The 121597-nt window shown below is 38.0% G+C and overlaps 4 protein-coding genes and 6 long non-coding RNA genes across 18 annotated transcripts; 5 read left to right on the top strand and 5 right to left on the bottom strand.

The window, feature by feature from the left end:
• Positions 1–17225: 17225 nt before the first annotated feature.
• LOC136251729 (uncharacterized) lies at positions 17226–22567 on the top strand. 4 transcript variants are annotated; one of them, XR_010699175.1, is made up of 7 exons: positions 17226–17302; positions 17350–17452; positions 17607–18209; positions 19017–19081; positions 19943–20079; positions 22258–22326; positions 22385–22567. It is a non-coding gene; the product is annotated as an uncharacterized lncRNA (long non-coding RNA). The 4 variants fall into 4 exon arrangements; XR_010699177.1 differs by lacking the exon at positions 17607–18209 and having other exon boundaries at positions 17227–17302; XR_010699174.1 differs by having other exon boundaries at positions 17227–17452.
• A 2508-nt stretch (positions 22568–25075) lies between these two features.
• Positions 25076–29168, bottom strand: LOC136251727 (uncharacterized). 3 transcript variants are annotated; one of them, XR_010699172.1, is made up of 6 exons: positions 28365–28959; positions 27650–27718; positions 27490–27554; positions 26482–26618; positions 25295–25363; positions 25076–25236 (listed from the first exon to the last, which is right to left on the bottom strand). It is a non-coding gene; the product is annotated as an uncharacterized lncRNA (long non-coding RNA). The 3 variants fall into 3 exon arrangements; XR_010699173.1 differs by lacking the exons at positions 27650–27718; positions 28365–28959 and adding an exon at positions 29122–29168; XR_010699171.1 differs by lacking the exon at positions 27650–27718 and having other exon boundaries at positions 28365–28957.
• Position 29169: 1 nt separating this feature from the next.
• On the bottom strand, positions 29170–29529 carry LOC136251726 (uncharacterized). Its single transcript, XR_010699170.1, has 3 exons — positions 29490–29529; positions 29282–29432; positions 29170–29234 (listed from the first exon to the last, which is right to left on the bottom strand). It is a non-coding gene; the product is annotated as an uncharacterized lncRNA (long non-coding RNA).
• A 1997-nt stretch (positions 29530–31526) lies between these two features.
• On the bottom strand, positions 31527–39897 carry LOC136249342 (uncharacterized). The gene is made up of 3 exons (XM_066041295.1): positions 39185–39897; positions 35234–35301; positions 31527–32168 (listed from the first exon to the last, which is right to left on the bottom strand). Exons 1-3 carry the CDS (start codon positions 39838–39840, stop codon positions 31627–31629), a joined length of 1266 nt encoding a protein of 421 aa, XP_065897367.1. The 5' UTR covers positions 39841–39897; the 3' UTR covers positions 31527–31626.
• A 10758-nt stretch (positions 39898–50655) lies between these two features.
• LOC136251725 (uncharacterized) lies at positions 50656–52025 on the top strand. Its single transcript, XM_066044154.1, has 2 exons — positions 50656–50839; positions 51000–52025. The coding sequence occupies exons 1-2, from the start codon at positions 50791–50793 to the stop codon at positions 51869–51871; spliced, it is 921 nt and encodes a 306-aa protein (XP_065900226.1). The 5' UTR covers positions 50656–50790; the 3' UTR covers positions 51872–52025.
• Positions 52026–57024: 4999 nt separating this feature from the next.
• On the bottom strand, positions 57025–71837 carry LOC136249338 (ras-related protein Rab-13-like). 2 transcript variants are annotated; one of them, XM_066041294.1, is made up of 7 exons: positions 71700–71837; positions 66157–66257; positions 64457–64517; positions 62553–62613; positions 62055–62132; positions 59843–59995; positions 57025–57243 (listed from the first exon to the last, which is right to left on the bottom strand). In XM_066041294.1, exons 2-7 carry the CDS (start codon positions 66245–66247, stop codon positions 57193–57195), a joined length of 495 nt encoding a protein of 164 aa, XP_065897366.1. In that variant the 5' UTR covers positions 66248–66257; positions 71700–71837; the 3' UTR covers positions 57025–57192. The 2 variants fall into 2 exon arrangements, with proteins under 2 accessions (XP_065897366.1, XP_065897365.1); XM_066041293.1 differs by having other exon boundaries at positions 57026–57243; positions 66124–66257.
• LOC136249340 (uncharacterized) lies at positions 71821–87274 on the top strand. 2 transcript variants are annotated; one of them, XR_010698166.1, is made up of 5 exons: positions 71830–71945; positions 77039–77111; positions 79676–79753; positions 85104–85252; positions 87164–87274. It is a non-coding gene; the product is annotated as an uncharacterized lncRNA (long non-coding RNA). The 2 variants fall into 2 exon arrangements; XR_010698165.1 differs by lacking the exons at positions 77039–77111; positions 79676–79753; positions 85104–85252; positions 87164–87274 and adding an exon at positions 75467–75715 and having other exon boundaries at positions 71821–71945.
• On the bottom strand, positions 77018–90913 carry LOC136249341 (uncharacterized). Its single transcript, XR_010698167.1, has 3 exons — positions 90805–90913; positions 90655–90702; positions 77018–77491 (listed from the first exon to the last, which is right to left on the bottom strand). It is a non-coding gene; the product is annotated as an uncharacterized lncRNA (long non-coding RNA).
• Positions 90914–91129: 216 nt separating this feature from the next.
• On the top strand, positions 91130–103300 carry LOC136249337 (uncharacterized). Its single transcript, XM_066041292.1, has 5 exons — positions 91130–91296; positions 93048–93118; positions 93178–93347; positions 94547–94702; positions 102926–103300. The coding sequence occupies exons 2-5, from the start codon at positions 93049–93051 to the stop codon at positions 103073–103075; spliced, it is 546 nt and encodes a 181-aa protein (XP_065897364.1). The 5' UTR covers positions 91130–91296; position 93048; the 3' UTR covers positions 103076–103300.
• A 5630-nt stretch (positions 103301–108930) lies between these two features.
• LOC136251723 (uncharacterized) lies at positions 108931–118105 on the top strand. 2 transcript variants are annotated; one of them, XR_010699167.1, is made up of 5 exons: positions 108931–109043; positions 113860–113930; positions 113992–114218; positions 115578–115733; positions 117824–118105. It is a non-coding gene; the product is annotated as an uncharacterized lncRNA (long non-coding RNA). The 2 variants fall into 2 exon arrangements; XR_010699168.1 differs by having other exon boundaries at positions 108982–109055.
• Positions 118106–121597: the final 3492 nt, after the last annotated feature.

The following is a 121597-nucleotide window of genomic DNA, read 5'->3' as shown; positions in this document are numbered from 1 at the left end:
CATCTTGAAGACTCAGAACCACTGCAACTGGCAAGATTTCTTACAACAGGTATGAATTACTGCCAACGTGTTCTGCTCACGATGCTGCGGGCAGCATGCGTTGTTCTTATTAGAGCCCACTGTTGCATGCTAATATTTTGGATACTTGCATAGCCTACGCTTCACTACATTAACTGTGTTTAATAACTTAAACTTTATTGAATAGCTAATGGTCAAATCGTCTAAGTGCTACTATACACGTGACATCACACCAGATGTCTACTGTCTACCAAAACAGTAACATAAAGTGGAAACTTGAGATCATAATGATGTTTTAAGTGTATACGTGATCAGATTTTACAAAACCAATCCAATTCGCACATCAGGCAAAATCAACCAGTGGATAGCTACACTATCGTACTACTACACTGTGAAAAAAGGAATATAAGATGGTATATCTAATGGCTTAAATTATACAAATAATCTCAGTATAGTCTTGCATTATACTAACTATCTTATACTTTAGTATATGCCCCATCTTATAGTGTGGGAAACAGATTATAGATTAGTTTAATTCACATTCTTTGTATGGCTTTGTTTACTTAACTAAATGCGATAACTTTTTAGCTTCACCATCTCATTATTCATGGACTTTTGTTTATACAGACAGCACGTGACTTAAGAATTTTTTACTGTATCAAACAAAGTCATGATGATCAGTTTTACAATAAGTACACTTCTGTTAATCATTATAACTAGCTTTGTTGTGATAATTTCATATGCACACATTTTCATAATTATGGCAAAGCATATAATACCAGAAAATTCATTATTCAATCAATTCTTTCTAAGAGTCATACAAATCCAGATTTTCTTGCACAGTTAGCATACCTGCAAAAGTTTGTAGTAATGCTTGTTTAAGGGGGGCAAGCAACTATGTCGTATGGCTTCTATGAATAAAACTATGTATTTATATGAAGCTGTAAAACCAACACAAATACTGTTCTCCGCCTGATGAATAACACATGTTGTAGTTGAGACACTGAACTTCTGTTTAGTGCAAATCTGAGTGAAATCCTCTGAAGTATGTACAAATTATGGCATGGTTACAAAACACTAATTTTAATGCTAAAATCGATTCTCCTCCTACAGCTAATTGTGAAACTTCCCAAAAATTCTTGCAGTGGCTTGTAATAACATTAACTTTAAAAGTATGGAAACAGATTTTTAGGAATGACTAATATGGCTTCAAGAGGAGATAACTGTTTTTCATAGAAAATTTTAAGAGTTCAATAGCTCAATTGATAAAATACTTCAAAAAAGTACTTCTGTACTTTTGTTACAAACACACTTAGGTAGCAGATGACAAAGTTTAAGAAGCATACAGTAGAATTAAAATTGTGAGACTAGATCCAAAATTTGTAGAATTTTCATTCTTTAGGTCTAAAATACTAAACTGAGTCATAAAGTCAGTACTTTTAACTGGAGATAGTGATTTTTAATTACCACAAACACAACTGATGCGAAAGGGGATGGAAAGCAAGCACAGATCAATGAAAACCAAGATTTTGCATGTGAAGCCATAGGAATTAGTAGTGTGCCCCTTAAAATTGAAGGGGTCAGTGGTGTGCGCATGCATATCAGATGCAATTGAGTTGCCATCTTTGTCGCTATTGTTGTATCAGAGGTTGTAAATGCATAAATGTGAGTGACCATGATGGTGTATCTCGCGGAGAGAGTGCACGATCGGCGCCACCGTCCAATGAGCAATGCTCTGCATGATGATAGTTATGGACCACCCTGCTGGCTGTAGTGGTGAAGTGGCGGCGTGGTGGACAATTCCTATGATGGCAGTGATCAAAAACAGCTCTAGATGAGTAAGTATTAGACTAAAATGATAGCTTGTACGATAGGTTTAGCCGTATTAAATTGTTTATTGTGTATTGTATGACAATGGCCTGCAAATGATCCAGGTGTTGCTGTGTACGTATTACATATTTTATACCCTGTTATCTCAGCTTATGGCGGATGACGAGTGGACACAGTTCATCAGCCATCAATGGTAAGAGTATGCATGGCCTGCTCTTATGATTTTGTATATTATCTCTTCAGAGGTACAGTGTCTTGTTGGACCTCTTAGTTCTACAGGTTGTCAGTGTGCAAAATCTGCAGTGTTAGTTTCCTTCAATGGCAGCTGCTTCCTTTAAAGAATCTGGTAGCGATCATATGTGGACAGTTTTATTCTTTTTTCACGGAGTTGTTCAACCTCATCTTCTAATTACTTACAGCTGTAAGTGCATTATTTCAATAGGCTCAGTTCTAGGAGATTCTTCTTATTGCTAACATTTGTAAGTAAGTACACTGAGAGTGTCCAGTATACAATTTATATTTACCTTCATTAGGTTTGTGGAAACTGGTCTCATTTCTTCTGGGAACCGGTTTCATTTCTTCTGGGAACCGGTCTCATTTCTTCATGTTTCCACTACTTTTTATCAACAGCTGATGGCTGCTACCTCATGTACGTCTGGCACTGTAAATGAGTTGAGTGCTTTCAAGAACCTGTTTGTCCTTATTTCACTGACCATGCTCATAATTATTGCTAACAAAAGTAAGTCGGCCACTGAGAGTATGCAAATTATATTATATTTAGTCTTGTTTCATGATTACAAGATTCTTGGACTTGGTTATTAGTGTATCAGATGCTTCTTGTGAACTTATGTAACAGACATAAAAATGGCCATGTGGTAGAAGTATTTTGTGAGTTTTGGGTACGGGCGAATGTTAGACGAAGATTTTTGAACGGTTATATCTCAGCCAAGAGAGAATATATCAAACTCTAACTAGCAGGTATGCTTATACATTAGCCAAAAGAATAGGAATTTAACATAAATCAATGCTTGAATGTACTTATTTTAACACTTTATAACCATACCTGCTAGTTACAGCTTGATATCATTGTTCTTGGCTGAGATATGACCGTTCAAAAATCTTCATCTGATATAAGCCCAACAAAGTCAACTACTAAGTGGCCGTTTTATGTCTGGTTAGACTCACTGATAACAACTGTAACCACACCAAGTAATCCAGAATATGAATTATGTTTGCCTCCATTTAGGGTTATGAGACCTGGTCTTATCAGACTTGTCTTAGTTCTACATGGATTGTCAGACTCGGTTTCAGTTTTACAAGATTGTTACAAACTGCAAGTACAATGATTGTTCAGTATACACATTATATTTACCATCTTTACTAGAGTTGTGGGACCTAGTCACTGTTCTACATGGTTTCCAGACAAGGTCTCGGTTTTATGAGATTCTTATTGTTACAAACTGTAAGTCCAACGATTGTCCAGAATACACATTATATTTACCATCTTTGTATTAGAGCTGTACATGTGGAACAGTTCTACCAGACGACTAACAGATTGTCACAGAGTTCTACATAGTGATGATAGTACAGATAATTAGTAATGGAACTTGTGAATTGTATTTACTGTCTTACCTGCAGCAGTTGGATAAAGACTGATAAATGATAAATGAAGAAATTGATTTGATACTGTCATGGCCAAGGAGACATTGATTTACTAGCTGTACCTATTGTGGTTTTAACATATTTACAGAATTAAATTCATTACAATTATAATTATAGAAATTATTTAATTAAGGTAGTCACAGGAAAGTAAAAATGTACAGTAGTATAGTAGCCAATATATGGTTGAAATAGGCTTAGTATAGTCTGATAATACACCGCACTATACTAGCAATTTAATCTCTAATATATGACTGTCTTAAATGTATTCAATAAGCTTGTTATAGTAAAGTCCTAATCTAACAATATAAAATTATGCTGTACTATTTCATTCCAATACTAACATAATAAGACTGTTATAGACCTTATTATTCTGAGCTTTTTTCACAGCGCTAGTTTTGACACTCAGTACCACTCAAACTACTCGAGGCTGGTTTCAACAGACTTCTTTTCTAAGTGGTGTGTAGAGCTCGAATGGCAGTTTTATAGGCCTTGTGAAGGACCTGGCTTGGCAAGAATCAGTAATGTACTGGTGGACAGCCTGATATTGTTGGCTAGACGTTTTCTGTGTATTTTGCAGTTACATATCAGCTACTAAGGAGTCAGCACGGCCCTGTAATCTCGTCTCTGGACTCCAATTGTGGTCAAGACATCTTTCCACTACTCCAGGATTGGGGCTTTTAAATTTACTTATTATGCTTTTTGAAATTTTCTACAAAATTAGCCTAGTATGTTCATTTTTATGCTTTCATTAGCCCAATTTTGCCACAAAATTTAAGATAAAACAAGCTACAACTGTTACATAAATGGAAAAGTTTCATAAGAATACTTTTCTCCCAACAGCATCTGCTATTCAAACTTGGATAAATGTTGGTAACTTCACCTTGGAACTAAACTTTATAATTAGCAATCACCACCACACTTATAGTTTATTTATTTTATTATTGAATCAGATTTGTGTGTTCAATGGATCAAACAAGTAATTTTAATTATCTGTAGAGAAGCTTCTCAAAATAATGCAAATTTCCACCTATTATGCCTGAAATTATGCCTACTATGCTAACATTATGCTTGATGCTTTTGCTTAACTATTATGCCAAAAATTATGTTGGCATAATAGACTTAGGATTCTTGGCAGGTCACATGATCTCACATGTTCCAGAATTATACTAAACCACTTACAGACTTACTTTACTTGCCATGAATAAACTAAAGTGTACAACACTCTTGGCCAAAGCACCACACCCAGTGCTATACATGATATCATGCCAAGTGTATTATAAATATATAGGGACCAGCCTATTATGTTCATTTTACTTCATTGTGTACTCAATATTATATTCACTTTATTTCATTGTACTTATATTATGCTCACTTTATTTCATTGTGCTGATGTGTGTGTGTGTACATGTGTGTGTGTGTGTGTGTGTGTGTGTGTGTGTGTGTGTGTGTGTGTGTGTGTGTGTGTGTGTGTGTGTGTGTGTGTGTGTGTGTGTGTTATATAGTAACTATTACGTGCTGCTCATAAATTTAGCCTATTATGCTTAATACATATAATATAATGCGTTATATTTGAATGCAAAATTAGAATGGTTGATTATTCTATTAGAGTAGTTAATATTGAGAATTTCATTAGTCACATATGAGTACACAGACTAAGTTTTCTGAAAAACTGATGCCTGTTATGCTAGCATTATGTTTGATGCTTCCTGCTACCTATTATTTTAAAAATTATTCCAGCATAATGAACTGGTCCCTAAATATAAACTAACCTGTGGCCTTCTTCATTCAATAAAACACTTTTTTCCAAGTCCACTGGCTCACCTTTATAAAACTAAAACCCACATTCGATCCTGTGAAGTGTCACTATAGTAAAGCAGGAGATAACACAGTGTCATTAGCAAAGAAATGTGGATTACTCATTAACGAGAAATAGAGGTAGTATATCAAAAATACAATCCCTCTTAAGAGGGTTATATTTTTTTGATATACTATCTCCGTTTCTCATTAATGCATTATTGAGCACTGACAACAGTGCTATATGGCATTTATACACCTTCTCTTCCCTTTTGAAGTGAGGTGTGAAAATGGTGTATTATCATACAGTACGGTAGTACTGTATATTAGGAATCATGGAGATTTGAGTTTTCCTAGCCAAAAAATTCACCCAAAAACCAGCTTCACAACTCCATCCTAGCCACCTTGGCAGTATTGGTTAGGTATAACCAAGCCCAAAAGCGCCTTCAGTACGATCCTAGGCTTCCAATAAATTGTTACGAAATTTAAAAAATAATTATACAATGGAATTTTCTATTGACTAACTGCCAGCCTTCCTGATGCCAGGGGTTGATCTAGGGGGTGGGCTTTGGGGGCTGAAGCCCCCCTTCACTTTTAGGTTTTACTTGATCAATATGCTGAGGATTATAATGAAATTTTGTCTAGCATAATTATATGATCACTAATAATACAAATACTCATAAACCCACCTTATAAACATCTTTCCAAGGCATTATTAGTGGATTTATGCTAAAGGTTATGTAACAAGGACCCGGATCAGCATTGGAGGTGTACAAGATCGAGATACTCTAATAGAACAGTCACCTAACTACTCTAATAGAACATTCAGTGTAAGCATATAAAAGTTGGTTTTGTTATAGAATTTTTCCAAATCTGCCTGTGCCTATACATACAATGAAATACATTGGTCTGTTTAAAAGGCTTGATTCATCCACTTGTGTAGTTATTACCAGTACCGGTATACTTAATTCAGGTACACAATTTCCATTGAAAATGCTCTCAGATTCAATCTTGTATCATTCAAATTTCAAAATTTTTCAGTTGCAACATTTTTATTCTATCATGCATGCAATTGTGAAAGGGTACATCATGTGCTTGGTTGTCTGAACCTACCCAAACCTTTCCATTAGCAAATGCTGCAGCAGAGGCATAGCCAAGGGGGGACAAGGGGAGGCATTTGTCCCCCCCCATCCATCACTGTAGTGGGTTTTTTAAAAAACCTCCATCACAAGCTTACCAGTATTAAACTGACACGCAAATATATATAAATTATGTGCGCTACTATGCGGTATCACCAGGGGTTGCTAGTGAACGCGCACACACAGTCAGAGGCGTAGCTAAGGGGGGGCATTTGCCCCTCCATCACCAAGTCACTGTAGGGTTTCCAACTCAAAATGAGAAGGTGCTTTCTTTTGTTGTTTCTGGGGATTTTCACACATACTGACCTTTAAGATAAAACAAACAAGTGTTAGTTTATTATTGAATTGCTTGTAGCATTTGGTATCAGCATACTTTTAATGGACAAAATATCCACAAAGTGGCCATGTGACCAAAATACCATAATAGCTATATACATTGGACAGCATATTTGAAAACTCATTGTATCGTGATCCAAGTCACAATTAGCATATTTCATACCTCAATAAAGACTTTAACATTTATTTAGTGCATAAGCACATCCTGTATAGCTGGATAATCAGATTGTTTGCCACGTGACCAGTTTTTGGATATTTACAGTTAAACTGCACTGATATTAAAAGCAACAGACAGTTTAATAATAAACTCAGGGGCGGATCCGGGGGGGGGGGGGGGGGGCTTTGGGGGCTGAAGCCCCCCCCTTCATATTTAGGCTTTACTTGATCAATATGCTGAGTATTATAATGAACTTTTGTCTTAGCATAATTATATGATTACTAATAATACAAATACTCATAAAACCACCTTATAAACATATTTCCAAGGCATTATCAGTGGATTTATGCTAAAGTTAATGCAACAAGGACCCGGATTAGCATTGGAGGTGTACAAGATCGAGATACTCTAATAGAGCAGTCAGCTAACTACTCTAATAAAGCAGTCAGCTAACTACTCTAATAGAACATTCACTGGAAGCATGTAGTTGGTTCTGTTATGGAATTTTTCCAAATCTGCCTGCACCTATACATACAATGAAGTGCATTGGTCTGTTTAAAGGGCTTCATTCATCTACTTGTGTAGTTAATATGTATGACAATACTTAATTCAGGTACACAATTTCCATTGAAAATGCTCGCAGATTCAATCTTGTATTGTTCAAATTTCAAAATTTTCCACTTTCAACATTCTTATTCTAACATGCACCTATTCAGTGTTGTGCAATTGTGAGAGGAGTGCATCATGTACTTGGTTCCCTGTACCTACCCAAACTTTTCCATTAGCAAAATACTTCAGAGTCAGAGAGCCATACCTATAATCTAAAGGCAGTATATAAAATATCTACAGGCAGAAAATATTATGAATTTTATGTGGAAATGTCTCCAAATTGCAGTATTTTAGCATCTATTTTTCAAATTTTTCCTGGGGGGGCATGCCCCCAGACCCCCTAGTTCCAGCATGCTTCACACACCTCTACGTGTGCTTCACACACCTCTACCCAAAGAGATTAGTACCTTGAGTTAGCCCCCCCCTTTTATAAATCCTAGATCCACCCCTGAAACTGGTGCTTATTTGTTATCTTAAAGATCAGTCTGTGTGAAACGAATCAGAAACAATGAAAAGAGCTAAGGAATGATGCTATTTGCAGTGGAAATTCTATGTCATAAGATTTTTGGTCACGTGACCACTTTTTGGATATTTACATGTGTCACAATTATGCTGATATTGAATGCTACAAACTATTCAATAACAAATTAGCACTTGTTTCATTTATCTTAAAGGTTAGTCTGTGTGAAAATATCCAGAAACAACGAAAAGAAGCATCTTCTTATTTATGAGTGGAAACCCTAGCTGCCAAGTGTTTTTTTGTTTTTTTTTAACTTCCATCACCAGCTTACCAGTATTACAAATGACTATAAATTATGTGCGCTACTACGCAGTATCGCCAGGGGTTGCTAGTGAATGCGCACACAACATTCAACTCGTTCGTGAATCAAGCCACCGAATGGAAATATTAGAGACAAACTTCTATATTTAGCCTAGATTTCTAACGTGATAAAGCAATTTTGAACCTATCAAAGAGTGACCCGCTCGAAGTTTCCTTTTACAATAAAATTATGGAACCAACTAGATTATCATATTATCCAAGCTCCATCTCTTGATTTATTGAACTACTTGTAGAATCTGTATGTATGTGTGTGTATATAAGTAAGTAAGTAAGTAAGTAAGTAGGTAAATAAGTAATGTACTTTCGCGGCTGTTGGTACATGTTACCAACAGACCTTTGGTGTGTTTACACCATAAAGCAATAATAATAATAATAATAATTTAACAATTATATAAATTTGTAAATAAGTAGCTAACTACATATGTACGAATATACTAATAATTGAGTTTGTACATTAACAAATATATATATATATATATATATATATATATATATAAGTGACCTCGCAGGAGTCACAACTCACAAGTGATAAAAGAGACCAGATGACACTACGAACCTACTGCCTACGAGGTGATGAAGTGTTAAATGTACCCGGAAACAGCGTTGAAACCGGGTCAGGTCATCCGGGTCACATTTTCTCCGGGTCATCCAGGTCTGACCCGGTTTACAATTTATCCGGGTCTGACCCGGATTGGATCACGAGAGAAACGAAATTGTTCGTTTGACAACGTGGAACTTATAAACGCTATCGTGTAGTGCTTTCGTGAGCCACGCCCACTTATCGCATTACCAACATATGCTCAGCCACGCCTATTTGTTAGTAAGTGCAGTATGTAGCACGAAACTGAGGGTATCTATGGTGAGGGGTAACTATTGTCAATAGGTGAAGACCTTTTTTTATTTTTTTTTTTTTGGTCTTCAACCTACAGCTAGGTTGAAGTTGCAATATTTACTCAACACGAATCGAACGTTCAAAATGTAGACTCGTTCGCTCGCCCGAGACTAGCCGAAACACGTCTCGGCTTTAATTAATCCGGGTCACATCCGGATCAAATCCGGGTCAGTGGGTTATCCGGGTCAGCAGTAGTGACCCGGTTTCAACGTTGCCCGGCAAGATTATTGAGTACACTGGATCTTTGTATAGCAGTGGCATACCAGTCAAATATTTTTTTACTTTCAGTTGTCATCAGGCGGATCAGTAGCAAAGTTACAAGTTCTGCTTGAATAAGACCGGTGTTAAGCTGGGATTTCGTGCAATACGTAGCATTTGAATTTCGTAGGTTGAAGTGAGTGAACACGTAAAAATAATCCTCTCCGCAGTGTGCTAGGACGGGTTTTACTCTTTTCACTACCTTTCATAACCCTTACGTAATATTAAGCTCAAAAGCATCCAGACTTCCTACTGTAGTTGTTGCTTTCTCTTTCTTCGACTTTAGGGCACGCATCTAGTAGTTGCCGCGAGTAGTCGACTTTAGGGGATGCGTCCAGTAGTTGCCGCGAGTATATAGTAGACTTTAGGGGAAGCGTCCAGTAGTTTCCACGAGTAGTAGACTTTAGGGGAAGCGTCTAGTAGTGTTAGCATTAGGATTAGGGTTAGAGTTCAGCTTTGGTTTCTTCTTCACCTTTAGGGTTAGGTTCTTCTTACTATATACAGCTTATTTCGTTAGTCACATTTATAAGATACAAAAGAAGGGAAGCAAGGGAGCTAGCAGCGGTAGCATAATAGGTAGCACACTGGACCATCACACTGGGATCCTGGGTTCGATCCCCCTTCAAGACTGCAATTTTTTTTCGCCTTTTTGGTTCACCGTTTTTTGTCTAAGTTCTGTAGGGCTACGAAATAGGGTGAAAAGAGTGATACCCACCCAAGAAGCCGGCGCGCCACCCGTGAGTGTATTAACAGGAAGAAAGAAAATGCGATTTCACACCTATGTAGCTCTGTGATCCGTAATCCGATTGAAACTCAATTTGCTAGAGAAGTGCCAGCCAGTTAGGGGAGTCTACATACCAAATTAGAAGAAAATCGCTCCAGCCATTTCCGAGATACGAGCGAACAAAGTTTCGTTTTAATTTCTTCGTTTTTTTTTCTTCATCTTCATTTCGCATACTTCGCAAAATCCGCCATAAAACACGAATGCGTTCTTGGATCGGGATGCAATTTGGCACACTTAAAGGGCTCATTACGGCGGATCTCCGTACCAACTGTAGCAGGAATCCGATGAACATTCACGGAGTTATGACCGATTATTTGCGTAAAATAAGGTCGAAGGTCTGTCACACCTGCAAGGTAAACCCCTCGGAGGAATCAGTTGAAAATTGATATGTAGATGGAGCAACCATCGTAGGAGTGCCTTTTTGTGGTTTGAAAGGAATCGGGATAAAGACCATGGAGATATGACACAAAACTCAACCTGTGTCAAAATTACGCGATCGATTTTTATGAATAAATAAACTATTAGCTTTCGTATCTACCAAGCAAACCGCTTAGAGCAACGAGCTAAAAATCAGTGTGTAGCTGGAATAATCATCATAGAAAGTCCTTGCAGTAGTACAGAAGAATCGGATTACAAACCACTGAGTTATGATTCGAAAAGCAACTACATGCAGCAAATGCGAGATCGAGATACTCTAATAGAACAGTCACCCTAATAAAGCATTCAGCTGCATTTATTATTTACTCAATTATATTACATTACAAGTTATTCTGTAGGGAATTCAGCTACAAACAAGTCACCCTGTAGTCAGATCAGCTAGAAGAAGGTACCTAATAGAAACCAGGGGCGGATCTAGGATTTATAAAAGGGGGGGGTGGGGGGGGGGGGCTAACTCAAGGTACTTATCTCTTGGGTATAGAGGTGTGCAAAGCACACTTCCCAGCATGCAAAGCATGCTGGAACTAGGGGGTCTGGGGGCATGCCCCCCAGGAAAATTTTGAAAAATATATCCTAAAATACTGCAATTTGGGGACATTTCCACATAAAATCCATAATATTTTCTGCCTGTAGATATTTTATATACTGCATTTAGATTATAGGTATGGCTCTCTGAAGCATTTTGTTAATGGAAAAGTTTGGGTAGGTACAGACAATCAAGTACATGATGCATCCCTCTCACAATTGCACAACAGTGAATAAGTGCATGTTAGAATAATAATGTTGAAAGTGGAAAATTTTGAAATTTGAACAATACAAGATTGAATCTGAGAGCATTTTCAATGGAATTTGTGTACCTGAATTGAGTATTACCATACATATTAACTACACAGGTAGATGAATGAAGCCCTTTAAACAGACCAATACACTTTATTGTATGTATAGGTGCAGGAAAAATTCCATAACAGAATCAACACTATGATGTTTCCAGTGAATGTTCTATTAGAGTAGTCAGCTGACTGCTCTATTAGAGTATCTCGATCTTGTACACCTCCAATGCTGATCCAGGTCCTTATTGCATAAACTTTAGCATAAATCCACTGATAATACCTTGGAAAGATGTTTATAAGGTGGTTTATGAGTATTTGTATTATTAGTGATCATATAATTATGCTAAGACAAAATTTCATTATAATACTCAGCATATTGATCAAGTAAAGCCTAAATATGAAGGGGGGCTTCAGCCCCCAAAGCCCCCCCTGGATCCGCCCCTGGAAATCATCATGTAGAGAGTTCAGCTGAAACAAATCACCCTGTAGAGAATTCAGCTACAAACAAATTGCCCTGTAGAGAGATCAGCTAGAAGAAGTTACCTTGTAGAGAGTTCAGTTACAAAGAAACAATCATGCAGAGAGTTCAGCTGCAAACAAATCACCCAGTAGAAAGTTCTGCTATGAACAGATCACCCTGTAGAGAGTTCAGTTAGAAACAAGTTATCATGTAGGATAATCAGCTAGAAGAAGTTACCTTGTAGAGAGTTCAGCTACAAACACATCACCCTGTATAGAGCTACAAACAAGTCATCTGGTAGAGAAATCAGCTAGAAAGATCACCTTGTAGAGAGTTCAGCTACAAAGAAATCACCCTGCTTCATCTTTTCTTCTTCCTGTGGTAATGAAAAAAATTATTGGTTAAAAAGCTCTAAAGCTGGCCATAGGCCGGCTTTGGGAGTGAAATCTAATCCAAAACAGCCAAACTGTAAAAAAAGAGTGCAGCCCTCAGAAAAGCTATGGTGAAAAAAGATGTGGAATCCAAGGTGACGTGGCGGCCAAGAAATGGCTGTGATGGTAGGTTAATGGTAAAAATTTTAATAATGACAATTCAGGTGAATTTTGTGCCGCTTCTTAGTACAAAATTCACCTGAATTGTCGTTATTAAAATTTTTACCATTAACCTACCATCACAGCCATTTCTTGGCCACCACGTCACCTTGGATTCCACATCTTTTTTCACCATAGCCTTTCTGAGGACCGCACTCTTTCTTTACAGCTTGGCTGTTTTGGATTAGATTATAGTTAGGGTGGGGTCTATCAACTTGATATCGTTACTAAATAGACCATTATGGTATATGGTCACATTACGTTATTTTGACCAATACGGTCTTTTTTTTTTTTTTTTTTTTTTTTGATTAGCAAACACCCAACAGGGTTTTTACGCTAATGTACAAGGTACGTACACATAAGTGCCTAGTTTAAGTTACAATAACATAAGTGCCTATAATTTAGGTTACAATAATGATTAGTACTAAGTTACAATAAGTGCTAAGTTACAATAGGTGCTAGGTTACAACTAGTGCTAAATTACAGTAAGTGGTAAGTTACAATAAGTGCTAGAATTACAATGAATACTAAATTACAGTGAGGGCTAAGTTACAATAAATACAATAAGTGCTAAGTTACAGTTACAAAGTAGGAGTAGTTGATTGTTTAAATGTTTCAAGATCAATGGTAGATAGATTAGGGATACATAGATCGTTCCAATGGGGAATAGTTCTGGGTAGGAATGAATAGAGATACGTGTTTACTGAAAACTGTATATGATTAAATTTCTGATCATGATGGGCTCTGGTAGCAGTTTGATTTAATGATGGCAGACAGCGATTTGGGACCAATAATAAATGATTAACTATCTTGTACAATAGGATGAGGCGTGCTTGCTTTCTGCGTTCTTGTAAAGATGGCCAATTTAGTTCATTTAACATGTCTGTGATACTGTCACGGTGGTGTCTGTTCCAAGGCTTATTTAAGACGAAACGAGCAGCTCGATGTTGAATCATTTCAAGTTTAGAAATGTCATTTTGGTGGTGTGGGTCCCAGATGGCACAACAATATTCGATAGATGGTAGCAGAAATTGTTTGTAGGCATATTCTTTGAAGTGTTTATGACAGGAATGTAAATTTCGCTTTAGGAAACCAAGTAATCGATTTGCTTTGTTGCATATGTAGTCAATGTGATCGTGCCATGAAAGTTTATTGTTCAAGTAAACTCCAAGATATTTAATCTTTTCTACTGATTTCAAGGGCACTCCATTCATTTGATATGTAAATGTTTTGGTGGTATGGTGTGTGGTAACTTGTAAGATGTTGCATTTAGATACATTAAAGTCCATCTGCCATTCATTTGCCCATTTTATAAGAGTAGTTAAGTCATCCTGCAGAATCTTCTGATCACTTGGTGAGTGTATAGGCCTATAAATTAAAATGTCATCTGCAAACAGTCGCAACTCACTACGTATGTTTGTAGTTATGTCGTTGATATATATTAGGAAAAGGGCAGGTCCAAGAACTGAGCCTTGGGGGACACCAGATGTTATGTCACAAGATATGGAATAACGGCCTTCTATTACTACTTGCTGTGTTCTGTTGTGTAGAAATGATTCAAACCATTCCAGCAAACTTCCTCTCACTCCATAATACTCCAGTTTGTTTAGAAGTCGAGCATGTGCAACCTTGTCAAAGGCCTTGGAGAAGTCTAGTACTGCCAAATCTACCTGTAGTTTATTGTTTATTGCTTTGGCTATATCATTGACAGTCACAAGCAGTTGTGATTCACAGGAGTGATGTTCTCTGAAGCCGAATTGATTTTCTGTTAAGATGTTGGTTGACTCTAGATGTTTCATTAATTGGCTGACAATGATGTGCTCCATGGTTTTGCAGATTACTGAAGTTAGTGATATTGGACGGTAGTTTTTGGGATCTGATTTGTCTCCTTTTTTATAAACTGGTGTGACATATGCATGCTTCCATTGAGTTGGTAATCTACTGTAGCTGAGAGACTGTTGGAAGATGTGGGTAAGCATAGGTGATATCTCTGCTGCTGTGGCTCTTAGGGCATAAGGGTGTAACTTGTCAGGACCTGGAGATTTGTTTGAATTACCTTCATTTAGTATATTGTAAACTCCTTGTGTGGTAATCTCAAAATGTGGCATAGATGGATACGGAGAATTGGACTTAGAAGGAAAGTTATCAAATTGTTCTGTGGTAAATGTAGATTTAAAATGTTCATTTAAGATATTTGCTTTATCTATTGACTCTGTTATAGCTTCACCATCAGGACCTTTTAAGGTAGTAATTCCTGTAATATCTTGTTGTTTAGCTTTAATATATCTCCAGAACAATTTGTTATCGTTTGAGGATGAAATAATGTTAGTAATATAAGCCCTGTGCTTATGTCTTAACATTTGACGTACTTTACATTGTAAATCTTTGTATTCTGACCAATCTGAGTCTCGCTTGTGACGTTTAGCCCTCTTATATACTCGTTTCTTTTTTCTTATTAGGCGTGTGAGTTCGGCTGTCATCCAGGGCAGATGAGTATTTTTACGTAGTGTTTTGAAAGGGACATGATCATCTATAATGCTTTGGAAGTTTTCTTGAAAAAAGGACCAGTTTTCATCAACAGTTCTGACTGAGGTGCTGTTTAAATTAAAATATTCAAGTGACAGATCAGATAGTCTACTTCGTATTATGTCCCAGTTTGCTTTTTTGTAAAGAGGTACTCTGTGTGGCTCTTGCTTTTGTTGATAAAATGAGACAGATAGACTGACCAATATGGCATCGTGGTCACTAAAGCCAGGTATGGAGTTACAAGTGGAGATGATATTAGGGTGAGATGTAAAACACAGGTCTAGGATGTTTATGCCACGGGTTGGAAAGTTGACAATCTGGTTGAGATGAAAGTCTTGTAAAAATGTTAGAAGTTTTTCTCGGAGTAATCTAGATGTGTATGACTCTGCTGATAAGAAACCATGTTCCCAGTCTATTCCAGGACAATTGAAATCACCTCCAATAATAATCTTGGTGTGAGGATGTTTCTCCTTGATTTCACTAAAATTTTGCACTAAATCATCAAATACTGTTGGTGGAGAGTTTGGTGGACAGTAAAACGATCCAATTATAAGGTCATCGTAGTTTTTAATATGCACTTTGATCCAAACAATTTCCAAAGGCGACTCTAAAGTTATTTCTGAAGTTGAAAAAGTGTCTCTGATCAAGATAAATACACCACCACCATGCCTATTTCTATCCTTTCTGTATATATTGTAAGAATTTGGAAATATTTCACTATTTAATATGGTGTTTTCAAGATGAGATTCTGATCCAAGCAGTATGTCAATATTATGTGTTGATAGGAAGGCTTCCAGTTCTGCCTGCTTATTGTAAACACTACAAAAGTTTGCAATCACTAGAGATATTTCATTACGATTTGAATGTTCTTGATTTGTTGCATTACAGTTGTGGTTAAGGTTAGTAGGTGCAGGATAATGATTTGGATTTGCTAGTCATGAGGTTGTTCCATTTTGATCCATTTCAGTTTCAACAGAAATGGATGATGCTGAGCTATTTTCAGTAGTGTTGACCTGTGGTCCATATCTTACAAAGTTTTGGTCGATGACTTTTCCATGAAGTAGTTTGCCCACAAAGATTTCATTTTTTCGGATAGTAATATATTTGCGATTTGTGCCTTGTTGTATAAGTCTCCAGCGTTCCTGTAAAAGCATGGATTCGATCTTTCTCTCATCCTTAGACATATCAGCTTTGATGATGACAGGTTTTTTAACTAGGTTTCTGTTTGATAAAATAGTACTGACATCAATCCTGCGAAGAAACTTAACTAAAATGGGTCTTGGCCGAGTTTGGCTTGGGTCAAATTTCCCCAGTCGAAATAGATCTTTAATTGATGCATTCTGGATAGAAGAATCCACAGCATTTAGTACAGGAAGTAAGTTGAGTAGGTCATTTTTGGTTCTATCAGGCTTAGCGGTTTTAGGGGGAGATTCATTGATACCATACACAACAATATTCATGCTTCTGTCATCTACAGTTCTCTTTACTGGTATGTTAGTAGTGGCATCTGCTTCCTGAACAGATGTAGGAGTATATTTTGTGACAGAAGACTTTAATGATGTTATGGTTTCTGTCAGTGAGATGATGGCAGAGTTGAGATCCTTTATTATATTTGCGAGTTTGGATATTTCATTGTTCTGACTTACCATCATACAGTACGAACATAAGTATTGTGTGTTTGGCTCACCCAATTTCTCGAAGGCGGGACGAGTCAATCCAGCACATTTTCTGTGTAACCAGCCCTGACAATTTCCTTCACAGAACACAGCATCGTCACCCACACAGTGCTCGCCAGCTTCCAAAATCGGCTCTTCGCAGATTAGACAATCAGCTTCGCTGTTTTTTCCGCCTTTAGTCTTCCTTTTGTGTGGAGATGTCCCTTGTAGCTTCCTTTTAGCCCTTCGGCCCATATTCGCCATGACGGTCTACGATAAAGAGTGTCTTAGCGTCTAAAAGGACCTCAAAGGTCCATGTTACTTACATGGTAGGTTACGAAGTTTTACTAGACCAGGCGAGTCTAGGTTTCTTCCTCTCGGGTTACGTCGAGGTGAGCTTTGAGGGGCACTCGGGGGCCTTACTCTCTACTTTGAAGCAGAACGTATTTCTATGACCATGGTGTGGGTTGAAATTGTACTGAGGTTAGTTGTAGGGCTGATTATCACGTGTGGCCTTCATCGATATACAGGTTACTCTTTTTAATATTGTGGGGCTACCTCTGCTTTCAGACGTTTGTTCCCATGAGTCTATGTCAAGGGCTCCTTTCCTGGTCATCAGACAGTTGATTGGAAGTGAGTTATTTCATGTGCCAGTGCACACACCATGGTTGTATTCTGGGTTCAAATATAGTAGTAGCCTGGGCATCTGCAACATGAAGTGTTGTCCGTTTTGTGTACGTAATGATGTCTGTAGTGTGCATCCATCCATTTAGCAAGTGTATTGCAGGTCTTAAGTGGCAATGCGTGAGAGTCAGATGGGACTTTGGATGCCAACATATTCACCTCTGAGATAAGCAGTGCTGGTACCACCACAGGAAGATTGCCTGCAGTGACTCATTGAGTATGCACAGGTTGCCACACTGGATAGTGCATGTCCCTGTAACTACGTAATTAATACAGCTTGCAAATGCCAAAAGCACCAGCCTGGTAATAGTGAGGCAATGTTTCTCCAGCATTAATACCCAGTTGTTGTTGTTGTGCAAGAAACTGTTCTCACATTGTCACCTTTAAGTGAAGGTCTGCATGGTGTCAACCGAGGAAGCATCCAGAAGAGGGTGGTCACCATGGCATTCGATTACATAACCAAACGTTTTTCCATGTGTTAAACCTTGTGTAACAGATAGGAAAGCAATGTGAGAAGACCTGTAAGGGTCCTGGGACACACTGGTATGGATGTACAATAGAGGAGGTGTCAATGTTCAATTAGTTCAACACTTGGTTCAACATTTGTTTGAGGTCATTAAATGAATCAGAATTTCTAGGTATTTTGAATTCTGAGTCTACAACATTCCTGTAGACATATTGACTAGATTGAAGTTTATGTATGCAGGTTGGTCTGACCGTAATACTTTTTTATAAGTGTTATTTGATACCTAACATTGTAATTGGAGTTTGCCATAATTTTTCTCTAATTGTATATATACATTGTACATGTACCAATGTAGTTGTAGCAATATGTATGGCAGTGTGTGTGTGTGTGTGTGTACATGCATGTGTGATATAAAAACCAGATGACACTACAGTGTACTTACTGTGTCAAGTATGACAATGCAAGGAGTACTGGCTTAAGATTATGATTGTGGCTGTAGTGTATGTTTGGATATTTGTATTGGTATGTACTATCTTAAAAATGTAATAACAGATGCAGCTATGCAACGGTACTTATTAAAGCTTTATAGCACAAGTGCTGAAGGTCTGTAGGACACCTAGTCCTACAGCCTGCTCAAAGACATTAGATACTTAGTGAGTACCAGAAGCCCATAAGCACCCCAAGGAGCAAAACAGTGTTTCAAGTGAATCGGTGTGCACATATCAATGTTTGTGCCTTGCGGCCCCTGTAAATATGACTGTGCAAATCAGTGTTTCTGTTAGTTATAGCTATTTAACGTATGTCATTGTGTATAACTGTTGGCCAATTGTAAAATTCCTACCGTGTATGTTTCAATATTAAAAAGCTACTTTCCTAACATAGCCACCTGGTTAATAAAAAGTCAGGAGTTCTGTCCCTATTTTGAGTAGGCGTATCAGAGGTGCTAGCTATGTAAGTTTGAATTCTGTCTAATTTAGTTTTATCCTTTTTGTATTATGCGGTTTAGTTTTTTATCCATTTTGTATTATGCAATGATTTGTCACGTAGAAACAACTGCTACCATGCGTTGGACATGATGGATCTATGATTGCGTCAAGCACCAAAATTCTTATGTGAGTTATGTCAGTAGTTGCATGCATGTCATACACCTTGATGAGTCATACTGTATAGAGGAAAACTTTGGCAGGGGTAAACTCAGGCAAATAGCAAGCTAAATTACATTTAGCGAAATAAAGTTTGGCGAATTTAAGCTCACTGTGTTTAGCTATAAAGATGCTAATCTGAGGTGCTACGAGTAATTTGTGGGTTAAACGCTTTAGCAAATCGCCAAATACACCAAAGTTTTTCCCTGCCAAAGTTTCCCTCTATGCAGTGTTTGCTGAGGAGCAGGGTCATGTTAATATGTGTAGACACATACACTAGATTGCTTGTCTGACAGTGTCCGTAGCAACTGCTTAGCAACTGTAAAAGGGGGTAGACAGCACAATTGCCATTACAGACATTGTAAAATATGTTGCAAACAGTCATTTTATTATGCTATAATATACATACAATCTATAGTATCAAATTGTAGTTGAACAAAACTAGTTTGTAAACACACATATGCACTTCTGTAAAGAATTGCAGTGTGTGTGTGTCTGTATTAGAACTAAAAGAGTTGACCGACTCAGTGTACGTAGTTGACATCCAATGTTTTGTTCTGTTCAAACACTTGGTTCCCATGCATGTGTAGTGTGGATAGAACCCTACACACATTTACATTGAATTATACGTCCATTTGTCACATTTTTCACCACTGATTGTAAGATGTGTTAAAAGCCATTCATGCATAACGTGATCTGGTCTTACATACGTGCTTTGCGGACTAAACTTTTAATGTTTTCCTACTGTGTCCACTGCATTTTCTATCTCTGTTAATGTTTAGACACTTGTAAATACATTTCTGTGAAGTAATTTTAATACTATTTATTTAGGCAAGACAGCATCAGCCAGTGAATGACTGCTTTTTCCCCCAGCTATGTCCTTGTACAATTTATACCTGGTTTAGCTGGGTGCTGTGAGTGGCTAGAGCAATGGGAGTGAAATCTTGCTCAAAGAAACAACAGTAGCGGTAAGTCCCCCCTAAGGTGCATTGTGTCACAATAATTTGTGAGCGACTAAGTGATAAAGTGAAGACGACATTTTGAATGTCTGTGTGCAGTAGGTGTACATCATATCAATGATATGGATTGGCTAACCAACTAGTAATTTATATGCCTCCTTTTGCTACATAGCTACAGTGGAATGTTTCTATTGTGGACACTTTGGTACCCAGAATTTTGAGATAAAACTGTAGAGGAAAGACTGGCCTATTTTTCTATTGTGTCCTTAATTTGAAGAGTTTGTTTGAGTGGTTTTTAGGCAGCAATGTATATTTTGATGTACCACTCTGCGTGGGTAGTTCAAAGGCACCGCCAGTGCCATAATTTGTATATTGCACTGCTGCAGACCGCAGCGAGTGCATTATAACTTATAACGCAGTGGTTGCGGTTTTGTAGACCACAACGAGTGCATTATAAGTTATAATGCACCGACCGCAGTGCAATATACAGATATTGCACTGGCTGCGGTTTTGTGCAGCATAGCACAAGTGCCGGTGGCGAAGACCACTACGACACCTCACCTAATAGGTGGAAAAACACTTCACAGATCACTCGAATTCTTTTATAGCCTTACATGTAAAGGTCGATTGTGGGCCATAACGTCACCAATACGTATAATGTTTACAAGCAGCCAATGGCGATCGAAAAAGCCAACGCGGGTGGCCACAACTCTAGTCTACATATATATAAACGTACTTATACACCTTACTAGTCTGCATGGTGCCATCTTAGCCCAGATTAAACTGTAGTCCACTTCGACAATGACTCAATAAAACAAATATATTCTAAATAATACTAACCTTTAAGTTCGATTGTGGGAACCAGTTTTGTCATGCCACCAGATTCGAGTTTAGCCAGTGTGAATAGTAAGAATTAGACTAGTATCGTTTAGTAGTTAGGTTTTGTTTACTTAAACCGTCTATTTAGCTGCTTTTTTTCGCTCGAGAGAATCACTGGTGATTAGTCTGGTGCTTAGTCTATATGGCACACTGGCACGCTGAGCACTACATGATGAGAGTCGAACAGCGAATGCAGGTTAGTGATATAACCCATAGCGTACTAGCTTTCAATATCTCAGGTGGCTGCAGTACTGCAGGGGGAACGTCATAGAAACATCTGGCTTGGTTACCCACAATCGATGTTAGAAACCTGGCCTTTATAAGTAGTACAGCTGTCGTGTGAGACTCTCCCCACCTATTAGGTGAGTGGTACATAACAGTTATACAACGTGCACTCGTGCTCTGCCTGTATAAACGCACTTGCCTTCGGGCCTGACGGCCCTCAGGCTCGTGCGTTTATATCAGGCAGAGCACTCGTGGCCGTTGTATAACTATATAATAATCCGTTTAGCTACCTATTTAGGTTGTATTATAGTAAGTGTGTATATACATACAGCTGTATCACAGTTGAAACTGGGTCACTACTGCTGACCTGGACGACTCACTGATCTGAACTGACCCAGATCTTATCCGGTTTTAAACCAAGGTGTACGTTGAGAGCAATAGTTTGGGTGCTCACTCTAGGTAAGTTAATTCACGATTGGTTAGTGGTCACGTATGTCTACAGTTGATAAAATACAGGTAGGTGTGGCTTAGTGCATTCCTATAGCTTCAACCGACCTTTCTGAAAATGAGTGTGGCTCCAGGTATATCTACAGACATTCCCATGCATTCCCTGTAAGTAGGCATGGTTAAGTATGAAACTGGACTGCAGCAAGGCTGATTAGAGTATGATGCATAAATACATTTTATCAATGGATTAGTGAGTGTGGCTCCACGTAAGCATACAGGCAGCAATGGACATGGCCTTGTGCATACCAACACACCTTACTGATAAATAGATGTGGCTCCACGTATGCCTACTACAGACGATAAAGCACAATCCCAATAAGTGGGCATGGCTGGCAAGTCAACACATATGTACACTTCCACAGTGTCAAGCCAATTAATCCATATAAGTGGGTCAGACCTGGTTTGCCCCGACAAAATATGACCTGACCCAGTTTCAACCCTGAAAATTATTGTGACCTGGAAATATTTTCTTAGTAATGGTCATGGCAACGGTTGCTAAGCTTGTTGTCAGTGATCACCAATACATATCATTTTATCAATTGTGCTGTTATTTAAATTATTTCCATTTCCTTACAGTTGTGTATGTCAGTACCAAACTGATAGTGATACTTGATGCTTGCAGAAGTTATCGATGAATTATTATTGGTAAGCTGATACAATTACACTGACTTTGGTATATTGTGATTGTATGTATATTCTATAGGAAGAGACTAGCGTACTCAATTACTGTATAAAGAACAATGTCTCATTTTACAACACTTGTACTGTCATTTATTATATTTTCATCATGTATGTAAAATTGTCAGATATATTATGAGGATTTTTAGCTAACTAAAGTTAATAGATGTACGTATGTGTATGTTTTCACTCTACTTTTTATCTAATAGCAGACAGAAACCTGAGTAACAACATAATCGTAACCGGCTGCATGCCAGACAGTTATTTGAGAGTTAATGCAATCAGTGTATATATGCTTCATGTAATACATGCTTAACAATTGGTATATATCAAGAATATAATTATTCTGTAATGTCTATATCATAATAATGTACTGTACTATATTATACGTATATATGGTGAATAATGAGTTAAATCTCTTATTTATCAGCTACAGTGACTGTATTAGAGCAGATAACGTAGGCCATTTGTCACAAAGACACATTTAATCCATGTACTGTAATGTCGGTGTCAATGGCCAATTTAGGGTCAGATGACCTGATCACACAAAAGTTTCACTGTATGTATTATTAGAGTAGAATATGGGTATGTTTATTATGAATAAAGAGCAGTTATTTAAATTAAGCCCATTTTTATTACATAGCCTTTAATTCATGTGAATAGCTGTACAGTTAGAATAATATAATTAATTACACAAAGTATTATACACGTATTTCTACTGACTATTGAACTGAAAGAAGAATACCTTTCTCACAATGTGCAAGTGGTATTCATGCAGTCACTTCATTTAGTAATGGGACTAAACTCTTGTACAATACATATTACTGTACATGTACATGTAATTTAACACAAAGCAGGCTAGCCAATTATTATATGGCGATATGGTCTCACTAGTAGTGTGGCAGTATAATAGTGTAATAGCAATATAACCCAAACTGCATGCACCCCCCAAGGTACAACTTCACCCTCACAACATCTATCATAATTATATTCATTCCCTTGACAATAATGAACCTACTGTGTACATCAGCTTCTGATAACCTAACATTCTGGAGCTGTTTCTACTTTGAGCTAAGAACTGACATCACTGGATGGTGTTGTTGATATTGAATTTGTGTAATAATAATCTTCTATGCACTCGTGAAGGTGACATATCATAAATGTGTCCATTACATAAATCGTCTCACTTATATTATTCAATTGTGATACATCGCAAGTCGTTTATCTTGCAAGCTAATTGTGTAGTACATTGTACTGTCAAGAGTTAGTTTCTATCACCAGATCATCAAAACAGCTGTATCCTACTTGCAAGTGGTGTGATGTGTTTTACTTGTTAGTGTGCATTCTATTAGATTAATTTTTATTTCTTAATGGACCAGACTTTACAGAAGATTGTGAGTGATGATTATTATGAATCCACAGTCTACATACACACGTACAGTTTTACAATTTAAGGGGGAAACAACTGAGAGGTAGTGAAATGTCATGTAATGTTTTATTGGTGTGACTGAGATGTATACTTGTATATAACCAGTGTACAGGTGTATGCATAATTAGGTAATATTGCAGATCATAATAGTGAAGGCCAGTTGACCACCTGTTGACTCATATGCATAAATAACCTGACTAGCTCATAGCAGTTTGAACTTCTCTTTTTACAGAATCCTAACCATTTACACAATACTGTATACATCATCAGTTGCATAATTGGCAGGAATTATTAATTTTGGTGATTTTGTTACATGATAATATTTATAATTAGTAACATTAGCACTTAGGAATCAGAATCGGTTTTACTTTGATGAACACACCTAATTTCATATCAAATTCAATTCTATCATCAAATTCAAGCTGTCCATGAAGTCATCACCCTTAAATTTTTGAAAAAGTCCTTAATATCATGAGATTTAAAAACGTTCCAATTGATTTAGACCATGGCTTCATAAGAGGTTACATGCTATGCATTATCACCCAAATCCTCATGACTGTTCTGACAATTTTACATACCAGTATACTGGCTGAAGGATATCCCACAACACTTGGCCTTTTATCTACCTGACTTTGTCATTGCCCTTCACCTGTGGTAGGGAGTCCCTCTGATTCCTTTGTCACCACTTTGCACTTGCTTATCTACCATTGATCAGTTTGGTGACCATCTCCTTGGTTGTTCACATGGCCCAATGCATATCCAATGTCACAATGCTCTAGTTACTCATGCTCTACTCCAAGGTGTTCTCTGGGAGCAAGGTATCACCTCTTCTGACCATTCTCATTCTGGGGATATTTATCACCCGGATTTCTCTCTAGGTCATCCAGCTTACTTTGGGTCTCTCTGTCAGATGTACCACTCAGCTTTTGCTATCCTCTGCTGCTTCTAAGGCTGGGGTGGCTGCTGCTGCTGGTGAGGATCCGATATTTAGAAACTGTGAGCAATCTTTTATTCCCCTGATTTGTGAGTCATTTGGTGTTTGGTCACTTTTTGCCTTATCCACTCTATTCACTATATCACTATTAAAATGACTTGCTTTGAAAGTTAGCTAGGAAACAATTGCTGCAATGCATATCTGTTAAATCTTTGGAAATATAGTGCCAGAATGATTCTAAGGCACTATGCTTTGTGTCCAGAGGATGGCATAGACTTTGGTTAAGTTTTTTAGTTACTGCCTGTAAGTAGCAAAGTTAGTTTTAGTTGCTTGTAAGTAGTTTAGTTCTTGTACGTAGGTTGATTATTTGTAACATGTATCAAAAGAATACAAGTACTATAGTATTAGAGTGTGCAAACTTTACATACATGATGAAAATGTAATAAATGACAGTACAAGTGTTGTAAAATGAGACATTGTTCTTTATACAGTAATTGAGTATGCTAGTCTCTTCCTATAGAATATACATACAATCACAATATACCAAAGTCAGTGTAATTGTATCAGCTTACCAATAATAATTCATCGATAACTTCTGCAAGCTTCAAGTATCACCATCAGTTTGGTACTGACATACACAACTGTAAGGAAATGGAAATAATTTAAATAACAGCACAATTGATAAAATGATATGTATTGGTGATCACTGACAACAAGCTTAGCAACCGTTGCCATGACCATTACTAAGAAAATATTTCCAGGTCACAATAATTTTCAGGGTTGAAACTGGGTCAGGTCATATTTTGTCGGGGAAAACCAGGTCTGACCCACTTACATGGATTAATTGGCTTGACACTGTGGAAGTGTACATATGTGTTGACTTGCCAGCCATGCCCACTTATTGGGATTGTGCTTTATCGTCTGTAGTAGGCATACGTGGAGCCACATCTATTTATCAGTAAGGTGTGTTGGTATGCACAAGGCCATGTCCGTTGCTGCCTGTATGCTTACGTGGAGCCACACTCACTAATCCATTGATAAAGTGTATTTATGCATCATACTCTAATCAGCCTTGCTGCAGTCCAGTTTCATACTTAACCATGCCTACTTACAGGGAATGCATGAGAATGTCTGTAGATATACCTGGAGCCACACTCATTTTCAGAAAGGTCCGTTGAAGCTATAGGAATGCACTAAGCCACACCTACCTGTATTTTATCAACTGTAGACATATGTGACCACTAACCAATCGTGAATTAACTTACCTAGAGTGAGCACCCAAACTATTGCTCTCAACGTACACCTTGGTTTAAAACCGGATAAGATCTGGATCAGTTCAGATCAGTGAGTCGTCCAGGTCAGCAGTAGTGACCCAGTTTCAACCGTGATACAGCTGTATGTATATACACACTTACTATAATACAACCTAAATAGGTAGCTAAACGGATTATCAAAATATACGTTGCTGCCTAACAACCACTCAAACAAACTCTTCAAATTAAGGACACAATAGAAAAATAGGCCAGTCTTTCCTCTACAGTTTTATCTCAAAATTCTGGGTACCAAAGTGTCCACAATAGAAACATTCCACTGTAGCTATGTAGCAAAAGGAGGCATATAAATTACTAGTTGGTTAGCCAATCCATATCATTGATATGATGTACACCTACTGCACACAGACATTCAAAATGTCGTCTTCACTTTATCACTTAGTCGCTCACAAATTATTGTGACACAATACACCTTAAGGGGGACCTACTGCTACTGTTGTTTCTTTGAGCAAGATTTCACTCCCATTGCTCTAGCCACTCACAGCACCCAGCTAAACCAGGTATAAATTGTACAAGGACATAGCTGGGGGAAAAAGCAGTCATTCACTGGCTGATGCTGTCTTGCCTAAATAAATAAAATAAAGTAGTATTAAAATTACTTCACAGAAATGTATTTACAAGTGTCTAAACATTAACAGAGATAGAAAATGCAGTGGACACAGTAGGAAAACATTAAAAGTTTAGTCCGCAAAGCACGTATGTAAGACCAGATCACGTTATGCATAAATGGCTTTTAACACATCTTACAATCAGTGGTGAAAAATGTGACAAATGGACGTATAATTCAATGTAAATGTGTGTAGGGTTCTATCCACACTACACATGCATGGGAACCAAGTGTTTGAACAGAACAAAACATTGGATGTCAACTACGTACACTGAGTCGGTCAACTCTTTTAGTTCTAATACAGACACACACACACTGCAATTCTTTACAGAAGTGCATATGTGTGTTTACAAACTAGTTTTGTTCAACTACAATTCAATACTATAGATTGTATGTATATTATAGCATTATAAAATGACTGTTTGCAACATATTTTACAATGTCTGTAATGGCAATTGGGCTGTCTACCCCCTTTTACAGTTGCTAAGCAGTTGCTACGGACACTGTCAGACAAGCAATCTAGTGTATGTGTCTACACATATTAACATGACCCTGCTCCTCAGCAAACACTGCATAGAGGGAAACTTTGGCAGGGAAAAACTTTGGTGTATTTGGCGATTTGCTAAAGCGTTTAACCCACAAATTACTCGTAGCACCTCAGATTAGCATCTTTATAGCTAAACACAGTGAGCTTAAATTCGCCAAACTTTATTTTGTTAAATATAATTTAGCTTGCTATTTGCCTGAGTTTACCCCTGCCAAAGTTTTCCTCTATACAGTATGACTCATCAAGGTGTATGACATGCATGCAACTATTGACATAACTCACATAAGAATTTTGGTGCTTGACGCAATCATAGATCCATCATGTCCAACGCATGGTAGCAGTTGTTTCTACGTGACAAATCATTGCATAATACAAAATGGATAAAAAACTAACTGCATAATACAAAAAGGATAAAACTAAATTAGACAGAATTCAAACTTACATAGCTAGCACCTCTGATACGCCTACTCAAAATAGGGACAGAACTCCTGACTTTTTATTAACCGGGTGGCTATGTTAGGAAAGTAGCTTTTTAATATTGAAACATACACGGTAGGAATTTTACAATTGGCCAACAGTTATACACAATGACATACGTTAAATAGCTATAACTAACAGAAACACTGATTTGCACAGTCATATTTACAGGGGCCGCAAGGCACAAACATTGATATGTGCACACCGATTCACTTGAAACACTGTTTTGCTCCTTGGGGTACTTATGGGCTTCTGGTACTCACTAAGTATCTAATGTCTTTGAGCAGGCTGTAGGACTAGGTGTCCTACAGACCTTCAGCACTTGTGCTATAAAGCTTTAATAAGTACCGTTGCATAGCTGCATCTGTTATTACATTTTTAAGATAGTACATACCAATACAAATATCCAAACATACACTACAGCCACAATCATAATCTTAAGCCAGTACTCCTTGCATTGTCATACTTGACACAGTAAGTACACTGTATAGTGTCATCTGGTTTTTATATCACACATGCATGTACACACACACACACACACACACTGCCATACATATTGCTACAACTACATTGGTACATGTACAATGTATATATACAATTAGAGAAAAATTATGGCAAACTCCAATTACAATGTTAGGTATCAAATAACACTTATAAAAAAGTATTACGGTCAGACCAACCTGCATACATAAACTTCAATCTAGTCAATATGTCTACAGGAATGTTGTAGACTCAGAATTCAAAATACCTAGAAATTCTGATTCATTTAATGACCTCAAACAAATGTTGAACCAAGTGTTGAACTAATTGAACATTGACACCTCCTCTATTGTACATCCATACCAGTGTGTCCCAGGACCCTTACAGGTCTTCTCACATTGCTTTCCTATCTGTTACACAAGGTTTAACACATGGAAAAACGTTTGGTTATGTAATCGAATGCCATGGTGACCACCCTCTTCTGGATGCTTCCTCGGTTGACACCATGCAGACCTTCACTTAAAGGTGACAATGTGAGAACAGTTTCTTGCACAACAACAACAACTGGGTATTAATGCTGGAGAAACATTGCCTCACTATTACCAGGCTGGTGCTTTTGGCATTTGCAAGCTGTATTAATTACGTAGTTACAGGGACATGCACTATCCAGTGTGGCAACCTGTGCATACTCAATGAGTCACTGAAGGCAATCTTCCTGTGGTGGTACCAGCACTGCTTATCTCAGAGGTGAATATGTTGGCATCCAAAGTCCCATCTGACTCTCATGTATTGCCACTTAAGACCTGCAATACACTTGCTAAATGGATGGATGCACACTACAGACATCATTACGTACACAAAACGGACAACACTTCATGTTGCAGATGCCCAGGCTACTACTATATTTGAACCCAGAATACAACCATGGTGTGTGCACTGGCACATGAAATAACTCACTTCCAATCAACTGTCTGATGACCAGGAAAGGAGCCCTTGACATAGACCGAGATAGACTCATGGGAACAAACGTCTGAAAGCAGAGGTAGCCCCACAATATTAAAAAGAGTAACCTGTATATCGATGAAGGCCACACGTGATAATCAGCCCTACAACTAACCTCAGTACAATTTCAACCCACACCATGGTCATAGAATACGTTCTGCTTCAAAGTAGAGAGAGTAAGGCCCCCGAGTGCCCCTCAAAGCTCACCTCGACGAAACCCGAGAGGAAGAAACCTAGACTCGCCTGGTCTAGTAAAACCTCGTAACCTACCATGTAAATAACATGGACCGTATTGGTCAAAATGACGTAATGTGACCATATACCATAATGGTCTATTTAGTAACGATATCAAGTTGGTCCATCGTTCCGTTCCGTTCCGTAGAATAGACCCCACCATAGTTAGCGCTAAGTACCAATGATAGCTACAGAACCATGCATATCCGGGTCAGTTGGCACACCCCCTTCCCCAGCTGCTGACAATTAAAATGAATCAAAATTATATATGTTACTGGATTTGGATCACCTGCATGATCAACCATTAACTATGCACTACCGTATAGCCTAAGTATTTCGAGGGGGAAATTTTTCGCTGACCATAATTTCGCTGTTTTGGGTGTTAGTAAATCGCGAAATTCTTATTTTTAGCAGCTCAACCTCGAAATATTTAGGCTATACGGTGTTGACCTATTGGACTTTATAAAGGGAGCCATCATGCATGGAGCAATTGAAAATAGTTAACCAAAGATTTAAGTAGCTATTAAATCATTTTAAATTTCAAGTTCATTTAATATGAAAATTCTATAAGAGCAGTTTTGACCTCGGTTTTGACTGCATGCTCTATTAGAATACATCTAACTGCTCTTGAAAATAACAGAACATTATAAAGGTCTTTTGAGGAATCAATAATAGTGTTTCATATTATACTGTTACTGCCCTTCCCTTAGTCTATATAATTATTTGACTGCTAAACAATATAGTCTGCTGCTATATAGCAAGCCTACAAGTTAAACACCCCAGAGAAGGACTAAAGCAAATTTCAGACATTTTACTTTATATAACCAATCAAAATTTCCACCATGCATTTCCTATGGGAAGCCACAAAATTGCATAGTCTAAACCACATCTTTACTGTCAGCAGTAATCATACGGTTGGCTATGATACCATTTCTTTTATGAAAAATCCACATACTTTTCTTTTTTATTAGCTAATTCTCAATGTGTATGTATTATAATACATGTAAAAGTGCAAATTCAAATAAAATGTTCCGTAACTTATATTATTGTTATACAAGTTTTTAAATCTTTAAATTAGGGCAAGATTTCACACATTTTTCATAGCAAGATATCAGAGCACAAAACATTTGTAGTATCCAGAAATAGCCAGATTATGAAAAGTTTAGATGTACAGAAATTCTTTCATGAGATTTTGCATTTCAAAATCTCTACAAGCTATAACTACAAAATTTGTGGACTCTTCAAAAATATGCAGGGCATAATAGCACATGTGATGCTGCGTTGCCTGTGTATATGGAAATATACAGAATTTTACAACATTTTTAGGAGATTTCCAGCAGACTTTAAATGAGCTGAAATTTGGAATTTCAAAGAGGCTGTGCAAGAATTTAAGGGAGTTGCAGACCCCTCGGTTCAATCAATGTGTAATTGTAACTGTATATACATGTATAACTGAATATACTGTATGTATAGCTAGTTGCACTGAACAGACATTAGCTAATTGTTTGTGTTCGGTGCAACAATAATACACAACTGTAGGGCCACTTAAATGTGTACACAACAGTTAGCATTCTTAGTACGTACATATTAATGAACTTCTATAAACTGAAGTGAAAAACCAATGTTGTACAACAATCCTTTCATCTTTCTTTGTCATTGGCTATCAAAATAAACTATAGGCAAGTAAAGATACTTATATCATTGAATATTAAGGGTTTGTTTATGCCATAATTTATGTGTGCAAAAACTTAAAATGCAGTCACTACAATGAATCTTAAAAGTGTACATCAGACATGTACATGATGTTTAAATGGATTATGCATAATCGTGTATGCACATGCCGGTAGAGACTATTGACAAGTAAACTTACTCTAAAGGCTTCAAGTTGAATTGACTTCATAAAATTTATACCCACAATGACATACATAATATATTTCAAAAACAGCTTATACAGGCTGTATAGCATTAAAGATATAGTGCATGACGTAACTAATACACTTTTAAGTTCCTAGAATCAAACTGATTCTGGTACTGCTCAAGTGCGGCGACTATTAAAGGTGCAGTGTTTAATGAAGTCAATAATACAGTACACAAAGGAAAATTTCAGTTCAATCTAACTCTGGAGGTGAACTGCATAAATGGCAAAATTACCATGTTAAACATTAAAATACAATTATAATTCTCAATGTGCAAGAAGAACAATAAAACTAAACATTATTACAATTGTTAAGCAAGTTCACGCTCCAGTTTCTCCATTTTACCAAGCCATTCTTGTTCACTGTTGTACACTCCACATAAACTGCGAAAACCAGATATGAACTCCTCACGGGCATGTAGCATACGTTTGTTATTGAACATCAACATACTACCAGGAAGCAAGGCAAACCTGTGAGTAAATTGGTCACCGTAGAGAAGCTGGTGAAAGTAACGTATAGCTTGATACATCTTCTCCATTGCTACATCATCATCACAAGATAACACCTTCTTGGCTTGGTATAGTGACTCTTCATCCAGTGGCTGACGATCAATATGATTGAAATGAATTCCACTTGGTTCACCATCACTATCAACTAAGAATATATATCGACGGATACGGTAGTCTGCACTATCTTTGAATGTCAGGTAGTAAGGTATGGAGACATTACTCAACAATGAAAAATACTCAGGAAAGTGTTGTCTCATGTGATGACCCAGTTTAAAGCCATCTACCATCACACTGCCACCGCCAATGGCATCCTTTAAAGCTAAGACATGCAAAATTCCCAAACCTATAGAAGAGCAGCAGTAGTAAGCAATTACACCATATAGAATAACATATATACACAAAAAGTACTGCACAGCTTCTGTACTCAGACAGTAACTTCTAAAACAGGTGTGCATGCTATGAGTGCTGACCATAGTGTCTGCATAGTATTTTAGTATATAGCAACCTCAACACACTCAATACAATACACACTTGCAGATGCATGCAGGCACATATAACGTTTACACACATGAAAGTATAAGCATTAAACAAACATACACACTAGCATACAAAGTAAAAGCCTCCAGTTACTCTGTATATGGTCACACACACTTACCCATGCAGTGAAACATTAAGCTAGATGTGCATTTCACCATAGATAATGTATGTGTTCCTAATGTATTGGAAACACCCGTTAAATTATTTTCCTATCCTAGTTACGGTGCACCACTGCATTACGAAATGTACTGAGTGGCTGTTTGGCTGTCTCTCACTTGTTTGAAGGCCAGTTTGAAGGTGTGGACATTCATTTTACATTGTTTATTATGTTGCATTGTGTACTGAACAAAAACATAGCGTGTGTGTGGACATTGGGAGAAATATTGTTTGTGACAGGTGACAATGACAGGTACGCACCAGCTAATATTTCAGCAGCAGTACTACTTCTCGTCACCGCATTTACACAACCAAAGAAATATGTGATACATTGAAATAGATTTTATGCTACAGTACTGCTCAGCTTGAGATAAACAATTGCACAAAGTAGTACCTGTTTTATGAAGTTTCGTTGAAACAGTGGAAATATACAGCAAAGCAGTGAATATCTAGCTAACCTACTACACTCTACCTGCTACAAGTGGTGTAAACAGCAGTAAAGAAACAACGCTGCACTTTCTGTTGTTTTTTTTTTTTCCAGAAATTTGCACAACCATTTCAAAACACCATATGTCACCTTTGAACCTGAATTTTCTTACGCTGTTGTTTACTACTCTCCAGTGTCCCTACCCAGTCCAGCCTCCATATAGTGTAGGTGGTAACTAACTTAGCTGTAAACAACAAACACTAATTTGCTGGTTACAAGAATGGCGAAATCTTCCACATATCGAGGTCATAAAGTTTACGTGCAGCGAAATGAGGATGGCCCATGACGTCACTATGTAAGTAATGCGAGAATTTCCAATCCATATATTGACATACATTATCTATGATTTCACAAACTCTCAAGTTGATGCAGAAAAGGGGCAGGACTAAATTCCCCACACGAGGTTTTACTATGTCTCATGGATGAAGGTGTGGGTCCCCAAAGCTCAGTACTCAGCTGAACATTAAGACATGGATAATTAGCATTTGTACCCCTTTCCCATTAACACAGCTGTACAATGAGACTGTTTACCATTTAAACAGCTAAGTAGACAAGGGGTAATGTGAATAAAGTTTCTTGCCCACAGAAACAACAACAATCACTAGGTACTGCATGAAACCTGTTACCAAATGGTTGGAGTACAAAGTTCTCCAATCACCTGGCTGCTGCTGCTGCCGCCACTGTTACCACCATTTACACATACATGTACAAACACACAAAAAGCATAGGAAAGCCTTGGCTGGCTGTGTACACACAATCATGCCTACCTAATGGAACACTCAGCCACCTGTGCATTATTCAGGTGCTATGAGTCAGGGCAGACACCAGGAGGTAAGACTAGTACCTCATAGGAACCATTACCATGTCTCAGGGGTAAAGGCATAGACACACAAACTCTTGAGCCTCACTTGTTGACATGGACATTTGGTATTTGCTTCCCAAATTAATACCAGGTACCCGTTAATGACACAGCTAGGTAGACTGCTCCCCAGTTAACACCCGGTCCCCATTTTCAGGGAGTTGACTGGAGCAATGTGAGTAGAGTTTCTTGCTCAACAAAACAACGAAAGCAATCACGCATCACCAAACATCAAATGCATGCATGCACGTTAGTGCTCAGCAATATACCAGTAATACTGTTTATCATAATAAACTAACATGACCAGTTATCATACCGTGATAGCCTTTGATAACAGGTATATCGAAATACTGGTATATCGATGAGAATACCAGTATAGGATTACTTTTAACCCAGCCTTTGGTGTTTAATTACCTTTGTTGATGACACACCCTTGAGGATGTCAAATTACAACACATGCCTACTTGTACTGAACTACATATTTTGGTTTTTGGGATGCACACCGCTTCATACAAGGCCCAGTAAAAAGGTAACTACATATTGATATATCGTGATATTTTTCTGTTGTAATACCGTGTATTCAAATTTCAATACTGCTGAACACTAATGCACGCATGCACACCCACATACACACTATACATCACATGCATGCACCTAAACATACATATTCACACTACAAACACACACACACACACACACACACTACACATACACACACTGCACATACACACTACAAACACGCACACACACACGCACACAAGCACACACACACACGCCCACACACACACACACTAGGCGTGCACCAATTATGCTGACATAATTTTGAGAATAATAGGCTAACAATAACATTAAGATCTGTGCCAGCATAATAGGACAGTTGTCAATATTTTTAATTAAAATGCACAATGCATGTGCCAAAAATACAGCATAACGTTAACACACTACACATTATTACTACATTCCATACCAAAAAAAACATGCAATGTTATTATTTTTACCATTTATTGGCTGATTATTCACACTTCATTGGAACCTCAAATAGAGCAGCCACTAGTCAATATACTGATATACTCTAATAAAACATAATCCTGATTTTGAAAACAGCATATTAGGCTTGATTTTTGAGCACTGCTCAAAAGTATAATAAGCTGTTTCGAATCATAATTGGCTCAAGCTTAGCACACATGTACACGCACACACGCTCATGCTCTGTCTCTCTGTCTGTCTCTCTGTCTCTCTCTCTCTCACTCACACACACACACACGCACGCACGCACACACACACACGCACGCACACACACACATGCACGCACGCACGCGCACACACACATGCACGCACGCACGCACGCGCACACACACAACACGCTTACCTGGTGCATCATAAAATGATGGATTATCAGTGTGTGGTAGAATTCTTGATTTAGAATATGAGATATGTCTATGGGGACATGCAATTCATCATATACAATTATTCATCAGCTACAATCAGTATGGTATACTGTACAGTAGGGAACATGAAATTTCATATGAAAAAATATATAGACCAGAAGCCACCTCCCCAATACCTCCATAGCAGTTAGGAGTGTTAACTAGGTATAATCAAATCCAAAAATGACTTAGTGTAGGATTACAGTAATGGTTCCAGTTTTGGAACTATAACTTTTCGAATAAATGATCCAATTACACATACAGTACGTAGGGACCACAAAGGTGTAGGCATGTCCCATGAAAAAACATTACCCAAAACCTTTCCCTGACGACAACGAGGCAGTATTAGTTAGGTAAAACTATAAGCCTAAACAAGCTTTCAGATCAACCCAAAATGTTTTCAACAAATTGCTGTAAAACTATTTAACAAAATTTTCTATTGACTGAGTAACTGACTGATGCCTACAGACAAGCATAACGGCTAAGGCTACGGGTTTGATTTTTTCACTGCTCAACGTTGCATCGGCCCGAGAGGTACAGTATGTGCAATGCATTCTTCATGGACTTGCATACCAGTGTCCTTGTGTCCCATTCATCTTGGCTGACAGTGAAAGGTATTGATTTGGTGGTAGCACGTGATGGTTTCCCTTCATAATGAAAATTGTCCGTATTTTTCATAGTAGCTACTTTATTGCAGAGGTATTTTTCGAACAGTTCTTGATTCATAATGCTATGTAATGGGTTGAACATAGCTGACAACAAAGTGTAATGGATACTACACTTTTCAGATGATAATTGAGAGCTGGGGTGTGCAGCACCATTTCTTTCTTTTGATGCGGTATGCACGGTTCACCAGTCATAATTTTATTTTACAAAAAAGTTAACAAACAAGTACACAAAGGAATTTTCAACTAGAGTAGGGACCATAGCACATTGATAAAAAGTACTGGAGTAGTGCACAATAGTAAATCACAGTAAAACAACAAGAAGTATTATATCCCTACTGTGCTCAAGATACCATAATGGAAATTCACAGTAGGGATATAATAACACTTCTTATCGTTTCAGTGTGATGCACTACTCCAGCTTGTTTCAGTACTTTTTATCGATGTATTATGGTCCCTGCTCTACACTATATAGTTGAAAATTCCAAATTTTTGTGTATACTTGTAGAAATAAAGGTTGACAAGGGAGGAAACTTGCATGCAGCAATACTAGTTGTGTTGAGTTAGATATTTGAATTGTACATGAGGTAAGGCAGCTATGTTTACCTTGCTTTACACACAGCTACAAAATACCAGCATGGTTCAAGCATAATTATACCTGTACCATTATGTATGTAAGACAACAGTATCAGCACTATGATAGAGGCAAAGCAGACCTTCATCTATAGTATTAATAAACTGTAAACAAAGCCACATGGTTTGTAATGTGATTTTTGAGCCCCGCAATGGACTGCAAGGTGATGCACACTTATGCTTAAAACATACATGCACACTTTCTAAACATGTACCAAAGAAGTTCATACGTCAAGCACAAGTTCTGAATAAAATTAACCCCACTATAATACAACACATGGGCAAACGCACAGAGCATGTATGAAACTGTAGTAATACATACATACCTACAAATGAGCTACACAGTTTTCTAAGTGTCCCTACAATGTGGTGTAGAAATTAGTCCAGCTAGTTGGATCACTTTTTTCATCTACTTAAATTTTGTAAAAGAATGAGATACTAATAAAGCAGATAATGCAGTACTCTAATACAGCAATCAATATGCTACTTTAACAGGGCAGTTGATTTCAAAGCATAAAATTGTACCAAAAAAAATCAGTAGTGTTGAAGAATGCTCCCAGAGGCAGCTTTCATTTGCATTTCAGAGTGTACATGTTTCACACACTGTACTGCAACTCGTAGCTGTTTCCACCTCCTAGATCTCCATCACATTAATCAGCCAGATACACAGCTTACTACGCCTTTGATACCAGTGCTGAAAACTATATGAGTATATATAAATTTTAGCAAAAATATGCACTGAAAAAGAATCCAGAGAAAAAGTCACTGGTGGAAAGTCAAACCCTGGACTTCTGGAACATCTGAATTAACAGTAGCACAGAAGTATTGGCCACAGCATAACAGGTGACTTTTTCAACAACCGTATACGAGACTGTTTACAATTTAAAGCATTTAAGCTTGCATGTAAGCTTATTGAAGAACCACCAAAATTTTCATCACTTTTCGGTTTTCCTGCCATTTTAGTACTAGTGTAAGCTACGTACCAATTATTGGCACCATTTCATCACAAACTTGTAATTCCTTAATTCAATGACATATGAACTTCCGGTTTGAACCATTTAACAGAGCAGTCCTTCATATATTAGCGCACCAAATTTTAATTATCTCACGTGAGTGAGCATCTTTTTATAAGGAAAATCACAATGCCTATCATGCTAATTATCGAAATGGGATACCTATTATCAGCAACTGTACTTCCGTGACTGACCAATTAACAGCACAAAGCGCAATTTGTGCCATGATGCCTCATTGGTCCTTCATGAAATTTTTATGTGAGATGCAGTCCTAGGATAATTCTGTTTCACAGAAGTTTTACGAAGATGGGGCCAGCCATTTGATGCTAGATGCAAAAGCATACCGGTTTCCAATATAAAATTATTTTACGCAATTCCATGGTTAACCAGCATAGTTGTATAGTGCTTTAACAACAATAATCACAGAATGAAAATGATTGTAAGAAATGTTTTAGAGGGTATAACAGCCCATTGTGGTACTTTCATATCCCCCACAGCCTTTATACTTTACAAGTGCTGATAATTGGTACCTGCTGATAATTGGCGACTTACGCTAGTTAGTAGGTGGGCAATAATACCATAAAATAAAATAAACTAATCTAGATGTAACACAACCAAACTATTAAAATTCCACTCATTTGGTGACATTTCAACCATTCCCACCTCATCAACCCAGTCCTGGACAATTTTTCAAGGCTATATAGACCACTCCAAGTGATAGCTCACAAACTTTAAAAATCCAAAATTGTGTACAAGAATCCCAATATTTAAGTATTTCAAAATATTTAACAACTATTTTCAGTAAGTATTAATAAATGCAATTTAAAAAAATTATCTACTTTCTAAAGATGTTTCACTTGCGTTCTCACTACTACCTGTGTAAAAAAAAACAGGGCAGTAAACAAGAGGGGACCAAAGAAGCCTCGAAAGGAGCACAATAGTACTTTGTAATGGTTGATTCATAAAACATTCAGCACCTAGTTACTCCAAATAGTAATTATAGCTACCTAGTCATTGTCATCTTCGCTGGTCGCTGCGCTCGAAGTTCATGAAATTAATGCATGAACGGATGGAAATCAAAATAACCGTTATTTATAAGCGATTATAGATTTCAGGATTTCTAAATATTTAATGGATCTATAATTGGATTTCTCAAATAGTGTACAAGAGTCCCAGCTTGTGAGCTACCCCTTGGACCACTCTCACACACTTCCACAGGCTTGTACAAATTAACTACGTAGCTAAGAAAAACTGAATGATCATGAATGGCAGTGGGAATGGATAGTGTGTGTAGCTGGGTTGTGGTTTAAACAGTCACCTAATATATGTGACTGAATTTTGGAAAATCACCCTCATGGGCGTGCATGAAATAATTAGAATTTTCATGTTTAGCGGGTTGCTAACAAAAGCAGGGCACAGTTTTAAAAATATTTCAAGAATTTTCTTATAGTTTAAGGTACTAAGAATGGGTTAACAAGTAGATTTGCACTATAAAATTTGTGTTCGAACATTAAATATTTTAGGTGTCAAATGTGCCCATATGGGTGATTTTCCAAAATTCGGTCACATATGTTGCCCTTACTCAACACTCATATCTCCAAGCTCCATAGACCACTTTTTTCCATAATAACTGTTTTGAAGGGGACCGATCCTTTCAGCTACCTTGACATTTGACTCCAGCATTGGTGGACTATCCAGTATAAAACAATACCCATATTGATAGACCTTCTGAAGCAATGCTAACAAGTTCTTGTCATCTGCCAGTACATCATGGTAGTTGACTTCTGGTGGAGGATCAGGTACTGTGTCACGATCCCAAAGTGTCACCTTCCTTTTAGGAGCTTGTGGTTTGATAGAATTTATATTATTGTGGCAATAGCTATTCGTAAGTAGCCAGTCATGCGAGTATTGTGAACGATGTCCATCCCTCCATTCCACTTCCACAGCGTCTTTGCCTTCTACGGATACGTTGACTGGATTTGCATCTTCTAAAGTGTCCAGTAGTCGCTGCTTTAGTTCAGGGTGTTTACACTTTGGACAGGGACAATTGTCTCGAAGCCAGTTGAAATGGAACTTACTCCATACGTCTTCTTCTTTCTTCCAGTTAACCAGAATGGACTTATCTCCTTTGTTTATCCCGGATACGCAGGTTGCTGGTCGTAGTACTGATGGTAGTAAATAAGCTGCTTTGGCTGCTGGTCCTGGAATGCGAAGTGTTTTTCGTGCGAGGGAGTACATGACTTTCGTGATAGGGTCACCGTCACGTGGTAACCGTCTATTACATTTTTGAGGGCGTGACTGAGTTTATGGTGCCATCGTTGGCTTAGTGCGTACAGAAAATGAAATAGCGCCCCAGGTTAGCGTTTTTAGAGGATTGTGTTTTTACTGCTACCCCATTTTATTTTGATTGCTGCAGTTAGGCCCCTATTTGGTGATTATTAGTTTCTCATCCAGTCTTTCTAATTATTATGATGCGGGCGGGAGGGAATTACCATTAGGCCATTATAATATTGATACACTGAATTCCAAATTCTCTTTCTTTTTAGTTGAAAATAGAATCCACTACAGTACTGAATTTGCCAAGGAAACAACAGTGAACGTCATCGTGTTTCAATAGAAATTATGACAGTTTGGTATCACGTGTTCTTCTGAGCTTGCACAGAGTAAATAATGGCTTACCATGCGGTAACCTAAGAAGGATGCGGGCGGTGGATGAGAAACTAATAATCACCAAATAGGGGCCTTACAAACCTATGACATTACAAAAATTAATACTGAACTGATTAAACTGATTAGCTAGAATGATGCTTCTATCCTTCAACAAGATCTTCAGATGATTGACAGACTATCATAATGGGTACACATTATGGCAACTTAGGTTTAATGTATCCAAATGTGTTGTAATAAGATGCACCAGATCTCAGTCACCTATCAAATCTGGCAAAAGAACTGTCCCACAAAACTACCGACCAGTATCTCTGACATCAATCATTTGCAAAGCAATGGAACATATACTCACAAGTCAAATTATGAAACACTTGGAAGCTCATGATATCTTAGTCTCCTGTCAATTCGGCTTTAGATCAAGACATTCCTGTGAATCGCAGTTGCTTACTGTTACTGATCACTTTGCAAAAGCATTGAATAATAAACTCCAAGTAGATGTTGGTATACTAGACCTGTCCAAAGCATTTGATAAAGTTCCACATAAAAGACTGCTAAGCAAAATTGAATTCTATGGCATTAGAGGTAAGATTTTACAATGGCTAGAGTTTTTCTTGAGCAATCGCTACCAACAAGTTGTCGTAGATGGTTCCTTTTCTAATTATTGTAAAGTCACATCGGGAGTACCACAAGGCTCAGTTTTGGGTCCTACCTTGTTCTTACTGTACATAAATGATATAACTGAGGGTATTAGTAGCCAAATGAAACTCTTTGCAGATGATTGCTTAATATACAAAGTTATTCACAGTTCAACAGACCATCAAACACTCCAACAAGACTTGACAATACTGTCAAAGTGGGCAGATAAATGGCAAATGGCTTTTAACATCAGCAAATGTAAGATAATGCAAATTTCTAATCACCATAACAAAAGTTTATTTTCGTACGTAATGAATGGCACCTCACTGGCAGTTACAGAACAACATTTGTATCTTGGAGTAAAGTTACATCACAGACTTTCATGGAAGCCACATATAGATTACATCTGCAATAAGGCAAACAGAGCTGTTGGTTTTTTGCGACGAAATCTTCAGCATTGTCCTAGCCATCTACGTGAGCTAGCATATAAACAATTTGTCTTGCCTATTTTAGAGTATTGTTCCCCAATATGGGATCCATATCACCAAACCAACATAAATCAAGTAGAGATGGTCCAACATAGAGCTGCTCGTTTTGTCACAGGTCAACCATGGAGACAAAATAATAGAGACAGCATCACTAACATCCTTGAAAACTTGCAATGGCCTACACTACAAGAACGTCGCAAATCAGCTAGACTAGTTTTACTATATAAAGTACTACATGATTTATTAATTATACCGAACTGTTATCTCCCATTTAAATCTACTGTATTACGGACCCGACACTCACACAACTTTAAACTAGTACCTTACCAACCAAGAATTGATGTATATAAATATTCCTTCCTCCCAAGAATTGTACCAGAATGGAATAGATTAGATGCTGAGATTATTGAGACTGACTGTGTTGAAGAATTTAAGCAAAAATTAGCCCCTTTATGTATATAGTTAAGTAACTTACCGTAATTGTATATATTTTTATAGTTTATTATTGTAATTGTACATATGTATATAATTAAGTAACTTGTCGTAATTGTACATACTTATATAGTTAAGTAAGGCCCCTATTTGGTGATTATTAGTTTCTCATCCAGCCTTTCTAATTATTATGATGCGGGCGGGAGGGTATTACCATTATGCCATTATTTTCACACTGATGTACAGACCTTGTCCAAATTGTCTTTCTTCCTTACTACAAACATTTCCTTCATCAGCTGAATCTACTTTTCGTGCCGGATCGCCAACTGTTTTTCGACAGTCAACTGATAGTGAAGTCGATAGAACACGATTGCAACTGGCACTGCAGCAATTTGCTAAGGAAAACAACAGTTCTCCTGGCGATATATAGCGAATTGTAGCGTTCATCAGCAAAACATTATAAGAGTTTGGCATCACGTGTTCTTCTGAGCATGTACAGAGTAAATAATGGCTTACTATGCGGTAGCTTGAGAAGGATGCGGGCGGTGGATGAGAAACTAATAATCACTGAATAGGGGCCTAACTAATTGAAATTGTACACATGTAATTGCACATCAGCATTATACCCCTGGAGGGTCCTGCTGATTAACAATAAATAATAATAATATTCCATCCTTCAGAAGCAGATTAAAAACGACGTGTCCGGAATACCCAGCTGTCCGGAAACGGTGGGGTCTATTCTACGGAACGGAACGGAACGGAACGATGGACTAAACTACGGAACGGAATGCTTGCTGTACAAGTTATCGGTGGCACTTCCAGCAGATAACCAAACGTACCTCAAGAAAGATAAAACGAATTTAAGGATCGATTGTGGGTTATTGTTCGTTGTCATTAGTAACGAAGCACTAATTGTGGGAATAGCTGACTCAATGTGTTCATCTTCGGATGTATCGAGTAGGGAACTTAATGCATGACTTGTTTTTACTAGTATGTGCGTTGTTTTTGCTTACTTTGACTTTAGAATGCACAATCTGGGGCCCAGCCTTTCTAATCGGCATAAATCAGTATGTAGCTACACTACAAAGGAAACAAGTATGGTGACAAGCTGAATCAACTCAGTCTAAGCAAAATCTAAAGGAATTTTGTGCAGTGCGTGAGGAGCAAACATTCAGATACCTCAAGGAGGCTATATTGTGTGAACATCAATGATTCATTAACAGTGCAGTGAACAGAGTAGTGGACTAATGCCTGATATCTCAGCCTGAGTAGTGAGTTGAATCCAGGATGGGGTCTATTTTACAGAATGGAATGCTTTCTGAATCAAAACTTGCAGCTTGGCTAGCCGCTATCATTGCTGAAATTGCATTTTATCAGTGGAGCCTCCAGGAAAATGTAATAGGATATGAATAATAAAGTATTAATAGCTGTCTCATGCAGTGATTGTTCTACTACCTGATATATCAAGCAGGTCTCTTCAATTCATTTATTGCATCACCAAGGCAAGTTTTGTTACTACAATACAGTAGCTGATTGGATGTCAGTTAGTTGTTTCTGCTGATCTTGACAAGATAAATAGTTTAGAAGACCACTCAATTTCTTCAGTTTCAGAGCACAATATCTACAGAGAAATTAACTAGAAAGTTACTGGTGACAGGAAAAGGCTAGGTAATCATGACTTTATTTAGTCTAATAAACAGAATATATGGTTGATTGAGCGAGGTATCACTTTCAGAATGTTCAGACAACCAACGATGAGATGCATGGATTCATCAAATTTTTGTTGCGGTTGGAGACATTAAATATCCAAAAGCAAATTGATTTTATAATATACTAATTCACTTTATTTGTATTTTCTCAATTTTGAGCCTGTATACAAATAATTAAATTTTTCTTAGTCAATAGAAAACCTAGAATAAGATGGGAGAGAAAATTATCTTTGTTTACCTATACTGTACAACTTCAAAGGAAAATGAAGAAAAAATACAGCCGGACAAATCAATAAAATTAAATTAGTACAACTACAATAAGGTGAATTACAGATTTAAATACTTAATGTAAATTAGAGCCTTTAGATAATTATTGTTCCAAAGCAAAATTGTAGATGGAAAAAAACAAAGACTGGTGAGATCTTGGTTAATTAACAGTGGTTGGAGATTAAAAGGGTGGTAACTTCTTGAATATGTTGCAAAGTGGAGGTACAAATCAAAATGGGATATCAATTTCATTATGAAAAATTTGTATACATAAATAATCTAGCACTACTGTATTCATTTGTCCTCCACTTAAATATGCTACAACAGTGTCGGTACATTGGCAGTCTACCTTGAAATCTCAACTTTAGAGTACAAATAATGTGATCCCACTGTTATTTCATGGACCAGCTGGATTGGGAATCACTTGAAAATAGACGAACAAATTTAACCTGTTTTGTTTGAAGTGAAGCATGTGAAATGTTACACTTAAGAAATCCTAGGATTCTTAGGTGGTATGTAATTAATGTGAGTGTTCCATTTCAGGTCTGACTACATACATTGAAATTACACACACATCTTGGTCCGAATCACATTTTCCTGGTGGCTACCGGCATGGTTTCACATACATAGAAGGCTTATAATTGAGATTTGGAGTTTTGGCATTTAGCAAGGCTAGCAGTCAGACACATCCTTGAATTTGTGTAACAGAAAAAATCAGCTAACTATTGAACACAGCATTAGTCCACTGCACCGGCTGTTAATAACTCCATGCATACACTTCAGTGATGTTTGCAGAATATAGCCTCCTTGCGATCTGCCAAAATATTTGCTCCTCACACACTGCACAAAATTCTTCAAGTTTTAACTTAATTCAGCTGGCTCTTTCCTGTTAGCTACCAGTGTCTTCCTGCTTGCTTTATTTGTACACTGATTTATGACTTGAAAAGCTGACCCAGATTGTTTTCTAAAGTCAAAATAATCAAAACAGTTCACATAAAGTACCCTTCTTGATATATCCGTAGATGAACCATGGATGAACATCACTGATACACAATTAATACTTCGTTACTAATGACAACCAACAAGAACCCACAATAGATCCTTTAATTCTTTTTATCTTATGTTTAATCACCCACTGATAAGCAGTTTCAGCAATGGTAAGTTGCACGCTTCAATTTGAGAAAGCGTTCCGTTCCGTGGTTTAGTTCATCGTTCCGTTCCGTAGAATAGACCCCACCTCCGCCCCCCTTGCTTAGCTACCTAAGAAGCCATTCAGTGAATTATGCGCTACCGCGGGAAACCACAGTTGACAGGTTGGTTACTGAGTTTATTTTTTGGTCAGCATAAGTCCATTCATAGTACCGTGCTACTGCTATGTAAAATGGTGTTTCTGTATTGAGTTGTGTGTCACAAATTAGGTTTTAACGTTTAAAGCCCGTTTTTAAAGCTAGCTCGACACACTTATATTTATGTACGCGTTTTTTCAGTGTGTATTGAACCCTGAGCTTTGACTTTTTATCATTTATATTATGCAATGGCGGATCCAGGATAGGGCATTTGGGGCAACCCCCCTTCACCTTGTGGAAGAGCCAGCCATACTTGTGATTAAATCTAAACTTTATGTCAGGCCAAGATCAGTTTAACTATATAATGTGCGCAGTTTACTGGCACTTATTATAATTTTACCTGAAACTGAAGCAAACCAATGTCAAACTAGCTGTTAAATTGTTATCCTGCACCATAGATTATATACTTCGTGCTAAGCGCCTCTAAAATTAATTATCGTGTTGCTGTTAATTCAGACGTTTGTAGCCCTTTAACAGTTTTTAAGACTTCACAACCATCTTCAAAGACCAAAGTGGCAATAATCATCAGTGAGACACTACTAAGAGGTGATTATTTGTTGCTTCAAAAATGCTGCAACTAGCAAGAGAATCTGGATCTCCCCAACCACCTACAACTTAGCCTGTTTGTGCCCCTCCCCTTGCTGGCTCCTGGATCCGCCCCTGTTATGAATCGAAGTGTGTCATGAAACCCAAATCTTTGCTGCAGCGTGTTTGTGCGTACCAATAAGCCCAATTGACAATATGCACTGACTTCATACAGGCTATAGCCCCGCCTTGGATTCGCGCGGCACATATAAATCACTTGCAAAGCCGTATGATAATTTTTCACTCTGGAGACAACTATTCTCTACTATTTTTGTGTTGATCCGGTAGCTATGCAGGCATTGCCTTTACTGGTAATTATACTGTTTGCCATGGGAATACTAATTATAGTTATAAAGTGTTTAAATCATCACCTCCTTTGCCCAAGCACAATGCTGCATCACAACAAGTTTATCAGTAATACTGATATGACAGAGTTCTAGATGCTAGCTGGGAATAGCACAGGATGGGGAAGAGGACGTAGGAGCTCATGTCGTATTGGAAGGAAGTACAAAAATGAACGAAACTTGAGGAAAGGGAGGAATGATGATGATGCAGAAGCAAACAATGAAGTTGATGAAGCAAGTGATGATGCCACAGAAGCAAGTAAAGATGAAGTATCATGGATTCCTCAAGATTTAGAAGATGTTGCTAATGAAATTGATTTACAAGTAGAAGCAGTAAGAACTATTACACAATGTCAGTAATATCCATATGTCACGCTCTTCATAGGAATCACCGCTACAGGCTTGTCACACACTTATAAGTGTTTGTTGTTCAAAAATCATTAGCTTTATAATATGATGGAAGTAGCAACATAGCTAAGAAGAGGAAGAGTACAGTTTCATTGACTCCACTATCCAGACCATTGCCAAAGCGGAGACACACAAAGCTAATACAGTGAATTTATACACTTGTTATGACTTTACCATCATAGGCGGCGGAAAGGGGGGGGGGGGGGGGGGTTAGGGGGCTAAAGCCCCCCTTCGGTCTGCTGAGGGGGGGCGAATGATATTACACCGAAATTATCTTTCTTGAAGACCGTGATAAAGATCAAGATACTCCAATAGAGCAGTCACTCTAATAAAGTATTCAGTGTGTAGCGAGCTATGTAAGGATTTTTATGTAGTTTATCAGCTAGAAATGGTAGCTGGTGAGGTGGAAAACTCTTTTCAGTTGGTTGTGGCCTTTGTTTTGTTTTTTTTTGTTTTTTTTGTTTCACCTTACCAAACTATAGAAATAAGTCTGGGTCAGCCCAGCGGAGCCCCCCCTCATATCAACTACTTCCTCCGCCGCTGTCTACCATGTATGAACTATGTGCAATAATCATAGTATATGTCATGTTACTGTGACATGTAATAATAAATTCAGTAGTACCTATTTAATAAACTTAATTCCATGTTTAAATTTTACTAGTGTAATTCTTTATGTATACCTTTTGTCCCTTTAATGTTCTTTATTGCAGCAGCCTTGTACTGTTCCAATAGTTTACTTGCAACTGAAAAGCCTCTAAATAATAACTGGGGATTGACTACTTGAGCCTTGTCTGTGTTTCTTCATGAGTTTATGGACAATATATCCTGCTGCATAGTGAATGGCATTCTCTTCTACCACAGTCAACTGATGGCATGGCTCAAGATTTACTCCTGGATCACCAGCACCCTGCACATCAGTGCCTTGTACATCAAAGAGTCTTTCTGTAATCATCTATAGCATACAATGACAACTAGTGCTTGGTGCCATACAACTGATCATTTCCCTAATACATTGGAACCTCAGTTATCCAAACCTTTGGGACGAGGGATGGTCCATAAGTCTGAAAAATCCGTATCTCTGAAACTTAAGCATAAATAACCTTAAAATAGAAATATTAGTATTTCAAATACCCTAATAGAACAGTCACTTCTCTAATAGAGCAGTCATTTCCGTGGTTCGGTTAACCGAGAATCTGGATAAGTGGGGTCCGGACAACTGAGGCCCCACCGTACTACATTATATACAACAATACCTGCTACTCAGTAAAAGTTTTTCAGTGGTCACAAGCAATGATTAAAGTGTTTAACAGAAAGTGCATGGCATTTGAAGCCCATTCATTAAAAATATAAAAACAAGTGCAAGAATATGGCCAATACTTATCCATTACTTGTTTCCCATTAACTGCGTGCATGCCACTTTTCCTTCTGCATTGGTTATTGTAATTAAGATTTATTATTTTAGTGTTAAACATCAATATACTCTAATAGAGCAGTCAGCAACTATAAAACTCAGCCAACCATTATTTTAGGCCACCAATATTACTGTAGATTCCTTGTTTCCTGTCACCCACCCACATGGCAATTTTAGAGCCACATGCAAATTTATTATTGCATTTGACAGTCACATGACCTAAATATTAATACTGACAGAGAGTTCAGTTGTGTGGTCATGTCATTAGGATGAAGACTAGGTAATTGGACTTTGATGTGATTTTTTGATGTTATTTAGTGCATGGCATCTGGGCAAATACTGTAGTATGTTCATGTTGAGCTGAATCCTGAAAAACAGCTAAAAATTAAAAATGGATTTTTCTCAACAGAGTTAACATTTCAGCCAACATTGGTAACAACAAAGGTGTCAACAACAGACATGTACGGTTTGGCTCCATTACAAGTTTGGGAAAGGGCTGTAATGGACACTGTACTTATATGGCTTCCCTATAGGAAATGTATTGTGAAAATTTTGATTGGCTGTAAATATTATGTCAAACATTTGAACAAAAAGATTTCAAAATATTTTTAGCGGATTAAGCAGTACTACAAATGAGCCAAATTTCAAGATCATGTGTAATTGCATCCATGAGTTATTAAATGTTTTTTGAGGATTCAGCTCAACGTGAACGTACTATAGCAGTGAATATCTTCAAGTACCTCATTATTACTATTACCTTATTCAAGTACCTCCCTCACTGTTAAACTGAATGCTTTCAAGGGAAGCAAGGAATCTTAACATTATGTCAGCCTAAACGAGGTTGGAGTACCTGCCACAAGATGCAGTCATTACAGCTACCAGCCCTCTCCTCTCCCAAACCTCTCAGTAGCACAGGCAGTCACTCCGCTTGGTATAAGTAAAGAGTTCTACAAGCTTTTGACTTTCCTTGCTCCTTCTTCTTTTCCTCCTCAATATCTTTGTACACTCTATAAAATGTCTCGTTAAATTTTACATCATCCGGCCCAGCACAGAGAACTTCAGTAGTCTCTTTTAACAGCTTGCAGCGATGCGACGATATCTTCAGTTCTTCTGGGTTTTTTATTTTATTATTATTCCGGCCCTAATGGCACTCCCACCCTCCCCGATCTATAGCAGGAAGTTAAACCTAATTTAATTTATAAATGACACAAAGCAGTTCTTCTGAGTTGTATATATCTAGCTTTACGCAACTTTTCGTTGGTTTCCTGAGCTGTAGTAACAGGCACCTGGACGTCAGCTGCCATTTTACCAAGGGGCGCGAAACTAGGGTGGGACAGGTGGCGCTTATTAGTTTCATATCCAGGGGGAGTGTATTTAGTATAGCGGCACAACCAAAAAATTGTGCACTTTTTCATAAAGCCATGAAACTTTCCACATAAATAGCACTCCTCAATACATGTATTTTCAGATATAGTGCCATCGCTGATTTGACTTTTGGTGACTTTTACGGCCATTTTTGTACAGAAAATTGATCATTTTTGTCTTTAACTCCCTGAGGCAGTAATTAACTTGTTAAAACATGGTACCAAACAAAAGATCTTGTGAACAACTTGGTTTTTATTTGAAGTCAATAGGTGATGTCATTACAAAGTTATGAGTATTTTTATTAGCTGCAAAATTTGATAAATTTATGCATAATTATCTGCCCACAGGTGATTCACACCTTGAGGGCAGGCAAATTTATCAAATTTTGCAACTAGTAAAAATGATCATAATTTTGTAATGAAATCACCTATTGACTTCAAATAAAAACCAAGTTGTTTCTATCAACAAGATCTTTTGTTTGGTACCATGTTCTAACAAGTTAATTACTGCCTCAGGGAGTTAAAGACAAAAATGATCAATTTTCTGTACAAAAATGGCCGTAAAAGTCACCAAAGGTCAACTCAGTGATGGCACTAGCTATATCTAAAATTACATGCCACGAGGAGTACTATTTATGTGGAAAGTTTCATGGTTTTATGAAAAAGTGCACAATATTGCCAATTTTGGGGGCTACGCCGCTATACTATTATCTATGGTCAATCTGCTGAAGTCTGAATTCGTCAAATTTTTCTTACGTCAAAATTTCCTTGCGTACGGTAGATACACCCTGTAGATACTACGTAAAGTGTGTTAGTGCGCTTAATAATTATTTTATAAAAGCGCCTATAGCGCAGTGTTGTTACGTAATTTTACGTAGGGGGCATCAAACGATGTGAAAGTAACGAAACCCATAGCGTAAATATTTCGAGGAGCAAATATTTCAAGGTTGAGCAATGTTGCTAAAATAAATTTTTCGCGGATTTGCCGGCAAACACTCCCAAAAATGTATTAGACTATATGGAAGTCTAAATATTTCAAGGGTAAAATTTTCGCTGATAACACCCAAAAACGCGAAATCAGCGAAATTTTTTCCCCCTCGAAATGTTTAGGCTATATGGTAAGCCGCCATATGATGCATGGTACTGCAGCGAACCCGGTCTGGGTTCGAATCTACTGCAGCAGGTATGCTGGGCCTCCTGCTAGCACCTAGAGCATTAAGTCCCAAAAACTATGCATGGCGAGTCATTTACTATAAACGATTCGAGCTTGAAACGATTTTAAAGAATAAAACTGCATGTGACGCGCGAAACCATCCAACTACAAACAGTCCCTGTCAGTGTGACTGAACACGTGTATACTCCCACGTTCATAGTGTGATGTACAGAATCACATGACTAATCGATCCTATAAAGGGTGAACGAGTGCCGAGTTCCAGCATTGCTACCGCTTGGTTGCTGCTGTGTGTCTGCTGCCTTCAGGACTGAGGAATATAATAGCTATATAGTTACCTGATCTATACGAGCTAACTATATGGAGCTGCAAACTGGACTGATCGTCCTGGCGTTGGTTGGCATCGCTGGTAAGCATAGCATCGACGTTTGCTATTATTATTAAGCTTTACAGTGACAGCATTGAAGGTGTGACAGCAACACGTTTAAAAGTATAACTAACTAGCTATAATATAGTACACCATTTCTGCCAGCTATATCCTTGAAGTAATCATTCACTTCTTTTTGCAGCATCCATGCCTCCCTCTCTATGGCAGTGGCCTCATTCATCATCCTCTATCAACCACTACTCAGCTCCCAACACTTCAATCAATGCAGACTATAACACTGACAGTGGATGTGGTGGAGGAGGAGATGGCACCATTGGATGGATGTGCCCTCATCTCATGCTACTCAGTCCAGACCTACAGTATGCTGCTGAGGCTGATGGTAACTCGTGGGCCATGTACGGTGTGGCTGGAATTGGTCAAGCTTCTGACTGTGGCAGCTGTTATCAACTAGAGATCACTGGAGGTGGAGGACCTTGGCCATCACCTAATAAGTACATTGTACAAGCAGTCAACACTGGCTCTGATGTAGGCTCCGGACAGTTTGACATCATGGTTGGAGCTGGCGGCTTTGGAATATATGATTCATGTTCCTCTGACTGCAAATATGGACGAGTGTGTTCTGGTGGACACTGCAATGCACCATACTACTCAGGAGATTTCAATGCTTGGACTCCAGATGGAAATTGTTATGGAGGCGGAGTACATAATCCAGGCCAATGTTATGGTCTCACCCATGGGAATTCTTTCCCTGATCAAACTCTTATTTATGGATGCACAGAGGCTCTTCATAGAAACTACCATGCTAACTTTGATGTCCAATGGCAAAGGGTACAGTGTCCTCCCTCTCTCTACAGGGCAACTGGTCTCCGGAGAAAAGATGACATTGAGCACCCAGAGCCTATGTTTGAACTGAGTCCTCAAAACAATGGTCGTACCACCACTATGATGGATTGTTGCAAGCCAACATGTTCTTGGAGGCAAAGTATTGAAGCTGTTGCTGATCCAGACTTTCCACAGGTTTACACGTGCAACAAAGCTGGACAAACTAACTAATCAGTAAACAATCATGCATTTACAAACTAATGTGTGTACACATTGCCATGTTGTAAATTACATGTAAATTCATTAACAGTCAGTGAGCATTATGTATCATATTGCATGCATGGTTTGTTGTTTCTTTTTGATATACTATTGAACATTGAATTGAGTATGGTACAGCAATCTGCACAAAATCTGCATTGTACTTTATAACTGATATTGGGTCATACAAATCATTGAACAAAATTTGCTTTATACTTCAGAATGCTCTTTACCGGATTAAAATTTATGTAACATGTATTAAACAGTTTGACAAATAATCTATACTCATTGGGATCACATAAAAATAATTGCACATGCACATAACTAATTCTTATTCAGAGGATATGGCACTGGTGGCAGCCAAAGCTGATGTATTGCACTTTGCACAGAGACAAAATGGTACTTGTGTAGTTGCTACAAAGTGCTATAATATTATGAAACTAACTACAAACTTAATTATTAGCAACAAATGGGAATAATACTACAGCACATTATATATAGGGTATTACATTAGAGTATTGTGCATGACTACTCAGACTGCAAAATGTTATTCAAGCTATAACACATGCACACATACTTAAAATAAACAATGGTCACTGTCAAAACAATGGTCACTCTTAAAATAAACAATGGTCACTGTCATTCATTTTGTTCACTGTCAAAATGAATAAAAACTAAACAATAGCTATTAGTTATTAAAATCTGTACACAATCTGTTTATATGTTGCATCACATACTATTCACATAGCAATAATTTAATTCCAACAAAATTATGATCACAACAATGAATAGTAAAATTCATATTGATTTAGCAAATGGTGAAACATCATAGAAAAAATCCTTACAAGTCCAGGCAGAAGGATCACGTGGTATTTGAAGCCAGGTACAAGCCAAGGTTATCACACCATCCAAGTCATGTGTACAGGAGTACCAGACTGGTAGTTTGTAAGAAGATGTACCACTCTGCGTGGGCAGTTCAAAGGCACCGCCAGTGCCATAATTTGTATATTGCACTGCTGCAGACCGCAGCGAGTGCATTATAACTTATAATGCACTGGTTGCGGTTTTGTAGACCACAACGAGTGCATTATAAGTTATAATGCACCGACCGCAGTGCATTATACAGATATTGCACTGGCTGCGGTTTTGTGCAGCATAGCACAAGTGCCGGTGGCGAAGACCACTACGACACCTCACCTAATAGGTGGAAAGACACTTCACAGATCACTCGAATTCTTTTATAGCCCGACATGTAAAGGTCGATTGTGGGCCATAACGTCACCAATACGTATAATGTTTACAAGCAGCCAATGGCGATCGAAAAAGCCAACGCGGGTGGCCACAACTCTAGTCTACACATATATAAACGTACTTATACACCTTACTAGTCTGGTGCCATCTTAGCCCAGAGTAAACTGTAGTCCACTTCGACAATGATTCAATAAAACAAATATATTCTAAATAATACTAACCTTTACGTTCGATTGTGGGAACCAGTTTTGTCATGCCACCAGATTCGAGTTTAGCCAGTGTGAATAGTAAGAAATAGACTAGTATCGTTTAGTAGTTAGATTTTGTTTACTTAAACCGTCTATTTAGCTGCTTTTTTTCGCTCGAGAGAATCACTATGGTGATTAATCTGGTGCTTAGTCTATATGGCACACTGGCATGCTGAGCACTACATAATGAGAGTCGAACAGCGAATGCAGGTTAGTGATATAACCCATAGCGTACTAGCTTTCAATATCTCAGGTGGCTGCAGTACTGCAGGGGGAACGTCATCGCAACGTCTGGCTTGGTTACCCACAATCGATGTTAGAAACCTGGCCTTTATAAGTGTTACAGCTGTCTTGTGAGACTCTCCCCACCTATTAGGTGAGTGGTACATAACAGTTATACAACGTGCACTCGTGCTCTACCTGTATAAACGCACTTGCCTTCGGGCCTGACGGCCCTCAGGCTCGTGCGTTTATATCAGGCAGAGCACTCGTGGCCGTTGTATAACTATATAATAAACCACTGTCTGACTAAAATATAGTAAGGTTTCTTAAAGGTAAATTAGATCATATGATTTGTGGTAAAGTTTACCAGCATTGTACTTTATATAACGAACATTAGCCACAAAATTATAGTTGGCATAAATATATTAAAGTAGTAGCAAGCATGAACCTCAATTCAGTCAACTTTCCATCAGTGTACCACTTACATATTTTAAAAGATAGCAACAGACATGAAATTTCCCCCCAAAAGTAACTAGAATTGTATTTATGATGACTATTTAAGGTCAATGTGGTAGTAGGAGTTAAGTGGTTGTGGAATGCATTCATGTGACAGTTATGTCACATGAGAAATAATTCTAGTTACTGTATTTTACTGATACATCTGCCTAGCTATACTTGTCCTTTACAGTAATGCAAACTTTCATTGCTAGTGGTGATTTCACGACTGATGTTACACCAGCAGCTTAAAGCATCTAAAGTGTGCAAGCCTTTATCATACAATTTCACAGTGGTTAAACTCCTGCCAAACCAACCCACACAACTGTTTACTGTAAGCATGATAGCCTAGCCACAAAATGAAAACTTTGCGATTTACTTACACACTTGGTAAATTCTCTAAGAAGCACTGAAATTATGTAAAGCTCAGTACAATGCTGTGAATATGATATCCAATGCAATGCTATATAACAACATGTAAAAGGAATAAACACAAACAAGACACTAAAGTAGTGAATCACTAGATTATTACTATTAAGGGCTTAGTACCATCCCATCACTTCACCATCGCATGCTTGCCAACCCACAAATCCAATTACAGAAATCCCACGGACGTACATAGCTGGATGATCTGTGTACATGAGTGAACCCCACTACAAACTAGAGGCAGCAAATTAATTAATGTAATTGTGATAACTCGCTAAACTTAAACCAGTCATAATAGGCTACTTATGACAGTTCAGTTTATTTTCTTATGCATCAAGTCTGCCTACAATAATTGTGATAACCACAATACTGTGCATTACACCAAAGAATCAACAGAGTAGTAGTACCCACACAGTGTACTAAAAATGACAACTACTGGTTGCTGCAACCTTTAAAAAAACTTTGAGAAAGTAAAACTGAACAATGTATGGATATACCTAAACTGCTGTAGCAATGGCTAATAGTAAACACATACGAATGGTACACACGAACCCATAGACAAGGTGGTACGACCTAGACAGTATTACAGCAAAGCTTCTATTGTATGGGTCCCATAACCAACTTAGTATTCACTACAGTACACTAGTACAGTGACCTGATAACATATTTAGATATAGTGGCACATGATGGCTCACCTGATAGGTCAAGCATGTTGTAGTCACCTGTTGTGACTTGTTATACTAAATACATGTGTATACATGTGACTGATTAGTATGGCCAGCCCTACAGTCACAGCTGCATATGATTTATATACACAAGTGCATGTGCTTAACTTATGTACACATAGTGCCACACATGTGTACATAATGATGTATGTGATTAAGTAGAATTCTCACTATAGGCCACACAAGCTTAATAGTTTCTCAAGAACCAATATCAACGTAGCAAATTAGGTGGGTGGATTTTATTAACTGTGCAGATGGCTGAGTTAGATAGCATACATGACTTAGAATGCAACTGTCTTAGCAAAACAAGAGAGGCTGCCTATACCTGCAGATACATTAATTAATGAACATTTAATCTCTATACTTCAAAGTATATATACTATGACTGAATTAGGGATTAATTTCGTACATCAGGCAAATCACACTAACACCACCAGTGGATAGCTACACTACTGTACTACTAGTTCTGACCCTCAGTACTACTCAAACCACTCGAGGCTGGTTTTAACAGACATCTTTTCTGGGTGGTGTGAAGAGCTCAAATGGCAGTTTATGGCCTTGTGATGGGCCTGGCTTGGCAAGAATCAGTGGTTTACTGGTGGATGGCTTGATAATGTTGGCCAGACATTTTTCTGTTGATTTTGCTACATGTCAGCCACTAAGAAGCCAGCACAACCCTGTTATCTTGTGTCTGGAACCTGCCTCCAGTTTGAAGATTTCTTGCCTACCCCACCACCCACCACCCCTTTGAGAGCACTCACAATATGACTTCATTCATCCAACTGCTCAGATTTTCTATCTTATTTGGCGGGGACCTCTCAAGCAGCTGCAAGTACTGGAAGTGGTTTGAAAGGTAATACATAGATTGATGCATCTCTTGTATAAATTTCATACTATCCTTGGCAAGTAATAAATTCTTTAAAACCATATTTCTAATGTTTCTTCAAAATCTAGTCACAAATGTCCATGCAGGTATAGACAACCTCTCTTGTTCTACTACTTTTAGCTATTCCTTTGTTTCACTACTTTTTTATTCTTTGATCCCTATTTTTAAAAATATTTACTTCTACTTATTTGTTTACTTTTTTGTAACATAGTTCTGACTAATGAACCCACGCATATCACATCAAAAGCAAGAATGGCGTCAGGCATGCCATAAAGCTAACTTTACATCTGAACACACGTCCCAACAATCAATTACTGAAACGTGCAGTGGCCATTACGTATACACTTTGTCTTCAGATATGTTCCACCCATTACACAGTGATACAAATAAAGAACACTACAAGAAGTGTTTCTGCAATCACTACAGAATATACAGGCAATAATCATAACAGATACCACCACAGGGAAGCCATATTGCACTACCGTAAATTGACACCTTACATTGTCAGTGAAACAACCGAGGCACAAAGGAGGACAAAGGTAAGTCTGTAATGCATGTATTGTACATACAGTGGAACCTCGATTATCTGAGGGAGTTCTATAATTGAACAGTATGTAAAATTGAACATCCATACATTTATATACAGAACGTTGCTCAACTACTGTAACAAAGCATACACTTGTTGACAAAATAGTCTAATTGAGCAGTCGATTTAAACAGTTGGAATGTTACACACGCAAAACGTGCATACACAACACTATCAATGAACATGTTGTACTATTTAATGTAAATAATTGTGCACAGTATTATCAAGACACACAGTAGTGTGTTGTGCTGCCCAAGAAGCCAGCACACTACACCGTGAGTATATTAACAGAAAGAAAGAAACTGCATGAAGATTTATGCAACATTTATGCAAATACATGAACATGGTACAGTATAAAAACACCAATAAAACACAAAATTAATATGCATTACTTGCATACATATAAAGCAGAAAACATTTTTAAGAACATAAAGACTACGGTACATACAATACTGCTATCGATTATTCATCTTTGTTAAAATTGCTGCAGTAATCTCCGTTACCATCTACATTATAACAAAACCAGTGATTTGATTCTCTTTAGTATACATAATACGTAAGACTAACATAGAATCAATTTAGAACAAATTTAGAACAAGGAAATCATTTAATTTCAGGCACAGCAAAACAAACCAATACTAGTAAGTAGGATTTTGGACATAATAAATGGCCTGATTGGCATTAGAGGACAACATAATAATATAGACCCTGATATAAATACACAGTAGTGAAGGAAGCTGTTGACGAAAAGGGATGCACAATTTCTAGGAGCGAAAGGTTCTAGAAATATCACCATAGCCAGAAGGGTTGGACAAGATAAAAAAATATAAGCACACTGATAGTAGGAGCTCATCGAATCCTATGGACAAGGGAGCATGTAACTCTGTACACTACCAATACTATGGGTGAAATTCAAACATGGCGTCCAGTGTTACTGTATATAATTGGTTACATCATTCTTACACGCAACAGGGATATACTGAAAGAGCTGCTACTCCATCACCTTAGCTATGTAAAGCTGCTTCAACAGGGAGATTGTCGAGTTGAAGGTAGAAAGTGGAGTAATTTCGTATGATTTTACGTGATAGTGGCTGTAGAAAGACTGTCCTGCTAAGCCTGTGCTACTATTCCTGTCATGCCATTGAACTTTGCTTCCATAGCTTCGCTTTGTTGCAGTGGAAACGTGACGTACTCGAGCATGCGCCTCCGCATAATATCCTAATTAGGAAAGTTACTTATTATAGTACATGTCAGCCATGTTTGAATTTCGCTGACAGAGTTACATGCTCCCTTGTCCATAGGATTCGATGTGCTCCTGCTGATAGTTATTCCTAACAATCACATAGTGTTAATACCAAGACAGCAGTTCACATGATCAAGGTGTCTACACTACTTTGTGTACATAAACCTTCTTGAGATGAACAAAAATTGTAATTAGAGGATTTATGTGGACGAGCAGTTTCCCATTATCTGGGTAGCAGCATCTACTAGAATTAAGGCAGTTTTAAGCATTCATATTAATTTCTTGGAGGACTATTTGGACTCATCTCAAGCACAGAAAATATCCCGTAGCCCTGCACATCAATTCAATCTATGAGCTTACAAAGCACATGATCCCCTAATGTTACAAGATTGGTTTATAACGGGGTTGAATAAGGCAGACCAGTTGATAATACTAAAACTAAATTGTAATGGTACTTGATCAAATGCGCAATCACATGTGCACGTCTTACTGATACACACAAATATGTAGCAACATTTCAACTTAAGCATCACCTTTTTAGCCAACAAAATTTTTATTCTTGGCAAAACACACATATATCTTACCTAGCTATGTTAAACACAGGACAGAAATTATTGCTACAAAGTAGTCCAGCATGCATGGTACTTGTCGATTTACAGATCATAAGTGCTATCATGTCACAATTATAATCAACAAGCACCTGGCACATAGTGGTCTGGCCAGAAGGGAAATAACATCATATAGTACAGTAGTATGGTATACTCAGGATCATGAAGGTTTGCACTTTTCACAAAAAAATATTGGCCAGGAACCAGCCTCACAATACCTTCATGACATCTTTACAGTAATGAAGCCCAAAAATGTCTTCAGTGCAGCCAAAATGCTTCCAGTAAGTTGCTATGGATTTTTAAAAAACTATTTTACACAATTGACTGACTAGCTGCCCATGTGCCTGTTGATGCCTTCAGACAATCGTAACTCAATAATGGCTAAGGCTACAGGCTTGATTTTCTTCAGTCCAACAGGCAACTTTATCAACTCCCTTGCCTGCTTACAGCACAAGGTATTAATTCATGGTAGCGTGTGATGGTTTACCTGTGGCTGACTATCACATCTATAATAGTAGTTGTCCATACTTTGCGTAGTGATTGCAGAGGTGCTTCTTGCATTGTTTTTCATTTGTAACACTTGGAACATAGCTGAAAATGAAGCATAATGGCTGCTTCACTTTTTAGTAATTAATGGTCGCGGCGTGCATTCAGAAATTAGATTAACTTATATATAGCCATTCTTTCTTTTGATGCAGTATGTGCGTGTTCACCAGCTATAATTACGTTACAAAACAGTAAACAAACAAGTACAAGGAAACGTAAGTTCAACTAGGGACCATAGAAACAAACAAGGGAGGTTGCCTATACCTGCAGAAATGCTAGTAGACATTTAATCCCTACACAGGGGTTGATCTAGGGGCCTAGGTTCATACTTAAAGCCTTGAGAATTGAAAAGATTTAATTGATCCCAAAAGTTGTATCATCAAATGGTCAATATTTAATGGCATCACAGTAAAATTTCACCAAAATTAAGTATATTTACACCTAAAGTTTCAATATTTTCGTGGGGAAGCATGCCCCCACACCCCCCTAGAATCCAAAGCAGCTTACTTTGCCCCCTAGCTTAATGTTGGTTAAGCCCTGCTACATGACTGAATTAGGAATTAAATGTACACTAGCATATCTGCAGGTGTAGGCAGCCTCCCTTGTTTCCCTACTTTTTATGATCCCTAATCAAACTTAAAATTCCTAACTTTTTCCTTGCACTTGTGTTCATCAATACACCGAAGTTCCTGAAATGCATTTTCTTACTTCATTCACATTCACATTATCACTGGCACTAGTTTCCATGAACTTAAAACCATGTTCATCAGCAAATGATTGTCCTTCTTCTGTGCTGACAACACGAGCAATTTCACGATCACACTTGTTACCAACGACCATTACTACTGCATTGGGAATTTTCTATACAAAAAACAAATATATATATATATATATAGTAAGACAAATACGTAGCAGTAGCACACATGTACAGTGAACCTGTTCATAGCAGCCACCTGTATAAGGTAATTTGTTATGTAGCCAGCTTTTGTCTATCATTTATTTTTCTATAGGTAAACAGAAAGATTAGATTTTAAGAGATATTTGCACTGTTTTGAAATCACATGTGACCCACTGAGCAAAAACCCGACTTATTTGCACAATTCTGTTTTTAGATAAATACCACTGAAATACATTGGGTAAAAAATGTGCACTACATAAATAATTTTACACATGTTGCAATTGCTTCAGTACACAGTGAAGGAAGACTCGAATTAAAATATCTAACACATCAGTGGATTCACCTCTTCATGGAGAGTAAGAATATCTTTTGTTTTCTTTCGTTTCTGTATGTGTGCTTGGTTACATTGTGGCAAAACGTAACTTTATTGTCACTGTTTCTACAACTTTCTTGTTTTATAGCATGGGTGTATTTAGGCCATAAAATATACCTTGATGAATACCCCAGTTCATGGTGAATAGAATGACACAAGTCCCAACTTTGTAGCTCATTTCAATCGAGACTTATGATCGATTAAACAAGCACCTGTAGTTTTTCCCATATAGGCACTGCACAAATTGTTTATCTTGCTCTTCTTGTTGCCTATTGCTATGACTCCGAAAGCACTTACCAGATAAAGCTGAAACTTCAACAGCCCATTGGCTTTTTCTGCTAGACAACAAATAGTCATAAAGTTCAAGGAAAATGCAAACAAGTCAGGTTTCACTCAGCAGGTCACATATTATGAACGTCACATGCATATGACTGCTGACAGCTCTATCATTAACATCAGGTATCTGGGGTTAGTATATCTACGGCTCTATAAAGAAATCTTGAAACGTGCTTGGTACATGCATGTATAGTTAGTTTTCACATTATAAATCAGTGACAGATTTCCATTACATTACTAAAGGTTTGTACCATGATAGTTACCTGACACGTGCAAGAAAATCCAACTAGTTTACATAAGTGGATAAGCCAGTAGACATGACAACAATTGCAGCAAGGTCGACTGCTCTGTTAGAGTATCTCGATCGTGTGACTCTTGTGTGTATGCATGCATGTTGGTATATAGCCTAAATAATACTTTTATAGCACTCTAATAGAGCACACATTTTTTCTGAGCACTTCCAATACAATGCACACAGAATGTTTTAGAGCAATATTATATTCTGGTGTAGTACATTAGAACTTTCATTTGTAAGGTAGAAATTAAGTGAGACGAGCAACTGACAGCAGTTTAAGGATCTATGTGTGGAGGTCTCTGGTTTACATCTTGAACAACTTTTTCCAACATTTTTCACATTTCACGCAAGTTTTCTTTTACTGCTCGGTGACTGTTCTATTAGAGCATCTCAATAGCACTTTTGTTTGGGTTTTGCTTTATATCCCTTAGCTAATACTTTTAAATCACAGAAAGGTATGCGCTATGATGGTCAGCCTATCTGCATACTGAGTTTTAACTCATTTCTGTCAGTAGTTTACCCTGCAGGCATACAAAAAAAGCACTTGTAATTTTTGAAAAATTGCTTGTAACGTTTTGCCACTTTTATTAATCTGTTCACAACTTGGAATTTGAAAAGAATCCAATAAGGTTTGTGCAAGTTATGGCAAACTTTTTTGTAAGTGGTGTGAAAAAAATTTTACATGGAAGATGAAGAAATATTGAAAGAAAACAAGACAGACTTTGGAATGCACCTCAAAGATGGCTGGACCGATTTAGTTTAAATTTGGTATGGAAGATGTCCCACCCAAAGGGATCTTACACAGAAAAGAAAAGGGGTATTTCTGTTCAGCCATTAATAGGTATAAATGCAAGTAAATTGCATTTTCTTGGTTCCTGTAAAATATACTGGCACGCAACTGGACACATTGGTTTTGTTTAGCCGCATGACACACTATCATGTTCCCTGATAAATTCACATGGTGTCTTGGTGTATCCAATGGCCAGGTGATCACACACAATCATAAACTAGAACCAACCTCCTTAACAGCATCCATAAACTGACCAATCTTATTGAAAGACAATTCATCAGTAATGTCGTAAACTAATATAGCACCCTGTATAATTAAAGCACAAAGTACATATCCAGCCCATAGACGCTACCAAGAACAAATAACTGTACATAAGATTAAAAAATGTGAGACCATTATCTATGCTTGTCTACATGCACTGGATGTTAATCTACACCCCTACACTGTTAGTGCTACTACAGTAGTATTGTAATGCCAGATACTGTATTTGTTAACAATTCACTGGATTGTCAGCATAATCACACACTGTAATTCATATTATCTAGTCAAAATGAGGAATTTACAATATAATCATCAAAAATATTTCTACCATGCATGCAAGGTACCTGTAGTAACCACTCCAATCTTTATGGTAGTCACATAAAATTTTTTTAAAGTACATGAGTAGTTAGTCAAATTATGAAGAAGTATACATATCATTATAACTTTGTACAATGGCTTGCTTACTGATGCTCCTCTATAGCAAGCTTGAGTTACTGCTTGAAATCTTTCCTGACCTGCAGTATCCCTGCACATAACCAATGTACATGTGCATACAACTATTATGTAATTTATTCCAATGTTTATAGGATGAATTAAAAACCAGCAATTATACTACAGCATTACTATATACAATAGACACTATAATTGCGTGTACATTCAAATAATGACTAGCACAAACTACCCTAATCACGGATAATATATATATATGTTGCACATGGATTGGAAACGTGCATATAAAATGTATTACGAATAATATACAGTCCTTGCAATACAATGTCACAGTGTTTTATGGAATCAGTAGTAAAGACTAGTGTAGAACAACACCATTCTCACACGGTTGCAGAACGTTTTTGTAACGTATCGGGACTTTTCGTTAAGTAGTAGTGTCTTGGTATCATCCCTAAAGTTGTTTTGTTGTTGGGCGTTGCATAGGTTAACAGTTAATTATGCTGTTTGTGGTTAGTACGTTGCTCAAGTATGTTTGTGTTGGATAATCTCTGACAAGGTGATGGCAAAAGAAAGGATAGCCACTCAATTTAAAGAACATAACTGTGTTTTATTTCTTTAGCTATTAAAACCTGATGTAGGATAAGTCAGTTTATGGCTAGTTTCACCATGAATTAAGTTTTCCCCGTAAACGTTATTACAAGGAATGTTTCACTGTTCCATGCAATTTATGGAGCCATTTCCTTATCCGTGACCCTAACAGAGTATACACATTAGTTACATACGTACGTACTGTATGTATCCTTACGAAAATTTAGCATGGAAGCAGTCGTTTTTGTATGTTAGCAGGCCTGTAACATGCTTTATTACATGGAACAGGCCTGCATTATCTTTTATACAGGCCTGTATAATAAACTGGTAACAAGCCTGTAAAATATTCAAATCCTGTGGCAGGCCTGTAAAGATGCATTCATTTTGCAGTACACATGTTTAGTCCAGTACCAGGCCTATACTAACTGGTATAGGCCTATAGATACTGTTGCATTTTGAATCCCACAATAAAAAGTGACACTTGTTAGTAAGGTTATAAATACAAATGAAATCTTTAATATGTAACAGAAAAATGGTGTGGTATGTGAGTCAGTATGGTGTATGTGTAACTGCTCACTACAGTAGGAAACATGCTACGTGGGCCAGTAGTGACTAAACAATGCAGTAACCAGTAGCAACATAGCAACAAAAAGTACATGCATGTTCCAGACCTGTACAAAACTGCCTTGCAGGATATACTGGTTCACGACCGTGACAGGCCTGTAAAGTAAAATTACATACCTGCCACAGTACTATTACCATACTGGCCAGACATCCTGTTCTAGGAATGCATTATCTACAGTACAGTACTGTGACAGGCCAGTGACATATATTATTGACAGGCTTGCAGAAGGTTGTTTACAGTAGGGCTGAGCGATAGTGAAATTTTCACTGTCCGAACGATATCAAGACACTGTTCACGATAGACGATAGTAAAATGATAGTGATAATTCACCTATTCCTATTAGTTGCCTTCAAAGAGAGTTGTAAGGAGGGATGTACCCATGCATGTATTTTGCATAAGATATTAAACAGCATTTTAGACTGATTCTTGTTCCAAAACGTTATTATTTTAAAGCATTTTGCAGATATTTCTCCATATTTTACTTGTTAATTACTGTCCGATAGTAAATTTTCAAGCGATATAGGCGATACCGATAGTGATACTATCCCGATATTCCGATATGCACATACTATCCCCCAGCCCTAGTTTACAGGCAATAAATGTTATAGGGATATGTATAGCATTTAGACCATACTACTGTATGACACCATCCAAATATAATATTAAAGAACACATATAATCTGAACCATAACAAACAGAAACTAACCATAGTTGCATTTTTACTGCATTTTCATTCACTTCAAAGGCTTTCACCTTGATTTCAACACCTGCACATATGTATACATTACAATAATAGCGAGTTCATGAATATACAAATTGAAAATTTTTACTACACGTAAATGTGGAGTACATACTTCGCAGTGCTAGAAATAAGAGTCAGAATTTGGTCGACCATTTTTGGAACACAGAAACTTTCTTGGGGATAATTTATTTGACTTCCCTATTGAAACTGTACTGTAAATTAGCCTGACCAAAGTGCTTGGATGTTTTGGCTGACTAAACACTGAAACTGGCTACATTTTACTATTTTTAAATGCTAGCTGGGCTTCACTTGGACCTATCGAAAATAAACAATGAATCTCAAATCAAGGCCCTACTTGAATAAAGACTGGGTTAAAACTGCTGGGAGGGAAATCTTTTATACTAGACGGATGCTACACAGCATCAGGCAAGCCTTAGTGTGAGGCTTTCCTTGTTCATTAGATGAACTTTTGGGAATGGTCATACAGTCGGACGTACTCGCTAAGGCTCGTCAACAAGGAAACATGGTACATATCTCTTGCAGTTTTGATTTGTCAGAACAATAAATGCAATGTTTACAAATTAATCCATTTTGTAATAGTTTGGCTGGTTAATCTGTATTCCACTAATATTCAAAAACACTGCTTTGTATGTATACAGTACACTTTCAGTTAACCTTAAAAATAGCCAGACAATTATGTTCTATTAGAGCATTTGGATAGTTTTGCATAAAAATGGTTGGCTTCGAATAATGCCAGTCATTATTTAATAGTTATACCATGGCTGCAGGTGTATATATCAGCAAAACTCCAAGCAGCCGTGGTATAAGTGACATATATCACTCAAGGCACACTCAGCAGAACTACAGATCACTCACCCCATTTGTTTTATACGCTAGCGTCTGATGATCAATTGTGGTTTCAACTGCGTGGGCAAAGAGCTTTCAGAACGTTATTCCTACATCATTATGTTTCAAGGAACTTTCGATTGTGGGATTGATTTTTGGTCTGTAAAGTTTTAAATACTACATTAAGCCTTTGCTATTGTGGCAGTAAGCTAATACATTAAGTTAAGTGCTTAGGACTATAAGCTACTCACCTAGTGCTTCTTGTTTCGTGGTATGCTCAATGGCTGACATACCCACCCCCCACTCATGCAGTGGGTAGAAAACGCATCCACGCATTGCTCCAGCGATCGTTTTACAGATCACTAGTCTTAGAATGTAGTTTAGTTACTGTCAAATCATCTAAACTTAGTAACTACACTGAGCCTTGCCTAATGTGTACAATAAAATGCTCCGTGTTGCTCAATTAAACAAGTCAAAGCGTTTCATATCTTTGAACTGGCTGAACATCAAAGTCATGAGCAAACTGGGTTTCCATGATCTTGCCCAGGTAATAACTAGATATATTGCCCAGTGAATAAGTTAAACCCTGAGTGGTGCCTTTGAACACACACGCTAAAGTGGTATATAATGCATTATCCAACCCTTTTATCATTGCCTAAGACCATTTGGGTTTAAATAACTGTATACTCACATACACTAAGAAGTATTTACAGTCTTATCAAACAGATTAATAGATTATTATAGTTACTCAATCACACAGAAAGACAGTTACTACAGACACTTACCAATCGTACATAGATAAGTTGGATCAAAAGTACCTTGAGCATATCTCAACAAAAGAGATGATTTTCCAACCTTGTCAGCACCAGCCAAAATTACTTTCAATAAATATTCTGGTGCTTCAGCCATAATTTGAGTCCTATAAATAGAACAACCTTAGTATGTGACAATTGTAACAACTATAGCTGGTTGTCCACTTAAAACTATATGGCAAAGTATTAATAAGTGAGCACAGTCAGTATTGTATAATAGATACTGTATATTTAAGTCCCTTACATATAATAGCTGATTAGTACAGTATTCCGAAAACTTTATTGTGTTATTGATTGACTCTCAAGCAATGGCATTCCTGCATTTTCTCTTTTCTGAATATGTGAGTTTTTAGAAACATTTTAAAAAGCAAGCATTGATTTAATAACAGAAAAAAGTTTACAATCCATAATAATGTTGAATCAAGCATATTAAGCATCATGACAAGAAACTGACAATTTTGCATAGTAAAAAGTGATCATATATCAGTGGATAGGGAGACAACTATCTTTATTAAGTGTTACAATATAGTGTGTATAGTATAGTAGTAAACAAGCCTTTGGTCTCTGATTGTGTCAATATCTTGGTTGTGCCCAGAGATGACCAGACTACAATTATTTGTAAATATGTACTTGTGATTGATAGACACATGTGGCTGCACATTAAATTTATTCAATGAGCGATATCCGCAATGACGTTTCTTGACACTGAGATTATGAAATTTGATGTCATTACTGACAAAATGGCCGTGTTAGTGCAGGGGCTTCAGAGACTTTGGCACACAGTATTCGAAATGAATGTTGTCTGTAGTGTTTTACACATGGAATCACGAGATAGTAAAGGTAAGAAGTAGTACATGTACCATGAAAGTGCAAAACGCAGGAAAGCAGACTGAAAATTTTAAATTCGGACACAAATAGGCTTATTGTATTGCATTATATACTATATGCCTCACATTCGCCTTTTTCGGATTTACAAATGCTATCATAGGGAAATGCTATCTCGCCATATACTTCCCTATACAAGGTCCCCACACTACGGCAACCATTTTGATTTGTGACATCATAGATAATACACCCAATGTCAAGAAACATGATCGCAGATATCGCTCATTATATAACACAACCGAACTATATGGGTAGCATATGGGTAGCATCAAGCAATGGTGGGATGTGAGGGAGGGGGTGGGGGCTGACAAGACTATAGATTTTTTGGCAGCAGGGGGTCTTGAGGGTGCAGCCCCCAGAAGCCATAGCCATTTTAGCTTTTACAATGTCTCAAAGTTCACCACAATTAATTTATAGGTATAATTTGAAGCATTTCAACTAAAACAGGTAGTTTGTTAGTCAAAAGTAGGCTATTAGCAGGCAATGTTTACTACAGGATTAATAAACACACAGCATTTATAAGCAGTACAAAAGAGCCATTAAACACTTGGAATAGTGGTAAGAAGTGCTTTGACTGCTGTATTAGGGTATTTGAGCATTCTATTAGAGTACATGTGTATCAATCTTTCTCACAATTGTCAGCCCCACTCCAAGAATAATTTCAGCGAGGGCAAGTAGGGGGTTATGCCCCCCTTTCCGCTGCCTATGATATCAAGATGAGTGTGGGGTCTGAGCTGTTCCAGACAATGACCATTGAATACAAGAACAGTGTATCAATGAGTCAGAATCAGTTACACTGAAATTGTTTACTTGTACATTTCATTTTTGCTGTCCCTGCTCCTCCTGTACAAACAACACACACACACACACTACCCTATTTAAGTAATGAGCCTTATCCGCAATTACATCATACACAAAACTGGCGAAAAGAGAGGAGATATTTTGTACAGAGAGCATGTTGGAAGAGATTACATTAATACTTTCGAGATGTTCCTGTGAAGAAAGCAGGAGAAAACTCTGGTAAGAGTTATTAATAATCTTCCCATGTGGGGGCACGCATTTTCATGCTTTTCTAGGTCTGGTCTGGTTTTGTTTGGTCAATAGTTAGCACCAACATTGCTAAATGGATATAGTGTTGCACCAATATCCAAATTAGCCGATTATTCCGATAACCGATATTAAGCAACAGAATTAGCCGATACCGATAACCGATCCGATATACACTAATAACACTAACACTCATCCTCATCCTCATCATTATTAAATGGCTCATATCAGTGACATAACCATTGATATACAGCTCATTCTAGGCTAAAATGTAAAGTTAGATGTATACCACAAGTAAAAGTTACTCATGGTAAACAGGTTTTAAGTACATTTTACTATATACTGCTATACAGTTGAGACAAGTGGCTGGTACTACATAGAAACCTAAAAACCTCAGTTTATTGTTGGGCATGGCCTAAACCCTGACAGTTTATTATGGGCATGGCTTGTAGTCACCGCTAAACCAATACATAACTTAATTAAAATGCCAAATAACTTATGTCTAGCCTCCCCCACATCATTATACTACACAGCGCAGTGGAGATTAACATTGGCCTTGATTTAATCAAAACCGATTAATCGGCTAGTAGCCAATATCGGCCCGATTCCGATTATTGAACCGATTATCGGTGCAACACTAAATGGATAAAACAAAATTACTTCTATATACAGCTCCTATATGGATGAGTGTTAAAGACCCATTTCAAATATCCAGTTAGATTAATTTGCCCTACTATACAGTGTGTTATGAACTTGCAGAAAAAAAATTACAAACAAGTATAAGAAAAATTAGGAATTTTACACTAGAGTAGAGACAACATAGTACCATGATAAAAATTACTGAAACAAGCTGGAATGGAGTATGTAATGTCCAACTGCTGAAAAACAATAAGAGCAAATATCCCTACTGTGCTGTGGAGATTGAAATGCAAAGTAGGGACATTTGCTGCTTATTATTTTACAGCAATTGGACATTACATTCGACTCCAATCCAGCTTGTTTCAGTACTTTTTATCGTGGTACTACGTAGGGCTGAGCGATACTACCGTTTTAGCGATGTATCGCGATATTTTGTTATTAAATATCGTGATTCCATGCCTGTACATTATTGTCATTAAAATCCATTTGCTATGCTGTATTAGGCTCAAGAATCCTTTAAGTCATAACCTGGTTACCCCTGCAGAGAGGTGTGAACACCATAACATAACTTCAAAGCATGTGTTACAATAACTGTTACTGTAAACAAGGATGACAGTGGCTAGTTTGATGCTACTTTTAAAGACTTCCTGCAGGAATACTGAGGAATGCACTATGTAGCACCAGCTATGATTGACATATTTGTAAGTATCGTGAACTACCGGTATTCAGTTTCGTGAATAGTGGCTTTAGTATCAATCGTGATACTAAAATGGCAGTATCGCTCAGCTCTAGTACTACGTTGCCCTTACTCTAGTGTAAAATTTCTAATTTTTCTTATACTTGTAGTTAATAAGTCTCAGCAGAGTTCTTTCCTACTTTCTCCACGGGGAACATCTCAAACCGTTATTCCTCCCAATGGCTCTCTGTACAAAGTACTTCCACTTTTTTCGCCATTTTTGTGTTATGAGGTAATTGCGGATAAGGATCATTAAGTAGTATATTGTACTTAAGTAACTAGTGGTTGTACATAACTAGTTACTGGCAGTTCTTGCCCCTTAGCTATCAGCCACCCTATCCCAATCACCAATCGTCATTATCAATTTATTTCTGTACAAATAAATCAATCAATAATAAGCCTTTAATTATTGTTGTGTTACAGTAGTCTTGCTACAAATTAATCCACAATTCGTAGCTAACAAAGAGCAAAACGTTAAAGGTGCATTGTATTGAAGTGGTACCCCACTAGGGATCTGTGAGGACACTAGGCATGTTAACATAGGAATTCAAAATCTTGATGCTAAATCTCTGCTGACTTAGATAATATTAATGGTGACTCGGTCCAGATCCCCTATTCAATCGCAAAGAGAAAGGACAAGCGGGACTATGAGTCTATGATGGTGCCCCAATAAACAGCACAGTTTGATATCCATAAATATACTCTAATTGAGCAGTTACCCAGATTCCTGCCCAGATGAATTTTGGGTCAGAAACGAGGTCGTAAAATATAAGTACTAGTTGGTTGGGTGGTTTCATTTGTGTGACTAACAGTGAGAGAGTGGCAAACATGACAGCATGAAATTGGTATATGCTCAGGTCAGTTATGTACCTGCTGTGTGCAACAAACCGGTACAGTAATTTACAATTCCATCCTCATCTCCACAAGGGATGAAACCAGGACGAGGACAGGGTACGGAAACAGTGAAAGTGGATACTAGGGACAGGGAAATGAAGGGATACAGTCAGGACTCCCTACTAGCTACATGCAGAGTGACAGTGGATGGCTTAAGGATGGTTCTGAGTGGTATCCAGAAACTGGTGAAACAAGATTGAGATACCCTAATAGAACAGTCACTGTAATAGAGCAGTCACCTAACTATAATACAAAATGATAATAGGGAGTCTAATTTTAATGCTTTCCGAGGATCATTCCCCAGGACCCTGTAGATTTGAATTTACTGAATGCATCGTCTCATACACACTAAGGCATGCCTTCCATTCTACATAATCATGGCTGTGTATTTATTTAGGCCCTGGCATTACACAAGCCTGGACTGAAAACCAGTTATCAAAAGATTTCTTGCTACTTATAAATGTAAACTATGTGTAAACAAGGCTGAAAGATCCAAACACTACTAGTAAAGTATATCAATGAAATCCGTATGAAAAAAGCACCTGCTCTACTGTGAAAAGTCAAGTTTTCATTGGGTGGCTCAATCGTCTGGGGAATGATCCTTGGAAAGCATTAAAATTAGACTCCCTATTATCATTTTGCATTGTAGTTAGGTGACTGTTCTATTAGGGTATCTCGATCTTGTTTCACCAGTTTCTGGAAACCACTCAGAAACCATCCTTAAGTAGGTTTTACCGTCAATCTGCATGTAGTAGTCTCGCATAGCCAGATCGCTCTTTTTCTTTGTGTGGGCGTCGGGAAAAAAAGGCGATGATAATATGGCGCGCATGCCTATTAGGCCATACCTATTTGAAAAGTTGTTGCTCGGACCCGACCGACCCTCTTTTTATAAAAGACCAAAAAAAAAAAACTCACGTGATTGTTATGTTGGCGGATTTGTAGCCGAAATGGTGGCTAATCGTGGTTATCTGTTATAGCGAAGAAAGGAACTGTTGTTGTGTACCCTCGTACAATTCGTTGCCAACAATGGAATGACACGTTTGGAATGGTTTTTTAAAAATATGATGGTTTTTTTTGGTTTTTTTTTCGACCTACCGACCCTAACTTTTCCTTAAAAAATCCGAGCAACAATTTTTCAAATAGGTATGGCCTTATCTATGCTCACACAAAAAAAGCGGTCTGGCTATGCATGTAGCTAGTAGGGAGTCCTGACTGTAGCCCTTCATTTCCCTACCCCTAGTATCCACTTTCACTGTTTCCACTCCCTGTCCCCGTTTTACTCCACTTTGTCCCCGTCCCCGTCTTACCCCACCCCTTTGAAGTTTCACACATACACCAACCAACTTACAATTTTCTAAGATTCAACAATCGAGCCCTCTTGAGAAGTTGAGATCATAGATACTCTCGCCATAGATTATAGTGCTTCTCTATAACGCGTCATCAGCTTCTAAAAATGCGCATTAGAATACAATTTCTAATGTAAATTAATTAAGCGCCTGTGGTATCTCACTGCTGCAGCCGAGCTGCGATGCAGCACTATTGACGTTGAGTACTTGAGAAAGAGCTAAAGATCCGTAGATCCAGACGAATACAGGTAAGGTGCTTGTTTAAACGTGTATACAACCTATCTTAAATCGCGAGGTACCAGTACCCCTTGAATGCAATCACCTTGACACGAGCCTTGACATGAATAGTATTTATTTATTCATTATCACTGATTAGCAAAACCCATTGGGTAAATCGCTAATGTACAAAAACAAAATTTTAGTGTCTATGCATTTTGCAAACGGTCCTTGAAAGTAAGTAAGTCTATTATTGTCAAGATCTTCCATATCTAAATTGTTCCAGTCTGGTATTGATCTTGGTAAGAAAGGGTTACTATATCGATTTGTTCTGGCATACAACTGTAATAGCTTCAAGGGATGGTTTGCCCTGGTACTTGTTGCAGGAGATAGCACTGGCAGATACTGATTTGGAACATAAATTAATTTGTTTACAAACTTAAACAACAGCATCAGACGTGCCTGTTTCCTACGATCTTCCAGTGTTGGCCATTTTAATTCCACTAACATTTCAGTTATGCTGTCCCTATGATTCCTTCTCCAAGGTCTATTTAACACGAAACGTGCAGCACGATGTTGTATCATCTCTAACTTGTGAATGAGTGATTGTTGATGTGGATCCCAGATAGAAGAGCAGTATTCAATAGATGGCAAGACGATCTGTTTATATGCATGTTCTTTTAAGTGAGATGGACAATGGTGGAGAGTTCTTCACAAAAATCCCAGTAGACGATTTGCTTTATAAATTGCACACTGAATTTATGTGAGGGGTCCATGACAACTTGTTATCTAAAAGTACTCCCAAATAGTGATGTCTCTCAACAACTTCTAAGGGGATTTTGTACAATGTATAGGAGAACTCACTAGCAGAATGTAGTGTAGATATCTGCATGATGCAACATTTTGAAACATTAAATTTCATTTGCCAAATATCAGCCCATGATGATAATGTGTCAAGATCACTTTAGAGTATCTTATGATCTTCGGGTGAGTAGATAGGACGATAAACTAAACAATCATCTGCAAAAAGTCTCAACTGACTGTGGATGTTAGTTACAATATCATTTATATATATCAGAAACAACACTGGACCGAGCACTGATCCTTGTGGTACACCTGATGTTACACTGCAAGGCGAAGACTGCCTACCATCAATGATTACTTTTTGTGTACGATTTGTAAGAAACGATTGTAGCCACTGTAACAATTCACCTCTTATACCATAGAAATTCAGCTTGTGAGCTAGCCTAGCATGGGCAACTTTATCAAAAGCTTTTGCAAAGTCTAAGATAGCCACATCAACCTGAACTTTGTTATCAACTGCTCTGGCAAAATCATCAACTGCAAGAAATAGCTGGGCTTCACATGATCGCTTTGATCTAAATCCATATTGTACATCAGTTAATATGTTGTTTGACTCGAGGTGTTTCATTATTTGACTAACTAAAATGTGTTCTAATGTTTTACAGACCAAAGATGTAAGAGACACTGGGCGATAGTTTCTGGGATCAGTCTTATCACCCTTCTTGTATATTGGGGTTACATTAGCTTGTTTCCAGGAGTCAGGCACAGTGCCAATTCTTAATGATTGATTGAAGAGATGTGTCAGTAGAGGAGCTATTTCAGAAGCAACTTGTTTTTAAAATGCAGCATGTATGTTGTCAGGACCCAGGGATTTAGTTATATCGCACTCAGCAAGAAGGTTTCTCACACCATTTAGTGTAATGTGAATGTCTGGGATGGATGGATGGATAGGGAGAATTACCCTTATCTGGAATACAACTAGTGTCCTCGGAGGTAAATACAGATTTAAACTGGTTGTTTAGGATCTCTGCTTTCTCTAGTGGGTCAGTAATTATATTCTCTGCTTGGTCCTTTAAAGCGCCAATTTCGATATTGTCTTGACGTTTACTTTTAATATAATGCCAAAAACGTTTCATTTTGTTATTACCAGATTCAGGGTTTGAAATATTAGATAGATACTGTTTGTGCTGCTGATACGTCATACATAGACTGAACTACATATGTTTTTTTTCTTCTTTTTTTGTTGTTATTGTTTTTTCAATGCAAATCTGGGCAGGTGGTAGTAGGTGTTGCTACACTAAATTTAGAATATGCTATGCAAGTGTACCTGTTAACTTTGCCCAACTGCAGCAGCTCTCAACCTGTAGCCTTTGCTAGGAGTGAGACTCAGCAAAATTCTACCATCCATCCTGTGCAACCTGGTGGAGAGAACAAGCACAACATACATAAAATGTGCCCTTAGGCTAATAATGTGTAGTTGTGCACCTATGCCTTCAAACTATCCACCTGTTTATACAGGCTTAGTTGCTATTAATTGTATCTGTACACTATCTGCTATGCCACACACTAGAATTAGTAGAGCACACTGATGTATCCATTGAATTCTGGTACTCTGGTAGTGCACTTTTATCCTTTGAAGGCACTGGAATGTCACTATCTTTTATGTTCAGCCACACGTAGATGCTTGTTATTTATTTTCGTCTTGCGGTGTATCCATGGCTTCACGTGATCATTTTATGACACATGGCCCAGCACAACTCAAATAACACTTGTAGATGCCAGGCAATCGAAACATTCTGTTACTCTTCACTCTGTTGCCCCAGCCATGTCTTAATTCAGTGCTCTGATCCATGGTTTATTAATCCCACACACAATTCTGATCCAGTGCCGTTTCCTCGTTTAAATACCAGGAATCATGTGAGAATGATCACGTGACACAAACTGTGTCAACTACATAAATATCCAAAGATTTACAGACTTTTGGGAAAGTTTTGTGGAAGTTAAGCTACATTGCTTGTAGGCGTGAGATTCAATACCTTGGGCGTGAGAGCGTGAGATTGCACCTCAAATCGTGAGAATCATACCAGAGGCATGACAGTTGAGAGGTATGGGCAGGTAGACTCAGCTATGTAGTCTTGAAGTGAGCAGTAGTGGGAGGAAGCAGAACAATGTTCCAAATAATTTACAAAAAGGAAGAAAGAAAAAAATCAGATTTAACCCACCAGTCCACTCCCCCTTTGATTGTGACCCCAGTGCCTCTTGATTTAGTGCAAGCTAAAGATCTAGTGGTGCCATAAAAAGATATAATGAACCAAATATACCTCAGCACACTGTTAACTAACCACACCTGTGGGGGCTAACTGAGTGTCAGGCGAATGTTCAATTAGGATGTTTCCAATTGAAAATTAAAATTCTGGTTACAGCAGTATATCTTGGTTGATTATGTGTCTGTAGTGACACACGTCTATGTATACTTCTTTACTGCCACAAGTTGATTAGTGCCAACCGAAGTACATGTCTGACTGTATCACATGCTAGGCATCATTTGTTTCTGTGACTGTGTGGATAAGTGCGATAAGTGCTGTTATTATATACATTGGTGTTTATTTTTTTTTGCGGTAATACCTATTCCTGTTATATAGTCAGACAGACAAAGTAGATACTCAAATTTGAATATTGCACACACAGCGGGTAGTATAATATGGTTGAACCACCAATCTATTATTGATGATTCATATACCACTTGTAGTATGGCTGAAGCTGCTGAATATTTGATAGATCTAGTTTTGGTTGGTGCAGAGGAAGTTGGAAAGACAGCAATTATTTACAGATATATTAATGACACTTACCATTCAGATTATTTATAGATATATTAATGACACTTACCATTCAGATTACATGCCAACTATGTTTGTGAGATATTATTTGATGTGCAGTATGCATATGTACACGTACACATTGTGTAGTGGTAGATATAGGTTCTGCATACCAAGCTTCACTCTTGTGAGACTATATAAAGAACACTAGCCCTGCGTTTATACGTAGCAATAATTGTAGATACTATAACTACACTAGGATCATCCATCTGCAAGAAAAGAAGTGAAACTTTTAGTTATCTATAGAGTGTTTTAAACACAGATAATCAACAGTTGATAAGTGGGTGTGACTATGTAAGTCTACTGATAGGAACACACAATCCAGATTAAATGGGTGTGGCTCCTTTAATGCTTGTAGACAGTAACACATGTAAGTGGACATGGCTCATGTAAGTTTTTTGAGTACATAACTCCATTTCCTTCAGCTTGTTAATTTATAATTACTCATGATCCGATCTGATTAGACCTCAATATTCTATATAAAGTGAATGAGACCCACTTGACCTAGACAAAATATGACCCAAATGACAGGGATAATCCTCAAGATGTGTGTGTATTTGCTTGTCTGTTAAATTGCTCTGCCAGGTGTCTCTCTGTTTGTCCCTATTCTAAAATGGGTGTCATCCAAAAAGTCTATTGAGCTGAATGGCAAGGTGGTAAATATACAAATGGGATCAGTTTTAACATGTACGTTTATGTATATCTTAAAATGTTGCCACAAGTTCAATTGATGTAGCAGATGTTTCATTTAAAGAGAGCCATACTTTAAATTCTTGTAAACTTACTGATATGTATATGTAGGTTCTCACAAAGTGGTAAACCATACTACAAGATCAATTTAGTCAGTGTGATTCAGATCAATTGTATAAACTTGGTTTTCTCCCATTAGCAAATTTTTAAACCCACAAACAGCCATTCTTTCTATATCAGCAGTGATATTTGACAGTGTTTAAGAATTACTGTTCTCTTGTGATGTCAGGTTAGTAGCCACTACAACGCCTTAAATTTGTTGTTGACGGCTTATTTACTTGGAAATGGCCCTCCAAAGCAGGTCCCTTTTAGAGCAGTTTAGTATAATACAGTCTATGGTACACTTCACATTCACAATAAGGTTTGCATGTGTACATTTATGACTGAATTTTGGAAAATCACCAATATGGGCATGCGTGAAATAATTAGAACTTCCATGTTTAGTGGGTTGCTAATAAGTGCAGGGCATAGTTTTGAAAATATTTCAAGAATTTGCTTGTAATTTAAGGTATTGAGAATGGCTTAAAACCATCAACAAGTAGATTTGTACTATAAAGTTTGTGATTTAATCATTAAATATTTTATGTGTCAAATGCGCCCATATGGGTGATTTTCCAAAATTCAGTCACATTAATTTTATCTATGACTTGCTGATACATCAAGATGTTCTTCATTATTGTTTCACATACACACAGTGATACTGTTGGCAAAGAGAGACTTCAAATTGATCACAAAGTTAGCGTAAACCTTTACTGTGGAAAACTAGTGGTAAGTAAAGCAAATAGTCAGTGTGGTACATACAGATCTCTATATCAAAACTAGTGCATGTGTGTTGCTATGATTACTTATCAATATATTTGGAGCATAGGAGCTCTCAATCTCTTTTCTAGTGTGATTTTAACATCTTCAGAGTTATCACGACTGTGGACAATGTAATGACTGTTTAAATCTTCAAGTACACCATGCATCTCCTAGCTTCTTTTCACAAAGCTTCATTACTACTTGGTCTTTCTGAAGGTTCCAGGTACTTAGCCAAAACTATATTGCCTCTCCACATACCTAGTTGAATGATGGGATAATTCTCTGCTCGCAAGGCTTAATTCCAGTTGATCCAATGAGCAGGCTTTCAGCAAATCACATGATCTAAACTGCAAATTCACGTAAATTCAGGACACACGATAGTAGGTCATGGGATCAAGTACATCTAGGTGTGTATTTTACAGGAACCAAGAAAACACTGTTTTCACGTATTCGTAGCTAGTGTCTGAACGGAAATAAACCAGTTTTTCCGTGAAAACTCTCTCGGGGTAGGGTACCTCCTATTCTAAATTTTAAGCTGAATCCACCCAGCCGTCACTGAGATATGTGCCTTCAAAGTTTGTCTTATTTTGTTCATATTTTTCTTTTTTCTTCTTTTCGGCCCACTCACTATAACTCGCACATGCTTTAGTCGATAGACTTCAAATTTGGAGGGCAGTAAAAGCATGATGCAGCCCAATTTTCATACAGATCGAACTAAAAATGTGACCGGATTTGCGAAAAGGTACCTTTTTCACACACAAAATTTGACCCATTTTTTGGACTTCAAAGCTTCATAACTTTTTGATCATAGCATATAATTGCTTGAACGTTTCAATGAATGTAGCCACAGTATCTGGCTACATTGTGATACTAAGAGCAAGTTAATTGGTATAAGGAGTCAAGTGTTACATTATTTTGTTTGCTGGTATGTCAAATGTGTGGAAAAGGTACCTTTTCGCAAATCCGGTCACAAATAATGGAATTATGTGTGATTTTAAAAATTACAAGAGCAATTTGTTGTCACGCCTACAGGGTAATTTGCACAACAGAATAACTTGAAAATCGAATTGTGCATCAAGTTACTATCATATGCAAACCTATTGTGGTTTGAAAGTACTGAGATTATTAGCTAAGGAGATACGTATAAAGCAAAATCAAGCATGTGAAAAAGCGTGACTGAGATACTCTAATAGAACAGTCACTGAGATGTAAAAATCCTGTGCAAAAAATGTCGGAAAATATTCTCTGACCAGGGACCTTCACACCTATATTCCCAAGCCCTTACCACTCTACTACCACCACTGTCAGTTGCTCACCTCACTTAATTTCTACTTTATAAATGAACGTTCCAGTCTAGTACACTAGAATAATAACTTGTAGATCTGTCAGTGGAAATTCTAGTACATTCTACGTATATGTGATGTATTAAAGTGCTCAGGAAAAATGTGTACTCTATTAGAGCACTAAAAAAATATGAAAATAGCATATGTCGTGCGGCTAAGTACAGCTGCTGCGGGCAGGTGACATACTCGTTTTATGGAACCAAGAATCATCATTGATGTATCCGTAGCTCGATATTGCTTGAACGGTAATTAATCATTTCTGTTATGAAAACTTCCTCAGGATAGGACATCTCCTGTGAGTCAAACATCTCCCATGAGTCGAATCTGCCCAGCAATCTTCACGCCTTCAAAATTCAGTTTCTTCGCACTCTTCAACGACTCCTGTAGTATGGTGTTTTAGACAAATTGTACCTATAAATTAATTCTGGTGAACTTTGAAACATTGTGAAAACTAAAATGGCTATGGTTTCTGGGGGATGCACCCCCCAGACCAGAGATTCTATACTCTTGTCAGCCCCCCCTTCCCTCACATCCGGCCACTGCTTGATGCTACCGGATGTGTTACATAATTGAATAAATTTAATGTGCAGCCACATGTATCTATCAATCACAAGTGTATATTTACATTACAGTCTGATCATCTCTGGGCACAACCAAGATATTGACACAATCAGAGGCCAAAGGCTTGTTTACTACTATACTATACATACTATATTGTAACACATAATAAAGATAGTTGTCTCCCTATCCACTGATATATGATCACTTTTTACTATGCAAAATTGTCAGTTTCTTGTAGATTAGTGAAGGGTGATCATGACACTTAATATGCTTGATTCAACATTATTATGGATTGTAAAATTTTCTGTTATTAAATTGATGCTTGCTTTTTAAAATCAATGTCATATTTCTAAAATCTCAAGCATTAACATCATTGCAGCCATTTCTTGGCCAGCATTATTGATTTCACAACTTTTTTTTTACCCAGGCTTTTAAGGCCGCACCTATTTTCACTGCTTGGCTGTTTTTGTGCAGATTATAGCAACTTTATAGTCTTAGTTCTTGACCCAATATATTGTACCTAATTGACACTGTAATATGCTGTTGCTTTAGTAGTTATTAACTGCATGCTGAAAGTTATAACTTGATAAGAGGTTTAATTTATATGGATATTTAATTGACTTGCAGGGTATTTTGTTTGTCTATGACATCACGAATGAAGCCTTATTTAATGATATCAGTAAATTGATTAGTGATGCTAAAGAGGTTAGTACATCAATATACTTGTTTGATACAGCTACAGTATTTAGTGATGGTAATTAGTGATAATGTGTAATCTGTACAACCATGTTCCAAATTCTACATTGTATATAGTATCCACACAAAAATAGCCAAGCTGTGAAAAAAGGTGTGGCCTTAAAAAGCCTGGGTAAAAAAAGTTGTGAAATCAAAGAAGGCGGCCAACAAATGGCTGCAATGATGTTATACTGTAATCAGACAAGTATAACGAACAGAATGAAAATACAATACGACCACGAGTACAATCACGTGAACACACTAGGGGGAGCTTCAATTAGAATACAAGGCAAGACCTATTACATACTTCCCCCCTTGGTAAAAGTTTACAGACGATGTATTTGTGTATGCATTAGTCCAGTTAATTCAGTTGTCATAGCCATAGTATTCCACAGGTCTAACCACACGACCACTTCTTGTTGTGGGCAGTTGCTGGCCTGAGCTGCCAGTGGAACCCCCAGGTACTTCAGATGTACCAGTGTCCTCTGGTGCTTCAAGTGATTCTGTAGGTCCCTCCTGAGAGTGATGGTGAAACAGTGGGGGACTCCAATCTGCACACTCAACATCTGCTTCCTCTCTCTCTAGTAAGGGTCTAACCCAGTTAACGTGAACAGTCTGGTCTCTGCTACCTTTCTTGATACGTAAAGTTGTGTTGTTTTGATGCTGTACCACCCAGGGGCCTGTCCAACGGGGATCTAGTTTCCCTTTCGTGGGATTGTTCAGTAGCACTTTTTGGCCCTTCTTAAACTGAGGAAGTTGAGAGCTATTGTAGAAGTGTTCTTGTTTGCTTGCAGACTCAACCAAGCTGGCATCCACCAATTCTCTTAATTCCATCAATTTTTGTTGTAAACCAGAAACATAGTCACCTGGATCAAGGATGGCAGTTGTTCGAAAATCAGGGATGTGCAGAGATGGAGGATTGGATCCAAAGATGATTTCAAATGGAGAAAGTCCAGTGGAAGAGTGTTTCGAGGTGCGGTAGATGTACAATAAAAATTGGAGATGTTGCTCCCAGTCCCCCTCCTTTTCTACAAAGGAACGCAGGAGGCTCAACAGTGATCTGTTCATGCGCTCTACTAGGCCGTCTCCCATGGGATGGTAGGGTGTGGTATGAGATTTTGCCACATGGAATGCTTTGCAAAGGTCTGAGAGTATGTGGCTTTCAAAGTTCTGGCCCTGATCTGAATGTAGCTTGCATGGGGGTCCAACCAGTGTAAATACTTCATCACGTAGGATCTTCACGATTCTATCAGCTTTCTGGTCAGGCATAGCTCGTGCAAATGGCCATTTCGAGAAATAGTCCTGTGCTACCAGAATGTATTGGTTACCTGATGAGGACATTGGTACCTTCAGGATGTCCACTGCAACTAATTCCCAGAGTTTAGAAGCGATCACTGGTTGGAGGGGAGCAGGTTGTGCCATTGGAGCTTTTGTGTACTGGCATTTGGGACAAACAGAGCAGTATCGTGACACATCTTTGCTTATGCCCACCCAGTAAGCAATTTGTGACAGCTGTGACAGTGTGCGATCTGCACCTTGGTGTCTTGCCTTGTCATGAGCAATTTGCAGAAACTGTGGACGGAGTGAGGATGGCACAACTACTAGTAACTTCTGTTCTATCATTGTGGGAGACTTCACTTCACGACATAGCACCACTTCCTGTAGGGATAACTGGGACCAGAGTTGTTGGTAGCGGCGTAAAGGAAATTTGTTCCGCTGTCTGCTATTGGCTGTGTCACTGTTATTCTCCAGTCTGTTAATCACAACTGATAATACTAAGTCATCTCTCTGTGCTTGGCTCAGTTGCTGTGCAGCGAAAGAAGGTTCTAGGGCTACAAGTGAAACGGGAAGCCTGGAAAGGGAGTCTGCATGTGTATTTTCAATGCCTGGACGGTGTCGCACTGTGAAGTTATAGGCCTGTAGTTCCAGCGACCACCTTTCCAGTCGTTGAGAGCGGGCATGGCTTGCCTTGGCAGATTCCAACCACAGGAGGGGCTTGTGATCTGTTTCCAGGATAAATGATGTTCCCAAGAGATAGTGACGGAGTTTACTAACAGCCCAAACTATTGCAAGACATTCCTTCTCTGTGGTACTGTATTTGAGTTCTGCTGGACTGAGTGTTCTACTGGCATATTCAATTACAGTGCCCCGCCCTGTGGAGAGGACTGCACCAAGCCCCAAGTCTGAAGCATCTGTACTAAGGATGAACTGGTCAGTTGTGGTTGGGTAGTCCAATATGGGTGGAGAAACTAAAGCATTGCATAAAGTATCAAAAGCTTGCTGGTGCTTTGATGTCCAGGAAAAAGGTACTTTGTTGCTGGTAAGGTGGGTGAGGGGGGCTGCAATATCTGCAAATTTGTTGACAAAACGCCTGTAGAAATTAGCTAATCCCAAAAATGACCTCAGTTCCTTAGTAGATTTTGGAGGTGGCCAATTAGCAACAGCTTGTGTTCTCTCTGGTGAAGGGGTAACACCAGTTGAAGAATACTGAAATCCAAGGTGACTGACAGTGCTCATACCAAAGGAGCATTTAGAACCTCTCAAGGTAAAACCAGCCTCCATTAGTTGTCCCAGAACCTTGCGTAGATCTGTAATGTGAGATTGCATGTCATCAGAGTACACTATACAGTCATCAACATAATTATCTACACAATACTTACAGTTCTGTAACACTGTGTCCAGACCCCATTGACAGGTTTGGGTGGCTCCAGTTAAGCCATAGGGCATAACTGTAAATTCCCAAAGTCCATAGCCAGGTCCCGGGCAGAATGCCGTTTTCTCAATTGAATGACTGTGCATAGGGAACTGCCAGTAAGCACTGCGCAAGTCAAGCTTGGAGAAGATACGTTTACCTGCAAGTTTGAGCTGTGGTCCCTCAGCTCGGGGAACTGGATATGAGTCCTTTTTGGTGACACGGTTCATTTGGACAAAGTCAATACAGATACGAAGTTCTCCATTGCTCTTTGGGACATAAACTGCTGGTGCACACCAGGGGCTGTTACTTGGCCTGATGATTCCCTCCTGTGCCATTTCCTGGAGTTGATTATGAACCTTCTCTGCATAGTGAAATGGGATGGGACGTGGGGGAACCCTTACAGGGATGGCATTACCAGTGTCAATCACATGATTGGTTACATTGGTTTTCCCCAACTGTTCGGAAAATAGCAGCTTGTGGTCTGTAATGATATTACGGAGGGAAGGGTGGACATCTGTTGGCAAGTCAAAAGATGGTGGTTGGGAGCAATTAGCTGTAGTTGGTATAGCCTGTGGTAATTCATCATCCAATGTTAACTTGTTACAAGGAACAGTGCCGGCTGTCTGTAACTTTAGGTGAAATCCAGGGGGCGTGGTACAGTAGGCTATCGCCTTACCAAAATCAATGATGACATTGTACTTCATTAAAAAGTCACAGCCTAAGTTGACAGGTGTTGATAGGTCATCAAGTACCATGAAGGTGTGTTCAGCTTGCAGGTTTCCCAGGCTAACTGACATCACAGATGTCCCAGAAGGAAAGATGTGTCTTCCATCAGCATTGACTAACTGGACACCATGTAAGGGTTGCAAGTCTGTGACAGGTATGTCTCTACCACAGATAACGGAGCAGGAAGCACCAGAGTCCAATAAAATTGTAGTGGGATGACTGTTGATTGTTCCAGTGACTTTGGCTACTTTAGGTGTGTGCTTGATGTGTGCAGCAAGTGTTGGTAGGTGTTCTGTTATGCAAGAATCTGTTATGTGAGCATCTTCTATGGACGGGGGGCACTCCCTGCTCGACGGTTCTGAGCATCCCCTCTCATGTTTCCCTGGTTCCAGCAATCTTTGGCATAGTGTCCTCGGCCTCCACAACTGTAACATTCAATTTGAGGGCGGGTTCTACATTGACGTGAAATGTGACCTGGCTTTCCACACTTAAAGCATCGGATGGGTTTCTGGCTTGGCTGCTGAGTTTGGAGGGCTGTGAGCTGTTCTAACATCATCTGTATTGCCTCTTCCAACTTCTGCAGTCGCCCATCACCAGTACTAGGGTTGAACTGGGATTGATTGAGGCTCTGGGATACCTCCACCCTGTTATAGATCAGTCATAACTCCCTGGCTTTAGCAATGGTTTGACTGTAGTTCACCTTTGGTTGTAGTTTCAGCTGAAGTGATATTTGCTCCGGTAGCGAGTTAATGAGGTGGAAACGCAGCTCCGAATCCTTTACAGCAGCAGATAAGCTTGGGGTGGCCAGGTCTAGTAACTTCTCTAAGTCACGAGCAAGTTCATCTATGCTTTCTCCATCACGTAATTGTCTTCGCGACAGACGCTCACGAGCACCTATTTTGTCCTCTTCCATATCCGGGCACATTCTACTCAAGATGGCGGCTTTGAGATGGTCATACGTGTCTGTCTCCGTATCACTTAACGAATCAAATATCGCCCAGGCTCTGCCTCTAAGGAGCGTAGACAGTCGTAAGAGCTGCTTTCCGGCATCCCAACCATTTGCGAGAGAGCACACTTCATATCGCTTGAACCATGATTTAGCATCTTTGTTGTTTAGCGGTTCGGGTAGAGCAAGACCTCCTCCTGTAGCCATATTATCCCGGGTTTCGGCACCAATGTAATCAGACAAGTATAACGAACAGAATGAAAATACAATACGACCACGAGTACAATCACGTGAACACACTAGGGGGAGCTTCAATTAGAATACAAGGCAAGACCTATTACATTACACTAATAATATGGATTTAATACATGCTACAGTATGAACAACAGCATGCGGATGATTTGCTTATATGTACTACATTTAGTTCAATACAATAATTAAGTGAATTATATAACATTGCTACACTTTACCAAGTCAGAAACATCCAATGGTGGTCTAATACCTTTTCATGCTAGCAACTTGTACATGTACCCATCTATTAAAAAGTCATTTTAAAGATTTTAAACAATCAATGGAGTTTATAGTGACACTTACAAAGGGGCCTGTGTAACAGTAGTAATCATGGAGCTATTTGTCTTGCACTGTATCATCAGCTAGACCTTTGCACATCTTGTTCCATTGTAAAAAAAAGTTAGGACATACGTAAACAAAACCACTTTGTATCTTAGGAGGAGGTCATTGTTTACTGTGATCAACAAAGTGTTACCTGTCTTAGTTGTACTGTGTATACATATTTTATCTTATCTGCATATTACCGACCACCTCCCCCTTGCATCATTCACAATATTGTTAACCTCAACCAATCATCGGTTTTTGTGCACCTGTAAACCAGATCCTTACCTACTGTATAAAATGTATTTAGGACCTCTAATTTAAGGTATTTTTTTAAGCAGCTCCACATGCGGTGTTGATGGTTGTTGGTAACAAGTGTGATCTTGAAAATGCTCGTGTTGTCAGTACAGAACAAGGACAATCATTTGCTGATGAACAGGATTGTAAATTTATAGAAACTAGTGCCAGTGGTAATGTGAATGTGACTGAGGTAAGAATAAATTAATAATACGTACTGTAATTTGTTTAACTTTTACTGTATATTATTAATTTTGTGCTCTGTTGTATTTGTAAATAGAGCAAATATTTTTGGAGACATGTTTTATACAGCCAGAGTAGCATTGAATGCATATACTGTTAAATCTGTAATCCTTAATTTAGTCACAGCACTTGTCAGTTGTAGCTGTATTCAACATGGCTGCAAATTCAAACAATCTCTCTTGTTTCGCTATTTTTTATTTGATTACTATCTCTACACAAATGGAACTCCTTACACTTGTTGACTAACTTTTTGTACCATACAGAATTCATCAATAGCGCATGATCTCACATATACCACATCAAAGAAAAGAATAGTTTTATACACATTGGGATGGCGTAACCATTGCATGTTGTGGATTTTTAGTTTCAAGCATGTCAAAGAATAGTACACAAAGTATGTCCTGTAAGAGATAGGCTTGCGCCAATCATGCTGGCATAATTTCAAGCATAGTAGGCATCAACTATTATGCCAGCATAATAGGACAATTTTCAAGATTTTTAATTGAATGTGCGCGTGCCAAAAATGCAGAAAAATATGAACACGCTATGCCCTAATACTGCATTTCATAACAAGAAAATGTGCAATGTTATTATGTTTGTTGTTTCTTACGGAAAAAAATCAAGATAGTCTAATAAAGCAGTCACTCTAATACAGCAGTCAGGAAAGACTGATATACTCTAATAAAACAGCCAACTCTAGAGCATAATCTTGATTTTGAAAGCATATTGAGCATACTAGGCTGAATTTTTTGAGCACTGCTCAAAAGCATAATAGGCTATTTTCAAAGCCTAATTGGCTTAAGGCTAGTAAGAGGTGTGGTTCAAAAAGTATGGACAATTCCTGTTTCATTCTTATGTGATAGCTATCCACTAAACACATGAAGCCATTGGTGTGCAACTCGCAATTCAACCTTGGAACTGACATAATTGCTAGATGAGAAAAGGAATGACAAGGGTACGTAAGCCCATAAGCATGCATTGTATGGGCCTCCTGCAGTATCCCAAAACCCAGACGTCGGGACCAACTGGAAATCAAGCATGTAGTATTAGCAATCATCTGAAGACATCAGTTTGTTATTCAATCAGTCAGTAGAAACTAGAAAGTTCTGTAAAAATAAATTCATAGAAGGTTTTTAGATGTGTTTCAGCTGTTTTAAAGCCGGTTTGGGCTTCAATGTACCCAAGCAATATTGCCAAGGTTTAGCATGATTTAAAAATGAAGTAGGTAGCATTTAATAGGTATAGGACAGGAGGTTCATGTAAAGGCGGTAGCATCATGCATGCTACAGTACACTGTAGGACATGATCTTTAATGTTTCAATCCCAATGTATTAATTTGTCATTGTGGTGTGGAATGTGAAATGGTCCTGCACAAAGGGAAGCTACCAATGCTAGTCAAAAAACAAAAGGCAAAGTGTAGAGGGCCGACATTCATTGAAACCCAAGAAGGTACATCCCTACGAGCCTAGGCCTTGTGTTAAGGTGTAAGATGATAATGCATCATTTAACCTCTAGCTTTGGTCAGGCAGGCATACATTTTTTTTTTTTTTTGATGTTTGTGCCTCTATTTTTGGTGTTATATTTGAAGTTAGTTAAACTATGAAAGTTTCTTTCATTGAAGTATTTGTCACATATGATATATTCCTTTGGCAATTTTTCATAGCAGCATTTTAGTGGGTGCTTACATTTTAGGGGGATTAGTACTACCATACCATTTGATCAGACTGGTTTCTGTTTGTTATTTTGTATTTAGTAGAAAATGCAAACCTTTATGATTCCTGCTCTTAATACTACTGCTAAATTACAGAACTTAGATTTTTGTAAAACGTAATGTATACAGTATATTTTGTCATGATTTTAGATGGTGATGGAGATTACAAGAACAATATTAAGCAAGGATAATGAAAATGTAGCTCATGAATAGTATTTTGTATGTATGTATGTGTGTATGTTTGTCTGTCTTTTGTGTATATAGGTGCATATCATATATTGAAGTTATGTCAACTTTTAAAAATTGAATAAGAAATAGAATGTACATATGCATAGACTGCACGAAAGCAGCACCTCTGCATGGGCTGTCAATACATAAGAACAGTTAAGAGATAAGTGTACTGGAAACTGAATTTCACCTGAGTGCCCTGTAGCCTTTATACAGTTGTAGAATACGTGAAAAGCAAGTAGAAACTATATAGCAATAATGCATGGATGTAAGTTAGTAGATTGAACTTTTACTGAGCAATCTATAGTACTTTTGGCATTCTCACAACAGAATGCAATTACAATTCCTACAGCTTATGTTGTGGAATGGTATATAGTGGAACCTGTTAATCAGGACACTTGAAAATGAGGACACCTGCATAATCTGGACACTTGGTAATGCTCCTAAAGTATTCCTTAGCATGTAAACTAACCTGAAAATTCAGGAAGCTTGATAATCAGGACACTTTTGGTCAGTCCCAAGGTGTCCTTAATACACAGGTTTCACTGTATAGCCAAACCACAAAAGATATTAAATGACATCTTTCACAAAACTCTGTAGTAGTTCATTTTACTTTTCAATGCCAGTTATGCAGAGTATATTTTAGCTACAGATACATGCCATACCCTGTACCTCCATTACTATAATTAGTGATAGATGTAACAGTACAGATAACTTTTGTATACTACTGACTAGGGGCAGTGGAATATATGCAAGTTCAGTAGGTCACACACACTGAAGCATTCACAAAGGATCTAACTATAATTTTTTATGAAGGTGAGAATCCAAAATGAATAACCAAATTGAAAGTATTCCACAAAAGAATAATTTTACAATAGCTCCTATCATCAGTGGTCATGGATTCTGACATTTTACATATATACAACTGCATGTACTGCATGTAAAACAAGGATACATGTGGCCATACTTGATGTAAGTGCAGTCACATATCCAACAACAGTGCGTGTGTTTTGGCAGTTCGTCTCTCTATACAGTAAACAGCAAAGCACAATTCTTTGACCTACTGTTTAATAGTACACAGATATACATTACCATGATGCTGGAGGTTATACATAATATGCTATATCATTGAAGTGGGCCACAGATGGGATTACCTTGCTACAATTATTCTAGGTAACAAATAACAGCTCTTGGAATGATACAGCCATAGATAAAACAGTCCATTCTGTCATCTCAGCCCTAACTATGAAATCACATAGCAACTTCATAGGATCAGGAATGATAATAAGAACTTAATTGTGATCATAATGAACATCGCTATACAACAATCATTATAACAATAATCAATCATATTCACCATGACCAAGACCATAATCTGTTAGCAGGAGGCGGCCATACTTGATATAAGTGATATTGTCATGGAATTCAATGGTTTTCTAAATATCTGATGTGACCATCAATTCTAGTATTTACGACTGTCAACATCATGTTATCCCCACAATCGGGAGGTGACAAAGTGTGTGATAACCAGGACGTGAATGATGTATCATACTGATCAGACCACAGGGAACATGATCACTTGATACTGGTCCAACATGGAGATAGCATCACTGTGTAATGGGAGTCGTGTATACTTGTATGGCTTTTGGTAAGGAAGTAGGAAATTTCTATAATTATATTGTGCCACAAAACTATAATGAGACCAGATCAGGGTTTTTCCACATAAAATTCATAATATTTTCTGCCTGTAGATATTTTATATACTGCCTTTAGATTGTAGGTATGGCCCTCTGAAGCATTTTGTTAATGGAAAAGTTTGGGTAGGTTCAGACAACCAAGTACATGATGCACCCTCTCACAATTGCACAACATTGAATAGACGCATGTTAGAATAATAATGTTGAAAGTGGAAAATTTTGAAATTTGAACAATACAAGATTGAATCTGAGAACATTTTCAATGGAAATTTTGTACCTGAATTAAGTATTGCCATACATATTAACTACACAAGTAGATGAATGAAGCCCTTTAAACAGACCAATGCACTTCATTGTATGTATAAGTGCAGACAGATTTGGAAAAATTCTATAACAGAACCAACTATATGCGGCAGATGAAGGCCTGCATACCGATCGTGGTCAATCTGATGGACATAATAATTGTGGTCAATCTGATGGGCATGATAGTTTAGTGAGCCTGGATGTTTAGTGAATAGCATGCATAGTGAATCTCATGACAGCATGTAGCTTGAATCATGGAATATTTGACATCGTTGTGGTGAAATATACACAACTAGTAAGTGTTTAACAGAGCCTATTACAGCATCAATTAGTCAATCAGTTTTAATTGATTGATATGGCCATTGATGCGCGTGTTGCTAGCCTGTGATGTTCGGCAAATGAATGTATTTTCATGGGCAAATTGAAAGGGGCTGCCACCCTCAAGGTCACCCTTCTTGGGCTACCCTAAATCCTAAATATTTGCCCCCTATGAAGTGGTCAATATGTGGACTTGTCAATGGTATAACTATAACACAGTCACAGCCCCTGTGACTGGTATGTATGACTTATGAATTCTGCCATTAGCACAGTGTTGAGTGTTACTAGCCTCTTGTTGGCCATGGGACAGGTGCTATGCTTATGTGTGGTAGTCATAGTTAGGATAGTATTTTTGCAATCCTTATCCCGTCACATATTTTCTTTGCAGTTATCTCTTCGTCCAGGAAATTGAGTTATGTACCTATACACTATGCACTGCTTGCTCTAATGAATGTTGAAATTTAAAGCCTGCATTAGTGATCAGCTCTGTCCTCAGTATTGCATGGCTGATTATAGGAGCGTAAGACATTTGGAATAAGAGTTACTGTAATCGGACATAGTGTCATTGTATTAGTATTTAAGTGGGAGTATAATGGTCTTGTTGCTAAGACCCAAACCAATCTCATTTCAATTTTTTTCTTAAAATGATGCAAGTGCACTACTTCATTAGCAGTAAAACACCAAAACAAACCCACCAAAATTTACTACGATTAGTAAATCCAAATAGCCACATAATGAAGATTTCAATGCATTTTCATTAAAGCACACAGTCAGAAACAGGGTCAGTGCAATAAAAGAACATGTTGTGCTAAATTACTCTAATAAAGCAGTCACTACTTCAATAGTACAACCATGTATATAACCGTGATCATATAAGCTGTGGCTATGAGGTACGAGCACATCCTAGTGCCTTTATAAGGGAACAGGGAAGTGTCCTGGTTTCAGGGGTGCACTTACAAAATACAAAAATGTCCTCATTTCGGGTGGTCTTTCTGAAGGGTTTCCACTGCACAAGAGATTTATGCTCATGACGATCGGATCCATTGTATCAACAGTTTATACAAACATTACATTATTGTATACACCATCACTTACTGTAGATACACTCTCAGTGCACGATCAAACTCTCCTTGTAAGGAATATCTGAATGTATGACACATGACAAATAATTGTGGTGTGCATTCAATAAAACAACATGACAAGTTACTGACCATAGTGTTATTATACAGAACAGTTTACACTTACAGGTAGCCAGAGACTTCCAATAGATCTTGAATCTTGGACGTATCTGTAGCTTTCTGTTTTTCCTGTAACGAAAAAGAACAAACCCTGTATGTATGTATATACAGGCATTACGTGTGTGTGCGTGTGTGCATGGTCATGAATTGCATACATACATATGTGCACATCTTTGCATGGTACATGTACACAGTGTGTGTTATCTAAACATTATATCATACAACATATTTACACACCTCAACAGCATTTTCTGGGCACGAGACTACACAGTCCCTCGCTAGTCTCGTGCCCAGCCGGGCTCGCGCTAATGCGCAAATAGCGCGAGCCCGGCTGGGCACGAGACTAGTCCCTCGCACAGTCCCATCCTAAAAACCGAGCTAAAAACATAATTATGTTGTCAACCGAGTACTCTTCACCCAGTTGTGTTTAGCAATTGAAACGGCTTTGTACTGAGTGATCTTGCAGGGAGGAATCACTGTGACGGTGAATCATTGAGAGGTGAGTCCAGTACGTGTGGCACGGCCATTGCATTTAGATCCTGATACACAACCTCTAATTTAATATTGAAAAAACCTGAAAACAGAGGCTAAAGGGGATAGTTGTGGCTAAAAGGCTAATTTGTGTGGTATATTTTTGTACATATGTTGTTTAAATGGCTGCACTAAAAATCAGCATGAGCTGAGTCAATGGGGTGGCACTCCAATATACCCTGTACTCCGATCTTCGTCCTCGGTCAAAGTGGTCAAAATCGAAATATAAGCCTTGACCCTTGACTTACGCTAAAACCCGTGCTTGACTCTTGACCAAATTCTTACATATTTTTGTAAAATTACGGTTATGTTGTAACTCTAAAAGTATCAATTGTGGTATACACTTTACAAACGAAGCTTGTCTTTTGACCTACTGCAAATTTCTTGCTTGACTTTTGACTTTCATTTTGACCGAGGACGAAGATCACAGTACAGGATATATTGGAGTGCCACCCCCTTGCTGAGTGGACTCCTAAATTTTTCAGTTACCTTAGGCTAGTTGTCAACAGGTTGTAAATGTCAGGTTGAAATAGCAACCTGCACTGACCACCATAGCCACGTAATACTGGCTTCACAGTCCACAAGCTATTAAGCCACTCCAAATGAGACTGTAGTTTCCCATCCTCCACCTGCATCACGTTTGGGCACCCGCATTGAATGTCATCATTGTCATTTTTCCAAAACCACTTTCTGTGCTGCTTTCTGGAAATTTCTCATGGAGCCTTTATTTTGCATTTCTAAAAAGTGCAATGAAACCTAAAAATGAATGGTTCTGGTGGTTGCTAGCTGGTTGCTTCTGTCCTGGTTGCTTCATCAAAATTGAGGAAGTGGCTGATAATAAACTAGCAATCTGCTTTGCCTGACCTAACCACATGAGCCAATCATCCAAAATACTCCATCCCACCAGCTGATACTGTAGCCTCACATTCACCTCCTGCCACAATTCCACCCACCTATAATAGTATGCCCATGCTGACCTGACATTATTATTTGCAATAAAGAACTCAAAACTGTCTTACTGCTGGAGCTCACCTGCTCATTCAATTCTCAATCATGCTGACCTTACTGCTGTGTGTCAATGCGAAGTGGGAAACTCCGAATACCAACAGTTGGTTGCTGAACTTGATTGCTTGGGCTTTTCATGTCACTACTATACTGCAAATTGGCTGTCTTGGCCACTACAGTATCACTGCTATAAAGAATGTTACAAATCAAAGTTTCTTACACTGCAAAATAGTACCAATAAGGCAACACCAATTGCCATCACCACATCTCAAAGGATAACTCTCAGTTATAAATGTGTTTTATTTACATGTAGGTATTCATCCTTGCCATGCCTTTGGTCTCTGTAGTCGCATGTGCTGAGGAGTTATATTGTATAGTATTTTATCTCATCTGATGGTACGCTTGCCATCCGCATCAACTATTGAACATTGTCTATACAAGTTCAATCATCGGGCATGACAGTACAGTGTCATGGCAAACAAGGTGTTACATCATTTCACATTCACATTATGTTATGACAATGTGTTCAATGTGATGTATAGAACAGAAACTGTCCTGACCTTCCATCCTGAAAGAAAACTTTCATTATAAATTGCTATAGATCAATAAACTTTTAATTGATAAAATACTGTATTTAACAACTCAACATGAAATGTATTCATTGTCACAATTGAATGGGTTTGTGTACCATATACTGTATATCTATAATATTAGGATGACTGAGATTTTAGAGTCTACTACGCTGCTTTCTGCCAATGAAGCAAATGATGACGATGATGAACAAAGTGGGGTAATTGTATAACCTATGTTAGCTCGAGGTGAACTATTGTATTTTACAATGCAGCCATGTTGCGTGATGTCATTAATTTCAAAGATGTTTCAACCAATCCTGGAACTGTTTTGGATAAACCACCATCTCATTACCAAACTGCAGCTCATGGTGTTTACCCTCAAGGCCCTTCCCAGTATCCTCAGAGTGGTGGTAGTCAGTCACAATTGGTAGTAACAAACCAGGTACAGTCATAAGATTTTTTGTTTAGTCTACGTTATTGTTAAATGAAACTATTCCTTGTAAGGAAACTTTAGATATGAAGAGAATGATATATATATCATTACTATTTAAAGTAACCTTTGTATCTTTATATATGGGCACTAGGATATATGTATTACAATGCTGCCCATAGACAAAGCAACCTGGGGAGCTAGGGGGGCTGCAAATGATTTTCTGCTTTTAGTTTATAAAAAGATCAAAATACCTTATATAGTATAGCGGCGTAGCCCCCAAAATTGGCAATATTGTGCACTTTTTCATAAAACCATGAAACTTTCCACATAAATAGTACTCTTCATGACATATTATTTTAGATATAGTGCCATTGCTGAGTTGACCCTTGGCGACTTTTACGGCAATTTTTGTACAGAACATTGATCATTTTTGTATTTAACTCCCTGAGGCAGTAATTAGCATGTTAAAACGTGGTACCAAAATAAAGATCTTGCTGATAGAAACAACTTGGTTTTTATTTGAAGTCAATAGGTGATTTCATTACAAAGTTATGATCATTTTTACTAGCTACAAAATTTGATTAATTTACCTTACCTCGAGGTGTGAATTACCTGTGGGCAGACAATTGTGCATAAATTTATCAAATTTTGCAGCTAATAAAAATACTCATAACTTAAGAATGAAATAATGACCTATTGACTTCAAATAAAAACCAAGTTGTCTCTATCAGCAAGATCTTTTGTTTGGTACCATGTTTTAACAAGTTAATTACTGCCTCAGGGAGTTAAAGACAAAAATGGTCAATTTTTTGTACAAAAATGGCAGTAAAGGTCACCAAAGGTCAAATCAGCGATGGCACTATACCTGAAAATACATGTATTGAGGACTACTATTTATGTGGAAAGTTTCAAGGCTTTATGAAAAAGTGCACAATTTTTTGGTTGTGCCACTATACTAATAGAACAGTCAGTTATTCTAATAAATCAGTCAATGTGTAAAATTGCTCTCAGAATTGAGGCTATGGGGGCATGCCCCCAGGCTCCCCTATAGAAATTATGCTTCATGCTTTACAACCACCTGGAACGCCCCCCCTCCTCCATCTAAAAATATTTGTAATGCCTATGGTATGACCACTGGCTGTTAGAGCTTAAATCACCACTGCCTTGATAGTGATCTAGTTTAAACTTTGTGTGCTGTTTATTTATAGCCAACCACAGGTGATGTACAGCAGCAGAACATAGTCAGAGAATCATATTACTCTACTAATGTGAAAGTATGTCTTGGTATCCTCTTTGTGTGGTCCTGTCTTACATTTCTAACATGTTGGCCACTGGCAATCACATCATGTTGTCTCACTGGATATGTAAGTGTATCATTGGTAATGTATATGTATTGCATAACAATGTATATGTATTGCATAACAATGTATATGTATTGCATAACAATGTATATGTATTGCATAACAATGTATATGTATTGCATAACAATGTATGCGTATTATAGATAGTTATTGATACACAGGGTGATTACAAGCAGTGAACCTTGCTTACCAACTGTTTCTTAAGTACAAATCATTAGTGCACCAATTTTACCCACAATTTGAGAGGTAATAAAGCAATGAGCATACAATGTTGGCATATTGGATACAATTTTTGTTAAGGGAACATAATTTTTGCACCCTTAAAAGATTGAGATACTCTAAAAGAACATTACAGTCACAAAGAATAAGCAGTAATTAAAATTGTGATTCATGGATAAATATCCTAATAAAATAATCACACATTATTTTGAGTTTGGGAAACATTATTATTTTTTTTATTCTGAGTATAATATTGAGCATGACAGGTGTCTCCCAGCAGATAATTTCCGATCATACAATGATTACATGCTATATTATTTGGAACCATAATTATGAAAAGGGTGAAGCCAAGCATATCAATGGTGTCTGGCCTAATTCCAAATATCTAGAGCTTGTTGGTAGTTCAGTTCTGCATAATGCACAACGGAAACAGCTTGTGCATGCACAGAAACTTCCCTATTAATATCCAACCACATGGTTACACTTCGACCTTCTGAAAGTGAGCCCATACTGGAGATGGGTGGGTGGGACCATTGATATGCTCGACTTCATCTTCTTTAAATAGCATGCAATCAATACATGATCTGAGCCATTTGGGAATTATATTTCAGAAGGCTCAGTCTCGCATATCAATGGTGTTCATAGCTTCCAAGCTACTCCTTGTGAAGTTGAGTTCCAGTCCACACAACCTCTATTTTATTATTTTTTATTGTTGCATATTACAGTGACCACCACTGAAGGTCTGACAGCAACATGTGCTGCAACCTTAGGATTACTTAACCTAATGTCAAGGACTCGGACTTAAATGACTAAAGTGTAACAGAAAAGGGGCCAAAGTAAGGAAAAAAGTCTCTCCAACCCCAGGATTCAAACTGTAGGTCACCCAACATCTAGTCAGGACTACAATCAGTCTTCCTCTTTGTTTCAGTGGAGGCTAGTACCGATCTTCCAAAGGTTGGGTAACTTGGATCGTTTATCAGACGGTAGTACAACCTCCTGAACAGAGTCTGGGCTCTGGTCAGCTGCCTTAAGGATATCATTTGAGGTGATACTGCACCATCACCTGCAGCAGCTGAAGTTGAGGTGCCTCAGACTGAGTGGCCTGAGAAAACACTCACATCGATGGTCGCAAGCCTAAGCACTTTCCACAACCTCCGGGCTATGGTTGCTGGGGATACTGGTTTGTGAGGGTTGACCACGACAACTTTTTGCTAACATTGTGGGGTCTAAGTGTAAAGGTTGCAACCTTGTGCTGTTTGAGGGTCTCTACTGGACATAGCTCTGAGAGTTGCAGGAAGGAAGGAAAAAAGAATTCTTTCCTTGTCTTGACTGGGGACTGGGCTGGAAAGGTCCAGCAACATCTCCAGAAGTACTGGGTACCAGGTCTGGGTCCTGCCACACTGGCACTATTAGCACCAACCTGAGCTTGCTGTCAGCATACTTGGCTCAATGCCCTGCCAACTAAGTACCATGATGGGTTGGCAAACTAGCCCCATCCTGCTGGAATAAATCTACTGCCTCTGCCAGACGGTCTGGTCTCCAGCTGAAGAAGCGAAGTATCTGGTACATCAGTCTGGGGGCAAATTGGTCCACTTCCAGTAGCCCGAAGGCTTCAAAATATGTGTGGGCAGAGCATCCAGTCTGACCTGTCCTGGACTGTCCAGGATTCTGTGTCTGCTACGGTTCTGGAATGTGTTAGGCTGACAGGGCTGACAGGGCTGACAGAGCAAGCACAATGTCCCTGTCTAGAGCCCACATCCATAGCTCCTGTCAACTGACACAACACTGCGCCTCCCATGTTGTTGATGTGTGCCACTGCTGTGGCATTGTCCAGTTGAAAGAGTACCGAGATCCCTGAGGTATCCTTCAGAAAGGTCTTCACTACAAGTGTGGCTGACAGGGAGTTGATGTGCATAGCTTGTTCCTGTACAGACCAGGCACCCCCTGTGTGTGTCTCTGCACAGGCCACTCCCAAGCTCAGCTGTGAGGCATCAAAGCTGATGGTCACAGGCTCTGGTTTCTGTTTTAAACAATTCCATATGGATAGCTGTCTCCCCACCAGGACAACTCTTCCAGAGAAGCTTGTAAGAGAATCAGGGGGACCTCATAGTTCTGATTGTTGTCTGCTAAGGCTGCCTGTAGGTCTCTCTGTAAGCAGCGGTAGCACAGTGGGGCTGGGGGGATAGCTTGGGTTGCTGCACTGAGCTTCCCCAGAAAATGAGACAGGAGGCAGGCTGACAAAGTAGTCATGTTGGATAATCTGACTGCCTCTGTCCAGATCTGCTTAACTTTGTCTGCTGAGAGAGAAACCAGCAGAGTGTTGGTGTTCACCACCATGCCCAAGAATTCTAATTCCTGATTCAAGGTCATGACTGATTTCTCGGTATTGATAATGAAGCCCAGGCATTGAAGAATGTGAGTTAACACCTCCAAGTGCTGTGCTGCTAGCACTGCAGACTCTGGTATAATTAAAATGTCGTAAATATAAATGACCATTATGGTCCCTCATGACCTGAGTACACACTTTCAATTGGTTTGAGTCAAACTTTTTACATAGGATCCTATTAATATGATACAAAGTTTGCTTCTTCATGTATTAAATTGTGAATAGGCCAAATTTTTATGTGCACATCAGCTTGCTTATCTCATATATCATATCATGAGTATATATTATTGATACCTAAAGTATATTGTGATACCCTAAGTAAGGTATCATGATATGCAAACTTAAAGTGGTATCACACAGCTCTAATGCTACACTTACCTTGAGCCATCACACTATCATTTACTGGCTGCTTGATGCAGCACTCCCTTGTGAGGGTTGTTCAACTGAAGCATTAAAATCATTGATTAGATAACAGTATGCATAATTCCCTTTGATATTTGGAAGATAATGAGGTCTTTAAAATCCACTAAGAGACCTGCTAGCAGGTCTTTAAAATGGTTAGAGACCTGCTAACAGAAAGACCTCAAGCATTGCAAGTCTCACTTTCGACCATTGATTTGCTATGCTCTTCCAAGCACATGCAGGCTGATAGCCCACAGTGGGTGCACTAGTCACCCAGCATTGCAACCATTCCATTACTTTTATAAGCATGCCAAAAGGAACTCGATTGTGGGTTTGAATTATGCTTAAAGGGAAGTGATTGTGGGTTTTATGCTATGTCAAAATGATGCAGGTTACAGTGTTCAGTAAAGGAAAGTTACAAATGCAGTAAAAAAAAAACAAGTGTAATGAAAAAGGATGAGGTTACAAGTGCAGTAAAAAAGGATGAAGTTACAAGTGCAGTGAATAGGATAAAACTGTACAAGAGAAGTATCTAATGTGTACACATATTCATTTACATTATCACTTATAGTTATTAAAATTCAAAACTCCAGTGACGGTCATGTTTGGCATTTTGTTTTCTTCTCCCTTGGAGCCACCATCATTTTTCGTTTTCTGGATTGTATCGATCAACATCATCTAGCACGTTATTAGTACCAGAAACAGTATTATTAAGAACATCTGAGGTGAGTGGCTGCAGCTTTTCGCCAATCCGTTTATAAGGCCTAACAGCTGTGCTGGAATGTCCAGTTCTTTGCATAATAAGCTGTTCATCAACCCCTGCCTCAAACAAATGAGTTGCAGCGGTAGCCTTTAAAGAATGGTTAGTATAATAACCATCAATACCAGTAGATTTGAATAAATTTGGGACCATCTTCTGCAACATGTTTTGTCCAATAGGAACAGTACTAAATCAGCGGTCTCCTTTTGGGCAAACAAGTGGCTTCAAATAAAACGCATCATCAGGTCGATTCTTAGGGCACACAGACATGTAAAATTTATACAACCTTATTAAGCACCTTTCAGGAGTATCAACATTTTGATAATGCACCACTACTTTTGGCTCTTTCTTTCTAGATACAAGGCCTCCCTGGTTAGACTTAGACACATCTTCGGTGTACTTTAAGTATGCCCTTTCATTGGGAGGTTCAAACAGCTCAATTTGAGAAGGCCTAAATCTAAGTTGTCTGTGTTCTGCTCCACTTCTTAATGAAAACAAAAGGCCACAGTAAAACACAATCGTGGTGATAAGTTGCTGAGGATTTGAATCTCCCAGAAGGTTTTCTCCCAAAACAAATTTTCATGGCTTTGGCTGATAACTTCTGCTTTTCTGGGTTGATATTTCCCAGTGCCCCTTAACTCTTTCATACAAGCATCTAATGTTCCCCGGAATTGTATAAACTCAGGATTACTTAAAATATTAAATTCAGCTCGGTTGGCTTCTTTTAGCAACCCACAACAAATTTGATAAATTATATCTGGAGCATAAGGTTTTTCATCCTTTTTTCTTACCTTCAAGACAAATTTAGAGAACCAAAAATTCATGGCAGGTACTGTCATTGTTGTGAAATCTTCTTCAAGGACGTGTTGCTCTTCTTCCCCCTCAACTGGTGGCAAGCTCTTTCGATGCACAGACCAATCACGCCGCAATAATGATTCCCAATCATTTTGCCCTCGCGTCTTCACTGGGATGCCAGATTTTCTTGTTTCTTCAACTTGGGCAGTAGATTTGGGGCTTCCAAACCGACTATTAGTAGCCATAGCCGGATAGTCATTAACACACTTTCTTTAGCCTTCTTTTCCATCTGGTTTTTACCTGCCTGTTCTTCGTATTGTTGTGACGCCATAAGTAACAATTCATCTTCATCACATTTATTAGCTTCCTCCTCCATCAAGGTTCTGCGAGCTTGTTCTTCGTATCGTTGCGATGCCAGACGAAACAATTCATCATTGCTGTTATCTTCACTATCGCTGGACTCCCGTGGCAATTCTAATCCTAATTTGAACTTTTTGGGACATTTCCATCCAGGAGGGCGTTTGGGACTGTAAGGAATAAGCTCACTCTTCTTCATTTCTCATAAAGCAACCATGTGTGTTCACACTTTGAAGTCAAATTTCATTGACTATAATACAATGACAATTTCGAAACGACAAATTATCTAAACCCACAATGACTCCACCTAAGTGCCCATATAAAACCAGCCCCGTTATCTAAGTCAGTTAGAGACCATGTCCTCGGATCTTCATGGATTTTAAAAACCTCGCTTCGCTTGGTTTTTAAAATCCACGAAGATCCTCGTTATAAGTCTCTAACCTACACTTGAAAGTACAGGCATAAAGTGTTTGCAATTCCTTGGCTGCTTGAATGAGCATTACTTTGGCCATCTAACATAACAAGTTAGAATTGATGGCCATTATAATGGTGCTGAACATACCTTGAGTTGTCACATTCCTATTTCCTTCACTGCTAGAAGTAGCAAGAGCACTTAAGCAGGAAATCATGTGAAAATTAAAAATAATAATCTCTTGGTTTAGTCAGAAATAACGTTTGCTGGTATAATGACATTAAGCGTCATGCATCACTAAATATTCAATTGAAATTCAGCTTGCTTGCTGTCTGTGGATTAAGTCACCACCTGGACTGGGACTGTTTTCTCCATTCAACATAGTTTTCAAGTTTCTGATCCCTGTGCCACAAGATAATTTGTTACCTCCCTGCAGGTCCCTAGAGGGATAGTTGAACAATGATGATAATGATGGTCCCAGGATTCTTGCTGTAAAACTTGTGACACTCATGTCTCCAGTAATCTTCAAGGGCTTGAACAGGTTTATATCAAGACATTCAAGCTGAAAAAGGAAATATCCAAACTGAGTGACTGCCTTACAAATAACACTGTAAATTTTACAAACCAACCTGCAGAGTGATTTCACAATGTTTTTGTTTCTTTGAATCACTAAGGTTCTGTGGTCATTTGCAAACTTTAGAGACACCTGAGTGCTGTGACCATCTACAATTAGCGACAAGTAACTGCATGCTCTAGAAAGTGTTTTCAAGAAGAAAAATAGCTCATGATCAATCCATCCCTTATCACTGTAAGCATAACGTGTTCATTCCTACACCACAAGTGGTTCGATTCTGTGCAGCAAAAATTTATAAAAGGAGGCAAACACTGTCCAGTGGCTCTTCCACTGCCTATCACTGTTATTTGCTGTTTCTGAGGTCTGACAATGGACCTTCCTTTGCCCTTTTTGTGCTACTATTTTGTTGGGTGAGGTCTAGGGGTACACCAATTTTGTCCAAGTTGTAAATGGCTTCTGGGTGATTCCAAAATCACCTTTATCAAAAACCTGGTCAAAATAATTAGCCATGTTCTGTTCATTTATTGTGTCCATACTGATACCTGCAGTGCAATCACCTGATCGCAAGCTCCATGAGAGATTTCTTTTCAAAAACTTCTGCCACCACCCATCAGTTACCTGACAGCCCATGGAGACACATCCTCCTTTTGTTCCACATGCATCTCAATAATAGTTAGAACTTCATAACGAGTTTTACCATAGCCATTGTTTGCAGCACCAATCAAATGGCTCCTCTTCCTCTGTTGCAGTTAAATACAGCTTTGGTCCTGGCTTAGTCCCATGCACAACTCATCCACTCAACCTATCCTTTAGAGTAGAACAAGGTGCACCATGCTTTGTAGCAGCTGCAGTAGGCTTAAGGTAATCACTTAAAACATCATCAATCATGCCTTGGATTTGCTGGTTTGTCCATTGTTTCCTCACAGTTTTGCAATTATTCTGTGGTGAACTGGAACTGGGTGTGGCTATGCCACTGGCCCCTGCCCTTCTTGTTAAGCATGGGGTACATGAGGGACCTGCAGGGAATGGCATGTGTTATAACAAACTACACTGTACACATTCAAAATACAACAAACAATTTAACAACCAACCTTGTGTTGTCTAATCAACAATAGAACAGTTCTGGGACAATTACTGTATAATGGCAGAAACAATAAAGGTAAGTATATAGCATGAGGGGAAATAATATAACAAACTTCTATATAGTTTACCGGATACCAAGCCTAAATATGGAGCCAATTGTAGATATTGTGTTGGCCGATAAGATGTTGGTTGATATTTGATTGCATATGCAAATAAGGCCATGCTAAATTAATCATATGTTTCATGGATTATTTACCCTCGTTGACCCAGCAGGTATGGAATTAATTTGAGCTACACCTAGCTGACTGCTTTATTAGAGTATATATGAATGCTCTATTGGAGTATCTTGATCTTTTCAATAGACGATATGCACACTTTATTACTCGAACGAAAAATGATCAATTAAGCGTAAACGGCTCAAAACTCGACAGTAACTTAAAAGCGGAAGTCCCATACAAAAGTATGGGAAGCAAATGCAGCTCGAGCAATAACTCACCACTCGAGCTAAGGACAGGCCATCTCACCTGTCATACTTTTTCATTCGAGTAATAAAGTGTGCATATTGTCTATTAAAGCCTTATCTGAAAATGAAGCAAGGAAACTATATTCCTTTCTCTCTATTGCTATACCTATGACTGCTTGCACAGTATTCATGAGTCTATAGGTCTACAGCCATTTTAACACTCTTTAAGAGATCACATGATTTATTTTCTATTTTGGAAAACACTGCATCTGTGAAACATGAGATTAATTTGTTAGGGCCTAATAGTTGCTAAGCTATCTGTGAAGTTTCTGATTTTGTCTGTGGTATAAACATCATACAAACTATACGAAATGAATAATATAGAGCTTGAATCACACTTTAGCCTTTCTAATTTCTGAGCAGGAAAAGTACTACGCAACAGCTAATGTTAGTGATGGTTAATATGCTTCAGAGTGGAACATCAGAGTGTTATAACTCCAATTAATACCAAGCTGTTGGATAGTTCTGATAAAGGCTGCTGAGCTATGTATATTGTGCAAGCTTTTGAAAGTTATAATTTAAAATTGGGTTTCAATTATACATATGTATAGACTATGGTTCAGGGTACAACTCCAGATATTGTACAAGGTCTTGTGTCTCTGCTGGTTATGAAAGTTTTTTTATGGTTAATGAATTCCCTTGTATGTAACATTGCAAGTCACTTAAAGTTATGTATGCATATATGTATTTACACCTTTGTACGTTCACTTTACAGGCAATGCGTTCAGCCAGTAGAGGTGAAGACCCAAAGGCACTGATGATTGGAGCAATCATAGCAATAGTACCTAGCATCTTTGTTGGTATCCCTCTGACTTTTGTAACTGTTGTGTTAATAGTCGCTGGTGAACTGGCAATTGATTCGTGACTGTAGTGATGTTTAATTTTATGTTATTTGTAGTACGAGGTAATTTTAGGGTATTCCTTGTTAGTACAGGCATAAACATGAGGTAGAAATTTTATAGTCAGTAGTGAACTCACAATTGGATGATCATGGTGACTGTAGTTATGTTTTAGATTTATGCAATTTGTAATACGGAGTATGTGTTTTATGCTAATCCTTGTGTATACAGGCATGAACATACAAATTAAATTTTGTTATTTTCTGTCTCCTTACCTCTGCACTGTTGTTGGACAGTGATAGGCAGTGATCGACAATCATCTACGGCTGCACAAAATTAATCCATTCCCTTGGTTTATTATCATGAACGTGCATGTATATTATAGCGTAATCTAGATGGATAGTTTTAACAGCATAATTAGCAGAAAATTTACATGCATTTTTTCATTCTTCATTACAATTATAATTACCTACAACTTTACTACCCGGTAATGTAAAATGCGTTTCATTATGTTTACTTTGATGAAATGCTTTTAAAAACTGCATGTGAAAACAGTTTCATTGAATGTTCATTACTCATGAAAAATGTGTGAACTAATTTTCATTATGTACAACAAGTTTCCAGTATTCAGTTTATGGTTCAGTGTATCAGTGTTATCCAAGTATTTGTATTATGTGGCTTCTGCATAGTTGGGTTTCACAACCAGATATATACTGCCAGTTGACTGTAGCTTAAATCTGAATTGTTCCAGGGCTGTTGTCTTTAACCGAAACATCTTCAATGTCAGTAACTTCATGTGTATATGTGTAACAGTAGTTAAGACCACATAAACTTAAATTATTAGTTTCTCATCCCCAACTCACATTGTCATTTTCCTTACTGCATCAGCATTTTCGAATCACTGGTGGCTGAAAGCAACCTTGTTTTGCTATTAGCTAGAGCAGGTTAACACAGTTGCAATTAGAATCATGTGAGCTATATAGAAAAATAAAATAAAACCTGCCCTGCATTGCTATATTGCACATTGGAGAATGAGAAACTATGCCTGTAATATCTTAGTAAAACCATATTTTGCTCACTATCATTTGCTTTATCAACAGGAAGCAGTAGAGAAGAATCTAATACCTCAGTCCTCCTACAATTTAAATCATGATAACTAGTGTTTAAATTCTGATGTCAAAAAACTAAGCCATTACAATACTAATAAAGCTGAATAGTGCTGTCTGCATTCTTTCCTTTTAACACAGTTAACTCAGCAACTAAAGTATACACACATTGACATGACATTAAATTTCATATTCATCATCCGGCAACTCCAAGTTTGGAATTATAAATTGCTATATGTACAGTGCCACAAAAACAGGAGTGTTGAGACAAAACTTTTACAAACTATTACGTAGAAGTTGTTAACTGATTAAATGTTCAAGGTCGGTGTTAAATAGATTTGCAGCTGTCTGTTGGTATGTGCAGTTGGCTAGTCAAATTGTGTTTCATAATCATGATGTCCTGTAAGGGTGACGGTCCTAATCCATGTTAAGTTCAATTTTTTTAAATGTTGTTTAGCAAAAAAGCTTCACAACAGAAAAAAAGTGTGTATCAAAGGTTCTGAAAAATAAGAAAAAAAAGAAGTGCTTGAAAGGGGTGGCTAATTTTTTTTGTGGTACCTTTTTCTCATGTTTTAGTGCTAGTAATACTGCTCCATCTTGCACAAAATATAAAATCACTTTCTGTGTGGTTATCTATAAATGAAAGCATCTGCACAATGGCTATACCTCCTTAGGGAGGCATAGCGGTTCAAATCAGTGATCATTAGTGAGATCTACAATGCTGCTATACTCAACATAGCGATCATTAGTGATGTGTGCTGTGTGTTGAGTTAATATTACCTCTCTTATGTTTCACTGTGTAGTTATTACCTTGCTATACTGCTAAAGATAATAGGTAGGATATAGAACAGGAGTGTAGGTAGCTATATAGCTGCACCCATAACACTAGTCATACGTATGTGTACCAGTATTTATATAATACAGTTTCATGTTTGACTTTGTCACTGGTTCACACTGAAACTAACTAGCTATACTGATCGAGTGCACTAGGGCGATAAAGTTCTGTATGTATAGGACAGGTATGACTTTCTTTTTCATTGTGTTTAGCAGCTTTTCATGCCATGCACCATTTTTTGCCATTGTGTGCCTATACCTTTTTCATAGTTTATAGTGTTTCTTTTGTACTTGCTTGCAATAAATGTCACTGAGTAATAGCATGCTTCACAGCATGTTAATAGACGAGATGTACAGCAGGGTACACATATAGACTAGCTATATAGGCAACACATGAGATCTAGAATGATATACTGCGCCAGTAGTGTGCCCTCAGCTGCAGCCATTTAGAACTAGTTTTAGATCCTTATCATTATACTGATACATGTTTATAGTGAGTTTGTCACTAAAAGTCACAGGTATACTATAGTTTGCATCTGTGGTCAACACATTGTAGCTTTGCTAGTGCTATATTTAGCTCTGCTATGCACCCACATCATTCAGTAGTGTAAGAATCATTATGGTACTTGTGACCATCTCCACATTCTTACAACCTTGCTATACTTTAATCATAACCATACAACTTTAGAGCATGCCATTTTTTAACTACAACCAACATGCATGACCATATAGCTTTATACGTACACAGACAAGCCTGCATGTCTAATGATGAAATATCTGTGTAATAATATTATGAACTTAGACATGAATTTGCACTTAATACTGAGGCAAACAGATGGCCATATGAAGCATTTAATATGTAGACAGTTAGCTACAGCTATATACAGTAAAATAACTAGCACTGCATGCAGTATTGCAATTTCGTGTCTAAATTTATAATAATTATTACACAGATTTTTCATCATTAGGCATGCAGACTGTGTTATGGTCATACATATTTGTTGTAGTTAAAAATGGCAATCTCTAAAGTCGGTTATGAATTAAAGTATAGCAAGGTTTCTGAGGTCATTTCCAGAAGATAGGATATAAACCCTCAGGCAGTCACTCTAATAGAGCAGTACAGTCACTCTATGACAATAGTCGAGTATATTATAGTATTTAACTGCCGAAATTGCTCTCAAAGTTAGCTTCAGAGGTCATATTTCTAACAATTTTCCTGCCACAATAAAGGAAGAATGGTGCGTTTTGGTGATTTTATGTTTCAGATCCCCCATGCACCTACATTGCAATGTCTCACAAAATTTGGTCAAAATGCAAGTTCTCACCATCATCTCAATGCTTAATGATAGTGTGGGAATAATAAATTAACTTGCTTACATATATAGCTAGGCAGATGAAGGCCTAGATGGGCTAAGTTAGGTAGGTCTTTTGCCTACAGATCATATTTATTGAAACTACAGAAGAAAAGATTGGACAAGAAGCTATTTTTTGTGATAGTGTTGGTTACACCACCCGTGTGCAGGCTTATCATGTTCAACAAACTACGTAAAGAAAGCCTTTTTTGTCCCCAGTGTCGTCTTACTGTCTCAAATGCTAGAGTTGAAGTGTCAGATGTTGCATCCTAAATGACAGAAGTATAAATTTACTGAAATCAGCACTTTCACCCAAATCCCAGAAGTCTCTTATATTTATACATCTGCACAGATACATATCTAAGTAATGGTGTAGCATTATTCATAGTAAATGTGACCCGGTCTGCGAAAAGGGGTCTCACAGCCTTTCCAAATTGTCAAGTTAGACTAATCACAATTCCTCATGTTTTCAACCTATCACCTTCATATTACACCAAGCCATAGTGCTATGTTAGGGGTATAAGGGCCAATGGATTTAGGGGGGTGCTTGGGGGGTGAAGCACCCCCCTCCAAAATATTACTATGAGCAAACTAGGGAGTTTCCAGAAGCTGTAGTACAAGTGCAGTTGCATTTTATACACATATGGGTAATGAAAAGATGGAAAGAGCAAGGAGAATAGCTAATCTTATCCAAGAATTACTAAGAAGGGTTCAAGATTATACTTTTGGAGTAAGTCTTACGTTAGAAGCTGCTAAAATCGAAATACTCTAATAGAACAGTCAACTACTCTAATAGGACATCCAGCATTAGAATTTTCAAGAAGTTACCAGAGTGTAAGCTGAAATTAAACCTATTCTTCCAGACCTGTGCACTGTACCAAACATCCTGCCATATATCAATTACTTTAGGTAATATACCTTTAATGTATGTGCTAAATTGTATAAACATCATTACTTGAAAATTTATTCTGAAAACAATCTTTTCTGTCAAATAGTTTAAGTATTTTCAGGCTCTGCTAGAAACTTGATTCTTTGGTTGAAATGCTTCTCTTGCAAGTAAAACAATAGTTTTATATAATAGTGAATTTCTTAGCATTTATAACGTTCACAAGGCTGTACATCTGAGAGCTGTTTGTTTTCATTTCCCTTACTTGATCAAATCCCATGCTACATTTATCTAAATCTAGCAGCTTCTGGAGTTTGCACTATCAAATCCCTTGAAGTTCAATTTTAAGCTCAAATGATACTGCAGCATTTATGTTAATGTCATGATCATTGTGTGCTAAAAGGGGTTAGTTGTGGCCAAAACTAGTTGTATTTGTAGACTAGTTGCAAAACAATTAAGGTGATGGATGGATCCATCATTTTAAAAGTAAGATTGAAATAGCAACCTGCACCGCAGATCTAGAGCAGAGGTTATATTGAATCCTGTGTTTTTATTTAAAATTAGTTAAATTATGTCCAACTGAACTCATTCATCTTGTACCCAAATTTGGTTAAAATAGCTTCTAGATTCAATCTTGTGATAGCCATTTTCCAAAAATTTCCAGGGGAGTATGCCACCAGAGCCCCCTAGCTGGAGAATTTTATACATGCTGAGTGCACGTGCACCCCACACACTGGTGAGTCTACTTGCCCTCTCCACTCACACTTACCCTCTCTACTGTTTGGACAGCTAGTGTAGTTTGAGCCATGAGACTGTAAATTATACTATGCTTCAAAATACTAAATTTGATCATGTGCAGCTGATACCCATACGTTTCCACTACTAGTTCTTTAAGATGTTAGACTAAGATTAAATTTTATCTACTGGCTGTGCCCTATGATTGTATCACATAAACAAAGTAACATCATTTTCCCCCAGAATAATTGATCTTTGAGCTAAATTTTCACAACTCCCTGTGGGGCATGCCCCCAGTCCCCAGAGAGAGCATGCTTCACTGTGCTTTGCACTCTGACTTAGCTTTCACATCCATCTGGATCAGAGAACCCCTGTCTAAGAATATCTCTAGTCCGTTCCTCTGTTATACATCAGTCTGCAGTTAAGACACCTATAGTTCCCCTAATTTTACTACCAACTCAGTAGTTATACCACTGAAAATATGCATAGTATTATTGGTAATACTGTGCAGAGACCTCTACTAGAGTATATTGTACAGGTCACAACATACATACAAATTAAATAATTGCTAGTTTTTGTTTGAACTGATCAATATCATTGGAGTCATACTACCATCCACTGCTCAGTGAAACCAAAGTCAAAGCAAATGTCAAAGTATTATAGCTCAGGCTGCCCGATGTGGCCCAGCACCGTACCTTCGTGTGTACTAAACGCCTGGATAATTATCGTGTTGTATCTGCAATGGCCAAAAATCAACAGTGAGACGCTGCTTTCTCCAACCACCTCAGGCGGACCTCTAGCTGTACAATTTAGCATGTTTGTGCCCTTCCCCTTGCCAGCTTCGGCTCCAGCTGTGGCCATCATGATGGAGGTGGGAGTTTCTAAAGTGGTAGATTCCCTACTCTCTGCGGAGGTTTGTAAGCACGAGCCAGCACCCCACTCCACCCTTCACACATTCACATCAACAACTTTCCGTGCACGTGGGACAGACCCGCCCTACACATGTGGTGCGCACTAGTGGCAGGATTGATCGGGATTGATTGACTGCATGATTCCAGGACAGACCATTGAGTGCCTATAGGTGAGTCTTGAGGTGAATTCAGTCGGTTTTCTTTTTTTTTTTTTTTTTTTTTTTTATATATATATATTTTTTCTTTTTTACAGTACATAATAAACAAAAACAAACTATAATAAACAAAAACAAATTATCTTACATATGGGCCTCAGCGACCTGCACTGCAATCGGTGCCTCAGCAATGGGACAGCGCAAACTGGACCTGGCACCGCGAATGCACATAATTGCAGACCTCAACAAAGAGAAGCTCAATTTGCATCTCAGCCATCCCATCACTATTCCGTAGGAAAGACTGTGCTTTGCACTCAAAAGGTTGGCCAATCTCTTATAAAACTGAGTAGCAGCATCACCCATTCCACCAGTAGTGGTAAAAATTAAGGGAGTAAATGAGGCATTCTCTACTTCATGAACCCGTTGTTGGTATTCACGTCTCTTTTCCTTGTCATGACGTCGGTATGCAGAATGTAGGGGTTGATTTGAGGGTGCACTAGGGTTAAAAATTCTGACATCAAAGTATGACCTCTCAAACCGTCCTCCCCAAAAACCATTAGCTGCAATGTCAAGCCTTGCGTTATCATCACGATTAGCTGTTTTGTATTGAAGGGTCTCACCAGAAAGAGGCTGAAGGTGGGGGTCGGTTTTCTTCGTGCGAGCACGCTATATACTGATGCTCAGCTACCGCCATGCCTGCCTACATGTAATGTGCTTTTTTGCAAGTTAGTCAGTGTAGTCGCATGAGTCCGAGGTATACGTAATTGTATGTTGTGTTTTGAACATGTTTACTCCCCCCGTGGTAGCTACTGGTGCTATAAGCTTAATTAAATGACACTGCGAGAGGTGATAATAGTGGTGTCACGTAGGTACGCACTGTCAGTAAGTAGACTATATTGTAGTGAGATCTGCGACCGCTGTCAAAGTCTTGACCAGCTGAAATTTCGCTTTGATCTGTGACTAAGAGCCTTTTTCAATGCTTGGCCGGTGACCTAGCGACGATATTTCAGTACTTTTCGAGGCCATCATGCTTTTCGATTGTGGTTCGGAAATTTTTGACCGTTGACTTGGCACGAATTTGGTGGCCTTGGCCTGAATTTGATGGCCTTGGCCTTTGACTTAAACTGATACACAAATCTGGTGACAACAGTGACTCTTCCAACTTTCGTTCAATTGCACTCACATCAGTGGTGGGGAAGCTGCTGCACAAAATCATCAGTCGTCGTCTTGAAGCATACCTAAGAGCGCCTGAATGATCGCTTTGAATCCTAGTGTCCAAAAGGGATTTGTTACTGGCTTGCCAGACATATTTATGTTGTCTCTGCAATTATGCAGGATGCCCTTTCTGACAAGAGGCCTCTGATGATGACATTTCTTGACTTAAAGATACTTTTGGATCTGTGTCACACCACTTGATTTTTGACAAGTTACATGCTATTAAAGTGCCACTGCCCTTTATTCAGTCCTTCTACTCAGGACTATCAGTCATCATAACTAGTAAGAATTAATTGGCAAACAGAACCAATACCATTCAGGAGAGGTGTTTTCCAAGGGGATACTTTATCCCCTGTAATATTTCTACTTGCCTTTAACCCTTTACTCAAATTAGCTGAATCATTAAACCATCCGTATGGCTACTTTTTAAACTTCCAATTGAGGGATCAGAGAAACTCTCTCCTTTAGACTCCTACACATATGTGAAGTGGACTGAAGCCAGTGATGAACCTCCTGGGTGATACAGGACACGTGTAGATGAATATTTTTGGAAAAGTCCTGTAAGATTGTTTATGACGACCAACTGCAAGACGAATTCCTTATTTCAGTAGTTGTTTCCCTTTGTGAAATTGAATGGAAATCCTGTTCTAAGAGAGCTAGGAAGTTTGTGCCCATTGATAGAGATCTCTTCTCTACTAAACCTAATTGAAAACCTTCTGTAAGGTTTATCAATTCAATGGAACATTCTCTCAAGGGATATGCTGACGATGTTACCTTGCTCTCAAGCGATTACAAATCTGTGCTGCAATCATTGGATATTAGAGCTACGGATATTGACCTATGTTTCAAGTCCTCTAAATGTATCTCATTTTTGTTTGATGGTTCCAAACTCTTACTTCAAGGGATACCTTTGTCCAAGGGATCAACACGATCAATCACTGAGGGGCAAACCTAATTTTTGGGAAAGTTTATTGATGTATCCTTATGTGCAACCAAGAAGGCTGCAGGTAAACATTTGACTGATTTGCTAACTGCAACCGACTTACTTCCTATACGTGGTGAATATAAACTCTGGATTTACAGGAACTATGTCATCTCCTTACTGGATTCCATTTGTTTGTAGATGCAGTTTCAAGCTGGACTATTTCAAGGTTAGAGTCCATTGCCACTCGTTTCCTCAAGAAATGGCTTAAGTTGCCCCATAGTACTTCTAGAGTTATACTATACTGCCCAGGGGTTTGTTATCCCAGTATTACTCATGTATCCAGGGAGGAAAAGCTCAGTCTGCTGCCCTGTGTCAGTGCTACTTCTGATCCTAGGCTTCAGGAGTTAGGCCTACAGCTACACCTTGGGAATGTTGCTTTGCAGATTAACGGCAATGAATACTCCATCTTGGCCAATGCACGGAAGCAGCTATCTGTTTTACCATCTGCTCGTTCCCTGTATTTAAAAGCTAAAACTCAACTTACACAGTACAATAAATCTCAAAGTGAAAATTACTTGCAAACACTCACTGTCCAATCCAAGTTTGGTATATAGCTCTGCTGAATTGGAAAGCCCCTGCAAGACTTGGAATAGGCTACTGGCTGGGTTTCATCCTGGCCAACTACCATTTCTCTTACGTGCCGCTTCTGATACACTCCCCACTGCCATAAATCTGCGGAGGTGGTCAATACAATGTGATGCAAAATGTTTATTATGTGAGTCTCCCGACCCACAACAGCACATGTCTTGAATGGTTGCCCTGTTGCATTAAATCAGCAGCGTTACACTTATCATCATAACCAGGTGCTCTCTGCTCTAGCCTCTATGCTTACTAAGGATTTTGCTGACTGTCTATCTATTCAAGTGTTTGCTGACTTGCATAACCACTGGGCCTGTGAAAGCACCTCAAGCTACCATTCCAACTCCAATTCTGATAACTCCATCTCGCCCTGATATTGTTGTGCACAATTCGCAAGTCCATTCTGTTGCTATGTTGGAATTGACCTGTCCACTAGACTCTGTCCATCATTTAGAATCAGCACGGAATAGAAAGCAATCGAAAGTTGAATATTAACATTTATTGGCAGAATGTGACAGATTAAATATCTCCAGTTATTATGGAACTCGAAATTTCAACACATGGCCATAACCAACCAGCCTCCATTGGAAACTACCTTAATTTCATCAAATGTTCCAACCCTACCAGAACTATCCCCAAATCTACTGTATATAAGGAAATGTTTAGATGATGCTGCCTACCAAAGTATTCTAGCCTCTGAGAGGGTATTTTTGGCTAGGAATAATAAAGAGTGGCTGGATGTGACTATTATTAACTAATTTATATAGCTTCTTTTTATTTTATTTTTATATTCACACCCTTGCCATGCCCACGTAGGTTCTTCCTTAGGACCATACACATGGTCACATGTGACTGAGAACTATCATACTTTCTGTAATTTATGTATTTTCATCATTTAATAATTGATGGTTTTCTCTTTTGATCGCAGTCACAGATCTACCTACAGTGAGTGCCTGTATGTCACCTCCTTGCACTGACTTGCAGGCACCCTTGCCCAGATTTTATTGAAGTTGAGAGTTGTCTTAGCTGGTAGAGGTAGGAAAGAGCTGACAGTGTTATTGTCTAGCTTGTAAAGTGTGCAAGTAATCAATAAGCTTATGAGTAGCTAATAGCTCTTGTGCACCTCGTTGTGCACTCAGTAGTATGAGGTACCATTGTATTTGGTAATCCCAGTCAGTTGAGTATAGGATGATCTGGAGTTTTTTAAACACAGTGGCTTACATGCTATACTGTAGTAGGGTGAGTTGCTGGCAATAATGATACGTAATAAAAGGACATAAGCCCCCATAATTATTTTCTCTTCTGAATAGTAGTAGCTACGTATGGCTGAACTCATGCCAGATAATATGGTGATAGACAGGGTAACATTGAAATCTGATTGGCGATGTATAGGGATTTAGTTCTCATTAATAAATAATTTGTGAATAGTGAAAGAGTGTTATTTGTGATTATAATTTTCAATAAAATATTGCATGAGGCCCACCCATCCACTCCCCCTGGATCAGTTCCTTTGACATAATTATAACCTAGACATTGATGATGCATCCACACTGATTTGAGTCTCATTCCTTGAGTAGTTTGAGATGTGATAGTAGGATTGGTATAGAGATTAGCCGTAATCTGTGGCTATGCCTATATTAGTATGTAGTAAAAAAATAGGACAACCATGGTACCCCACACGAGCTACTATATATATTTATTATCAGATTTTTGATTTGTAAAAGTTATTTCTGTAAGTTCTTGCTGAATGTGTACATTAAACAAATAGCAAGCTATACAGCTAATTGCAGTTACAAGTTTACAGAATTATAAAACAATATCTTCAGTGTAGCGGTACAATTACTATACAGTCTGTGTTTAGCCTAAGTATGTACATACATATACTGTATATACTCTATAAACTGTGTTGTAAATTTTGAATCTGTAAGCTTTTATCCAAAATACTGGAAACATTTTACATGTTTTCATGAAGTTACTGCAATAATATGAGCTTGCTTAATTATTTTCACTCATGTATTGCTATAATTATGCAGCTTATAACTCCAAATTTAGGATGACAGATATTGCAGAGTCTATTCCACTACTTTCTGCTGATGAAGCAAACAATGAAGATGGTGAACAAAGTATGGTTTCAATGATCAAGAAAACTATTGGTGTTATCTTACACATGCAATTTCCATGCAGCCATGTTGCGCCAAGTCACTGATTTTGAAGGTATTTCATCTAATTCTTCTGATTTCAACACTGTTATAGATGACATGCCAAATTTTCGACCTGTTCAACCACCATCTTATAATCAACTACCAAGAACTGCTCCAGATTACTCTCACGGTTTGAGTCACAGTACGAATATTCAGCACCCTCAGGTTAACAGTAGCAACCACCAATTGCAAGCTGTCATTACAAACCAGGTATTAAAGTCTTGTTTGTGTATAATCTAATAAAGCATGTATATACATTCCCATACTAAAATTGATTAGCTGATTGTGCAATAATATAATGCAGTAGTTGATAGTATGCATAGTCTAAAAATTTTTATACTGCTATGTTACATTGTATGACAATATTTCAACACTTTATTTATTTCATCACCTAGGTGATATACGGAATAGTATGATGGAAACAATTATATACATTTTTTTAACCTTTGGCAGGTTTATGTAAAGGTGTCACTCCCACAAAAATAAAATAAAACTAAACGGCTACACATAATTATGTATATGTGACCAGATTTTACAAAACCGATCCAAATCGCACATCAGGCAAAATCAAACTAACACCATCAGCAGATAGCTACACTATCGTACTACTAGTATTGACCCTCAATACTACTCAAACTACATGAGGCTGGTTTTAACAGATGTCTTTTCTGGGTGGTGTGGAGTGCTCAAATGGCGGTTTCAGGCCTTGTGAAGGACCTGGCTTGGCAAGAATCAGTGGTTTACTGGTGGACAGCCTTATAATGTTGGCCAGACGTGTTCTCTGTAGATTTTGCTACATATCAGCCACTAAGGAGCCAGCACAGCCCTATATTCTCGTGTCTGGACTCCAATTGTGGTCTGCCTCCATTTTGAGGTCTATCTCTTTCCCTCCCTGCCACCCCCCACCCTCCACCCCTTTGTGAGTACTCGTGATACTACTTCGCTCGTCCAACTGCTCAGATTTTCTATCTTATTTGGCGGGAAACTCTACAAGCAACTACAAGTACTGGAAGTGGCCTGAAAGATAACAGATTGATGCATCTTTTGTGTAAATTTCATACGTGTGCTTGCTATCCTTGGAGAGTTATGCTGGCTTCAATTTTTAAAACCATTTATCTCAAAACTTCTAATGTGCGATTTGGATCGTTTTTCCAAAATCCAGTCACATATACTGCGCTGATTTTATTGCTAAGTCTATACTTTGCTTTTATGGCCATGTCTCAGGCTGTGATATACAAAAGACATTCAATTATCTTTATTTAGAAAATACTGTCTCTATACGTAGATTAAAAACAGCTACGTATGTATACTTTCCTGTTTGACTACATTTAGCAGAGCTCCTGCAAGCTGAAAGTTGCTTTCCAATTCCTCCTTTAAAGTCCACAATATTTTCCATGGTAAATGAGTAATGGTTGCTAATCTTATGAAGCTTGATATCCTCTATGAGTTACTACCGGTAGTATTTCTATATAGATCTACACGGTATACAGTATATAGACAGGCATTACAGTTATACATACATGTATAAAAGTACTTGTATATATACATTTAAATATTACCTCTCAATAGCCAACCACAGGTGGTGTACAACAGGAGACTGATGCCACAGCATCATATTATTCTACTAATGTGAGAGCATGTCTTGTTTTCCTCTTTGTGTGGTCCTGCCTTACGTGTCTATTATGTTGGCCACTGGCAATCACATCCTGCTGCCTAACTGGATATGTAAGTGTGTATCATATACTTTACATATAACCATGCAGGGGCATAGGGAGGGGGGTTCAAATGATTTCAGGAAGCACCCTTTCCAAAAGTTTCAGCAGGAATCTAGCACACCAATTAAGTTTGGCAACACAAAAGTTAGTGAGTAACAATGTGCAGTACAGCACAACAATTTATAGTGACATAGAACTTACGTTCATCTCTCAGGGAAGGACCCAAAGATCGGATATGAGCCCTCTTGAACGTTTTAAAAAATCAAGATACTCTGGTAGAGCAGTCACTAATCAAGCAGTCAAGTGTATCTATAGCTAGTAGTAATAATATGAGAAAGGAACTTTGTATATGTTAAAGTGATTATGTAGAATAAATTTCAGGGATTTTCATTAAGGAAGAAATAGCATTATGAACATGGTGATGCAAAACTGAGTATAATTATTAGCTTATATGCACAACTAAGGTCTGCAGCTTTATAGACCTCCTGTATTCATATCATACAGTTGGGTGTACAGGACATATCCTCGATCCACTTCATTGTACTTTGATTGTTTAATTCATCCATAAAAATATGAATGTTGTATTCAAAGTCCTTACAGCCCCAGAACACGATGCTGGTAATTTGTGCTTCTCCCTGGCTACACCCCTGCTATGTTGTTGTACTGATTTTTGTGTAATTTCCTGATTAGAGCAAGTATCTGATGTAGGACTGAAATGAAGGTGGAATTTTATCTACCAAGGTTTTGTGGTATAGGTTTTGGGCTTATATTATACATCTGGTCAGTAATTATTAGCATTACTGATTAATGTATAATGTTATACTTGGTCTCAAACTTTGCTGGAGCAGTACAACTTTGCTGCAGCAGTATGGGCTTTAGTGCAACATAATACAATGAAACATCAAATGTAGGTCAAATGTATAATAGCTGCTACAAAGAATCAGCTGGTTTGATGTCAATAGCTTTGGAGGAACTAAAACCTCCAACCTTTTGATCCAGCCTTGTAAAATATTATACAGATGTACATGTCATATGATTTTATGCATACACAGATTCCTGTGGCATATAATTAAAGTACATCGAGTGTGATTAACTGGAGGTCAATATATGTACTTTAGACAGGCTGGTTTATTTTAGTTGAAATTTTTACCTTCTAAGTTAACCAAAAACGTTGGATTTAACCAGCTGAAAAGCTGATCATTTCAAGCTTTATGGGTTTTTTGAACTCTTGTCCCTATGTGTACGTCAATATTCTAACATAAAAAAATCACGATAGCTATAGGTGGAGTGCTACACCCTGTATGCCAGTAAAATGATAAGATATTACAGGTGGAGATCTAAAAAAAAGCTTTATTCCTGAAAATAGATTGTTATACCTGTAGTTGAATGCAAACTAATGTCATCAGTGGATATATTCTATACTAAAAGATTAATAATTTAATTGCAAAATTGTATTTACTTTAAAAGGGGAAGTGAACCTTGTATGTGGTATAGGTGAACCTTGTTCAGGGGCTTCTAGTATAGCACTGCTCTACTCACAATTATTTGATGTGGTAAAAAGAATAAATATAATTAAATAATCAACTTTAATTTTCGTAGCAAATCAAAAATTTTACTGCTGTACTTTATTATGCTGGGGAAAGTACTGTTGTTATAATGTATGGTCCTTTGATTAATTCCTTCTAAACTGTTATTAATGTGCTTTGCACCTGTTTGATCAAACATATGTATACATTATATATGTACTAGCACCAGTACCTGCTGTATCATGCAGGTCAGTTTCTATACATGGCCAGTTGTAGCCTGTGTTACCAAATTAAATTTTCATACACAAAGATGCACTCATCACCTATTATTAAATACATTGTATAATACACACTAGTGATGTGCAATATACCAAAAAAGTATCGACATATCAAGCAATAATTTTTCCAATACCGATATCGTATCAAATCTCAATATTTTATAACCTACATCAATATTATTGTATAGTCAATACACACACACACATGCATGCACGCACATACACACGCATGCGCGCGCGCGCGCACACACACACACACACACACACACACACACATAAATTACTTCTCTCTACAGGCAATACGTTCCATCGATAGAGGTGAAGACCCAAATGCACTGATGATTGGAGCAATCATAACAATAGCAATTAGTGTGGTTGTTGGCGTCCCTCTGACTGCAGTGATTGTGGTACAAAAAGTGTATGGTGAAGACATATGTTTTATTTTTTACTGTGTTTAAAGCTAACAATCCATTGTGCATGTATTTTGCATCATTTTTACAGTAAATTGTGTATACAGAACTACATTTTTTTTTTTAAGATATCACAGTTTCATAAATATAAAAACTGCACTAGATTAGTACATGAGTCAACACCATGGCAGCTTGGTCTCCATTCCTTGTACTCAGAAGCTATGAATACGAAGTGATTTAATTGCCACATACATATTGATAAATAATATTAGTGATATAAATTTTTTCCTTCTTTATCCTGAACAAAAACTTACCAACAAGCGGACATGACCTATAACCATTTGCACATTTGCAACTAAGACAGAAATATTCACTTTTTTGAATTGTGTGATTGACCCTTAGAATACTCCAGATTATGTTGTAACTGCTATCAATCCCAATGATTTTAAGAATAAAATTGCATAATTGATAACTATTGGACCGGAACTGGATATAGACACAATCAAAGGCCCTGTAGCTCATATTTAATTGTATGTAATGTCCATTGACATAATTATACTGTAGACAGTGGAACTCCCTCACCACTTTTATTTGTCAATGTTTGTAGATTGAGACACTCTAATTGAGCGGTCAACTTACTTTAGAACAAGTCAGATTTTATATACAGTATGTAATATTAAATTCTTGGAAAAAATAGTTTTAATTTAAAGTATTGGTGCATGATTCTATACTGTTTACATGCTCTAATTAAACTTTCCTTAAGTCTTGGTTTGGTATCTTGTAGTGTATTTACACTAATAATATTCCCAATTTTATAGCAGCAATGCACACATTTTCTACATGGCTGTGAAGTAAAGTTTCTTGTTAAAGTACTTGTATATGTATATCTGTTGATTTTCTATATAATCATAATGTTGATATGATACATACTGTGTGTATAGTAGTTACACTAGTATATTGTGTTTGTGTAACCACTGATGCCATGCATGTAATTTCTGTCACTGTGTAACACAATGCACTACCAAAACAGAATTATGTTCTGGCCTTTGAAGTTGGCATTTGAGAATCGAGTGAACGCATATCAAGTGTGGCTTAATGTGTTTTATAGGCAACAATATAAATTTTAAAACATCGGGAGTCCATTACCACTGATCATGTAACAATACTGCTCAGTATAGCCAACACAATCATTCTTATATGGTTGAATCCTATGGCTTTTGAATTTTTCATCTTCATGTAGTACAAAACTATACTCGCTACCTAAACATTTTAATTATTCACAAAAGGTTAACTGAAATGACCATACACCAATTGCAATAAGTTGATCATTTAATTCACACATTAGCCGAGTGACCATAATTATTTTGGAAAACCATCCTTTTCCTCACATGGCAAAATTTGTAGAAAAACTCGATTGAAAATTTTAGCAATTGTCTTAAAATATAACTACACATTTGGGTAAAGCGACTATTAAATTCTTGCTGTGAAGTTTCACACCCATACCTTCTTTTAGCTAGGAGATATGGACGATTATATCACACCAGTAGCTAGTAATTTCACATGTGTGAGGCACCAATTAACTTACAAATTGGGTGATTTTTTCAGGTTCTGGAATGGTTAAACTAAGTTTTGAGACAATGATATATACATGCCATTTAATTACAGAAAAGTACAAAGAATACTTGACTCCAGAGGGACCTGGACCACCCAGGCCCAGGACTGAGCATCAATACTCTAATAGAGCAGTCAAGATCAAGATACATACACTAATGGAGTAGTCACAGTATTCAGAGAAGCAATGTATCAAGCCACGTATGTGTAGTTATAAATAAGGACATATAGCTAGTTGGTGGGAGGGCAGTTATTGTCACATGTGTCAGCAGGTAGTTACTTGTTTTTTGGTCTTCAGCTTACAGCTAGGCCCTGGCATCACCAAAGTCTGGCTTCGCCTCTGCTTGATCAACTGTCAGAAATCTTTTTTATGTATTTTAGATGGTAGAAATTAAAGCATTCGTCAACAAAAATGATTTGTCACCACTTGCTCCACTTAATCACTCACAGAACTCAATGTATTACTATAAAACTTGGTATTTGACTATATCTATTTTGACACAAGATAGATAAGCCCACAATGCCTCAATTGAGCTATAAAATGGAAAATTGACCAATGTATAAACAAGTCATGCACCCTGTAGAAAGTTCAGCTACAAATAAGTCACTCTCTAGAGAATTCAGCTACAAACAAGTCACTGTGTGGAAAAGGATGGTTTACCAAAATTAGGGTCATTCATTCCCTAGTGGTTTGCATGCTTGTTGGGTTCATTTAAACCAACTAAATCTGACTTCAGGAAAGCAATAGACTGTATTCCAAATGATGTCACATGAATTTTCTATTTGGGGGGGACTCTTATATTTTCAAGTATTATAACCAATGGCAATTGAGATTTCGAAGGTTGATATTGAGGCTAACAAGCAATTCAAGATATCGAGGCGAAACTACCAGGTTTGGTTATTATAGCAAAGAAACAATAGTATTTCTTCTAAACTTTGAAAACCAGCTGAAAAATTCTAACCTGGCATTAGAGAATAGATTTTATACCCTTATAACTGCACCTGTTAGTTTTTAGGTCAATATCTTCTTCCAGGATTGAATAGTGATTTGAATCTTTTAAAGCCCCATTGGAACTCTCACTCGAAATTGTTAGAATACCCCAAATAGCCGTGGCCATTTTATTTCGTGACGTCATTTGGAATACGGTCTATAGTGTACCCAGAAAGGAGGTGCACCAGGTAGTAATATACCACTTTGACACCTCAGATCAAAGGAAACCACAGGGTTATATATCACATTTTTAGCTAAGTCTAAGTCCTTGCAATTAGGTTAGGTAATCCTAAGGCTGCAGCACACGTTGCTGTCAGACCTTCAGTGCTGGTCACTGTAAAGCGCTAATAACAATAACATATTGGATATCGCCCTGTAGTTAGGGCAATATCATGATATAACCCTGACCACAACTACCTTTGATGCTGAGGCAGCTACAAAGCATCAGTTCCCTTTGATTATTTATATAGAGATGCTTAAAGTTTTGCATTGTGGGTTTGAATTAGAGCTGCTTAGTTAGGGACATTGTTGTAAAGCAAAGAGTCAGCATTGCATAGTTCAGTTACTAAGCATCACTAAATCATTTTTACAATTTGGCAGGGGTGGATCCAGGGGGGGGGGGCTTTGGGGGCTGAAGCCCCCCCCCCCCCCCCCCCCCCCCCTTCACTTTTAGGTTTTACTTGATCAATATGCTGAGTATTATAATGAAATTTTGTCTTAGCATAATTATATGATCACTAATAATACAAATACTCATAAAACCACCTTATAAACATCTTTCCAAGGTATTATCAGTGGATTTATGCTAAAGTTTATGCAACAAGGACCCGGATCAGCACTGGAGGTGTACAAGATTGAGATACTCTAATAGAGCAGTCACCTAACTACTCTAATAGAACATTCACTGGAAGCCAAAGTTTCTAAATATTGTGTATTGGGAACTCTTGTACAAAGGGCTGCTCCAGACTGCTGAGGTAATGCCAATCCCTCAATCAGTGCCAGCTCCTGCAGTCTGCATACAAAGTGTGCTGGACTGACTCCATCTGAAAACAAAGTAG

Source organism: Dysidea avara, chromosome 3 (assembly GCF_963678975.1).
Source record: "Dysidea avara chromosome 3, odDysAvar1.4, whole genome shotgun sequence".
NCBI lineage: Eukaryota > Metazoa > Porifera > Demospongiae > Dictyoceratida > Dysideidae > Dysidea > Dysidea avara.
The sequence above is the reverse complement of the archived record's forward strand: the minus strand, read 5'-3'. Positions and strand labels throughout refer to the sequence as shown.

What these genes read in the sequence shown, in the direction of transcription:
- LOC136249337 (XM_066041292.1), top strand. Translation starts at nt 93,049, where the DNA reads ATGACTGAGATTTTAGAGTCTACTACGCTGCTTTCTGCCAATGAAGCA. An exon ending in TGATGACGATGATGAACAAA is followed by an intron (nt 93,119 to 93,177) that starts GTGGGGTAATTG and finishes TTTACAATGCAG; the next exon opens with CCATGTTGCGTGATGTCATT. An exon ending in AATTGGTAGTAACAAACCAG is followed by an intron (nt 93,348 to 94,546) that starts GTACAGTCATAA and finishes GTTTATTTATAG; the next exon opens with CCAACCACAGGTGATGTACA.
- LOC136249342 (XM_066041295.1), bottom strand. Translation starts at nt 39,840, where the DNA reads ATGTACTCCCTCGCACGAAAAACACTTCGCATTCCAGGACCAGCAGCC. An exon ending in CTTGGAGATATGAGTGTTGA is followed by an intron (nt 35,302 to 39,184) that starts GTAAGGGCAACA and finishes ATGTCCCCATAG; the next exon opens with ACATATCTCATATTCTAAAT. An exon ending in ATCATTTTATGATGCACCAG is followed by an intron (nt 32,169 to 35,233) that starts GTAAGCGTGTTG and finishes GCTCTTCTATAG; the next exon opens with GTTTGGGAATTTTGCATGTC.
- LOC136249338 (XM_066041293.1), bottom strand. Translation starts at nt 66,247, where the DNA reads ATGGCTGAAGCACCAGAATATTTATTGAAAGTAATTTTGGCTGGTGCT. An exon ending in AACTTATCTATGTACGATTG is followed by an intron (nt 64,518 to 66,123) that starts GTAAGTGTCTGT and finishes ACATATGTGCAG; the next exon opens with GTGTTGAAATCAAGGTGAAA. An exon ending in ATAATGTGAATGTGAATGAA is followed by an intron (nt 57,244 to 59,842) that starts GTAAGAAAATGC and finishes GTTATAATGTAG; the next exon opens with ATGGTAACGGAGATTACTGC.
- LOC136251725 (XM_066044154.1), top strand. Translation starts at nt 50,791, where the DNA reads ATGGAGCTGCAAACTGGACTGATCGTCCTGGCGTTGGTTGGCATCGCT. An exon ending in GGCGTTGGTTGGCATCGCTG is followed by an intron (nt 50,840 to 50,999) that starts GTAAGCATAGCA and finishes TTCTTTTTGCAG; the next exon opens with CATCCATGCCTCCCTCTCTA.